The sequence below is a fragment of the Schistocerca nitens genome, chromosome 9, assembly GCF_023898315.1.
Source record: "Schistocerca nitens isolate TAMUIC-IGC-003100 chromosome 9, iqSchNite1.1, whole genome shotgun sequence".
In the NCBI taxonomy this organism is placed as follows: Eukaryota; Metazoa; Arthropoda; class Insecta; order Orthoptera; family Acrididae; genus Schistocerca; species Schistocerca nitens.
Window position 1 is genome coordinate 242,345,631 of NC_064622.1, and position 144,179 is coordinate 242,489,809.

The following is a 144,179-nucleotide window of genomic DNA, read 5'->3' on the forward strand; positions in this document are numbered from 1 at the left end:
TACTGAGCGAGCGCCACACGTGTTGCCGTGGGATGGTTTCTCAGAATGATGACAATTAAGACGAAGACAATGGAAACGTTGGTAGTTACGAGTGAGCTACATCTCAAATTGAGGGTGCCGCAGGACTGGGCGCTTCCTCATTAATTAAGCACCTGTGTAGTACAGGACAACCAAATAAAATGAAGAAACTGGTAATTTGCAAGCTTATACAACATTCCATTATGCAGAGCGAAAAAAAGGCAAAGGAAAGAGCGACTGAACGTAAACAGACTCAACATATTCCAATGACCCAAATCACCATTTCTACATGTGGCTGTACCAAGCAACTAAAAATATGCCACCAACAAGTCAACATTTCGTCCAAGGTAAATTGTCATTTAACAAACCGAGGCATCTTTCCAAGGAATTCACAACCGTACAGCTCAAAAGCTCGAACTACCTTGGAATTAAGGAAGGGGAAAATGAAGGTCGATTGCGTTCAACGTCCCGTCAACATCGAGGTCAGAGACGGATCACTAGCTCGGGTTTTGTCAAGGATGGGGAAGGAAATCGGCCGTGCTCTTTCAAAGGAACCATCCCGGCATTTGCCTGGAATGATTTAGGGGGCCCACGGAAACTTCGATCTGTACCCCGGTATTACGACGCAATAAATGCTTCATATCCATTGTACTATCAGAAGCAAGCGATACGTCTTTGATACATTTTAAGCACTCAGTGGACGTGCCTTCAATAACAGTTGCTGGATCTCATCGTCAAATCATGAATAATAACGACAATTTCTTTGATTTTTCAAAGTAACATGTTTAATTTTTGCTCATGTCTTTATTTTCTGAGGCATTTCAGTAAAACTAACAAGAATACGAGGAATTTTTTCTTCTATTCCAATTTTATTGGTCATTTACCACTTCAGAAAATGTAGATTCCCACAACAGCACGTGAATCTCGTGGAATTGACTACGGTCTTAAATGGAGGTAATTCGTGAACTATTTACAGTAAAACTCTTGAAGCAAAAGGAATCTCGTCTTGTTTATATATCCTCTTCTCCAGTCTCATTTGTTCAGAGTTGATCTGTTCCATGACAACATCAGCATGTCCTTTTCCTCTTCATAATCCGCTTCTGAACGAGGATTCATGAGTTCAGCCATACATTCACAAGGAAGGACTGCGCGCTGGATCAACAAAGAAAGACTGTGTGACAATGGCTAAAGTGCCTCCCAGTATGCGCACACATTATAACACGCAGTGCACCCTTCGCTGCCCTACGCTCCGTCGGCTTCGTCCCAGTGCGCACCTGGCCTACATCTTTCTCCAAAAGACTAGCACACAGGTTAAAATATATCACACAGTGCTCATGAAAGATTGTTATGTCACAAATGTAAAACAACTACTACAATAGTTGTATCGTCAATAAACTTATAAAACACAGGGTGTCTCAGGAAGAATAGTCAATATTCAGTTATATGACAGGAATGATCATTCGAAACGTAGAGTCAAGTAAACATGGGCTCAAAAAGTGTCTCTTTGATTTCCATATTTAAGTGAGAGATGGTATGGACCACAGCAAGCAAGAAATTGTCTGCTAAATATGTTCTCTACCTTAACAGCTATGAGCACTAGTTCAGTGAAGAGATACGTTTCACATTAGTGGAGATGAACAAGTGCTTACAGCTTTTAAGGTCTGCATTTTAGAGCCAAAGTTTACTAGACATTTTGCTTCGGATTATCGTTCCTGTCATATCACTGAAGGTTGAGCATTCCTCATAGGACTCCCCGTATACAGAATGGAGGAGTTGAAAATTATTAATTTATTCTAAAAGTAGGCACACTGGAATACGAGACAGAATGGATCCATTGCTTGTGTACACATGCCAGAAGTAGTTGCGTCAGTTCAACTTCGATTTTCGCCATTATGATACCGCACTGTTTGAAAGTGGTAGCTTCATGTCACTGCACTAGGTACAAAGAAATACGTGATGCATCGGACTAGATTTGCGACTAGATTCAAGAATTCCTTGCAGAGAGAACTCAACACATCGCTCCGAACGAAACAAAATGGACAGATGTAAAGATGATTTCAGTACTACCCCAGGGAGCTGTGATGGGACCGTAACCTTTTATAACATATGTAAATTACATAGCAAATAATGTCGGTAGCTCCATAAGGCTATTCACAGATGATGCGGTTCTCTACAAGAAGGTTGCAACGTCAGAAATCTTTATCATCTGCAGAATGACCCACAGAGGACCGAAGAATGGTGCAAGGATTGACACTTGATCTTGAAGGTAAAGAAATGTAACGTAGTGCCCACAGATAGGACAGAAATCCATTTCTGTACAGCAACACGACTGATGAAAAGTAGGTGGAAAGAGATCTGCCGTAAAATATCTAGGACCGTAAGTGGAATTAAGACATTAAACAAATACTACAAAAGGAGATGTTAGACTGAAATTCATAGGAAGAATCTTAAGGACATGTAATCATCCACCAAGAAATTGGCTTATAAGATATTCGTTAGCACTATTCTTGACTATTAAACATCACTCTACAACCCATACTGGGTAGGATTCGTTAAGAGATGGTTAAATCCAATGAAGCACAGTATTTTTCGTCAAAAGGTCGTTTAGTCTCTGGGAGACCGTTACGGAACTTCTTAACAAACTCCAGTAGCAAACGCTAGAAGAGAGGCGCTATGCATCACGAAGTAGTTTGCTACTGAAATTCCGAGAGCGTACATTCCGGGCAGAGTCGGACAACATATTACTTCCACCCACATACGTCCCGCGAAATGAGCACAATGAGAGAAATCGAGATATTAGAACATTAGAACGAATCCAATTATTCCTAAATGGTTCGAATGGCTCTGAGCACTATGGGACTTAACATCTATGGTCATCAGTCCCCTAGAACTTAGAACTACTTAAACCTAACTAACCTAAGGACAGCACACAACACCCAGTCATCACGAGGCAGAGAAAATCCCTGACCCAGCCGGGAATCGAACCCGGGAACCCGGGCGTGGGAAGCGAGAACGCTACCGCACGACCACGAGCTGCGGACTATTATTCCTCCTACGCGCAATTTGGAAATAGAACATATGAGAGGGAATCAAAAAGTGATAACAGTAGTACTCCCAGGCACATACGAGTGATCAGATGCATTATTCTTAGGTGTTTTATCTTGCAGGGATAGCTACATATCTTTATGTGCGACCTTGTTACGTTGTACAGCACGTCACCTGTTCGGTCAGCGCTGAATGTTATGAAAATTGTAGTATTATTCAAACAGTAACTGCTACTTACATATATGTGGTAGCACAGAAGTATGGTACGTATCCTCCAAATGTGACTGGAAGCTCATATGTTGACACTATCAGCTGTCTAAAAAATAATCCCAGATCACTGACAAACACATTTTCGAATGAGGTAAACAAAATGTCGATAAAATTCGGGCGTCGATTGATCTGATGTACCAGATGGCCTGATTGGAGCTGTATTGGTGGTCTGGTTTCCGAAAAGTTTGGGATACTTTAATCATTCCCACCTTCTAGACAATAAGATTTGAAACACCGCCGACCAGAGTGGCCGAGCGGCTCTAGACGCTACAGTCTTGAACCACGCGACCACTACGTCCGCAGGTTCGAATCCTGCCTCGGGCATGGATGTGTGTGATGTCCTTAGGTTAGTTTGCTTTAAGTAGTTCTACGTTCTAGGGGACTGATGACCAAAGTAGTTAAGTCCCGTAGTGCTCAGAGCCACTTGAACCATTTTGAGCCATTTCAAACACCAAAACATACAGAGCTGTAGGATGAAACTAAAGAAAAGTACAACCAGTATCTACAGTATCTAATAGTTAACACTGCCTTAAAGTAGCATACAGAAAATTATGACGTGGTTGAGGTATTGGATCATATATAAATTATTCGTATGTGGTAATCTTCACGATATGCATAACGTTATATTATGTCTAAATTATAGCGTTAATAAGACCATAAAATCAATTGTAGGCTACGGCAATTTTAGATTTCCTTGCAGATCTACGGATAAAAGGCAAGGAGCTGTGACTAATTACAGAAAGTAAATATTCTTAGTTTCGGCTTCATAAATGGTCCGTAAGAGCGATACCTGCGTTTTTATCTGCTAATTTATTTATTTATTTATTTATTTTGATTTATTTATTTATTGAGTTTTCTTAACATTTCTGCATCAGCTACTGGAATCGGCTTTTCACAATATACTTGCATGTTCTCATTATCACACAGGGACCTGCTTTTGTCTCGAAACACCAACGACACAAGTGAGGAGACGAGTTATGGAGCTAAGGAAAAAGAACCTGGTTTTTTGTATGCAGGTTAACACACTAAGTGCAATATGTGTCACACTGACCATTTTGTCATAGTAGTTATTCAATGCTTAGTTTTCAGTTAAGCGCAGTACCAACTAATTTGAGATAGAAATTTCATTTGATGTGCGACACAGAACTATAGTTCCTGTGATATATGTACCAGTTATCGTTAGGACCTAAATACGGATGTACAGCGCATGTACACAGATCCCCAGCGTTCCTTGACCCACTTGATGTATAGCAAAGGTGGCAGTATAAGTGATTTGTAATCAGCAATCACAAAAAGCAAGGTAATTTATCGTCCAGTCGACTGCGATATAAAGCAGTAATCCTGTCATGCTTCAGCAATAAACAGAGAATTTGACACGAACTGTCAGAAACGTGACGTGTATGGTTCGAATCCAATGAGTGCTGGCAACGCTGGGCATTTTTCTTCGGGGAGGCCAGATGAAACCTCCATAATGACTCAGGTCAGTCTTCGCTGCTCACATGCAATTTGGTTAAGTCAGTGGATACAAAACACAAGAAAGAAAAACAAAATTTTATTGCGTATTCGCCATTTCTGTAACTTCAACATATTTGGAGGTGTATCGTACAGAATGTGGACAAATTTCAAAACATTGTACTTGATCAAATTCTCGGTATCTCCTTACAATTATTCGTGAAATATTATTTGCATGATCGGTAAGTGACTGACTCATTTAGAATGGAACACATGTGGTTCGTAGAATGAATTTACGTGCCGATTATGGTATCTATGTCCGTGACAGAGAAACGGGTTTTTTCGTTACTTATTCTTGATACCAAACAAACAAAATGCCTCCTTAAACGTTGATATTTCTGAGTGAATCAGGTACAAGCTTGCCAGCATTTGTTTTGCGTACACAGAAAACTAGACGAAAGTTTTTGCAACAGATCTGTTCGAACTGTTTACGATGATACAATACGTTTCTTAAACGACTACTTCATCCAGCGGCTCCATCACACGTAATGCATCGCGATTTGAATAGTTTTACGGCAACATTCTGGTAAGTTACTAAACTCATGCAACATCGGTATAACGTTATCAGGATGTTGCAATACAAACTATAGCAGGAGACACTGAGTGTAGAACTATCTCGGTAAAGGCTTGCTCATACTTGTTAAATGGTTTATTTCAATTAACTGGCTGTTGTCATAATCGCAATAAAACATTAAATCTAGATGTATGTTCGTAGCAGGGAAATGTTAAAAACATAAAATATTAATTATGCAAGTGAATTCTCTGCATCAGCACACTGTTTTGCAGACTATAATTTTGAGGAAAGTCGAGAATTTTAAAGTCAACTACATAGTTTTCTTATAGCAAATACTGCCGCTTCAGAATCCTATAAATAATGGTTTCATCTCGAAGGAACTCGTTTTCGTGCGGACGCTATTTAAAATTGTAACATATTTATATTTGCTTTTAGTCTTAAGCCAAGGCGCCACTAAATATTCTTTTGCCTAGTAAGTAACATAATTTACAATGTTATAAGTAGATGTGCTTAATACAGAAACCTTTTGGAAACCTCCTATGACAGCTTTCACCATCTGTTGCAGAAATTATTTCAGTATATTACGTCGTATTGTAAACATGCAAAACTGGTATAATAACAACCTGTGTAACGGTCAGAATATTGACTGCAATGAATAACCGCGACATAAAAGGAGCTGGTAGGTGGATTTCCACATCTTAAATGAGACGTCTTTTCGAATTTCGCGCCTGCCGCCTAAAAGCGGCGCTATTATTACCGCTGCTTTAAATATACTCTGTAACAGTCGCGAGCGTTACTTACCTTTGAGACTTTTGATAGTGTGTTGACGTCAGTCAAAAGGCCTTTAAGCCGACACCCACCCTATTGTCATCTGCTCACTCAGTTTGAACGAGACTGTGTCATTGTGTAATTTGGCTGCAATCTGAATGTTCCTTCTGCGATACTGCAGAAATATTTGGCACGATGGTCGTATGAAGATCGTGCCCCAGACGGCCACGTTGCGTTACCAAGGGGGAACCGTCCCATTCTGCGTATGGCTCTGGCGCAAAGTACTGCATCTCCAACAGCAATTGAGCAGCAGTTGGCACCACACCTACACAACGAACTACTTCAAGGACAGCTCCAAGTCAGACGCCTCCTAGTGTGCATTCATCTGACCCCACAGCACCGCCATTTGTGACGTCAGAGCGAGAGGTCACTGGACGCAGGATGGAGGTCTGTTGTGTTTTTTGATGAAAGCTGGTTCTGCATTTCTCCCAGTGATGGCAGTATGTTGACCAGAACAACGCCAGTTGAGGTCCTGCAGCAAATCTGTCTGCATGCTAGACACAATGGATCTACACATGGACTTCTAGTCTGGGGTTAGATTTCGAATGACAGCAGGAGCACGCTTGTGGGTCTCCCACGCACATTGACTGCAAATTTGTACGTCATTCTGGCGATTGACCTGTTGTGTTGCCATTCATGAGCAGCATTCCAGGGGCCGCCTTCCAATAGGAGAACGCTCACTCGTTTACCGCTGTTGTAACCCAGCATGCTCTACATGTTCTATTGACCTGATCCATCACCAGATCGCTCTCCAATCGAGCTCAAATTATAGATCATCAGACGACAACTGAAGCGTCATCCAAAAGCAGCAATAACCGCCCCTGTATTGCTCGACCAAGTGAAACAGGCATGTAACTTGTGCCCGCAAACTAACAACCGACCCTTGTACAACACAATGGGTGCGCGTTTGCGTAATTGCATTAAACGTTCTGGCGGTTACACCGGTTGCTATTGTACCAATGTTGCACATTTATAGTACTTATCTCAGGCTTAGACTTACCTGTGATCTTGCAGTGTAAATAACTGAAATATGTTACCTAGGCAAATGTGTTCCCGAAAATTCATTACTCTATATTAATTATTTTTTGGTGAGGCAATTTTTTTCCATAGTTGTTTTCAACATATTCCTCGTGTTGCTGTACACATACTTCACCATTATCTCTAGAGAATTTCGCTCTGCAGTTTGATTTTCACTCAGCGTAATGATTATGATGTGGTATCTCCTGAACTATCTGCCATACAGTGATATAACTTTGCAGGTCTTTCACTGCTGTATGAGAATACTGTCTCCAAAATGTCGCGTGAGTACATTTAGTAACAAAAGAAGTAAGTAACTCAAATGTCCTGCTTCAGGCGGCAGTTTTACTGCAGGAACAGTGAAAATACGGTGAGCGTTAAATTTTTTTGCTTTCGTTATTTTTTGGGAGTTGTCGGCGTGAAAAAGTTTCCTAAGGGCTCTAAATTATGTGTGAAATTTGTTCTAAGTCACTAAGTGCTCTAATTTGCGCATACTGCATGACTAAATTATGACTCTTCGCACGTCGTGGGTTACACTGCTTTTTCACCCACACTCGTTGGATAGCCAGGTGGTTCTTATCCCAACAGCAATGATTTCCAGAAAATAAGTAATATCTATACCAAGTTTGGCTGCAATCGGTCCAGTGGTTTAAGAGGAGATGTATACGTGCGTCCATTTATGTAATACGTATGGATTCGGTATTACTTTCTACGACTTTTACTAATCGATGGTGTTCCTCTTTCCATACTTTTGTTGGCAGGATGGTTTTCTATGGGCAGAGCAGTAGGATACACAATAATAGGCTGGAAAAGGAACATAAATCTAAAGCAAGGAATACAAATACAAATTATAAGTAAAGTCATACAGATTAAATCTTAATTCCATAAACGACTTGTACATTTGAGTCCTAACCGAATAGGTAAGATTTTCGTGACGTCCATAGTTTTGTTTATTTTCCACGTATTTTTTACACCTCCGGTTTGGATTTGGAACGACTCTTTAAACATGACAACCTTGCGTTTTATAATCATCAATATTAGATGCGCACTGCTGGTAATGAGTAAAGAACTGACACCATAAAGGTACGTTAACATGCGTTAGTAGACCCCATTAACTTTGAACACCTTGTTTTGGTGTTACATCTACGTAAAACTGCAATTTCCAACAGTAAAACACTATGTACATCTTGATAATGGGTCATTAAAATCATATTTCTTAAAATACTGTTAACTTCTATGTTTCCTGAACGTAACGTAGTTTCGTGAAATATAGTTTAAGGACTGGATTTAATGAATACTGTAACGATTTAGGCCTCGTTTTACAAGTATATATCAGTCTCAGTTGCTGTGCTTTGTTATTTCCATGCAATATAGGCAGCTACATAATATCTCATATCTTTGGTTTTGGAATAAGTTTCAGTTAGTTCATTAGTTAATACTGTACATTCCTATTCCAGAGCACTGCAATAAAATTCGCATATAGCAGCCTTTAATATGAGTTTTTAAAAAAATGGCTCTGAGCACTATGGGACTAAACATTTGAGGTCATCAGTCCCCTAGAACTTAGAACTACTTAAACCTAACTAACCTAAGGACATCTCACTCAACATCACACACATCCATGCCCGAGGCAGGATTCGAACCTGCGACCGTACCGGTAGCGCGGTTCCTGACTGAAGTGCGTAGAACCGCTCGGCCACACTAGCCGGCCAAACTGAGTTTGTTACGTCAAAACGATCCATCGACAGATTTCACGTTTCGAGATATTCAGCTGCAGTACTCGACGTGAAGAACGAACACTCGAGGTGATGGGGATAACGTTTTGGCCATTACAAGAAGTGCAATGGAAAATAAAGCAACAATACCATAATGTCAGAGAAGCTTCCATTTAAATACCCGTTTCGTATTCACCTTTCTTGCAATTTAATTGTAGTTTTCGGGAGTCAGTCTCGATTAAGTACATCCACAAGATCGACAATATCGTGCTCTGTACTTGATACCGTTTAATGTGGTGAATAAAGAAGAGTACGGAATCAGTCTTTCTGTAACACTTCCTAGTGGTTATCCTCTAGGATACTTCACTTCCTGTACAAATTAGTGGTAACATATTTATAAAACTGACTTCATAATGTTCTGTGTATACTGTGCGTTTAGGTGAACAAATAATGACAGACTTTTCTTGACATGTTTTGATACATATTATGGTGACTGAAGTTACTGTATCACCGTCCAACATATTCTGTTTCTTGAAACTTGCGCTACCATTTCAGCATTGTTAAATCGTCACTTTTCTTTCCCATCGTATCACATTTCCGTTTCTGTAACGTTTATGTTTTCACCCTAATCTACATTTTATGCGTAATCATTTTATTCTGAATGTAAAATTAGAGACACTGGATAGAAGACTGGGCTTGTGATTAGAGGTTTTAAACAACCACTTCGATACATTGAGAAGGATGGTGAAATATACGCACAAGAATACATCCATTATTTAAAACGTATTGTTTACTCTGTGTTGTCTCTAAGTGTAAGTAGATGTAAATTGCAACAACGCACGTTCTAACGTAGTTAGTTCAAATTTTGCATATGTCCACATACTCGAGTAATTGTACTAAAAGAGCGAATATTTGCCTATTTACCCACGTTTGGTTGGAGCTTAAGTCACACCTTCATTAATCGATTGACTAGAGTACTTCACATAGACATCTCTATAACCATACTGAACGTCAATTCAGCTTTTTTTTTTTTTTTACTGGTGTGAGCTTTGATCAGCAGCCGTCTTCACATTTTCGCCTTGAAAGTAAGTTGTCTACATGCCAGAAGTGCCAAAGTGAACAACGTCCTTCATTGTCTCAGCATACTTTCCAGCGTTAAGAGGGAGATTCCGAACCGATAAATATACTAGACCTAATGTATCCGTATCTGTAACTGTTTCACGTTAATCTTAAATTATACGTTACGCTATTTCTTATGTATATGCTGAAATATCTTGTTCTGCAACGTCACAACCACTTAATTATTTCACTCTTTCTCCTTAAGTCGTATTCTACCCCAGTTGCTTGCCCCTATTGGCGTAATTGTCGAAGAAAATTTGAACTTTTTCTTTCCCTTCTGGTTGTGTTTTTTAGTTTTGTAGAATTAATACCTTTTTGATTTATCTGTTTCGTATAGAATCAGATAACACACATTTGTATCTACGAGGGCGGTTCAGAAAGTAACCTCCGATTGGTCACAGTGCGGGTTGTGGGGGGAGTAGCGACGCCATCTGTGCGTTCACGCACTCAACAGGTCAGTCGGCATCAGGCCGTGATCGAGTGAACGTCGTACCTGCGCTAGTTTAGTTTTTGTGGCAGTTTGAAATGTGTGCTGCAATAGAAAACCCCGCCAAATGTGAAGTGCGTGCTGTCATAAGGTTTTTTACAGCCAAAGGATATTCTGCAGCAGCTATTCATCGTGAGCTTTGTGCCGTGTACGGACCAAGAGTTATGAGTGAAGGAGTTGTCCGTCAATGGGTACGTTTATTTACAAGTGGACGAGAAAACGTTCATGATGAAGAGAGGAGTGGTAGACCATCATTGGTGACTGACGAACTCGTTCAGACAGTTGATGCAAAAGTTCGTGAAAATCGACGTTTCTCAATGTCGGAGTTGTCTACTGGTTTTCCACAGATTTCTAAGACTCTCTTGTACGAGATAGTGACAGCAATATTGGGTTACCGTAAGTTCTGTGCACGATGGGTGCCCAAAAATCTTACCGACCACCACAAAACTCAAAGAATGGCCTCTGCATTAGACTTTCTGTCACGTTATGAGGACGAAGGAGAACCATTGTTAAACAGAATCGTGACCGGTGACGAAACATGGATTAAGTACGTGAACCCTGAGACAAAAGAACAATCAAAGATGTGGGCACATTCAAATTCGCCTACCAAACCAAGAAAAGCCTCGCAAGATTTTTCTGCCAGAAAACTGATGGCAACGGTGTTTTGGGATGCCAAAGGGGTGTTGTTGGTTTAATTCATGGAACGTGGTACGACCATTAAACAAGACGTGTACTGTGAAACAATAAAGAAGTTACGACGGGCTATACAGAACAAACGCCGTGGTATGCTGACTTCCGGTATCGTTTTTTTGCACGATAACGCCCGTCCTCACTCTGCTCGCAGAACAACGGCCCTTCTTGAGTCCTTCAAGTGGGACGTTATCAACCATCCACCTTACAGCCCAGACCTGGCGCCAAGTGATTATCACCTCTTCATGCATTTGAAGAAATGGCTCGGGTCACAGCGGTTTGATGCGGTCACAGGCTGGCTCCAGGCACAAGCGGGTGATTTTTATGCAGAAGGAATTTCAAAGCTTGTGAAGAGATACGATAAGTGCCTCAATCGCTATGGAGACTATGTAGAAAAATAGTGCAAAGATATAGTTGTAAGATGTATATATTAAAATATTTTTATTTAACTTGGTGTATTTTTTTAAATCAACCGGAGGTTACTTTCTGAACGGCCCTCGTACATATAGACTCTGCTTGCTGTATGGTGCTTTCTACCAGTATTATCAACTTCCTGTCCTATTCTAATCGCTTGTTTATCGATGGAAAAATGACTACAGGGTAAATCAAGTAAGGAAACAGTATCTGCCCTTTGATTAGGCGCTACTTCATTCTAATCACGTGACTATTGCCAAATGAAGATGTACAAAGATTAAGACATGAAATATCTGAATCGTTTCCGAACACAATCTGTCACATTAAGGAGGCTATCAGCTTCTTTCTTTGTCGCCTCAGAGATGGTCATCTAGTCTAAGTTATCAGTTGTCTACAGTCACTCAGTGAACGTTAATTAGTGTCGTTATTAGTGCATCTGAGCATGGCGTGGGGCAAGGAAACCTCCAACGCACTCCTTCGCGCGTTACCGAGGCAACTAACGAGCTGCATGAATAAAGCAGCGCTGTCATTGACGCACAGGTCGCGGAAGTGCCCGTAACCAGAATAACTTCACCAGCGAGCGGACCACCTTATTCCTAAGACATGTAGTTTTAGAAAGACACCAACGTTCTGGATTTATTCCTTTTTTTTGCCGTTGTTATAGTGGTGGCCTCACGTCCGTAAACAGCCGGAATGGTCTGGAGAGGATACTGGCCAAGGATTCTGCTTGAACGGAATTAAGCTGAATTTCTGGCTGTTTTGTCGTAAATTTCCGTCCATCCCTTTAATCATCTCTGGCAATTGTATCAATACTTTTTCAGAAAGATAGCGACGAATATCACTTCTCGCCACTGTGCAAGTGGTCTTCTACTCCACCTCTAATGATTTCGTCCCCTGTTACTGATTTCGTCCCCTGTTACTGGTTTCGTCCAGTTTACCGAAAAATCGCAGCAACATGCTACAAAGAAAGTAACAAGTATTTTAGTTTCCGCTGGTGAAAAACAGTACCTCATCCTTACTGACTCCCATAACGAGACATCCTTCAAATATATTCCCCATTTCATACGGATGGGATTTGAAACAAAATAAGTTATGTCTTAGTCATGTCACGATAAGGGTAAATGTATCAGTGTCAGATAGATTAACCCGACCCAGTGAGGAAATACCATGTTCACCACTGGTCTTCTGGTAACAATAAAAATCGTAGTAGAAAGAGTTATCCGGCGCATATGTGACTCTGTAATGTGAGTAGGGTACTATATTCACAAAACATATTCCTCTGTTTCTACAGGAGCATGACGCAGTTGCATACCCGAAAGATGCCACAGGCGCCGAGAATTCTTGCCAGGTGATCCTCCTTAGTCTCGAAAGTTCTTTGGCGCACAAGGCTTATTGTGGTGTCACCGCCAGACACCACACTTGCTAGGTGGTAGCTTTAAATCGGCCGCGGTCCATCAGTACATGTCGGACCCGCGTGTCGCCACTGTTAGTGATCGCAGACCGAGCGCCACCACACGGCAGGTCTCGAGAGACTGACTAGCACTCGCCCCAGTTGTACGGACGACTTTGCTAGCGACTACACTGACGAAGCCGCGCTCCTTTGCCGAGCAGATAGTTAGAATAGCCTTCAGCTGAGTCCATGGCTACGACCTAGCAAGGCGCCATTAGCCTTACATAGCAATTGATACTTATCGTATTAAACATGTCTCATCAAGAACGATGTATACAACAAGGATGGATTAAAGTTAAGTATTCCAAAAGCTACGTACTTTTCTTTATAGCATTCATTACGTAACCTGTTTCAGACCTCACGCCATCCTTCGTGTGTTTATAGCGTGCATAGCGGTCCCCTCAAATCACACTGTGTCGGCACTTCTGTCGACACATCACTTATCACATGACTCCACAAAATTAGTGACCTCAGATCAGCTGGCCAGCCTACTTGACTTCCTACCTTAAAGCACGGCTGAGTTACGTGGTCACACACAACATACTTAAAGCGTACTGGAGCTCGGTGATGATGGGATCTATTCGAAGATCACATGAGATACCATCGCACAACTTGAGCATATTTCTTATGTAATACGGCGCATACTGGTGTAGATCAGAGGCGAAAGAGTAGAGGCGTAACTACTGAACCGTCATCAACTATGCGCTAAATTAGCTCACAGGTTTAGCGTTGTGTGTTGGCTCCTCACAACTATAGCCAAGGGTTCTTCAGTGGACGTACGCGGTAACTGCCACTGTCGCACATTCAGTCTCGTGTAAAATAGGATTCGCATGAAAAAATACCTAGACATGAAAGTGACGGTACGTTGCGCCACAGTGCAACGCTTGGTGCCTAATAAAAAATTATACTTTCTGTGACTGGTAGTGCAGTTCGCAAATTCATCTTTTGCTGATGCAAATTTCATCAAGTCCAAGAGAGCAAGCACCGCTTTTTCCAAGTCAGGAGTCTACACAGTTACCTGCCCTCTTTAATCGTTGTACTGTCATACGACTCACCCTGTTCGCGTAATCCGTAGCAGCAGTGTTTGAAGCATCACAATGCATTGGATGTAGCCTATGCTCGTACATGGCCCAGTACAACGTGTCAGCTTCACTGCAGTTTCCTTATGCCAGTTTATTTCCAAAGATTACATATGCTAAATGTATCAGTTTGAAATTTGGCTTAGTGTACAATATTATTCTGTAATGGACCAAAAGTGTGGCTCACTGAGATGTCACCCTCGGGCTCGAGGCAGGTATGGGCGATTATGCTTTTTTAGCGCTCCTATTTTGTGTCCTCCTGTGACGTCAACGCACGCGGGTGCCCCCATGACATATGAAAGAATAAAACGGCAAAGAATCCCTCAAAGACCCCCAGTTCCGCAAATCCCTTAGTAGTTTTTGCTCGGCTTAACTGATAACATTATACCTGTACAGACAGAAGCTGTGACGGAGGCCTGTGCGCTTATAGACCGGCAACCCCTTCCACACACTCCGGTTCCGGATTGCCTGTCAGGCGCAAGAGCAGGACTGTAGCGGAGAAAGAGCAACAGTGTAGCCTGCCTGCAGGCGCCTGGTACTCTTGTCACAGCTTCTGTCTGTACAGGCACATTTTTTAGGTGATCAACAAAGGCGGGTAGATGGCAAAGAGGGTTTTGCCGAACTGTTGGGTCTTCGAGAGACCTTTGCCATTTCATTCATGCATGTGTCAATGTCACATCCCCCGTGATCACACTACAGCACGACACAAAGTAAGAATGGAGAAAAGTATAAGCATTCTTAGTTGCTGCAGACCACACTGAAATTTCATCAGATAATTGTAAATGGTTCCTAGTGGTTCCAATCACTACACGACAGCAAAAACTTTGGATGCTCTGCGCTCCAAACAAGTGCGATCTCTTTCGAGAGGAACGCAGTTTCGTTAGAGAGGGTTGAAAAGCCCGAAGGTGTGAGCAGTGTCGGAAGTTATGAAGAACGTCATTTCACCTATTGCACTGTGAAATGTGGATATCAGCGCCCGAGGAAAAGGACTGGTTTCATTAATGCCCTTTGTGCCATCCTCTGCGGCCTTTGCGTGCCGATTCTGAGATGCAGTGTGTCTGGAATGTTTTTCCCGGTTACTCGTAAGGAAAGCGAGTGATTTGAACCTTGGGCGTCGCTGTTCTTCCATCAAAAAATGGTTCATATGGCTCTGAGCACTATGGGACTTAACATCTATGGTCATCAGTCCCCTAGAACTTAGAACTACTTAAACCTACCTAACCTAAGGACAGCACACAACACCCAGCCATCACGAGGCAGAGAAAATCCCTGACCCCGCCGGGAATCGAACCAGGGAACCCGGGCGTGGGAAGCGAGAACGCTACCGCACGACCACGAGATGCGGGCGTTCTTCCATCGCACAGACCTCAAAAGAAGGGGTAAAATGTAGGTAAGGGTGTGTGTGGGGACTTTGCGATCGTGTGACACGTCCGCAGTGGCATCGGGCAGAATTGTGGTGGAATATAGCGCCAGTGTGACATTATAACTCATCTTACACATCACATGAACATCTGAGTTGTGAGCTTTTTTACGGATGTTTTGACACACTGCTGTTTCAAGCGTCGTCGGACCCAGGTGTGTAGTTGCAGGTCGCCCCGCATTTGCACGATTACAGAGGAGATTGTGCGCACATCTAAGCCGAATTTTAAGATTAAGGGTCGCTGTCAGCGGGAATTACGGGATTCCGAAAAAGTGAGCCATTACTTCTGTTGCACAATGTATATTTCATCGCACAAAGAAAAGTTTGTAGTTTCGTCTCTAGCAGAGTTCTGTAACAGGTGTTCCGATTACGTAATTTTCATTTAGACATTTATAAAATAGGACTAATTTCTTCATCCTACTTGACAGTTTTTACAGTCATTACGAAGATAATCTTTGTACATTTGTGAACGATTAATTACAGAGGAAAGAGTGGATGACTCGAAGCAGGAACAACCTGTAAAGAATCAAAGAAAACAATATGTTCAGCCCTCCACCGAATAGAATCAGTTAAAATATTGTATGAATCATCTGATTATATTTCAGATGAAATTATCAATAAACTTATTAATAGCGACTATGTAGCGCTTTTCACCGAGAGAGGTGACGCATTGCTAAAAACACTGCACTCCTGTTGGAGAGTACGGCGAATCAAATCGACATCTGGCCATGTATACCAAAGTTTGAACCGTGGTTTCTAGTAAATTGTAAAAAGAACATGACCGGTCTACTTTTCTACCATTCCGCAGTCGTAATTTTGGCTCCGTCTCTAATGACATCGTCGATGACTGGACATTAAACCCTAAGAAGACAAAATAAAACCCAAAGTGATAAGACGTTACATATTCCAATTACAGGATATCAGAGTTAAAATGTTTGTTATAAAATGTGTGTGAAATAGTATAAAAATTGAATTTGATATGTGGGTCTTTAGCGGCGTTTGAGGTGTCGTAAAAAACTACGGTACTGGGCAGTCGATGACTGGAGGCGAGTGATCTGGAATGGTGAATCATGCTGTAATCTGTGTCAGTCCTAGGAAAGGAATTGGGTTAGGCGACTGCGTGGAGGACGTTCCCTGCCAACATGTGTAGCACCAACAGAGAAGTACGAAAGAAGTATTGTTACGGTAAGGAGGTGGCTTTCGCGGTTACGATGTGGTCCCATTGTGTTGCTTAAGAAGACGATGAATACGAGAGGCTATGTGCAATTTTTACATTATTGGGTACTGCCTGCTGTAGACGAAAATTTCGAAGACGATGACTGTTTCAGTACGATAATGCGTCCCGTCATGAAGCAGTATCCCTGAGGCAATAATTTGTGGACAGTAACTTTTTTGAAGCTTACTGCCCTGCCCAGACTTCCGAAATGAAATCAGTGAAACGCCTCTAAGACGAATTAGTACAACGACTTCACTCCATATCCTAACGTCCTAACCACTGCCTTTTCTGGTTTTTGTTTTTGAGGAATATTTGGCTACCATTGAGACAGCTCATCGAAAGCGTCCCTAGCAGAGTTCAAGTTTTCGTAAAGGGGATGGGAGGATGTATCCCGTGTTATCGACAGCTAATAGCTTTCGAATACTTTTGATTTGATACTCTACTGGATTAAATATAATTAAATAAGAAAGATTTTAGAAATCTGCAATCCAAGAGAATAATTTGACAAGATTTGTTTGGGAGGATGCCAGGAGAATCAGCAAGGTATAACGTCTAAATGTTAACGGGGTAGCGAGAGGTGGAGCATAAGCTCGGAGTGAGGACGCGTCCTCCTTAAAGCAACCATCCCGGAATTTATCTTAAGCGGTCTAGGGAGACTATGGAAAACATAATTTTGATGTCCAATTAGTTGAGCTATACCAATTTCCTCTCGAATATGAATCTAGTTTGTTACTATTGTACCACCGTGCTCAGTCATTTTTAGTGACATTAACACGTGACAATAATAGCAAAAGCCATATTTTTCCCAAAAGATAAAACTACAAATATAGCAAGTGAGGAGAACGGGCAGACCAAATAAATGTAGGGCATCATGAAGGGTTACACTGTATTTGTTTGAAGAAAAATTAGAAGGATGAGTATGGACTTCGTTGACATCTCGTCTACAAGAGGATTTAGTACTTTACCATTAGTCATAATTCCCACAGAGGAAAACAACGTATTTTACGTGAATAATGGGGGAAGTTAGGATAAGAAAAATTACACATAATATTTCAACAAAACGTGAAATAAGCAGAACGAACGCAAGAAAGGAAAGTGAAGAGGTAACAGTAGATACGTAGTATTTCTATGGCGATTTTCCAGATTTCTTCACCATGAAACTTTCGAAACGTTGGAAAATGTTATAACTATGAAAGCAGGGTACTTCCTAAAAAAACTACCTTTATGCTTTTTGTCTGTCCCCGAAGTAGCTGCAGTTAGCACTGTGATAGTATCCACGATTTCTCTGCCCTTTCTATTGTTTCAAATATTTTCGGTGTTAATGGGCCGTCGACAACAAAAAAAGCCGCTTTTCAGATTTTGTTTCCCGTGCACAGGCGCAAATCGTAAGATGCCTATTGTGCAGACACTGTTTTATTTATCAGACTGATTTGAATTCTATTCCGGGACCGCTGCTCGCCATAGCGCTACGGTGCCGTCGGCGGGTGCGCGGAGCCGAATTCTCCAGCCGAGTCCCTACTTCATTATTCATTCGTCTCCTTCAGTTCTGCTAGGGTCCACGAAAAGTCTTCTGCTAGTCCCCGTCCCTCCAGCAGCCCGAACACAAACTCACACCAACAAGTGCCTCTTTCTCCCCATGTTCTTCATGTGGACAGTTTTCAGCAGCAATAATTTATCAACACCTCGAAGCAGGTCTAGCTAATCATTCACAAACAACTAATCCTTTATGAAGCCTTAGACCTAGCTATAGTCTTTAAAAATAGCAAGAATTAAGTTGCAGATTGTTGAACTTTACACAGCCAATATGAAGCGGTGAACATGTTTTGTTGCTAAGCCCACAATATTGCTTTACCGACTACTGCTGAGGGTATAACTTGTGTCAAGGAGTACAGGCTTATTATAAACGGTTGAAGCGCGTTCGCAGATTTTCTATAGCTATATTATTTGACATGTTTTCAAACAAATAGAAAAATTAAAAAAAATTATTTTTACATCTTACAAGTGCTCCATATTTATCCCCTTCTAATTCTACAGGTATCATGTCGTTAATTTAGATCTTCTTTCATTCGGCGCTGCATGTCCCTCACCATCTGTTCAAAGCACTATTGATACAAGCTCGAAATTATGGTAGATTTGTTGGTAGAGGAGGCATGATCACTGGATACTTCACATCACTCCATACAACAAAACGACATGGAGCTAGGCTGGGAGAGCGTGAAAGCCATGACATGACTTGCTGATCATTTACCGCACCACAACCGACCGGATTCTCGATTTCGTGTTTAACAATTCACAGACATCATGATGGAAGAGAGGTGGCGTGCAATCCTATTGGTCTCCAGGTGTTTCGTTGGCACGAGACAATTTTTCCAGCATGTCCATACACAGGGCGGTTTGCATAAGAGCGCGAAAAAATGTAACAGGGCATACAGAATGCTCCACCCTACAATTTGAGGTAGGGGTCGAAGAAGCCAGATTAAAGAGATATGGAAGTAAACTTGTCTACCGCTTTGTCTAGCGTTACTGATTTCCAGCTTATTTACAACTAACATGGGTACAATTTTACACGTACTGTGCTGTTTATTTACATGTACATTCTTTATTTAATGTGAGGATACAAGGAGGACGAGCCTGATTACTTGAATGGCCACCTGTATTTGAAGATCGTGCAAAGAGTTCCACCTGGGATGTTGGAGAACGTACCGTCGCCTGTTCGTAAGAGGACTTGGATATGACATGACGGTGCACCGCTTCATTTCATTGTGGCTGTCCGCAACCGCCTCAGTGCTGTAGTTCCTGGTCGCTGGATTGGGAGGTCCTATTCTATGGGCTGAGAGGTCACCTGACCTGGATCCCCTTCATTATTTGCTATGGGGATATCTAGAATCACTTGTGAATGAGACCTGAGTGGAAATAGTGATGGAATTATTTGCACAATTGTAGCTGCCCGTTATAAGATTCGAAACATACCAGGAATACTCGTCAGGGTACGTTACAATCTCGTTCGCCGATGTCATGCTTGCATTGAGGTAGATGGCCGTCAGCTTCAGCCCACTTTGTAAAATACTCTGCAAATGTTATATTGCCAGTTAACTGTAATTAACGCAAACAAAAAAAAGTACACACTAATGTGATTTTATTTCTATTATCTCCTTAAGCTGGGTTATTCGAACCCACGTCAAATTGTTCAGTTGAGCTGCTCTGTGTCCTGTAACAATTTTGCATGCTCTTACGGAAACATCCTGTACATGTGTCCTATAACGATGTTTTCATAGAAGAAAAAAAAGGAGTGTAGGCTTTAAGCCGTGAGACTACACAGGACTCATTAACGTCTGGTGAATTTCGCAAGTGCAGCACAACAGCATGGGTATTCCCTGTCCTCCAGATTCGCACGTTGTGCCTGTTCGCTGTGCCTTTCACAAAAAGTGTTGCTTCTCTCCGGCCGCGGTGGCCGAGCGGTTCTAGGCGCTACAGTCTGGAACCGCATGACCGCTACGATCGCAGGTTCGAATCCTGCCCCGGGCATGGATGTGTGTGATGTCCTTAGGTTACTTAGGTTTAAGTAGTTCTAAGTTCTAGGGAACTGATGACCTCAGAAGTTAAGTCACATAGCGCTCAGAGCCATTTGAACTATTTTGCTGCTTCTCATTGAAGACGAGTTTATCACACAGTCCAGCCTCTTTCAGAAGATGTTACAATAGTTCATAGAATGAAGGCTTTCACGACCTGATGATATAGCTGCTGGTAAACCTTTTGGGATGTCAGATCGTGATCCAACAAACTCTTCTGTCCCTGACGTTTCGTCCAGGAATGCGCTGGACGAAACGTCAGAGACCGAAGAGTATTTTGGACCATGACCTCACACCCCGAAGAGTTTGCCAGCAGCTATGTTACAACTGTGCCGAAAATTCGAAGCGTCTGGCTTTGTCATCGCGAGTCAATTCAGGCAGCAGTTGCAGGAGGTAAGTCACCGAATGGAGTTTACAGTTGATTGATGTTTGTTGTACTTCGTTCTGAAGTGTCTCTGCACTGTTATGGCAGACTAACGTGAACGCATTTCAAGCACAACATAAGCTTTTTCGGTACCTGACGCCATCTTGCTTAACTGCTCAAACTTTTTGAGTTTCTCCACATGAGTTTTGTGACTATGTTGATTAATGTAGCTACAGGGAATTTATGAAATCGATTCAGTCATTTACAATGAACTTGTGTACGAAAGTCACAGTTAGTAGCTGAATGCTTATCACGAAAACGTACCATTCGCGCATAAAATAGAAGCTCATTGGAAAAAATACTAGCCATCTCCTTGGTCTCCTTAGAGCACTGTGGATGGAGTATAATTGACACTAGGTGGCCACGTGACCGTAAACTATTATGTCACAGCAGTGAAGCGGTGCGTTTGTGTGTGAATTGATTGTGTGGAATCATCGCTGTAAGATGGGTCGACTTGGGAAATGACAGAAAGCAGCTTGTTGGAACTACTGAGGCACCAACGTGTCCCATCCAACGTGTCTACAGAAAATAGTACGACTCGCAGCAGTGTAACAGTGCGTAGAACAATGCTCGGAAAACACCCCAATCAACATACTCCAGAGGAATGTCGACCATTGTCAACGAGAACTGACATAAATCTGACATAAATGCTGCTGTCACTGAATACAGATGCAACCCAACCACTTTTAGAGAGAAGAACGCCAAGGGAACTCCATGCAACGGCCATCTGGAGTCAGATACTTCGCTAAAGGCCGTTGCTCACAGCTGCATTTAAAGCTGAACGGCATCAGTGGGCCTAACCACACAGAGACAGGAGAGTAGCTAACTAAACAGTTTCTAACAGTATCTAACTGGATACTAGCGAACTGGAGGCATGTAGAGTGGAGCGACAAGTCGTGATTTTGCCTCATCAGGTGATGCAAGGTGTCGAGTTCACCGGCGGCTAGAGGTGTAGACTACCGCAGACTATCATAAGTAAGTGTAGACGGCTACGATAGTTTTCCTTGAATCCTTGGTCGGATAAGACTGTACCCGTGTTACTTGTACATTAGGTGTGTTGCTTCGTATCGATCGTTTTGTTGGCGTATGCGATAAGTGTTTTACTAGATTCGACTAGAAACTAGAAGTGGTGACCCATCTAGAACTGAGTGAGGACATATAAATGGACACATAACCTACGGAACTTTCTTGTTCTAGTCCGCATATCGTGGTCTAGTGGTTAGCATTGCTGCCTCTGGATCATGGGTCCGGGTTGGGGCTTTTCTCCACTTGGGGACTGGGTGTTTGGGTTGTCCTCGTCATTCCACCATCATTCGGGAACATGGCGAGACTGAACTATCCGAAGATTGGGAATTTGTACGGCCGCTGATAGCCGTGCCGCTGAGTGCCCCAAAAACAACATTCATCATCGTTTTTGTTCTGTGTAGCTATCCTCCTAACTGTTACATAAAATTAAGCGCTATTTATAGCGAAACTGATATGATCGATGTTTTACTATGTTTTTATTAGAGAATTGTTAATTCGTAACGTGAAATAGAGGGATGTTGTAGTAGAAATAAAATGATAAATCAGATTTATAATACAGATCTAGAAAATGCAATGTCCTAAACAAAGTACACTCAGAGCAACCATACAACAAAAACATATGATAGATCACTTCAATATATCGTAAAGTTTATATAAAATATATAAGAAGTTCACATTTATCACTAATAAAAGGATACTCTTGCTTCTGATCATGACGAAGAACGCTATATTCAGTACATCAATAATTAAATACCGAGCGAGGTGGCGCAGTGGTTAGCACACTGGACTCGCATTCGGGAGGACGACGGTTCAATCCCGCGTCTGGCCATCCTGATTCAGGTTTTCCGTGATTTCCCTAAATCGCTCCAGGCAAATACAGGGATGGTTCCTTTGAAAGGGCACGGCCGGCTTCCTTCCCCGTCCTTCCCTAATCCGATGAGACCGATGACCTCGCAGTTTGGTCTCTTCCCCCAAAAACAATCCAATCCAAAAATTAAATAGGTATTTGAATGTTTGTGCATGTAAACTGTGCTTGCATCAAAACTAATTTAATTTGTTACACAAAAGCACAGAAGTTTGCTCAACTATTTTTATTACTTACAAATCACAATTTATATTTTGTAAGGATATAAAATATACAATGGATTTACACCGAACGATTTCCGGTTTTAAATATTTGCGTAATCAACAAAGTAGCTCTCTGACACATTCGTTCATCTTTCTTTCCCTACCAATGCTATCAATAACATCGGTAATCCTATTATTTACTACATTGATGTACTGTATCAAACTACCGAACCGTACTTTTGTCTGGGTGCATCTCTAACGACGGCCACATTAGACGTTAATCAGCAGTGTATGGAGGGCATAGTTTTGGTCAGAAGTTATAATGTCAGCGTTTGAGTATGTTATTCGAATCATAAATTGGGCTCACTCATTCAAGTTACCTTAAACATAAACCAGGATCCGGAATGATTTTTTTTCCCTACAGCAGAGCGTGCACTGATACGAAACTTCCTTGCAGATTAGAACTGTTTGTCAGAAACGGACTCGAGATCGGTGCCTTTATGTCTACGAGCAAGTGCCATACTGACTGAGCTACTCAAGAGCGTCCCACAATTTGACCGCAAAACGTTAAAACGTTACCTCCGCCAGCACCTTATCTCCTACCTTCCTAACTTCGCGGAAGGTCTTCTGCGTAACCTGCAGGACTAAAACTAAAAAAAAAAAAAAATCACTGCAACAACCTTCCTTGTAGGAGTGCTCATCCTGCAAGTTTCACAGGTGAGATTCTGGGAAGTATGAAAGGTAAAAGACAAAGTACTGTCGGAAGTGGAGCTATGAGGACGGGTAGCTGGGTAGCTCATTTGATACATCACTTGGTCGCAGAAGGTAAACGTCCCGAGTATCGAGTCTCGGTCTGACACACCGCTTTAATCCGCGACGATGTCTCAAAATGCAGGCTGTTTATTTTAGTGTTCTTGGTGACCAGGGACGCTCTTTCTTCTACGTCTTTATAATGAGTATGCTGTGAACACTACAATGTCCTAGAGAAAAAATTTACAAGACCTTTTCGTAGAAAATTTAATTTAGTTAAAATTTTTACTGTAGACCACGGAGTTATCCAAGAAAAACATACATAAGTGATATTCAGTCGCACTTCCACTCTCACCCCTCACCGGTCAGGATTTCTACTATGTCGATCATGGCACTCCCTCCTACCGGCGTATAAAAATCTCTGAATACACGGCTTATTCCTGACATTCGACCTATTTTGGTCTGTACTGATTGCGCTATTCCACCACGAGCATTCGGCTATTTCGGTAACATTATTAACTTCAAAGTGCTAGTTATGATAATGAAAGAAAACCTAATTTCGTAAACGTTACGCTGAATCTAACTACGTTGACAGTTCGATCTAAAGTTTTATAGTAGTTTCTTAATCAGTAGGCCTAACGAATACAGTGATATTGTTTATTTAATGTTGTCAAAAGTAAGAAAATTGTTAGATCAAATTTATACAAATGTCATACTTATAGTATGTAAGTGCTAGACTAACCTGATGGAGAAATACATGCACTCAATGGAAGCCAAAATTGCTCGCATGAGGAAATAACCCGTGGGGTCACAAATTTTTCTATAGTGATAGGGAGTGTCAAAAACAACATAATAGAAATCCCGACTGGCGAGGGATGAGCGTAGGTTTGAAGATCACGTTTGTGCGTTATTCTTGAATAGCTGGAAAACTATGGCATCTAGCGAAAACGTATCCCATTACGGATCTAAACTGCATTAAATTTTCGGTAGAAAGCTAGTTCGTTTTCTCTGTGGGACTAATAGTTTTCGCATTGTAATATTATGCTGTGAAATGTGAGAAGTTACTTCTGGAAAGGCATTCTACCTTCCACCAAGACTTTCAATTGTAGGAGCTTGGGTGAAATTGTTAGAGCGCCATAGTAACAAGGCCACGTAGAAGGTGGGAGGTCAATCCTTTGTTTTGTAAACTGAGCAAGGCAATTCCCAACACGACACGAGGAACTATATCTTGAACTGAAGTGACTGATTTCGGTCTAGTGCGGCATTTGAATCACGCGCCAGTGGCGCTGTGGACAGGATGGCACGGTTGTGCCGCCTGGCTGCATGGCGCTCTGGTCCGTGGGGTGGCGTGCCTGTCAGATCTGCGGAAATGTCAGGTCAGTGCACTACTGGGATACCTGCCCGGCTCTGATCACAAAGGGACGAACGTCATTGTCTACATTTACGTTCGTGCAGCGCAAAATATTGCAATTATAATAAAGCACATTACACTGTTTTAAGAGGAGAAAAGGATGAAATTACATATATAGACGGTGTAAAGGATGTAAGTGCAGATATATCTATTGGTGACTCTGGACGGTATACTGAATAACATTAGACCAGTATTTACGTCATTTGCGATCCAACAGCTATAGCTCTTAAGACTAGTATGTTTTTAGATTGGTTAGTACCTCCAAGTACATGTGGCAAGAGCAAGTATTTAAAGTTCATTTCCGCTGGGCAACAGATCAGATGTTCAAGTGTGGATGTGTGGACACAAAACGCTTAGTCTGTAATGACAGGTGTCCTTCACTTTGCAACCCAGGTACAGACAGGTAGAAGACACCAGGTTGTTAAAGCTCATGACGTGTTCGTGTTTGTGGAACGACTGTTTGATGCAGAGAAAAAAAAGCTGAAACAGTGATAGGTGAACATATGAAGGTACCACATATAAAAGTTTCTGCACGTTTGACTGTTACACAGTGCATACGTATATTGGAGAGATGAAGTGGAAGAGAAATTACAGAACCAAGAAGTTACTTTAGTGGGAATGCAGAAAATGACTAATGTAATTTTAATTTCACAAAGGAGATCAGCCTAAACAGTTAGTAGCGCTCGTCTATAGGCATCATCTGAGCTAGTAACGTTTGTATCGTTCGAATAATTAACCTGTGAGAGACGTTTCACTTGGACATTTCATTAAAATTAGCTTGTTTACTACCAACAAGGCAGTATGTGATGGCATACGTTCCAATATACACACATCACCAGCAACATTTAGTTTACAACATTTATGTTTGTAATCGTTATTTTAATTAATTGCTTGCTATGCAGTTAAACTAAAAAAATTTAGAGCGACAGTAATTGTGATGACAGCAGCATAAACAACGAGTTAATTACTGTGAGAAAGAGGTACCATGCGTGCTTGTACAACAGTTATACAAGTAAAGAGATTATAAACTGAATTTGATCACTCCTGTTAAATTATGTATCTATTTAACTTGCTTAAACCGCTTTACATATAATCAATGATGATGATAATATTTGGTTTGTGGGGCGTTCAACTGCCTGGTTATTAACGCCCGTACAAATTCCAAAAGCTTACACCCTTCTGTCTCGCCGCTTTTACGAATGATGATGAAATGATGACATTCCCCGGGCGGAGAAAATCCACGACCCGGCCGGGAATCGAACACGAGTCTCCGTTATCCCGAGGCAGTGACGCTAGCCACTAGACCACGAGCTGCACAGCACGTACAATGAAGTGTGATACGTCATTCTATTTAGATTTTTAGGGAGTTCCTAATGGTCCATTCAGATTTAAGATTGGATTTTTGCATAAGCACTTTTAAATGAAGTTATTAGGACTCCAAGTCTCTAAGTGACGTAGACGCTTGGAATTACCGGAGAAGGGGGTGCCAAAATTGCAAGTGGCGGTGGTCTTCTTGTCTCGTGGACACTTTGTAGGAAAGGAGCAGTATCGGTTTGGGAGACGGTCTTGTTACTCACTTTTAGGAGTTACAAGTTTTCCATGACGACTTAGAAATATAGCGCATTGGTTCAGTGGAAACATAGAGAAACGAGCAGTGGTCGGGACTCTGATTTATTATGCCAGTGGTTGTGTGGAACTGCATGTTTCCTGAATTACGCTGGATCGGACATGGAATTATTTTTCCTGAGTCTAACTTCAACTCACTTTGGCAGTGGGGTGGCTCTGATTACTTCACCATTGGTCGACGCTTAGGTTTGTTTCATCGAGTGTCTTTCTGAATTGTATTTCATTGTGTTAATGTTGACCTGACTGTGTTTGTTAATCACTATATTGGGGACTCGAACATTTTCAGTTCGCTCAACATCATCTTTGAGTTTAACCACTATTCTGTATTCAAAATATGTGACGGAGGATAGTAAGCATTATTACTGAACTTTCACAACTTATAGCCAGGAAACCTAACTTAGACTGCTGCATCTACGCTCAACTTCACATAATTTAAATCTGATAACATCAGAAACAATTTCGTTATCGTTTTATTTAAAGCAACGGTAACTGATTTTAATAGTCATCCCCTAGACAACGATATCAACATCACAGTTGCAGTATTATAGGTTTATGTCGCAGTCCTTAAAACCGGCTCCAAAATCTGTTGTTGCATTTCACGGGTAACCCTGTTAGTGACTGAGATAATCAGGTAATACACAAAAGCCTGATGAAAGCTAACGTCTCTACTATCTTTTTTACTCCGTAGAAGCTTTCCAGCACATTCTTTCCAGGCTTCCGATCTGGAGGACAAAGGAAAGTGTGAACCAATCATTTTCCGTTTTCGGTATGATTTGTGTATCTGTTTAATTATAACAATCATGGTGATTCATGAGTTGCAGTCTGTGGCATGTTTTACCATTAGTGACACGTTTCAGTCATACAACAAGATACATATATTCCATTACTGGTATTAATTGGCTTATTTTGGAATTGTAGGTTTACTGTTTCGAAAATTCTGATCAATTTGATAACTTTATTATTAAAAGAAAACCGACTGTAGACATTATGTACTTATTTCAAAGATATACGAATCTACGGGTGAGGAAACGTGCATACATTGTGTTGTACTGGTGCCAGTTGTTCGTTTTTTGGCCTAGAGTCCCATGCTTGTTTCACTTGGTCGAGCAATAAAGGGGCGATTAGTGCTGTTTCTGGATGACCCTGGAGTTGTCCGATAATCCCCAATTTGTGCTCGATTGGAGACGGATTTGGTGATAGAGCAGGTCAAGGAAACATGTCGTAGAACTCCTTCTTGGTGTTGCGATTTCTTTACGTTAGTGCATATTTGAAAAATAATAACCGCATACGTAAGGCAAATGCTGCCTTAATAACAATGTATATTTTCTGACGAAACAGGAACAAAGTTTCGTATGTTTAACTCAGATACTGCCCCATACGCCAGCGAAAGATGAAAAGTGGAGAAGTTTCATAAATATATGTATGGCATATCATCAATAACTGGTGGCCAAAAAAAGAAAAATTAATGTGAAGTCCTGGAGGAAAACACACAATACAGTGTAGAAGACTGAATATGTGTGAGAGGAAGTGGAGATCCTTTTAACGACATGACTTGGAACGAGTCACTTTGCAGGATCTTTACACATGTCTAGTGTTAACATTAATGGATATGTTATTTTTTAGTTCTACTCAGGCAACACTCAACTATGCTTACAATAGGTTTTTATTTTATTTTTATTTTACTTATTTATTTGGTTTTGCTTGTGCTCCGTCTTTAAAGTGTTCGGTGTCGACAGGATATAGATCTTCTTTTGTCTATTTACTCATCAACAAGGTCATGATATGCTTCCATTTCTTCATGTAAGTAACATGTATAAAGAACGAAAATATTTATTGTAGTAGCAATCCTACCGCGTGACAACGAAAGCTTTTCGTAGTGTTTGCACTCGTCATGTCTGACATTAATTTGTTTGACCCTTCCAAATTCTATTGCATCTTTATAGACAGTGACAGTGCGACGTCCGCCTCGTTAGCGACGCCGTCAGCTAGGCGGATAGCCAAGTGGAGGGGTCCGGGTTGGATTCCGAGCTGGGTGTGAGATTTTCTCCATTCGGGGAGTCGGTGTGGAGTTGTCGTTTCGTTCGTATAGTCATAATTGACATAACACTGTTGAGCTGGTTGAGTAGGCACCTCTCGAAAGCTAATGAGAAAACAAGGAAAGAAAATAGTTAAGCGAGTATGAGGAGTCGCAGGATTGTCACGCTGGGGTGGCTTCATACTCGTCGACTTGTTCTCTCTTACCGAAGCAAGTGGGAGTGTAAGGCTAGTCCTGACTTATTTTTAGTACTGCAGACGAGTACTAGATTTTGCTGCTGTAAAGTCGTACTAACGAGGTGAAATGATCGACTATGAAGCACAATTAACTCTTTACTTACACAATGTGTTGAGTGCTATCGCCAAAGGATTTCAAATTAATTCCGTATTTCCATATTTCCAGAAGGCTTTTGACACCGTAGATCACAAGCGGCGTGTAATCAGTTTGCAATTTATGGAATATCGTCTGAGCTAACGACTGGATTTCTGGTTTCCTGTCGGAGTGGTCACGGTTCATAGCAAGTGAAGAAGATTATCGAGTAAAACAGGTGTTTCTGGTGATCCCCAAGGTAGCGTTTTAGGTCCTCTGTTGTTCCGTATCTACATAAACGATATAAGAGACGATCTGAGCAGGCTTCATAGGTCCTTTGCAGATCATGATGTTGTTTAGCACCTGCTAAAGTTACCAGAAGATCAAAAACAATTGCAAAACGATTAAGATATCTTTGGTGCGAAAATTGGCAACTGATCCTAAGTACTGAAAAGTGTGAGGTTCTCCAAATGAGTGATAAAAGGAATCCGTTAAAGTTCGGTTACACCATGAATCAATCAAATTCAAAGGCCGTAAATGCAACTAACTACATACGAACAACTTAAATTGGCGAGAACACATAGAAAATGTTGTGGGGAAGGAGAATCAAAGACTGTTTTATTAGCAGAACGTTCAGAGGACGCAACAGATCTACTAAAGAGACCGCCTACACTACTCCTGTCTGTCCGCTTTCGGACACTGCGACGTCCTGTACGATCCATACCTGATAGGATGAACAGAGTACATCGAGAAAGTTCGAAGAGGTACAGCACGTTTTTAGTATCACGGACGAAGGGAAAGAATGTCACGGACATGAAAGAGGATCTGGAAACTAGACGTTTCTCGTTGCGGCAGAATCTTCTCACGAAATTTCAAACACCAACTTTCTCCTCCGAATGGGAAAATATTTTGTTGAAGCCAGTCTACATAGGGAGAAACGATAGTAAAATAAGGAAAATCAGAGATGGCACAGAAAGATGCATGTGTTAGTTTCCTTCCGTGCGCTGTTAGAGAGTGGTTCGATGATCCTTCTGCCAGGCACTTAAGCGTGTTTTTCAGAGTATCCATGTAGAGAAAGATGTAGATGTAGATCAGATGGAATTTAAGGAGGCTGTGTTTTGTGAGACTGTGGAGGGTGCAAGACGACAATTAACTGATGCAAATCACGTAACTGCAAATGTGTTGCATTAGAGGGGAGGTTTCACGTCATAGCCAAGTTTCAGACGAAAAACATGCAAATTTCGTTCAATGCAAACCAAGTGACTTTATACTTGTCTATTCAGCCTCCACCATGAGGAAACATATATTTTACGTCAAGCGGAAACCGGGCATAAAGTAACGTCACTGTTATACCCCTGGGACGAAAAATTTCCAGATATCTGTAATCATTATTTGGTCATGGCAACTTGCGTTCGTGTGCTAACAGCGAGTTGTGCAGATTATCATTCATTCCTTTATTAATCAACGTCTCGAAAGTGTGTAGGTTTCAACGTAATTGTCAGACATTCTCTGAATAGAGATTAAATCCACACATACTATAAGAATATATTTATGTATGTGTGTTTGTGCATGTGTGCGCGCGCGCGCGCGTGTGTGTGTGTGTGTGTGTGTGTGTGTGTGTGTGTGTGGGTTAAGAACCACCTACCTACCAAATGGTTCGAGTGGAAAAGAAGCGTAGCCCCTGACGAAAGGTTTCCCAGTAATTGAAAATGGGGGCAATAATTTTTACAAATAATATTAAACCGTTTTCTCTCGCTAACAATCCCCCCATAATGATGAAAGGAAAAATGTTTCAATTAAAACGGTAGCACCACTAGATGTCAGGAGTACTTTTTACTTTACATGTTTCGTTTGACAGGTATTTAAGATGAAGTTGAAGCTTATGTGGGCCACCACGAAGATTAAATTGAACCGAGACTACTAACGACTTGGTGGCATCCCAGAGTAGCTACTAACACACTTTCGGAATACATCTTGCATCGCACAATGGAGTTCGAAGTATATAGCGTTGTTCGAACGAAACCTGTGAACTCAAAAAAAGTTACATGTGACTTTACAATTTACATGTGGCTTTACAATTTTAATTTCTTATGGTCGCTGCTCCCCCGCAGATTAATGTTAGTACTCTCTAAATGGTTTGTATATTACTACTTTTCTACAGTTCATACAGTAAAAGTATGGAATAAGGCATGACGTTATAATTTCTTACATTTCTACTAGTAACTATATTCGCGGTAAATTCTGCAGACAGTGTTCACTCATAGTACTGAATGTAAATGCGAAATTACATCATTGTACGAGACATGGTGTAGGAGATACTATGTCATAAACATCAATCGCAAGCAAGACGTTGCAATTCATGCGTATGGACGCACAACCATAAATAAATACATGAGCTTTACTACTATTAAAGTAAATTTACAGCAGTTTTAGAACAAATATTTACATATACACTCCTGGAAATTGAAATAAGAACACCGTGAATTCATTGTCCCAGGAAGGGGAAACTTTATTGACACATTCCTGGGGTCAGATACATCACATGATCACACTGACAGAACCACAGGCACATAGACACAGGCAACAGAGCATGCACAATGTCGGCACTAGTACAGTGTATATCCACCTTTCGCAGCAATGCAGGCTGCTATTCTCCCATGGAGACGATCGTAGAGATGCTGGATGTAGTCCTGTGGAACGGCTTGCCATGCCATTTCCACCTGGCGCCTCAGTTGGACCAGCGTTCGTGCTGGACGTGCAGACCGCGTGAGACGACGCTTCATCCAGTCCCAAACATGCTCAATGGGGGACAGATCCGGAGATCTTGCTGGCCAGGGTAGTTGACTTACACCTTCTAAAGCACGTTGGGTGGCACGGGATACATGCGGACGTGCATTGTCCTGTTGGAACAGCAAGTTCCCTTGCCGGTCTGGGAATGGTAGAACGATGGGTTCGATGACGGTTTGGATGTACCGTGCACTATTCAGTGTCCCCTCGACGCTCACCAGTGGTGTACGGCCAGTGTAGGAGATCGCTCCCCACACCATGATACCGGGTGTTGGCCCTGTGTGCCTCTTTCGTATGCAGTCCTGATTGTGGCGCTCACCTGCACGGCGCCAAACACGCATACGACCATCATTGGCACCAAGGCAGAAGCGACTCTCATCGCTGAAGACGACACGTCTCCATTCGTCCCTCCATTCACGCCTGTCGTGACACCACTGGAGGCGGGCTGCACGATGTTGGGGCGTGAGCGGAAGACGGCCTAACGGTGTGCGGGACCGTAGCCCAGCTTCATGGAGACGGTTGCGAATGGTCCTCGCCGATACCCCAGGAGCAACAGTGTCCCTAATTTGCTGGGAAGTGGCGGTGCGGTCCCCTACGGCACTGCGTAGGATCCTACGGTCTTGGCGTGCATCCGTGCGTCGCTGCGGTCCGGTCCCAGGTCGACGGGCACGTGCACCTTCCGCCGACCACTGGCGACAACATCGATGTACTGTGGAGACCTCACGCCCCACGTGTTGAGCAATTCGGCGGTACGTTCACCCGGCCTCCCGCATGCCCACTATACGCCCTCGCTCAAAGTCCGTCAACTGCACATACGGTTCAGTCCACGCTGTCGCGGCATGCTACCAGTGTTAAAGACTGCGAAGAAGCTCCGTATGCCACGGCAAACTGGCTGACACTGACGGCGGCGGTGCACAAATGCTGCGCAGCTAGCGCCATTCGACGGCCAACACCGCGGTTCCTGGTGTGTCCGCTGTGCCGTGCGTGTGATCATTGCTTGTACAGCCCTCTCGCAGTGTCTGGAGCAAGTATGGTGGGTCTGACACACCGGTGTCAATGTGTTCTTTTTTCCATTTCCAGGAGTGTATAAACGTATGTCCAAGCAGAACAATATTCACTGCTAACTGATCACTCATTGTATTGGTGTGTGACTTGCTTCAATTATTTAACTTGCACTTGAGAATGGCTATAACGAACAATCATGATTTTGTGAAATAAATAAATAGTAATTTACATTTAACACCGAAAATTTCACTAAAAGAAAAAAAACTGTTGCATACGTATCGGGAACGCTTGAAGTCCGCGGTTATACTTGCTCCTTTCTTTCTCTCATTTCTTTCTCTCTTTCTTTTCCTCAGATTTCCTGTGTGACGTCTGCGAAGCACTACCAAGTTTGTGGCTGAACCTCTGTGTCGGTAAAACAGTTGGGTAAAATTGTCTTTACTTACTGATCATAAGAATTGTGGGCTGTTTGTGCTTGAGCGCTTATATTATGTTGGTTCTGCTACTGCTGTCATGTCATTGCGGAAATTCTAGAGTTGCACGAGTCAGTCGAACCCGCTGCCAGTGTTCAGATTGTGTGTATTCCAGATGACTAGATGAGGGACGTAAGGCTTCGAATTTACCGACGAGGCTCTGCGTGGATCGGGCGATGAAGTACCGGATCGTAGGTAGATTTAGTTCCTAGTGAACGTAGTTCCTCGTTCAAACCGCGAACCTTCGCCCTTCTATATGACCCTAGTGTTAGGTAGTGGTTTTGAAGAATTTGTACTGGCTTGAGGTTTCAGATACCATTTGGATATTTGCTGTGAAGGTCGATTCCCGGTATGGGCGCAACTTAGTGCTTGCTTGCATGTTCGTACTCTCCAATGGGGGACGGAGTAGGTGATGAGCAGTGAAATCTTTTGCAGTTTGCGAGGTATGTGAAAGTTAAACAGTAGTATCCAGTATGAAACCTAAATATATCACATGGTTGGTCAAATGGAGTTCTCATTCGTCGAGGGTCAGTCGGTCGCGCAGCAGTGGGCGCTTCCCATTGAACATCACCACCGTTGTTTCGGTGGCGCTGAGAGAGATCGAGTTTTCTTTGACCCATATCTCAGTGGTTGTCAGCTGCCGTTTTAAAAGCGACATAACTGCAGTCACACGAGGACCCCTGGTGTCATCGGCGAGCTGAGCTAATCCCACCTGTGGTGAGATCGGGAGGTCGTTCTTGTATATAACGAAGAGCAGTGGTGAAAGGACTGATCCCTGTGGAATGCTGTCGAAAAGCTTTTTGAGACTGGAACGTTGCCCATTTTACCAGAAATCTCCAACCCTGTAGTAAAATACCGATGATTGATATGCAGTAATCTGGCAAAGTTCGTAGGCTAAGCTTGAGCATCAATGTATCCTTCCAGACTCCTTCAAAAGCTTTCTCTACATCCAGGGAAACTGCCGCAGGATGATATGGGGAGCAACTGCAGCTTAGCCGATAGTACGGGTTGGAATGCAAGCTGATTCGTTCGAATAATGTGACATTACAAGATGGACTTTCTGATTCGCTGGCGTACGATTCAATCGAGGATCTAGAATAGTGTCAGCAGCAGGTTAATTGGCTGGTATTTGGCCGGTATTTGCTTGCCTGGTTTGGGCAATGGTACGACCCGAGCTATCTTCCATTCGGACTAGAAGTATACTAGCAAGATGCAGTGATTGAAGATGCGGATGAGCTGAACTTCAACTGCTCGTTAATTATTCGGTCGGGACCAGGGTTGAAATGATTTCCTAATCGGATAATGAATTTCTTGATCTCTCGCCAGTGTAATCGGCTCGGGAGTCAGGTGCTCGTAATGCTCTCGAATTCCTTGTATGTCTGGACCGAGCTACTTCATCTTCTGTCTGTCCAGTGCCAAGTTGTTTTGTGGACCGAACTACTTCGTCTTCAGGATGTCAAATTAAATACCTCTCAGCGGTCTAGCTCCAAACTTATTTTATTTGGCTACCAGTTCGGAGATTTACTAAACAATCTTCAGGCCATTGACCGACAGGAAGACTACACCTCGGTTGTGATCAAAATAGGGCCTCTGACCGACGTGTAGGAAGACTACACCTCGGTTCTGATCAATATAGGGGTCGCCAGCAATACTGGTATTTGTAGATTTCTGCTTGCTCTACAAATTACATCTTCGGTCTCGTCTCGTGCCAAGTTGTATTGTATCTCATATGTGCGGCGAAGATTTTGACCTTGCCCAGAGTGTGATATCGCTGGCCAGCAGGTCCCGTAATGGCTAGTTTTACAGAGATCGGGTTTCGCAAAGTCCTCACGAGGCATCATTCATTTCTCAATTGCAGTCTTAAGGTGACCATTCTGCCTCCCCAAGCTGTATTCGATGTTCTGCGCCTCGGAAGTAAAGTCTTCCTAAAGGCGCTTCATCTGTTTGCGATCTGCTGCATTACATGCGCTGTTCTTAAGAAATTTAAGCTCTTGCGGTAATGATGATAAGATCTCATATTGGTGTACGTGGTGGGTTGTCTGTACGGAGGCTTGTCTATAAGGCCCTCTTGATTTAGCTCTTTATCTCTCCTTTGCGAGCGAGTCGAGCCACCTGCACCAGACGAAAGGTGACGGGTCGGCTGCGGCAGTCGAGTCTATGGGCATACGGACACGGCGAGCCGGTCTGTGTGGCCGAGCGGTTCTAGGCGCTACAGCCTGGAACCGCGCGACCGCTACGGTCGCAGGTTCGAATCCTGCCTCGGGCATGGATGTGTGTGATGTCCTTAGGTTAGTTAGGTTTAAGTAGTTCTGAGTTCTAGGGGACTGATGACCTCAGAATTTGAGTCCCATAGCGCTCAGAGCCATTTGAACCTTTCTTGGAGACGGCGATTTCGGAGATGACGTAACACAACTCACTGGCGTGTTTAAAGGCGTGTATAGGAAGTTTATTTATGATCCCTAGGAAAAGTCCAAAAACTACAGTTAGAAACAATGTTGCAACAGCCAAACAGTCATAATTCGGAGAACATATTACATGTGCGAATATTCGTCTTCATGTTTTTCAACTTGGCTTGGCTCTGAGCACTATGCGACTTAACTCCTCAGGTCATCAGTCGCCTAGAACTTAGAACTAATTAAACCTAACTAACCTAAGGACTTCACACACATCCATGCCCGAGGCAGGATTCGAACCTGCGACCGTAGCGTTTTCAACATAACTTACAATGGTTTACACTGCAAAAACGAGTGAATAACACAATGAGTCAATCTAATTGCTTGATTTAAATTAATAATAACAATAATCACTAGAAAACCAAAATATTCGTGTTCTTTCATTCGAAGCTCTACAATATAGACAAACATGTTCAGTGATATACCAAGTACACTTTGGATCAATTTTTGTTTCAAATGTGATTCAGAACGTTATGCTATGAATAGCACCAGATTAACACCAAATGCTGTACGCTGCCAAAGCAAAACGATTTACTTCGGAAATGATGTTTGGTTTCATTCGTTTGATACATAGTGCACAGTTTTACTGAATTCTCCGCATCACAGTAAAATAATTATCTCGCGCTGGTTGGCACAGATATGCTATCTACTGCGTACTGAGTGTAACAGCGTATCGGAAAACTGGTGCTAGAGAGAAGCCTGCAATTTAATCAACGTTTTTCTTTTATTTACTCCGCGCGGCACTGTAAACACAGACCGTTGGTCGGCTATATGCTGAACGCTTAGCGGACGCTGGCGTAAGTTCGTAAACCTACTGTTAAGGTTTTCAGCGTATATGGTGCTGCATTAGATAAAACATTATGGGGACTCTTTTTATAAACACTATTATTAAAGCTTATGAAGGTTTTTAATGGCTTTGTGAATGCGTAGGCGTATGTTCTTGAGAGGCGTATTTTAGAATGTGTTTGGCTCACACGTTGGGCGGGAGACAGTCCTACCAGTCACAAAAGTGTTAGAAATGTAATTAACGGTGTGACGTTATTCTATTTTCATTATAACAATTAATACACATGACAGTCCTATGACTTCCTGAAGCACTGACACGGGAAATTATTCTCAGTATTTCTGAAACGTAATGGGCGAACGTTGCTGATTTTGTTGGACGAATTCATTTCTCACCCAGTTAAATTCAACCCATAGATGAACTTTAATGTTTATCTGTTGGCTGTTCACTGACTAGTCTAGTTAAGAAACTTAATTACCGTCTATCCAAAAGCAATGATACTGCCTATGTGAACACGAGCATTCTACTGATGACACAAAGTCGGTGTAATGGTCGCAGTCTCGGGGATTGAAACATGTACACAAACACCCGCGTACGTACTGAATCGACCAGAAACATCTGTGCGAGTCTAAGCCAGAAATTAGCTCCTTTCTATCTCACAGCCAGCTCCACCGCCGCAGCGACCCACCACTACCACAGTAGCACGAATCTCATTTTAGCCAGCCGGCCAAAGTGGCCGTGCGGCTAAAGGCGCTGCAGTCTGAAACCGCAAGACCGCTACGGTCGCAGGTTCGAATCCTGCCTCGGGCATGGATGTTTGTGATGTCCTTAGGTTAGTTAGGTTTAACTAGTTCTAAGTTCTAGGGGACTAATGACCTCAGCAGTTGAGTCCCATAGTGCTCAGAGCCATTTGAACCATTTTTTCATTTTAGCCACCAAGTAAGCGTTGTTAGCCAGGCACTCGCCTGGCCCACATAAACCACAGAATATTCATCATTCTATTAAACCTAACATCATTACGTTGTTATTTCTGCTATATCAGGCGTCATGGAATACTATTTCGCGCTCGTTCCGCTAGCGGTCACGACTATGAAATTCTAGTAAAACGAACAATCAACAGATCATTGTGACAGCAACTCTCTCAGGTTCAGCGGTACGATATGAAACAATTATGTTTGATGAGTGGTTAAGCTCTACAATAATGTATTTCATTTTGAACAGTCTACTGGGGGATAATTTGGCTCAGTTATTATAGGCGTATTGTTTTCACAACATTAATGAAGTCGTGGACGTTTGTATCTTCTGTGAACCCTCTCGGGTGGAAAGTGCAACGATGCTAGGTTTATCAACAGTATCTTCAACACTATCCCTCTGTTGACACTTACTGACAGAAAAGAAAAAAAAAAACATACTTGAAGTTGGCATATTGCTTCACCGCTATAGTCTAACATGTATAGGCACGTCACACGGAAGGTACTCAGTCATCAGGCAGTGGCGTCATAGATTAACCAACTAGATGACGGTCGCATTTCTGCAATAAATGCGACAGACGAAGCTGTGATAATGCAGTGATTTAGAATCAACTCTCTGATGTGCTAAACCCATTGCTCACACCTCATGCAGTAGATGGAAGACGACTAGGAAAGGAAATCCACTGACTTAGTTTTTATTTAACCGCCTTCAGCCTACAACACAATCAATTATTGTGTACTGTTTAGTAAAGTGTACAGAGTAATCAATGACTACAACCTCAATGGAATGATTCGGTGCTTTCTGCAGAACAGACGGTATTTGGTTGAATATGAAGGCCGACGGAGCAGACGGAGGAATGTCAAAGGCGGCCTTCCACAGAGGGTCGTGTGTCATGTACTCTTTAATAACTACTCTAATTATCCATAAGAACCAAACCACTATTACAGGCAGATGATGTCACTCCAGAAGCTCAAGAGGACGCACGAAAATGCTAAAGGGAGGCTGGCCCCACGCTCTACAAATTCTGGATAGTTAGTATGAAGAGAAGAAGCTGAATCCGAATCAGTCGAAATCCCAACTTTCTGCCTTCTACCTCAAAACGTTACATGCAGCTAGACAATTGTTCGTCATTAGGGAAGCTACGGAACTAGAAAACGGTTTCACTTCCAAATACCTCGGGGTAATTCCTCACAGAAAAACATTGTCTAAGCACCAGAAGGAAGGTAGCGGCGAGGATATCGTGCAGATATAGTCAGCCGAATCAAACAGATGTCGCATTAATTGAGTGCTGCGGACTCATTACAGCTTGTCTGAGATCTATTCCAGTCTAAAACGGTACGGCCCTAACAGGTATTTGACCTTCTGATTTCTGCTGTGAGATGTCATCCTGGCTAGAGATACGTGGAGCAATGACCATAAGATACTTCATTGAACGTAAACGCATTATCCATATATATAACATTTCTCTGATGTTACGGCTTCTTTTGCACATGGCCTTCCTCAGAGTATATAGCAAAATGACCCTGAAGATGGCGGTTTGCAACAGTGGCCGAAACGTGAGAAATTTTACATATTGACAATGCGGTCAGCTAACGAGAAGAATTCTGTCAACAGCGACAACAGCAGAGGAATTCAGAAGGCTGCGTTTCCACGTAACGCACTGAATCTGAGAACTTTTACTTCGTATAGGTACCAACCGGCAATCTAAAAGGCCAAGTCAGAAAAGGGCTTGCTTCGCGTGACAGAAAACCTCACTTAACCATCTTCAAACTTCAGAATAAATTCATGGTGTTCCAGTCCCAGCCAACTAGCAGAATGGATGATGCCTTTAGAGGTCAGGAGGAAACTTGGTCTAGTGGATAGAGAGTAACTTTTCGATTTGTATGGCACGTAGAAACACCATTTGCAGACGGAAATTATCTTCCATTCTTTTGGGGAAAGGCTTAGTCCATCATTAACGTCGAAGTGCTTTGTTTATGACAACGTCCTTCTTTGGCTGGAACAGATAAGTGTGTATAGCTTTCAGAACAGGCAGTCGCACAAGAGACCCGCAACTAAGTAACGGAAGTACACTACGAATATATAGAAATAAGAGTAAGTCCTATTCACTCTCTGAAAGTCCATCTTTCACAAAGTTCATACTGAAAGTTTTCGGATACTTTGCGACCAACGCGTTTCAGCTTATCATTTTACGTAAAAATTAAACAATTTGATTTTGAATAAATCTGTCTTATGTGCTACCGATATGTAGCTCTTTAAGCATTGATTGGCGTGACATATGGTGGATAACATTCTAATTTATTTCAGATTTCATCTTAATTAATTTTCTGAACAGGTCGACAAGGCACCCCATTTAAAATTAAGTACTCTCAACAGTCATAATTTCACTAATAACTGATTTTCTATTTTGCGTTAGCTATTCGGAATATATTTCATTTTGGCAACAGTGTGATGAATCGCGATCATCTACTTTGAAACGAATCGAATTCATTATTCCGGCTCCTGCGTCGTCATCGTTCGCCTTGGTGTTAATATGATCACTGAACTCTAGACGGATTATTCCCCTGATGTCATTACGAAAATTCAAAATTTTTCGTGAATTCAGTTGGTAAATTTTCCTTTGATTTCAATAAGCACTTTTCATGTTGCTGTCCCGAATCCAATTATGACTTTATTCAGCTTTTGTTTGTCAACTTCACTTAAAGCTGTAACGGAACTATCTTTGCATTCGTAGCAACTTTCTAACATAGCTGTTAAATCAAGCTGTGTCTTTCCAGTACCACACAACGTTGCATGGCACAAATGTATGTGATGTGTACCGTATGGCACTTTTGAATTTCACCTATTGACGCTCCACAGCTTCGTCCCCAAAAGTGAATGATGTGGACTGCTTAGGTGAGCTGCAGTCTGTTACTTATCATATTTGCCAACAACACTGTTGAGCCAAAGCATTACAACAACCTGCTTAATAACTTTGTCCTTCTTTGGAACTAAATACCTCACTGATTCTGCGTATCAAGGATCCGACAATTCTTGGTATAGTGTCTTTGTTCACGATGGTTCCAGTTGATGAAGCTCTCTCCCATATAGCCGATATGTTCCCTACTGATGTAGTAGCCTTGTTCCAACACTGTCTATCCTCGACCTATTTTCAGTACAATGGTGCATTTTATGAACAGATTGATGGGGTAGCCATGGGAAGCCCCCTAAGTCCCGCAATTGCGAATTTATTCATGGAGTATTTTGAACATCAAGCACTGCAGTCGGCCAAAAAAAGCCCCTGGAAGTGGTATCGGTATGTGGATGATACCTTTGTAATATGGAATCATGAGGAAGAAGACTTGAATGATTTCCTGGTACACTTAAATAGCATCAACCCAAAAATTAAATTTACTATGGAGAAGGAGAAGAACGGACAACTTAACTTCTTGGATGTATCAGTTATCAAACGGGCGGATGGGACCTTAGGCCATAAGGTCTACAGGAAAGGTACACATACTGATCACTACCTCCATAAGAACTCAAACCACCACCCTAGGGAAAAGAGGGGGATCATAATAACATTAGTGGATAGGGCCAATAATATTTGTGAACCAGGCTACTTACAAGAAGAACTAAATCATTTACTAATGGCCTTTGCGAAAAATGGTTATACGGAAAACGAGATTAACCGAGTACTTCACCCAAATAGGAAAATGCCTAAAAATAGGAGACAGCAACAACCATCAGCTGGAAAAGTATTTCTTCCGTTCATCCATAATATCACGGATCGCATTGGGAAAGTACTAGCCAAGTTTCACGTAGAGACCATTTTCAGACCTACTAAGAAAATTAGTGAATGCTCAAGATCAACAAAAGATGCTCGTCACCTCCTAGCCACCCCAGGGGTATATAAAATTCCGTGCAGTTGTGGCAGGGTGTACATAGGAACTACAAAAAGAAGCATCAATACACGGTTGACGGAGCACAAGAGAAACTGTCGCTTAGGACATATCGACAAATCGGCAGTAGCGGAACATGTTTTTAAGGATGGAGATCACGAAATAAAATTTGGTGAAACAAGCGTGCTAGCGAGGACGTCGCATTATTATACACGTATGTATAGAGAGGCAATTGAAATCCACAAACATCAATACAATTTTAATCGTAAAGAAGAAGGATTAAAATTGGATAAGATATGGCGGTCGACGTTGCATCAATCACGTGACAATCGAGAGAACAGACGATAGCCAGAGATAGCTGCACATCGACGCCACGTGACGTGCGGTGGCGCCCTCTACGATATCCATATAAGCGGTGGCCCCAGCTCCTAGCAGCCAGTCGTTGACTCACCTCCGAAGATGTTCTCCGTAGTTGAGAACGAAACGTCAGGGAGAAGAAGTTCTACAGATCGACCACGGCAACTTAGCCCGGAAGTGTTTATTGATGAAGACGCCGGCCGTGAAAGCCTATATAGAATAATTCTTGGTAAGTTTGTGGAGGTATGTAGCAATAGATTTCTACGCACAGGTCATGTAATTCACATAAATAAATGGCCGCTGATTTACGTACGCGCTGATGGTGCCCATATATCTGCACGATGGGTTCAATAAGATTTACATTAGGCGAATTTGGTCGCCGAGACATCGACGAGCGTACACTATAATGCTTCTCAAGCGGTTGTGGCACCGGTCTGGCAACGAGATACGGACATTTATACCGCTGACGGACGACATCGCCGTCGGGGAAGCCATCAAGCTGCCAGCGTGTCTTCGATTACTGCGACAGGTCTCATGCAAGTGAAGGAGAATGTACTGCTCCTACCAGCCTGGGTACGTGGCGTGCTGTCAGTTTTGAGCTGCCGTTCACCTCGATGACAGTGTTCGTGGAGACGACCATCAACCTAGTGCAGCAAAAATGTCATTCACCCAAAGAGTCGGCACGTTGATCGACCGTCGAATCCTTAGACTCACCTGTCCACTGCAATCGTAACTGACTATGCCGTTGGGGCAACATGTGAAGTCGTAGGGGTTGTTTGCTGCGGAGTTCCATGTTCAACAATATACGACGTTGCGCGTGCTCCGAAACACTTGTGCGTGCAGCAGCATTGTACTCTTATGGCAGAGATGTCACAGATCACCATCTGTCCTACTTTACACAACAGACAAGCCTCCGAAGTCCACATTGTGTGAAAAAATCATGAACGTCCAACTCTTTAGCGTCTACTGTTGGTTCCACTTTCCCTATACCTCACGACAGCAGCATATGAACATTCGACCAGCTTCGCCGCTTTCGAGATATTAGTTCACAGGCTCTGCGTAATTTTAATTTACCCTTCGTCAGAGTCACTTATCCCAATGGATTTTTCCGATTTCAGCCCATATCTTCGCTAGAGTGACGCCCCGTCCGTGTCTTCTCCACTTAGACTTTTGTTACGGTGTCATCTGTCTGCAGTCCAACGTCCCGGTGGGAAGCTGTCATAATATTTTGGCAATCAGTGTATATAGCTACCTTTGATAACAGTCCTTCTAATACTTACAGTGGTTGATGCTGTAACAGTATTACAGTCACTAAGTACAGCCTCAGTTTTGAAAGATTCGAAAAGTTCGAGTAAATTAAAGAAAAATTACCGCATAACTATGTATCCAAGTAAATAATGATAATGAGAATAGTGATAATGATAACAGACTTGCTCCAAACTAGTGGATACATCTTTCAAAAGCTCTAGGAAATGTATTTCAAACTTACTGTACGAATTGTGCAGTTAACAAGAGAGTAACGAGTGCAACAACTGGATACTTTGATACAGAGCCTGCTACAGAGTAACATATCTGTGAAGTGCTTACAATCATTTGCTAACCTGCTCCTCACAGCTGCGGAACTTCAAAATGCGTTAATGATGAAGATCGTGTCAAACAGTCGGCTCTACGATATCGACGTGTAAACTAAAGAAACCAGCCAGTGGCCGTAGGGTAACAGCTGCGGCCAACAAAGTCGTTTCGCATAGAAGATTTTCCGGTTCTTATCAACCCCAGTGCATGACTGACGGCGTTATGCGGCTTTGAGAAGTTGACAAGGCCTTTTTTAAATTGGCGCAGATGGTTCTATCAAATTATTGTTCATCTCCTAAATGTTCTGTAGTGCTATTTGGGCAGCACCAGAACTACATCGATGGGAAAAGATTACTTTATTCCTGAATCAGCATCATAATCACAATTCCTACAAAAACACTGATACCATTAACTATCGGGAGTAGCCGTTTAGTAACAGTATGCACCAACTGTGCTAGTTCATCCATGTCATTAGGACTAACCAACAAAGTAAAAGGTTTTTTTTTTTTTTTTTTTTTTTTTTCAAGCTGTTCATATTAGCGTTAGTCTCGTACAAGTAAGAGAGTGAACAGAGAAAAATCAAACAAAGTTACTTCACGTCTATTGATGAATTTTCAACCCCAGCGTCTTGTGCTGCAAGATATAGGTTGAGAATGAGAGGGCAATTTACTATAGAAATTTATAGACTGTACATTCGTCAACAGTCAGACATATTATTTCCTAACTTATATACCGAATGTTTCCGTAAGAGTGTGCAAAAATTTAACGGGACATAGAGAATCCTCCACTGAACAATTTGAGGTAGGGCATCTGGGCTCGGAGATGTCAGCTTAAATAGATAAAAACAATAAAATCACATTGCTGTGTACTTTTTTTACTGATATTAGTTAAAGTTAATCGCAAATATCATCGCAGACACAATGAACGTACCATTCGTACTGTATTTTACAAAATGTGGAAGTGTGACATCGGCCAAGAAGATTCTGGCGCACCCTGACAAATATCCCTGCTGAGCTTCGAATCACACACACGCAGCTACAATTCTGGGAACTAACTCCATCTCCATATCCACTTTAGGTCTTCCCACAGGAAATAATCAAGGGGATTCAGGTCAGGTGACCTGCAGACCGTGGAATAGGCTCTCCCCTTTCAATCCAGCGACCAGAAATACAGCATTGGGATGGTTGCGGTCATCCACGCTGTTGTGAGGTGGTGCACCGTCATGTTGTATCCACATCCTCTCACGATCAGCCAAGGCTACGTTCTCCAACAACTCAGGCAGAAGTCTCTGCACGAACCTCAAGTGCAGAGGCCATTCAGACGGCCAGGTAGAAGGTATGGCCCAATGAGATTGTCGCCGAGCCAGATATTCACAGCAAAACGTACTTGGTGGGGCGACCCTACTACAGTGTGAGGATTTTCCTCATCCCACGCACTGCTATTCCTGCCGTTCGAAATACCATCACACTCAAATGAGGCCTCGTCAGCAACAGCACGATTTGGAAGAAGTATGGTCGATGAGTCCATTGTTGGAGCAACCACTGACACAATGCGACCATTGATGCAAAGCCAAGCATTTGATGGACTCGTTGTGGGTGATAAATGTGTAATTGTTTCTGGTGGTGTACTAGCCACACGTTAGAACGTGCAGCGCCGACATCACGTGCAGTACGACGAGTACTTGTAGTGGGGTGCGCGGCAACACGTTCCAGAACAATTTCTTCAAAAGCAGTTGTGCGAGTGGTCCTCATGTTGCTAGGTCCCTTGTTCCTTCTTTCCAATGAATCAGTCTCCCGCATTCATCGACTGATGGACATAAACACTCGCCTTGACGGATGAGGCCTGTTAGGAAACCGTTCCCTGTAAAGCCTTTCATCAGCGAGAACGTTGCAACGTACGGCTCGATACCGAAGGTGCATGCCAGTTAGTACTGCGAAACTGTACTGGTACTGCTCCATCGTACTTCACTGTAACGTCTCTGAATAGCACTGAGTGATGAGTGGGACTGTCGTTTATTCATAGCATATTCTGTCGTGGGACAGTGTAAATATGATACAAAATAGCCACCTTATGGACAAGTAAAGTAAACAAAACCTGCATCATGATTTCATAGTAATCAGGCTCGTCTTCCTTGTTTCCTTGCAGAAACAAAGAATTTATATAAATTAAAGAGCCAAAAAAACTGGTATAGGCATGCGTATTCAAATGCGAAGTTATGAAAACTGGCGGAATACGTCTCTGCGTCGGTAACGTCTATATAAGACAAGTGTCTGGCGCACTTGTTAGATCGGTTACTGCTGCTACAATGGCAGGTTATTAAGAATTACGTGAGTTTGACGTGGTGTTATAGTCGGCGCGCAAGAGATGGGACACAGCATCTACGAGGTAGCGATGATGTGGGGATTTTCCCGTACGACCATTTCACGAGGGTACCGTCAATATCAGAAACAACTGTGAGCGTGCGGTCGATTCAACGAAACGTCATCGATATGGGCTTTCGGATTCAAAGGCCCGCTCGTGTACCCTCGATGACTGCACGACAGAAAGCTTTTCGCCTCGCCTGGGCCCGTCAACAACGACATTTGGCTGTTGATGACTGGAAACATGTTGCTTGGTCGGACGAGTACAAGTATGGAGACAGTTTCGTGAATCCATGGTCCTGCATGTCATCAGGGGATTGTTCAAGCTGGTGGCGGTTCTGTAATAGTGTGACGCGTATGCAGTTGGAGTGATATGGGACCTCTGATATGTCTACTGGATATGCCTCTGACAAGTACACATACATAAGCTTCCTGTCTGATCACCTGCGTCCATTCATGTCAATTACGTATTTCGACGGACTTGAGCAATTCCAGCAGGACAATGTGACACCCCACAATTCCAGAATTGCTGCAGAGTGGCTCCAGGAACTCTTCTGAGTTAAAACACTTCCGCTGGGCACCAAACTCCCCAAACATGAATTGACCATATCTGGGATATCTTGCAGTTTTCCAACCCCTCGTACTCTTACGAATTTGTGGACAGCCCTGCAGTATTCATGGTGTCAGTTGCCTCCAGCACTACTTCAACGGTGGTTCGACGAACCTTCTGGCAAGCACTTAAATGTGATTTACAGAGTATCCATATATGTAACAGACATTAGTGGAGCCCATGCAACGTCATGCTGCGTCACTTCTGCGTTCTAGCGGGGACCTTATGCGATATTAGGCAGGTGTACCAGTTTCTTTGGCTCTTCAGAGTATTAAGAAACAACGCACTACATGTAAACTTGTAAGCATTTTAGTTGTAAATAAGCTGGAAAGCAGTAATGTTAGTTAAAGCGGTGGACAATTTTGCTTCTATGTCTCCTTAAGATGGCTTCTCCGACTCCAGGATCCCTACCTAAAATGGTTCGGTGGAGCATTCTCTACATCCTGTAATATTTTTACGTCCTCTTACGGAAGTTACCAGTGTGACACGAAATGGGCACTTTGACAATTTACTCGAACATAAGCATCCTGTCTGATTACCGTCGTCTATTCATGTCAGTTGTGCATTCCGAAGGGCTCGGGAAATTCCAGGAGAACAATGCGGCACCCCACACGTCGAGATTGCTACTCTTCTGAGTTTATACGCTTCCGCTGGCCACCAGTCTCCCCAGACGTAAACATTATTGATCTGGGATGCCCTGCAGCGGGCTGTTCGAAGAGAGCTCCAACCCCCCGTACTCTTACGGATGTATGGAGAGCCCTGCAGGATTGATGGTGTTAATTCCCTCCAGAACTATTTCAGATATTAATCTAGCCCACGTCACGTCGTGTTGCGACACTTATGAATGCTTCTCGGGGTCCTACAAGATATTAGGCTGGCGTAATATTTTCTTTGGTTCTTCAGTGTATTTTATTTAAGAATGAGCTCAAATTGTTTACCATCGACTGCAAAGCAAAGCTGTAACAGCAGTTTGTGAGACGGATGAAGAGGTGGAGGTACATCAAATGATATAATGTTCCATGCTGTGGTGATTCGACAACGTAGAGGGTCTACTGTAGTTCGGGCACCATGGTAGATTGCATCTTTCTCAACTCCCCTAGGAAAGAAGTCAAGAATGAAAGGATCTAGCTTTGCCATTATACTGCAGCACTATCCAACGGCTAGAAACCTTTTCATTCAGTATTAGTTTTCAGAACGAGAAGAGTGAACTGAGTAGGTGTCGTATTGGAAACACATGCACTGCCACTTATCCAGTGGTAACTCATCTAGAAAAACACGTAGAAAGGTCGTTATAAAATGTACATGCGTATTGTACTTTCGTTTAACACCTCTGTGATGAAGTCCCACAGTGGAATATAATACGATGCAACGCAACAAGTTACGCTTAACGGTCGTTGTTGTACCTGACGAAGCCAGCATGGATCTTATGCTGCCCTGTAAATTTTCACTTCCGTTTTCGTAAACGTTGCTGCTTCGGTAAAGAGTACTCGTAGTAAAAGCGTAATGTAGTCTCCCTGGAGCTGCAGAGCAGACGGACAAAATTCTACACGACGTTCGAAATTACATCCTCGGAGACTTATGTAGTGACAGGTGATAAGGTTGGAAAGTATGTAGGATGTGAATGGCAGTCGTCTGGCTGATCACACATTATTTGGAAATACTTCAGGTGCAACCACGCGGAGTGGTAAGCGTCATTGTGAGAACAATTTCTTCATATGATCTGTTGGTTGTGTTCTTTGTCCTCGTCGTGTACTTCACGCTGAAGCTTCCTCTTCGCACTAGTGACCTAATAATTCGTGCAGGTGCCTGGAGCGACGGACAGGAACGATCTAGATAGACGTGCATACACCGCCGTACCGTTACGACAGTATTTCTTCGACATTCGCCGTATAAACGTCACATGTCTAACTTCTCCCTGGTTCTCATGTCTGCACGCAAAGAGTGGTGAAGCAGAAATGACCTGACGGTAGACTATATAGTTCCTGCCAGTTATGCAGTGCAGACAAGTGAACACTCGAAAGCCTTATTTACAACAGATTTGCCGATTCCAACCGACTTGCCTTCCAATTTTAAAATATTTCTCGGATTCTTTTGCGAATAGTTCCAGCCTCAGAATCAACAAGTATTATATCACTGTATTCGATTTTTCAAGCGCTTTCGGATGCCGTTAAAAAGTATGTCATTCCATTTTCAAAAACATTTGCTTTCTTCAATATATTGATCGATACAAGAGCTAAGATTCTTCGTCACATAGAAAAATTACGTCTTTTAGAATATTATCATTTGTCGAAAACCTCGTTACCACATTTGGAACAGAGCACATTTGGAACAGAGAGAATGAATGCTACGCCTCACACGACTCACCCTATATACAACATGAGTCAACTAAACGTCTGGAATAGAACGCATCGTACGGAAAAAATGTTCTAGGTGAAAAGGTAAGTCGGCCGATGTAGCCGAGCGGTTCTAGGCTCTTCAGTCTGGAACCGCGTGACCGCTACGGTCGCAGGTTCGAATCCTGCGTCGGGCATGGATGTGTGTGATGTCCTTAGGTTAGTTAGGTTTACGTAGTTGTAGGTTCTAGGGGACTGATGACCTCAGACGTTAAGTCCCATAGTGCTCAGAGCCATTTGAACCATTTGAAAAGGTAACATTCCTAAAAGGGGACATCTATCTGTGGCACAACTAGCCAACTCTCAACCACCCGTCCTTCTTTAGCGGGTCCAAAAAATTGCTCTGAGCACTATGGGACTTAACTTCTGAGGTCATCAGTCCCCTCGAACTTAGAACTACTTAAACCTAAATAACCTAAGGACATCACACACATCCATGCCCGCGGCAGCATTCTAACCTGCGACCGTAGCGGTCGCGCGGTTCCAGACTGTAGCGCCTAGAACCGCTCGGCCACCCCGGCCGGCTCTTTAGCGGGTCCAATTAGTATTTAAAAAAGCACTGGAGTGCTTCATGTCGGTGATCGCCCTCGAACGCCGCCATCAGAATGGCTCAGGGGTATGTGTTTCCGTGCAACCGCTGTAACCCTCGCACTGGCCGCTACACAGCAACCAGCGGAGTACAAACCTCAGACATTGCAATAACGTAAAAGCCACGAAGTGATAGCGACAGGTGCACCTACCGTGGGTACTCGCCGAAATCAAGCACCCTGTTCGTGAGAGGCAAGGGGACACCGATGTTAAGCATCCCACGGTATCAGAAAATTATTACATCTACGTCGTTTGTTCCTGGATGGGACAAATAAACAGCTGACGGTTAAAATGCCGTTTATGAAGAATATATTACTCCCAGCCGCTATCATCAGTGAAGACGTGCCTCCAGACGCTCCAGTTACCCGCCATATGGCATGGCAACCAGCAGTGATGGTCTAGGGTGCCATTTTATTTCATAGCAAGACCCCTTTGGTTGGCGTCCACGGTATCCTTACCGCACAGCAGTACGTCGACGATATTCCACGCCTTGTTCTGTTTTCCTTCGTGGCAAGCCACTCTCTGCTTACATTTCAGCAAGATAATGCTAGCCCGCATACGGGGAGAGTTTCTACTACTTGTCTTAGTGTTTGCCAAACCCTACCTGCAGCAGCAAGTATCTAAATCTGTCCCAAAGTGGGAGCATTTGGCGCATTATGGGCAGGGCCTTCCAACCATCTCGGGATTTTGATGACCTAACAAGCCAGTCGGACAGATTTTAGCACAGTATCTCTCAGTTGAATAGTTGACATTTTTATCAATCAATGCCAAGCCAAATAACTGCTTGCATAAAGGACAGAAGTGGACCGTCACGTTATGGACCTGCTGAGTTTTCTCAATTTTTCAGTAAATAATCCTGTTTTACTGAAATTTTAATCAATTGCATGTCTGTACATGTACGACACATCTACTAATTTCCGTCCCATGCGGACTGTTCCTGCGTGGTGCACTCTCTTCCTCTCTGTCTCTCTCTCTCTCTCTCTTTTTACGCAAGACGTCCTGCACGTGGCAAAATAGATTACTGGCCATTAAAATTGCTACACCACGAAGATGACCGGCTACAGACGCGAAATGTAACCGACAGGAAGAAGATGCTGTGATATGCAAATGATTAGCTTTTCAGAGCATTTACTCAAGGTTGGCGCCGGTGGCGACACCTAACAACGTGCTGACATGAGGAAAGTTTCCAACCGATTTCTCATACACAAACAGCAGTTGACCGGCGTTGCCTGCTGAAACGTTGTTGTGATGCCTCGTGTAAGGAGGAGAAATGCGTACCATCACATTTCCGACTTTGATAAAGGTCGGATTGTAGCCTATCGGGAATGCAACATTGCTGCTCTCGTTGGTCGAGATCCAATGACTGTTAGCAGAATGTGGAATCGGTGGGTTCAGGAGGGTAATACGGCCTCGTATCACTAGCAGTCGAGATGACACTCATCTTATCCGCATGCATGTAACGGATCGTGCAGCCATGTCTCGATCGCAGGGTCAACAGATGGGGACGTCTGCAAGACAACAACCATGTGCACGAACAGTTCGACGACGTTTGCAGAGGCATGGACTATCAGCTCGGAGACCATGGCTGCAGTTACCCTTGACGCTGCATCACAGACAGGAGCGCCTGCGATGGTATACTCAACGACGAACCTGGGTGCACGAATGGCGTAACGTCACTTTTTCGGATGAATCCAGGTTCTGTTTACAGCATCATGATGGTCGCATCCGTGTTTGGCGACATAGCGGTGAATTCACTTTGGAAGCGCGTATTCGTCATCGCCATACTAGCGTATCACCCGGCGTGATTGTATGGGGTGCCTCTGGTAACACGTCTCGGACACCTCATGTTCACATTGACGGCACTTTGAACAGTGAACGTTACATTTAAGATGTGTTACGACCCGTGGCTCTACCCTTCATTTGATCCCTGCGAAACCCTACATTTCAGCAGGATAATGCACGATCGCATGTTGCAGGTCCTGTACGGGCCTTTCTGGATACAGAAAATGTTCGACTGCTGCATTCTCCAGCTCTCTCACCAACCGAAAACGTGTGGTCAATGGTGGCCGAGAAACTGGCTCGTCACAATACCCCAGTCACTACCCTTGATTAACTGTGGTATCATGTTGAAGCTGCATCGTCAGCTGTACCTGTACACGCCATCCAGGCTGTGCTTGACTCAATACCCATGCGTATCAAGGCCGTTATTACGGCCAGAGGTGGTTGTTCTGGGTACTGATTTCTCAGGATCTATGCAGTCAAATTGCGTGAAAATGTAATCACATGTCAGTCCTAGTATAACATATTTGTCCAATGAGTACCGGTTTATCATCTGCATTTCTTCGTGGTGCAACAATTTTAATGGCCAGTAGTGTAGCCTTGTCACATCCTAATATGCTGTGTATATTAGTGCTTGAATTCCTACAGAGCATGGAGCGACAGTAACCATACATGAATGGGAAAAACAGAAGCATTAAAATGCTATGACATATTTCATTGTTGAAACAATAGCGGACGCAAAAACGTTAGTTCAAAAATCCTCTTAACTTCCAATTTTATGACGTCCTAAATTCTCCCCCTGCCACGTATCGTTTCAGTCATATTGCACATCTGAACAGATGACATTTCTCCTTATGTTTTTAGAACGCTTGCACCGATTTTTATGTTTCAAACAGCCTAATCCAAAATTTCCTTTTCCATTTATTTTCTACAACCATTTGTTTATAAACGGATAGTAATTTCTTGTAACATTATTGTACACTCTTTGTCCTAGTATGTTGCTCGTGTGGTTTCTGTCTCATAGTCATGTTTAAAACTGCAATATCATCTAGTGTTTAAATTGTTAATTATGTTAAGCAGTAATTACAATTTTGTACGGTTTACACAAATAAATCCACCTAACTTCTTTGGTAAAAACGGAAACAACGAGAAAATAAGAAGTGATCAGGAATAGACCAACAAAATTCATGTACTTGATGGACTATATTTTAGAAGAGCAGTTTTTTACATATAGAAAATTTTGTCAGCATCTCGATAAAGTACGCCAGTGACGTTGAGCGTATCGTCTCACGATCGTATTCCACGTGTATCGTCCGTTAAAACACACGCAATTTTGTAAATTCCGAACGGGTTCATATTTCCAGCATAAGTGCGAAACGAAACGCCGCTACAAAAGAACCACTAGCTATTGAATCTACTACATGTCACGAACGTTAACTTCGTCATTTTGGAATACGTTGTCGATAAAAATTCCTCTCATGTTCCGTTACGCAAGTAATCATTCTCATCAGAGATCAGGGTTGTAAAACCTGATTCCAATTCTGTGCGGCGTCGCCATTTCTCTCACAGGAAACACGAGACTCAGCGTCGCTGCTATCCGATAAGGGGTTAACAAACAGAGCCTCAGGAGTTTTCCCCTCGCGTGCTGCCGTTCCTTCTATTTTTGCCACTTGTGGCTTACCGTTAGATCTGTCTTTTGCGGCCCTATCTACCGGAGACAAACAAGGCGGAAAACAAAGGATTCCAGAAACACGATCGTCACAGCGGTGAAATCGATTCTCGTCGGTTCGGAATTGCTGTAATTTAAGATACGCTGCTGAGAGCAGAGACGATGAATGCTGGCAAGCGTACTAGAAAACTGTTATCACTTGCATTAATGTAAAATTTATATTGGTGCATAGCCCCAACGTTAACCGGATAATTACAGCTCACAGCATTCTTACTGACTTACTGTAACCTCATGAAACAGGTAGACCTTTTATAACCCTGATAACACAAATATCGCTTGCAAATACCACTTGAACTTTTCCGACAACGTAACTTCAGTGTTAAAGTGTCGTAGTTTCTCCCTTCGTTGTTCGTTTGTGTCTTTGAATTTTATTACACAAACATTTCTTTGGTCATCGTCGAAATAACTGTATAAATCCTATGTGAATGAAAGAATCTATTCATTGACGACTGATGGTATTCTGCTTTGCTATACTACAGGACGACTGTAATTAACTCTTCGCTACTTGAGCCTATAGAGACAGAGAACTGTTTACGGTATAGGTTCAAAATGGTTAAAATGGCTCTGAGCACTATGCGACTTAACTTCTGAGGTCATCAGTCGCCTGGAACTTAGCACTAATTAAACCTAACTAACCAAAGGACATCACACACATCCATGCCCGAGGCAGGATTCAAACCTGCGACCATAGCGGTCGCTCGGTTCCAGACTGTAGCGCCCAGAACCGCACGGCCACTCCGGCCGGCTACGGTATAGGTCCTCAACTATGTAGGAATGATATTTCCTGGCAGATTAAAACTGTGTGCCCGACCGAGACTCGAACTCGGGACCTTTGCCTTTCGCGGGCAAGTGCTCTACCGACTGAGCTACCGAAGCACGACTCACGCCCGGTACTCACAGCTTTACTTCTGCCAGTACCTCGTCTCCTACCTTCAAAACTTTACAGAAGCTCTCCTGCGAACCTGCAGAAGGTAGGAGACGAGGTACTGGCAGAAGTAAAGCTGTGAGTACCGGGCGTGAGTCGTACTTCGGTAGCTTAGTCGGTAGAGCACTTGCCCGCGAAAGGCATAGGTCCCGAGTTCGAGGCTCGGTCGGGCACAAAGCTTTAATCTGCCAGGAAGTTTCACATCAGCGCACACTCCGCTGCAGAGTGAAAATCTCATTCTGGAAACATCCCCCAGGCTGTGGCTAAGCCATGTCTCCGCAATATCCTTTCTTTCAGGAGTGCTAGTTCTGCAGGTTCGCAGGAGAGATTCTGTAAAGTTTGGAAGGTAGGAGACGAGGTACTGGCAGAAGTAAAACTGTGAGTACCGGGCGTGAGTCGTGCTTCGGTAGCTCAGTTGGTAGAGCACTTGCCCGCGAAAGGCAAAGGTCCCGAGTTCGAGGCTCGGTCGGCCACAAAGCTTTAATCTGCCAGGAAGTTTCACATCAGCGCACACTCCGCTGCAGAGTGAAAATCTCATTATGTAGGAATGATGTTCAGAGTGTGCGCTGCAGGATTTGCATTGGAACTGAACTGCTACGGCGACGTAGAGCTGAAACACAACCATCAGTGTGCATTACAGCTGACAGTCAGCTTGGGCGTGGGCAAAGTGAAAGAGGCGTTACTCGTTAAGTAGTTCTATCAAAATAACAGTAACAACGCAGCTGCCTTTCGCTATTATAGACGAATTAACGGACTAAGTTTGGAGCACCCGTGTTCTAGGCATAGTGTCTTTGATTACCAATCAAAATGTCCTTTGTCCCGGATTCGAAACTCCCCACCATTTATACTTTGATTAGTAATCAGCATAGGCGGTCGAACACTTCCGGATTAAGAAGTCACCCTCATTCTGCCAACAGAGTTGTCAAAGATGGCGAAGGATGGGACAGAATTTGAGGACACTCTGGGAGACTGCCTCTAGAGACGGAAGAGGATACAGAAGGCATTGGAAAAACTGCATTAAAGACACACAACGTGTATTCACAGGACACGTCGCCTGTAATTGAAAAAGTAGTCCGCCATTCGAATCTCCGGGAGGGGAATGGATAGGCAGAGGTGACCATGAGAAAAAATAGAATAATCAAAGAAAAGATAACGTTCTACGAGCATGGGCATGGAATGTCGGAAGCTTCAACGTGCTAGGGAAGCTAGAAAATCTGTGAAGGGAAATGCAAAGGCCCATTACAGTTGGTGGGGGGGAGGGGGGTGTTCTGTGAAGTGACATGGAAAGACGATAAGAATTCCTGATCAGATGGGTGTAGGGTAATATAAACAGCAGGAGAAAATGGTGTAACGGGAGTAGCATTCGTTATCGATAGAAATGTGTCAGTGTTCCTAAGGGACCAAACTGCTTAGGATCGGTCCCTAGACTTTCACGCTACTTAAATTAACTTAAACTAAGTTATGCTAAGAACTACACACACATACCCATGCCCGAGGGAGGACTCGAACCTCCTGCGGGAGGGTCCGCAAAATCCATGACATGGCACCTCTGACCACGCTGCCACACGCCGCGGCGAATAGGAAGATAGGGCAGAGAATGCGTTACTGTGAACAGCTGAATAATAGGGTGTTTTTTTTATCGGAATCGACAGCAAACCAATACCAACAATGTTAGTTCAGATATACATGCCGAGGTCGGTAGCTGAAGATAAAGAGATAAAGTAAGTATATGACGATGTTGAAAGGGTGATACAATATGTAAAGGGAGATGAAAATCTTTTCGTCATGGAATGCCGCTGTAGGAGAGTGAGGAGAAGAAAAGGCTACAGAAGAATATGGTCTTGGGACAAGGTACGAGACTGTGGCCTGTGGTGAGCCAGGCTGTGAATTGCACATTCAACAAAGCTACAAGCCCCCTTGAAAATGTCCTCCGCAGATGGGGACGAAACGTCGGGTTCTGGAGTGAAATCCCTTAGACCACGGCATAAAATCCAGACATATTTTATTAATTGTCAAAACAAGACATGTTCACAGAATTTGGTGACCTGGAAAAAGCGTTCAACAATGTCAAATGGTTCAAGATGCTCGAAATTCTGAGAAACTGGGTGAGCTACGAGGAAATACGGGTGATAAAATATAGTATGTACAAGAACTAGAGACAAGCTATAGGGAGAGATGGATAATGTATAACGTGTACAAGCGGGAATATGAAGAACAGACGACCAATAACGAAGTGCTCGAATTAAAAAGGGTGTACATTAAGACAGGGATGTAGTCTTTCATCCCTATTGTTCAGTATGTTTATCGAAGAAGGAATGATCGAAGTAAAGGAAAGCTTCAGAAGTGGGATTAAAATTCAAGGTGAAAGCATATCAATGATACGATTCGCTGATGACATTGCTATCCTGAGTGAAAGTGAAGAATTACAGGATCTGCTGAATAAAATGAATTGTCCAATGAATACAGAATATGGATTGAGAGTAAACCGAAGAAAGATGAAAGCAATGAGAAGTAGCAGAAACGAGAAAACCGAGAAACTTAACATCAGGATCGATGGTCACGAAGTAGATGACGTTGAGGAAGTCTGCTATGTAGACAGCCAAATAACCAATGACAGACAGAGCAACGAGAACATCAAAAGCAGACTAGCGCTGACAAAAAGGGCGTTCCTGGCCAAGAGAAGTTTACTAGTATCAGATATCGGCCTTAATTTTCGGAAGAAATTTCTGAGAATGTACGTTCTGATTACCTTTTCTCGCTTCGCATCGCATGTTGAGAAGAAGAGCTCTGCCGGAACGTCGCCTGGCGTTTGCCGTTCATCTGGGCATGTAGTGTGTGTCTGATTTAAACAGGTGCAATTGTGTGCTTATCTATATTTGTTAAGGTTTAGCTGATGTTGTCTTCAGTGTGAATTTGGTGACGAGTTTGATAGGTTTAAGTCAGGTCACTCGTGGCATGGCGACGGGGCTTGGATTTAACATCTTAGTTTCCTACCACTTGATGAAGAATCTGCAGCTGTATGTAAGGAAGCTCTGAGAGCTCCTCATTATAGAGTTACTGCGTATCTAAAATTGTTTTAACCTTGGTGATTAACTACCAAAATTTGCATCTGAGTCTACGAGTAACGAAACACTATACTGTCTCCTAAAACTACATCAGATTCCATGAAAGTGTAGTTCTGGTGGGCTCCTGCCCGTTTAAAATTATACTCAGATGTTACTGTCACGTTTCAAGAAACAAACTTATCTACGGGTCTATAATAGTGTTAAAATGAATTCTTATGTGTTGAGCTTAAAAATAAAATTTTTAGCAAGCTTTGCTGTTGTAATGTTATGTTTTATTCCTTTATGTAATATGAATGTGCAATGGCAAGTGTGCTGTTGTAGTTGATTTAGGTTTCAGTTGGGCGGAGCGCAGTGTATTTCCTCCGGTACGGTGGGGGTGGCACCGGAACTTGACGACTTGGCCGTTGCCAGTGGAGCTGCGATTCGTTAGACCGGGTTCCATGTTGCTGGCCTTCTCTCTCGATCTCGTCCTTGAGTATTGCTGTTCTCTTTGTTCCTGGCTCTGTCAGGTCGTTAAGCTTTGTAGCTCGTTCCTCCGCCGCTTTGGCGAATGCACCTTTTCGTTCGAAATATGAATTTAAACCTGTAAAACTGTGTATGACTATGTAATTAAGGCGTGATCAGATTCCTGGAGGCTCCGCCTTATTAATTTTGTATTCCCTTATCAGCTATTTGTTTATTATATTTGTACCTTGTATGCTGGTTGTGAAGTTTAATTTTTATAAAGGAGGGTTCCATGTGCGTATATGGTTCAAATGGCTCTGAGCACTATGGGACGTAACTGTTGAGGTCATCAGTACCCTAGATCTTAGAACTACTTAAACATAACTAACCTAAGGACATCACACACATCCATGCCCGAGGCAGGATTCGAACCAGCAACCGTAGCGGTCGCGTGGTTCCTCACCTTAGCGCCTAGAACCGCTCGGCCACTCCGGCCGGCCATGTGCGTATATTCTCAGTGAATGTTTAGATGCTGAAGCGCTGTTTTTATTAATTGTTTGTTATTTTAAATAGTGTCTTGCCGTACTGACAACAACTGGATCATTCCTTAGTTAGAAGTTAAGGTGCCGGTGCCTTCATTGCCGAGCGTTGAAGTTTTAGAAGTTGCTTTTATTATTACTTGTGTGTCTTATGTTATGCCTCAGTGTTATACCTTGGTATGAATTTATGTTGCAAAAAGAAGTCATTGTACAGGATAGTCTCTCGAGTTCAGAGTTTGCCAAGTTTTGATTTTATTAAGTATTTACACCGACAGAAATTTTGATAATGTTTTATACACTTGTTATGCAAATGTTAATAGCGGCTTAGGAAAAAATTTTATCGTGCACCTCTGAAGTTGTTAAATGTATCTGTTTTATTGTATTTAAATTGTGCAAAGTAATGAACATTGTATAAATAAGCTGTATATGTTTGGTAATTATCGCCGTGCTGTTTCCTGTCGTATTATTTGACGCAAATAGCATGTACCAAGGTCATTGTAGATTGTAACTGTAACGTTCAATGTCGCTTGTGGTTGAACCCTATGTCGCCATACCAGCAAAAGCGCCTAACGGCAAATAATAACTCTAACACTACTAACACAAATGCTGCAGATCACTGTCAGAATATCATTCATATAAAGTTGCGTACCCGTATGGTAAATAGTTTTCCGTCTACACTGGCTAAATCAGTTCTCTCGTACGAAGTCCGCCGCCGTAGCTGAAGTGGTCAGTGTGGACGGCTGCCGTGCTCAAAACCCGGTTTCGAACCTCAATATTGCCAAAGCGTTTCCATTGCTGGATGGTGTGGTGCGGTGTGCACTCAGTCACGTGATCAAAACTGAACGGCTGCTTGAACGAAGAGAAGCGGCTCCATGGTCTGGAAAGTCTGCAAAACGGTCGGGAAGTCTGTGCGCTGACCACATACGTCATCGAACTGTATCAGCATGACGCCACAAGGCAGACGATGACACGGTGGTCGGTAGACACCCCTTAGGCCCTCGCAGCGTGGATGAGGTGCTCGTTTCTGTATTCCCACAAAGTGGCTTCGTCAGCTGAAAGACAGTCTTAAACGACAATTAGGTGAAAACCCAGAATTCGGTACTTGTCACTACGACTTGATATGCGTGATGTGAATATACCAATTCCATTGCACGGTTTGTGAATTCTGTTCTGTGAACAAGGCAAGAGCAATAAATCACTGCCAGTCACACTGAAAATCGAAGAAGAAAGTCGCAAGATCAAAGTTGCTCGAAAGAACTTAGGACAAATTACCAATGTATGTGTACTCTATATACTCTAACGATGAGTGTGTTTAATGAAAACGCAATAATGTCCGGCCATTGGCTGCGTATGGTACACAGAAATTGGTACGTCCACGGCACCGTCTACATCGCACACCAACCAACTGTTAGTGCCTTGAAGGAATACATCGACAGAAAAAAAAGGGTAAAGGATAAAGTACACTGGTTGCAATGGGAAGTGTTAATCCATTAACACTGAGCAGTAAGCGGGGCTATGTAGCTTATGCTGCTTGCAGAAACTCGTTGCTTATCGTCGCTTAGCCACCGTTTACTTGGTATCTCTCGTGGTGGCGCCTTGGCGGCTCAGCAAGGGATTTAAGCGCACGCACAGCTGACACGTAACCAACTAGTACCATTTCTTGACGGCGTTAAGTGATGGTAATGATAGGTAAGACAATCCCAACGCCTTTGTGCAGTCACTTCCGAGTGTCGTGTGTTATTTGACACTAAACTGGTTCGGATCGTTCTGCTGGCCATGTTAGGCCGATGATTTTATGTGGATCAGCATCGTGCGATAGGAGCCTATGTAAATCAAATAATTATATACTGGTAGGAGGAAATCAGTTTTAGAATACGTAGGTGTTTTCTAGATCAAGGTTTCAGTGTCTGCCATATCCTGTAGTGAGGGCCATTCTTTATATTGCTTACTAATGAACCCAGTAATACTCCACAATTGCTAATTATGTATGGGAACTGGATCTGAGTTTTAATCTCTTTCTCACCCCACCATCACCCCCTCCCCACAACTCTTTGTCCATCTCCTCCATCCCCTCCGTTTCTCTGTTCATCATCTCCTCCTCCCTCTCTCAGTCGTTCTTCTCCTTCCCCTCTCTCTTTTCATCTCCTCTTTCCCCTTCGCTATGTTCATTTCCTTCCCCTCTCCCCGTCCACCTCGTCTCGCCCCCCCCCCCCCATCTGACTTTGAGCCTTTTTTATTCGTATTGCAATGAAAACATTGATTAGAAACTGAAGTCGTATACAATGAATGGGCGAATCTCTTGGGATCATTGGTATACAAGGTGTTAGAGGGACCTCTCCAAGTGTTAGATCTGCGAGGACAGTAGATTCAACGACATTATTCCGCATGGGTTTAATCTGCGAACGGGTAGGATTACAAACTTTCTGACCATTCAGTTTCCATAGTGGTGATCTAATCAAGAGATGATAAGCCATACTGACAACTTTATTGTCTTCAGTTAAAACCAAGAAGGAAAAATGAAACAGCACATTTTTGTGTATGAAGATCTTGTTTCAAATGATATAAAGGAAGGAAGAATATATAAGTAAAGGAGAAACAATTTGCGTAATGGTTTAAATGTCGTGATATAGTAGCTGAAATTAATTGAGAGACAGAAAAATTAATCTACACATTTTGTCAACACAGCAATTTTTTTTTCTCGCTGTGGGTTTTAACTGAAAACCTGTCAAGTGTTGTTTAGCAAATATATTTTAGTCTATGTCCGTCTCAATATTTATTATATTGTCACTTAAAAATTTATTGTAAATCAGTGAAAAAATTTTCGAGGTTTTTGCCAACGACCTATCCGTTTTTATGCCGCATATGGATACTTAAAAAATACAAGTATTTAAAAAAAATGTTTTCTATGTCCGTCAACTTTTTCGAGTAGTGAGCAAAAAAAATTGAATAAAATAGGTCAAGAATTTTCGAGATGTTTTCCAACAACGGTTCCGTTTTGTACAGTACATATATTTATATAACACATATATTTACAAAATGTAGCATATGTCCACCGAGATTTTATTAGAGTGTAGCGTAAAAATTTGAAGTAAATCAGCGAAGCCGTTTCAAGATTCTTGTTAAAAACTTTTCCACTTATATGCTCTATAAGGGAGCCAAATGGGTTCAGCTGCACGCCCTCATGGAACATTAGTACTTGGATTCATAGTACTGCCTACTTTTCACTTCAGTTTGTACTCTGTAAGTAAAGCCGTGTCTGTAAAGTTAAAATATTTAATGCTTATTTTTTTCACATATGTGAATGATATGTATGCAAAAGTCTGCTTCACAAACGTGCACATTCCAATTTAAGTCCTTTCCATGACTGTACAATCAAGTGGGAAAACGATTTCATCTCTCTCTTCTTCACAGATTTTTGTATTATTTCCGATTTTAGGCGCCTATTAATGCACAAATTAGTGGGATAATATACCCCTGAATTCTTGTCAATTATGCGTACAAATTTGTTAATAAATTGTTTCACTTGTGTGTTTTGGTATTTATTGGCGCTACAATCTGTTCTGTCTGTCACAGACGTATGTGTTGTTAGCACAGTCATCTATCTGCTGACAAGTATTACAGAAACTGTTGCTTGAGAAACTTTCGATGAAATTTGGCTACGAAGCGTATTACTTGTTTTTGTAAACTAAACATCGGCCTCTATGGCGGACAAATAAATAATGTTCTTTTAGGTATTAATTTATTTTCTCTCATCCCCATACTACTCCCAGATCCTGACTCCCTAGCGGCTTAAACACCATGACTGTAGGATTGTAAACTGATACTCCGTTATTTCTTTACCTGTGGCGCATTTTGACTTTTGATTTTGTTGGTAATCTGATTTTTATCTTAAACTGAAACTCGATTATTTCTTTACCTGTGGCATAATTTAACTAAAATTTCATCATTATGCGAGGCTATTTCCTATACGAAAGAAAGAACGTCGTACAGATGGTGTGAGTAGATGATGGCTACTGGATGCTGGAACTTTGCCGGTAAACATCGCTAGACAGCATGACGAGAAGATGTGCAAGTGCTGCTTACATACGTATTTATGGTTGTGAGAAAAGTCGATTATTGTCATGAGGAAGTAGCATACCGACAGATAACCACATGCAGTTGGTTGTAGTGTTTTGTAGATCGAATGATGACGAGAGCGACTCAAGACAACGGTGTGACAAGAAGTGTAGCCACAAGTGCTTTCAGAAGCACTACGGCACGAGAAGATTGTAGTAGTGTTCATCTGGCTCTGACGAATCGACAGGTGACAACAGCTGCAATCCGGCCAGAAGTTACAGCCAGTGTGTCGCTACGAAGTGTCGGGAACAGATTACTGGCAGGTGAGTGGTTCAGATCTCGAGTGTCTACACGTCGTCTACATCTGGCGCCATATCACAGATAACAGATACGAGCATAGCGTACATCCAGGGTCAACTGACACATGGAGTGGCATTCTGCAGCCTTCAGCTATGAATCTCGTTTCTGTTTGCGGAGATCAGATGGAAGCCGACGTGCCCGTAGATGAACCAGTGAATTATCACAGGATCTACGATTCTTATGGAATAATTTTCTGGAGTAAATTACTTAGAAAGAAAGCATTGACCGAAAAAACAAAAAAAAAAGAACTTCAGGAATAAGAGTAATATCACCGACGGTCGGAGGCATTTTAACGGCGTCGTCACAATGCATTTGCAAGGGAGTCAGAAACAGTCTGAAAAACTTGTAAGGGTGTTGAGTGTAGGTTGTACCAAAAAATAATCGTTAAGAAAAAGCTTCGATACGTTGCGCAGTTTCGGAGTTATTTACTACAGCAGTCAGACAACGGTCATTGCGAGTGAAAAACTGAAGAAGCCCACCAGAGACCAACGTGTACTTTGCTTTTCCTAAAACCGAGCAAGGGATCGGTACTAAAATTGGAAGTGGGATGGTAGTAAGGACAGAACACGATCCAAAGGCTGAGCCGTATCGTACGTTATCACCTCGACAAAGGTTTCCTAAACTGTATTCCACACAACACTGCTGTTCAGGAGAAATGAATAACTGATCCTCGAAAAACTGCTATTAACACAGTTTGTTTCGACATCGTGTGATACTAACTTCTTAAAAATTTTGTAGTGCTTTCATGTATTATTAGTTATGATTTAAAGCTGAAGTACTCACTTATTAAAACAATTTTTTGTCACTTCTTTGAAATTTTATTGCAGAAGGACTTTATTGCAAAACAAGGTGTTCCACCAGAGTACCAGGATTCTCAGTGTTTCGCCAGAAGAAAAATCTGGGAACCACTGATTCATACTATGAAAGGAAACTGGCAAAATTATTTTCTCTTCCGGGCGACTTTGATCTGTGCGTGCAAATCCCTGGTTGGCTAATTTCAATGATAATCAGAAACAGCGTAACGCACCAAAATTTTTGCTTAACAATTATTTCTCAACACAATCTGCCCTGCAGTGTTATTCCAAACGTTTTAGGTTATATGTGGTTACCCTGTATATGATACTCGTCATAAATAATCCATCACAATTTGAGAAGAACAGTGATGTCCATACGTTCCACTCTAGAAGAATAAAAAAGATCTTTATTACCAGTAATTAAAGCTATCAGTGACCCAGAAAAGAGCTCAATATGCAGCAACAAATTTTTGGTCATTCACCCACTCACATAAAATGTCTGACAGGTACTACAGCAAGTTTTAAATCCGGCCTGTAGTCATTTCTCTTGACCAAATGCTTCTATACCATGGACGAATTGCTAGTTAAAAATCGTAGCCTGTCAAAAAAATAAAATAAAAAATAAAGGAATAAATAAAAAATATCCTGTAAGTGTGGAGGAAACACAGATATCGGCTAAACGAACAATTAACTGTGAGTAACAATTTAGTAACGTGTAAATTATGGTGTGAACTGTTTCCTAAACAGCCGCAAAAAGAAGAAAACTGCATCATTCCTGATTAAACCTCTGAAAATGTTTGCCGTAAAAGGGGAAACCCGTGTGGAAAATTAAATAAATATTTAGGTTGTACCGAGAGAAGGGCGTTTGAGTTTGTAAAAAATATGTTTATACATTGTCGCGGAAAATGGCTACACATGCAAACCTGTCATTATCCAAAAGTAAACTGACACTTTTTTTTAATCACCAGAGTGTATATGGTGGGTAACACACCGACGCCGGTGGCCAAAGTATTCCCTTTCTTAGCACTTAACTGATCGGCACACAGGTGATTTCTGAAAGCGAGAAAGGCAGGAGCAATGTAAGGCAGTGACGAAACTGGCCCGTCGGTCCTGTTTACGTTGTGCGCCTGTTACGCAACGACGTCGTTGGTCCGCTCGATACGTGTGCCGCTTCTAAGACCGGAAGATTCACCTTTCCTGCTACTATCGGTTGATCTCTAGCGCTCCTCTAGAGGTACCACTAACAAGAACGTTGGTCTGCATGGACCAGATGAGGTGGCGCAGGGTAAAATACTGGATGCGAATTGCGGAAGACGACAAGTCAAATCCCCGTACGACCATCAACATCTAGTTTTTCCCCGAGAAGCTTAAATCAAATGACATTTGAAACAATTAAGAGTTAACCTTCTTTTTCATGTTCCTTTTTTTTTCATTTGACTGCCCATTATACATAAGTCTGCCTAGTCTCGGTTTAGCTATGGTTGTTCCTTCGCATTTCCACTTCACAATCGAAATATCAACAGGCGAATTTGGCGGATTTACAAGGGTTGAAATGTGCCCGATGGATCTGTTACTCTGGTGACATCCAGTGATGAGTTCACGTTGAAAGCCACTGACCTCTCCTGACCGTCTTGTTCTGGTGTTACTGCGTCTCTTCTGACAACACTGTACTGCTCGCCTACTTCAAGGGCGCGTTCGCCTCTCGTGACTTCTTGTGGTCAATCTTGTGGGCCAATGCCAATTACGTAGAGGTGTCCGAATGACTTTTATAACATAAAGTACTTACTTCGCGGTTGGTAGTAACAATTCCAAAGTGCATGCATTACGCTGCCCTATCGGATGGTTAGAAACTGAAACGAGTACAGCCTAATCTTCCTCGACAGCCACTCCCGGAATCATTGACGAAGATGTCGTCGAGTAACCACACAGGACGCATTCATCTCTGAATATTGGACATTATCGTTTCATTGTCGTGATATCCTATGTTCTCCAGATGTAAGTTGCAAGCAACTTTTTGATATTTTACTGCATGAGTAGCTAATTATCATCTTATGATTTCCAACTAATAAATCGACATATGATACAGATAAACAGAAAAGCGTTCACCCATTAAAAAAGTATTGTTCGCTCTCAGAAGATCGATTCATACTTACATAATATGCATGAAGGGAATATTTTATTTACTTTAATTTTTTATTTTATTGCCTTCATTGCACAACAGTAGGCAGTTACACCAAGGTTTATACAAACTTTTGTTATTCAGCACTACAGTTTAGTTCAGTAATACTTCAGTAAGACAGTTCAATAATACGGGGTTATGCAAGAATCATTACAACTTATTATTACGTGAAGCGTGTTTTGTTGTTCTTTCTCCTAATTCCTCTTAGTTCTATCGGATTTTTCTTGCTTTCTTCGTCTGACAGGAATCTTATAGTAGTCCATTTATTGACCTTCGTTTTGGTTTGTGTGCCTTGTAGTATTCTGGTTTTCTCTATTTTGTTTTTTATGTCGTCTCATGAATTTTGCGTTTCCTTATATCTTCCTTAATTCCTATGATACATTTAATGTTGCTCAGTTTTCTGGTGTTCTCATCACATCTCTGAAGAATGAGGTACATTTCTTCCTGATCGTTCTTACTGCTGCTTCTACACTCCTGGAAATTGAAATAAGAACACCGTGAATTCATTGTCCCAGGAAGGGGAAACTTTATTGACACATTCCTGGGGTCAGATACAGCACATGATCACACTGACAGAACCACAGGCACATAGACACAGGCAACAGAGCATGCACAATGTCGGCACTAGTACAGTGTATATCCACCTTTCGCAGCAATGCAGGCTGCTATTCTCCCATGGAGACGATCGTAGAGATGCTGGATGTAGTCCTGTGGAACGGCTTGCCATGCCATTTCCACCTGGCGCCTCAGTTGGACCAGCGTTCGTGCTGGACGTGCAGACCGCGTGAGACGACGCTTCATCCAGTCCCAAACATGCTCAATGGGGGACAGATCCGGAGATCTTGCTGGCCAGGGTAGTTGACTTACACCTTCTAGAGCACGTTGGGTGGCACGGGATACATGCGGACGTGTATTGTCCTGTTGGAACAGCAAGTTCCCTTGCCGGTCTAGGAATGGTAGAACGATGGGTTCGATGACGGTTTGGATGTACCGTGCACTATTCAGTGTCCCCTCGACGCTCACCAGTGGTGTACGCCCAGTGTAGGAGATCGCTCCCCACACCATGATGCCGGGTGTTGGCCCCGTGTGCCTCGGTCGTATGCAGTCCTGATTGTGGCGCTCACCTGCACGGCGCCAAACACGCATACGACCATCATTGGCACCAAGGCAGAAGCGACTCTCATCGCTGAAGACGACACGCCTCCATTCGTCCCTCCATTCACGCCTGTCGCGACACCACTGGAGGCGGGCTGCACGATGTTGGGGCGTGAGCGGAAGACGACCTAACGGTGTGCGGGACCGTAACCCAGCTTCATGGAGACGGTTGCGAATGGTCCTCGCCGATACCCCAGGAGCAACAGTGTCCCTAATTTGCTGGGAAGTGGCGGTGCGGTCCCCTACGGCACTGCGTAGGATCCTACGGTCTTGGCGTGCATCCGTGCGTCGCTGCGGTCCGGTCCCAGGTCGACGGGCACGTGCACCTTCCGCCGACCACTGGCGACAACATCGATGTACTGTGGAGACCTCACGCCCCACGTGTTGAGCAATTCGGCGGTATGTCCACCCGGCCTCCCGCATGCCCACTATACGCCCTCGCTCAAAGTCCGTCAACTGCACATACGGTTCACGTCCACGCTGTCGCGGCATGCTACCAGTGTTAAAGACTGCGATGGAGCTCCGTATGCCACGGCAAACTGGCTGACACTGACGGCGGCGGTGCACAAATGCTGCGCAGCTAGCGCCATTCGACGGCCAACACCGCGGTTCCTGGTGTGTCCGCTGTGCCGTGCGTGTGATCATTGCTTGTACAGCCCTCTCGCAGTGTCCGGAGCAAGTATGGTGGGTCTGACACACCGGTGTCAATGTGTTCTTTTTTTAATTTCCAGGAGTGTATTTTCTTTTGTGCTGTTTCACTTGAAGCTGTACTCCAACCCCCATTAACTTAATATTGTTTGTGTATGCATGTCCTATTTAATCGTCTTTTTGTCTTTATTATTTTGTCAATTTCTGCTGTATTAGTTTTATAATACTCTGGAACGACTGACAAAATATGACGGTTATAGGATAGGCTAGTTTATGAGAATAACGGACGAGGAACCGCGCGAAAGGTTGCATTTGTGGACGGTCTTTTTTAAGTTTTGATAACGTAATTTGCTTTGTTCAGTTTTTTATTCTATTTTTGACATGTTTGTTTCTCAGTTACTTAGAGTGTTACTGTTTGACCTAAATATTTGAGTCCATCATCAGTTCTGATTTCCTGTACTTGTATTGTAATTTTGTTTGCAAGCGGTGGGTCAGTTATCTTAATCTCAGATTTTTTTTAAAATGATATTCTAAGGTTAATTTTCAGTGTTATGTCTTGTATCGATTTTATTTGTGGCCTGTTTTCCTGAACATTGTTGGCTAGGAGATTAAGATCACCAGCAAATTTCCAAACACTTTAAAGTTGTTCCACATTTTGCATTTCTAATTCTTAAATTCTTTGGGTTATCCTTGCACCATTCTGTTTTTGTGCATTCGAGAGCACAGTTGAACAGTAATTGTGATAGACAGTTACTTTAAGCCTGTTTTTGTGATGAATGGTTCAGAAATATCTCCTCTAGATTTCTTGTTCAGTATGGTTTACGTTACAGTAAGTCCTATTAGTTGAACCGGTTTTCGATTTAATTCAAGGTTCCTTAAGACTCTTAATACTTAAGCTCCATGGAGACAGTCACATATTAATATGTATTAAGTTATAGACAACAGGAAAGTAAGTATATTAATGGTTCAATTATAGAAGAACCACAATAAATGTGATAACCACCAAACTCCAGCATCAAAAATCGTTGCTTGTCATCACAGTGGGAAGTACCATAGTTTCTCCTCTGTGCCACCGTCTTAACACATCATCACTGGAGTACGGTCCGTCGATGATCGACATCTGGTCGAAAGTGGTCACCATTCATAAATAAAACTGTTTACATATGATGAAAACTGTTACGTTTAACATTTTATTACTGGTTAAAACTGAGAATTGCTGCTGTATTCGTCGGTTGGTTGGTTAGAAATGAATTAACTACCAAAGCAAATTACTAACGCATTGTTATAAAGTAGAAACATGTCAACGGAGCTTACTATTTTGTTCTTCCTGTTTCGACAAGTCCCCCGATTAAAATAATTGCAATGGTCAACGAATTGAAATTGGGTGAATATCGCTATTTCTGGAACAAGACTTTCACATTTCTGAAAGATAAAATCATAATAAAATGGTATAGAATCTATTTCCATTATGAGGTGAACGTTAACAAAACCAAAGTATGAAATATAAAACCCAAAACTTCTTTAAACTATAATAAATTACCCAAATATTACGTAAACGTCCAAAACAATAACTAAAATTAGATGTTTTAATGTACTGGGTGATCAAAAAGTCAGTATAAATTTGAAAACTTAATAAACCACTGAATAACGCAGATAGAGAGGTAAAAATTTACACACATGCTTGGAATGACATGGGGTTTTATTAGAACAAAATAAAAAGTATTGCTAGACGCGTGAAAGATCTCTTGCGCGCGTCGTTTGATGATGATCGTGTGCTCAGCCGCCACTTTTGTCATGCTTGGCCTCCCAGGTCCCCAGACCTCAGTTGGTGCGATTATTTGCTTTGGGATTACCTGAAGTCGCAAGTGTATCGTGATCGACCGACATCTCTGGGGATGCTGAAAGACAACATCCGACGCCAATGCCTCACCATAACTCCGGACATGCTTTACAGTGCTGTTCATTACATTATTTATCGACTACAGCTATTGTTGAGGAATGATGGTGGACATATTGAGCATTTCCTGTAAAGAACATCATCTTTGCTTTGTCTTACTTTGTTATGCTAATTATTGCTATTCTGATCAGATGAAGCGCCATCTGTCGGATATTTTTGAAAGTTTGTATTTTTTTTGTTCTAATAAAACCCCATGTCATTCCAAGCATGTGTGTCAATTTTTACCTCTCAATCTACATTACCCCGTGATTTATTCAGTTTTCAAATTTATACTGACTTTTGATCACCCAGTATAACAAAGTTTGACGTCAGTTTATTTGGAAAATATAATGGGATGCTATTCTTTTATAAGGTGTCTGATCAGTCTCAGTAATCTGTCATCACTGATATGCTACAACGTTCTCAAGAGCTGTTTGGTAAGGAGGTCTTTGTTGGAGCATTCACAATGTTCATCACCAGCTGCACCCAAAGTTTGGAGAAATTGTATTTTTGTAACACTGTACATCCAACAGATTTGTAATTGTCTAACATTTCAGTCACTCTGGAAATTTGATTCTCACCTGGTCACTAGGGTTTTAACGAAGTCCCAGCATGTAACTCGTCTGTACAGCATTAAATTTTACGGCCAAATATTTTATGGTCCCACTCCATCCTTGAAATAGTCTTCACTGATCTTGGTGAAACATCAGACTATGGGATGCCGGGTTCAAAAAATGGTTCAAATGGCTCTGAGCACTATGGGACTTAACATCTATGGTCATCAGTCCCCTAGAACTTAGAACTACTTAAACCTAACCTAAGGACACCACACAACAAGCCATCACGAGGCAGAGAAAATCCCTGACCCCGCCGGGAATCGAACCCGGGAACCCGGGCGTGGGAAGCGAGAACGCTACCGCACGACCACGAGATGCGGGCTGCCGGGTTCAATTCCGAGGCGAATGGTTTCCTTCAGTCGGGAACTGGATGTATTGTGATCATCATTTCAGCTCATTTTCATGGACACTGAAGTCCTCCCCCCCCCCCCCCCCCCCAAATAGCCTCAAATACAAAGAATAGCGTTAGGCTCTCAAACTACCTCATCTGCTTGTCAAGAGGCCTTATAAAATTCTTAGTCAGGTATAAATAAGAATCAGGCGTAGTATTACCTTTTATGAAAAAAATAATGGTTTCTTCTGATCATTTCCACATTCATTAATATATGTTTGTGATACAGGGCGCCGGCCGGAGTGGCCGTGCGGTTCTAGGCGCTACAGTCTAGCACCACGTGACCGCTACGGGCGCACGTTCGAATCCTGCCTCGGGCATGGATGTGTGTGATGTCCTTAGGTTAGTTAGGTTTAAGTAGTTCTAAGTTCTAGGGGACTGATGACCTCAGAAGTTAAGTCCCACAGTGCTCAGAGCCATTTGAACCACTTTTGTTACAGGCCATTCTGTGACGTTGTAATCGTTTTTGATGTTTCAAATTTTCCTCAGACATAGGAAACAACAGTATTTTATGAAACGAGCCTCAAAACCTGTAAGCTGTGCAAATACTTTTAAATCACAGCAGTTCATCCACTCATTATTTTTATATTTTATTGCTTTCAGCAACAGGTCAATGGTTTCATACGAATACTTCTTATCCACTGAAAAACCCACAGGTACTGATGAAAATGGATTCCAATTATGCGATAACAGCGTTTCTAAAGGTATTGTTACGTGTATCAATAAGCAGTCACTGATCTCCAAGGCTTTTCTGAACTCACATATCATGCATTCCTTCACTCACGTTTACGTATACACAAAGTGACACTATCTAAGGCAAAAAATTAGATAGTAATTTCATACTGATAATTTTTATGGGTTGAATACGTAATCGAGTGAAACTGGATAAACATATATATAATTACTAATGTCTAGAAAACTTTACATGACATTGCATTTCACCGGGCACATTTTGATAATGAAACCGAAAGCATACGGGAATATGTGTGTGACACATCAGATGTAACTGGTATTTGACGAATGATATCCACACAATAAACGCTGTTAGTAATTCGAAATTATAAATGTCTAACATATTGCATGGTTGGTCTTTCATGTTCTCTTTCATTAGCGCAAAATTCTTATGCTTTTCTCTTTGAGAGGAATATGTGCAGATAAAAGTTTAAGCTGTTAGGAAAAAAAGATTACTTTGGCAATAGTAAGCGTCTAGCGCTCAGATTGTAAATCAATTTCCATCACTTCGCTGTGTAGTATGATATTGATATGGATGTTTGACGACCTGTTTCGTCGGTGTGCTCTTGCTGAGGGTGTAGCACGGACAGCCATTAGGGTAATGAAACCGGCGAAATACAGCCAACTGTCACAATATGCTTCTGCAAGCTCTGGGACAACTGGCAAAAAATGATATTCATAGGAGGGGCTGGCTTATAAAAATAGCGGACGAGAAACCGCTCGGAAGGTTTTTGCAAGCATTCTGATAAGCTGACAAGGAAGTCTGCTTTTTGCGAACAAACTCATTTTGAAGAGGCTGTAAACCCAAAGAATCATAACAGAATGACAACGTATTCCTAACCGAGAGAATAATTTGAAGTTCTGTTTCTACAATTCGATGCACACAATGACGACAAATGCTTAACACAGCTATGATGTACAGGATATGTATACAACCTATGTCGTGTACAGTAAAAAAGTAATCACTTCGCTAAGAAGATATCTTTTGAGCCGACCAACTTACTGACGAAATTTATGAAGCACGCGAATGAAGGCTCAAATTGGGGTCAGATTAATTTTCTCTGTGTTAGAACCTAATCATATTTCAGTGACACTAAGTTAGGCACGTTTCCATACATCAGTTATGATGATTTTGAAACTGTGAATAGATGAGAACATCAGCTGTCATCCGGAAGTTCCCTTCTTACAAGAACAATCTGTCATTACTGTTTCCGTGCATTCTTTACTTTGCTGTTTCATGTTTTTATTTTAAGGTCGAAAGTCTTGGTTGGATGCCAATCATTTTTTCTAAAGTTTCTCATTATCATAATTGCTTTATAACTATGGTTTTCGACATCAACAACCTAGTATACTCATTCGAACATTTGTCTAGGCACACATTTATTTTTTGTACACCTCTCCAAGTCAGCTGTCTCTGTGATTCAAGAAAATTGTTCTGAAGAATGCCATCATCTGCTGCTGCGTATTCGTTAACTTTAAAACCGAACGCTGTATTATATGGAACATATTTGAAGATACGAAAAGTTCTGGAATATGAAGCTGAAATTGTATCTCTCTGCGTTCGTAGTACCCTGTTCGCACTTTAGACGACCAGCTGGAGGCAAAGAGCCACATAAACGACATTACTTCCTCGGACTGTTCCTCATGCCACACTGACGTTACTGGGGAATAATGGTGCTTTGTCTTGCTGAAGCTACAGACAGCGCGCCAGCTGACCAGACCAATGCACGTGATTGGACTAATAGTCCTTTCATTTTTCACTGGTAAGAAACGACAGACTTAAAAGTTTTCCCATATGGGGTGTCATGGGTATTTGCTCCACAGCACTAAACTAGCAACTGATTTTTTGCACTATGGCCAGCCCACCTGCTCTTGCATTCAGACGGCTGTTCTTGTGATCTACACACTCTGCGTGCGGACACTGAGTCTGGCGGTGGCAGTTTTCTCCGATTTGAGGTACTCACTTTGAACTCCTGTCGGTCACTAGTATGTGACCATGTTCGCACCATGTCTCTGTTGCGCTGTGGTCGCAATGGCATCGGTACTGGTTGCCAGCACACCATCGCCAAGAGTCGATTTATAAATTCGGCCTACTTTTAGTTGCAGTATGTCCGACTTACATCCACAATTACCAGATGGACGGATCCTTCAACATTTCCATAGTTTGAGACACTTAGCACATTGTAGAATTTTTTAACTGAGACGACAAGGAAATCATGTAAATGAAATATTTTTTTCTACCGACTCGTTACTGATTTATCGAATAACTGAACAAATTTTACGAACACATGATAATACAGAAGGAAATGATATATAACTTAAAAGAGAAGCGCTCTAAGTTCATGGTTTTGAATCATACACGCTTACACATGACGGCAGACAGATGTCATTCTCATTTGAAATTTAAAAAATAGTACCGATTTTCAGCTAAGTTTCTCACGAATAGTGTGGGGCCTAAACATTAACGGAGTAGATTATTAAGTGGTGACATAACTTTCACTACATCACTAATAGATCTTGTGCTTGTGTTTCAGTAATGTCGATATTTGACAACGAAGCTACGAGACTAAAAATTTCTGTATGTGCATCCGTACTCCGCAAGTCACCTGATGGTGTGTGGCGAAGGGAACGTAATGTACTCCTGAAACATTCCCCTCCCCCACCTATTATTGTTCAAAAAGGGTTAGTGGGAAAGACGATTGTTGGTAAACCACCCTGTTCTCTTACTTCATAGCCTTTTCATAATCTAGGGGTGTAGGGGTAGCGTCTTTGACATAATGAGAACATCCTCGGTTCCAATCACCGCTTAAATATTGAATGAAATTCATCACCAAGGGCGGCTGATCCTGCGAAAATGGTCACCCTCATTTGATCAAAGGTTGAAGTAAAACTGCCCCTAAAGGCGGAAGAATCAGCAATGATCGACGGCATGAGGATGCAGAAGGCAATGGACACCATAATGTGTTTACACAGCTCTTGTGGAGTTTTACTGAAAAATGTCATGATGATTTCAGAATTGGCAAAAGAGTAAAGCTAGTGCCCTTTTCAGATCTCTGGCAGGAGAACGAGGGGGTGGAGATCTCTTCTGAAGAGGATGTTGCAAGGCATTCTATAATATTCATGTCTGGGGAGTTGGTGGCCAGCAAAGGTGTTTAAACTCAGAAGAGTGTCCCTAGAGCCACTCTGTAGCAGTTCTGGACGTGTGGGGTGTCGCACTGTCCTGCCGAAATGCACAATGGGCATGCATGGATGCTTACGTATATGTCATCTGTCAGTCGTATGCACACGTATCAGGAGTCCTACTGCACACACCCCACCCCATTACAGGGCCTCCATCAGCTTGAAGAGTCCATATTGACAATCAGGGTCCATGGACTCATGAGGTTGTCTCCATATCCGTACACGCCCATATACTCGACAGAATTTAAAACGGGACACGTCTGACCAGGCGACATGTTTTCAGTCGCTCATCAATAATTGATGTTGACGGGTGCAGGCGGGGCGTAAGGCTCGTGCAGTTATCAAGGGTATACGACAGGGCCTTCGGCTTCGAAAACCTGTATCGATGATGTTTCGTTGAATGGTCCGCACTCTGACAGTTTTTGATGGCGCAGCATTGATATCTGCAGAAATTTGCGGAAGGGGTGCACTTCTCTCACGTTGAACGATTCTCTTAAGTCGTCGATAGTCCTGTTGTTGCAGGATCTTTTTCCGGCAGCAGCGATGACGGGGATTTGATGTTTTAGCAGTATGCTGATACTCACGGTACACTCGTGAAATGGTTGTACGGGAATATCCCTACTTCATCGGTACCTCAAAGATCATGTGTCCCATCGGCCGTGCGCCAACTACAACACCTCGTTCAAAGTCACTTTAATAACCTGCCATTGTAGCAGCAGTAACCGGTCTAACAACTGCGCCACATACTTTTGCATAGGTGTTGCCGACAACGACGCCGTTTTGTGCCTGTTTACATATCTCTGTATTTGATTACCCATGTCTATACCAGTTTCTATGGCGCTTCAGTCTAGTGTGAACCATAGGTGTATTAACATGATTAATATAAATCAATTTTTCGTGCAAGTCGATAGCGAACATGTCTGGTCTGCTGCGCTTCATCCAGCAACACCACCGACTGTACGGGCAGCCGAAATGCCCTCGGCTGCCCGTCACGGTCACACGTGCCCGGTGCCCGTGCTACTGCTCCCGAAAATCAGACAAAGCTTGCGAGCAAAATCAGCCATCCATGCTGAGTGAGATATGGTACATCCCACATACTGCAATTCTCGTGTACGCAACAGCGTTGGCCAGTATCTCTGTCTCATTAAGCTTTCGACCCTCCACTAACACAGCATTTCAGTCTTTTGCAAAAAATGGTTTAAATGACACTGAGCACAATGGGACTTAACATGTGAGGTCATCAGCTCCTAGAACTTAGAACTACTTAAACCTAACTAACCTAAGGACATCACACACATCCATGCCCGAGGCAGGACTCGAGCCTGCGACCGCAGCAGTCGCGCGGTTCCTGACTCAAGCGCCTAGAACCGCTCGGCCACAGAGGCCGGCTCAGTTCTTTGCAGTTAGGCATAATTTACAACCATTTTGCCTTCTTTGACTTGCGCGATATTCTTCCAGACTGATTTTCACACCAAAGAATTAAAAATGCTTGTTTTCCGCGGTAACAGCAGGAGTGCTGAGTCAAGTATACCTGCAGGCTGAAAGCTGGAAAATCGGTTAAGTCCACTATCCGGTATACTTTCTTCAATGACTGTATGGTGTCTTTAACCGTCTCAATTCGAATGTAGCTTGTATGCTACATTGAACTTTCATTTTCTTTCAGCTCAGGGAATAAACTACTCTCTCTTTTCTTGATTGTTCCATTCACAGGGTGGAAACTGTTGAAATAAAGTCGTCGTAACTTATAAACCGTTTGCGCTAGGATGTTCAAATTGCACGGTTGGCCGCGGGGCATGATGCGAACTGCAGGGTTTGGTTTAGCGACCACGCCCGCTTTCATTTGGATGGGTTCGTCAGTAATTTAACTTAGCGCATTTGAATGACTGAGAATCCCTATTTCGCGATAGCGATGTCTCTTCACCTTCAGCGAGTGACTGTGTGGCGTGCAATGTCCAGTCACGGAATATTCGGTGCGATATTCCTTGCCGGCTGGGAGGCCGTTCGGTTCTAGGCGCTTCAGTCTGGAACCGCGTGACCGCTACGGTCGCAGGTTCGAATCCTGCCTCGGGCATGGATGTGTGTGACGTCCTTAGGTTAGTTGGGTTTAAGTAGTTCTAAGTTCTAGAGGACTGATGACCACAGATGTGGTCCCATAGTGCTCAGAGCCGTTTGAACCATTTTTTTGATATTCCTTGATGGCACGGTGCCTACCGAATGGCACGTGCAGGCTTTGGAAGCTGATTTCATCCCCATTATCCAAAGTGACCCGGATTTCGGCAAGATGAGGTTCATGCAAGACAGAGCTCGACCCCATACAAGTAGGAGAGTAACGCCCTGGAAAGAGCACTTTGGGGACCGCAGAGGCCAGTGCCATGGTCATCGATTGGCCGGTATATTCGCCGAATTTGAACACATGCAACTCTTCTTTGTGGGGCTATATTAAGGTGTACAGCATTAACCCCAAAACCACTGATGAGATGAAAACAGTCATTTAGGAGGTCATCGACAGCATCGATGTTCCGCCACTTTAGCGGGTCAGGCAGAATATCGCATTTCGTCTGCGTCACATCTAACACGTCATAATCTAAATCCGAATACCTTTACTGACGTTTCCATGATGAATGAAGTGTGTGCACGCCCCTAGTTTGAAGTATTTAATGATATTTTCAAATTGTTCAACAATTGTCACCCTGTTCCATAAACCATGTATCTTGTGTGTACCACATGTTTTTGTTTCTGTGTGTGTACGAGAAACAAAGCAGTTCGCTTTTAGTAATGTTTAACTAGAATGTGTCAGAGCAACGTTTAATATGCTAATACCACCTACATTATCCATAACTGAGTGTCATATACAGGGTGTTACAAAAAGGTACGGCCAAACTTCAAGGAAACATTCCTCACACACAAATAAAGAAAAGATGTTATGTGGACATGTGTCCGGAAACGCTTAATTTCCATGTTAGAGCTCTTTTTAGTTTCGTCAGTATGTACTGTACTTCCTCGATTCACCGCCAGTTGGCCCAATTGAAGGAAGGTAATGTTGAATTCGGTGCTTGACGTGCAACTCATTGCTCTACAGTACTAGCATCAAGCACATCAATACGTAGCATCAACAGGTTAGTGTTCATCAAGAATGAGGTTTTGCAGTCAGTGCAATGTTTACAAATTCGGTGTTGGCAGATGCCAATTTGATGTATGGATTAGCACGGGGCAATAGCCGTGGCGCGGTACGTTTGTATCGAGACAGATTTCCAGAACGAAGGTGTCCCGACAGGAAGACGCACGAAGCAATAGATCGGCGTCTTAGGGAGCACGGAACATTCCAGCCTCTGACTCGCGACTGGGCATGACCTAGAACGACGAGGACACCTGCAATGGACGAGGCAACTCTTCGTGCAGTTGACGATAACCCTAATGTCCGCGTCAGAGAAGTTGCTGCTGTACAAGGTAACGTTGACCACGTCACTGTATAGAGAGTGCTACGGGAGAACCAGTTGTTTCCGTACCATGTACAGCGTGTGCAGGCACTCTCAGCAGCTGATTGGCCTCCACGGGTACACTTCTGCGAATGGTTCATCCAACAATGTGTCAATCCTCATTTCAGTGCAAATGTTCTCTTTACGGATGAGGCTTCATTCCAACGTGATCAAATTGTAAATTTTCACAATCAACATGTGTGGGCTGACGAGAATCCGCACGCAATTGTGCAATCACGTCATCATTTCCTGTGAACGTTTGGGCAGGCATTGTTGGTGATGTCTTGATTGGGCCCTATGTTCATGCACCTACGCTCAATGGAGCACGTTATCATGATTTCATACGGGATACTCTACCTGTGCTGCTAGAACATGTGCCTTTACAAGTACGACACAACATGTGGTTCATGCACGATGGAGCTCCTACACATTTCAGTCGAAGTGTTCGGACGCTTCTCAACAACAGATTCGGTGACCGATGGATTGGTAGAGGCGGACCAATTCCATGGCCTCCACGCTCTCCTGACCTCAACCCTCTTGACTTTCATTTATGGGGGCATTTGAAATCTCTTGTTTACGCAACCCCGGTACCAAGTGTAGAGACTCTTCGTGCTCGTATTGTGGACGGCTGTGATACAATACGCCATTCTCCAGGGCTGCATCAGCGCATCAGGGATTCCATGCGACGGGGGGTGGATGCATGTATCCTCGCTAACGGAGGACATTTTGAACATTTCCTGTAACAAAGTGTTTGAAGATACGCTGGTACGTTCTGTTGCTGTGTGTTTCCATTCCTTGCTTAATGTGATTTGAAGAGAAGTAATAAAATGAGCTCTAACATGGAAAGTAAGCGTTTCCGGACACATGTCCACATAACATATTTTCTTTCTTTGTGCGTGAGGAATGTTTCCTGAAAGTTTGGCCGTACCTTTTTGTAACACCCTGTATAGTTTCCCATGCAGCGCTGATATTGCAAGTACATTCAGCAACGACATAAACCTTCCATATTCCACTAATCCATTCCACTGGTACTGTTTTCGCTAGACTCAGGGGTCTAATATTGAGTTTACAGAGAACTGCTAGTATTTCAGTTTTCTAACACGAATACGTTTCCTTTTAAGCAGGTCGTAAATGTATGACAAATGACACCAATTTTTAAATTTACAACTTACGTAATAATTTGTCGCAAAACAATGGACTGGTCACTAATACAAGGTAGGATAGCCTCAATGCGATAAAAAATTACAAAATTTGTCTGCATTTTGAAAAAAAAGAGTAACGTTTAGGAAAGTTTTTTATATGTTAGAGAGTCTAAATGCTTTAAAGGGATCCTGTAATTGGTTATATAAAGTTACAAAGGTAGACTAGAAAAAATAAACACAACGTATCATTTTCAGGCGTTATTTTCTTCAATTAGTTAAGAGTGATCCAAAATCTGATACACATGTGATAATGTTCTATACACTGAAGCTGGGAAGTTGAGGTCTTAAACATCCGGTAGAGAGAGCACTCAGAGCGATACACATGCATAGGTGGTATTTTTCTGTGGTGATATTTCTAGGAGATTTATGGCACTAAACCTATGTCCGACTCAACAGCACAAATTTCTTTACTTGACTTACCCCATTTTTAATACTATGAAGCTAATCAGTAGTGGGTTAACAGCTGTACTTAATACACTGACACTAATACAAAAATACGACTAACGAAAACAGTATCGTTGTCTTATTATTTTATGAACGTCAACAGGACCTTTACATACAAAGCAGGTTCCTCATTTGATATTTTACACCCCAGCAGCAGCCCAAGGAAATGGCAACCTTTCTATCACATTACGCTTATTAACAAGATAAGTCTCTCTTCCATTCCATTTTAAAACTTTTTTGTGTTTTTACACATACCATGGGCGCCCATACAAGAATTCTGAATAATTTGGAAGACGAATGGTGAGTTTTTAGTTGCCATGAAGGCTCAAGTTCCTTCGTTTCTAAAACCAACGTAATGCAGACTTTTAAACCGTTTTCTTGAAAGAAAAACAATTGATTACACTATATATATTTTTCCTTTCGCTGCGAGGGGGTGTTGCATCTCCCTTGTCCACAGGACCCCCCTTTCTCCAGGGTATGGGGGCCCTTGACACAGAGTCTGGAGCCATAACTTGTAGGTCATTTTCCAGTACTTATTGTAAGGTGTAGACATATATACAGCCGTATGAATTCAGCTTCCCCCTTCGGAATTTAATGAAGATATAATTCTCTACGCCTACGTATGCTAGATCAGTCATTACAATATAGTGTGGATTCTCCAAAGGGATCGACATTATGCAAGCTGTCGTCAGTTTTCAAAGAGATGTTGGAATCAGAATAACTTTCTTCAGATTCTTTTCCCTTTGTGTGGTTGCCACACATTTGGTTACGGGCATAGCGTTCTAGCACTCCTGATTTTGCTACACTCCTTTTTTTGTTTGGAGACTTTTCTTTTTCATCAGTGAGTTTACTTCTGTAGGTGTGGTGACACGATGTTGTGTTGCTGGTGTATGGGAAGGGCGGCGAATCCGCAGTACACCGGTGTGTGGCTGGTTGCTCGGTCCTAGGCGCCGACTGTATCATATTTCGGGATAGCGCGTATCATATTTCATGGCTATATTGACTATTTACTTACAATCGATACCATAAATATTGCAATAATGAATACTTCAGGACGTAGAGCACCATTTTCTGTCTGTGTAACACTAATTCCGTCGGTACATAATATTTGCGTAAATGTGGCAAATTTCTAGAACCGTGGGAACATTTATTTTCAGTTTGGAAGTGCTGTTCGTCAAAGTTATTTTTTACTTTGAAAATGAAATTTCTAGCGAAAAACAAATGACGACCAACTATTCTTAAGCAGTGGCAGCATAATCAACAGTAGGAACATTTCAGATAGGTATGGCTTTTGTATCAAGACACTGGATGTGTCACTTTTTGAGTGTACTGTTTGTATTAGTTTTAGTACACCCTAACATAAGCTTTTCATTCATGAAATGTAACCTCAGGACTGAAGAGGATACTTCTCTGCACTTCCTGCAAGTTTACAGACAACGACAATTGTGGTTACCGGATTTGGGACAGCTGGAGCGAGTGTTAAGAGCGAGGCATGCCCTCCGTCGCGGGGTCAGCGGAACTGCCCGCTTCACCTGGTTGCCACTCGTGCCCTGTCCACCCAGCCGGTATTGATGAGCAGTAAAAATAAACCCTGCGGCTGGGGCTTGTTGGTCGGCAGTGGGCGGCCATTTGTGCGGCCAGGTGAGTGGAGAGGGGGGAGTAGGGGATTGCTTGCTTCAATTCGGCAGCCGCAGTAGCAGTGCTGGCGGAATTCGCGTCCTGGCAGCCGCCGCAATATCCCTGGAGACTGGAGGGCTGAGGAGGTGGACGGTCCTGTATTTCCAGCGTCCGGCTGCAGTCGCGGTCGTTCCACAGAGTTACGCCTGCTCCCAACAGGCTGTCTGAGGCTTCCCTACACGGGTACGCCGCACAGGTGGCCGCCATTTCGGGAGCTGTCTCAGCGGTAACTCCCCAGGGACTGGTTGCTCCAGTTCTTATTGTCGCTGGTGGACAACGTACGAACGCTACACCAAACCACGAGGACAGTAGGCGCGACAAGGTCGTACCGTACGTGTTGTATTGACACTCCCTTCCAAAGTTCCTATTTAATCATTCCTTCCTCGACTGGGATATCTTATGAACAAAATAGTGTGCATGACGGTTTGATTAATTATACGTGGTGTTTCAATTAAGCTGTTCGACTCAAATATTTCTGTCACAATTTAAAATATCATAATTCTGTTTTCACTATATTGTGGGATACATCCCACTAATCTACTTATTTTAGTTAAAGTAATTACAGGGTTATTGTTATCAATTACCTATTTTCACATCGAAATATGCTAATTTCTGCTGGTAGTGCTGTAGTCGCGAAAGAGCACTTAAATGGTATTTAATTTTTCCAAACCATATTTGTAGTTGCAGAGAAATTACAGTACTTAGAATTCAGGATTTGGCTTCATCTGCTTGCTTTATACGCTAACAGTCTTGGTTTGACCTACCTTTTCATATTGCCGCATTACTTTTAATAACGACGTTACTTTGAGCAACATTGTACTGGGTGGATGTAATTCAAGAGCAGATACTCATGGAGTTCCAGTGAGGGCTGTGGTTGTAGTATGGCAGCGAAACTTGATAGGTGTGCTAATGCGTTAATGTGGAACCGATTTACGCCGGAAAAATATTAGCCCCAATTATTGCAACCACGTGTAAATGTGGCATTCGCCGACGTGTCCGGTGCTCATGTTGAACAGATTATGGAATGTGGCTATTACTAATAAAATCAACAAAATGCCCTTTTCAACCGAGCGAGGTGGCGCAGTGGTTAGCACACTGGACTCGCATTCGGGAGGACGACAGTTCAATCCCGTCTCCGGCCATCCTGATTTAGGTTTTCCGTGATTTCCCTAAATCGCTTGAGGTAAATGCCGGGATGGTTCCTTTGAAAGGGCACGGCCGATTTCCTTCCCAATCCTTCCTAACCCGAGCATGAGCTCCGTCTCTAATGACCTCGTTGTCAACGAGACGTTAAACACTAACCACCACCACCACCCTTTTCACTTGTTTTACCTTTTCAGCCCGTTTTCCGCTTCTAATCTTTCACATATGCAAACATTTACGTACGTCTTCATTGTGTTTACAGCGCCATATTTTGCCGGCCGCGGTGGTCTCGCGGTTCTAGGCGCGCAGTCCGGAACCGTGCGACTGCTACGGTCGCAGGTTCGAATCCTGCCTCGGGCATGGATGTGTGTGATGTCCTTAGGTTAGTTAGGTTTAAGTAGTTCTAAGTTCTAGGGGACTTTTGACCACAGAAGTTGAGTCCCATAGTGCTCAGAGCCATTTGAAGCAGCGCCATATTTGAAACCAGTGGACAATACTAGAACAATTTTTTTTTACGCTGTGAATCGTTTCCGTATTAACGTATTAGCGTATCCACCTGGTTTCACTGCATACGATAATTGCAGCCCAAATTGCGAGTAGCTGGACTTTAATTATAGCCACCCAGTACTTAGGCAGGGATTACACAGGGTTTCTTAATGTTTAAAAACGTCTGTAGCGAGTAGATGAAGCCGAGACAAGTTATTTAATGCAAGACACACGGGGTCGCAAATGTCGGGAAATACCCCAAACGTTGATCCCAAATACTGAACTCGTGACGTCACCAGATAACGCACTTCGCCGCATGAGCATCGGTAGAGCGAATCGGTCCGTCGCATCTGATCATCCCTACCGAAGCCAACTATTGACGTCGGTGTAGCTCTGGGCCCATGGGCGCTGTTTTAGCACGTAGAGCTTAGGGTTCGGGTCTTGCATCTGGCGGGTAGTATTAGTTTTCATTGGGTTAGACAGTTATATGTTTACAGCGAGGAAAGTATTCTTATTTGTTATTCACCAGTCTGGCTATCTCAGCTTGTTTATTGCGAAATACAGCGCAACAAAAACCATGCGTCACAAGTGTATCTGTATAAACTTCCGAATTCCGTCGTTATCAGTAATTGACCTAAGTCAATTGCATGTAAACAAAAAAGGGACAAAAGGAAAGAAAGGCAAAATAAGAACAGTTTTTTCTTGTTTACAGCGAGGAATAACAATTTTGTAACTTCTATGTTTACAGTAGATCACATTTACAAAAGGTGTTCGCAACTGGCACCGTTTTCTCACTTGCAAGTATTGCATTGCTCGATCATTCCTTCATGCCCAAGGCCAACTATTCTACGTGCAGCGACGTACATGATCTGGCTACGCCGCATGTTTCTCATCCATTTTTGAGGTATTTCTCAACATTTGGTACCCCATGTGTCTTATATTAATTTACTTATTTCGTCGTCATCTACATTGCTTCAGGGGTTCTTAAACATTTATAAGATTTATACTGTATATTAAGCATTATCTCAGGATTGTTGTTAGTTAGCTTAATCGGGTAATCTAGCCGGCCGTTGTGGCCGAGCGGTTCTAGGCGCTTCAGTCTGGAACCGCGTGACCGCTACTGTCGCAGGTTCGAATCCTGCCAGGGGCATGGGTGTGTGTGATGCCCTAAGGTTAGTTAGGTTTAAGTAGTTCTAAGTTCTAGGGGACTGATGACCTCAGATGTTAAGTCTCATAGTGCTCAGAGCCATTTGAACCATTTGAACCGGTAGTCTATAAAATTGTGTCAGTTCTTGCGAGTAATATTATGGAATGCTGGACACTGAAAGCTTCTGCTATGAGATAGCATTGTTTAATACGAGGATTCACCGCCAACTAACTCTTCAAAATTCCATATACAGCATGAAGCACAAGTGAATGAGTTTAGTAAGCTTATTGTTAATAGTTTTCTCTATAATGGAAAGAAAATGTCGCGAAAATTTAAAACCTCTTGAGCACCAGTCTGCAGGGTGGTTCCCCAAAGTTGTGTGTGTGTCTCATGGAATCTATTCCACGAAGTCTCACAGCCGTTATCAGGGCTAATTGATGTACTAGACGCCGTAAGCTAGGCCTCTATAAATCCTGCGTTTATTTTGCTACATCACACAAACCCTTATTAACGGGTGTTGGCATGAGTACTTGTTTTTCCCGTAAAACAGCAATTCCATCTAATACGAATACGTTCCTCTTGGAACCGCTTTGTCTTCCAATTCATTTTTGCCACCGTTTACTGTTATGATTCGGCCCAGCACAATTTATTTTCTTCTCATCTCAGGGTATCTCTTACAGGAACGGCCTCAATTATTTGTGCATGTACTTAGGTCCTCTACTTCCCCAAAAGCTTCGACTTTTGCCGTTCTGATTTTCATACCGTGCATAACTGATACATTCATAAATTACATTCCAAAATTAATGCCTATATGTCACTGAAGTTGACCTCTCTTTCCTAGTGCGCCGGTCAAGTCATCCTAGATTCGTTCGTAATACGTTACATTCAGTGCAAAACAGCAGTATATATTTACTTATTCACCTAAGAGGAGTATGAATGCAACACTATTTTATCTCGGCTAATCTAGATTGAGAAAATGCTCTATTTGATGTGAGAAATGGAAAGTATTCTTGCTTTAGCCCCTAAAGTTTCTTGGAGCTCCGACAGGCGGCGGCGCTATACGTAGCGTTCAGAATAGCGTTTGTGCTTTATTGATTGGCGACTCCATGGAGTGTTCTGTGCACCACAACCAAATAGTGGACAGAATTGGAAAGAGAATCAGCATTGGTCGTATTTTTTTTTTGTTTAATTATCCGCAAAATCCCTTTTCGGTCACCTAGTGACCATCCTCAGGGCTAGAAGTTAAAAATTTCACATAACGATCAGAGAGTATAACACAGAAAATCACAACTACACCGCGTATGAACATAACAGTTGGTAGGAACATACCTGTAATATACAATTAAAATTGGTAGGCACTGGTATCAACAAGCTTAGAGCGATCACATAAAATGAGGCCGCTGTTTACATGCACCTGTTCAGCAGACCTCGGTGTGACAGGGCTTGGAACGCCCTCTATGTGACATGTGTCACTTGAAGACTTAATATTACTAGTTTTGCAAGATATTAACACAAAATAACTCTTGTGCATTTGTGAAACATAAAATAATTCAAATTTAAAATGTACGTAAAAAACATAGCAGACGAAGGGGGAAAGGAAACATCTAAAATACATTGGCGTCTTGTTTATAAAAAACCCACTTACAAAACATAAAACAGGTCGATAATGAGTTGTCCGAGTGCAGGACAAGTAAAAGAGAAAAAGACATGGAAAAAGAATAATATATAAATAACATGAAATGAGGTATAACACAGATTTTTAAAAAGAAGAAAAGAAAAAAAAAACATAATACCCACCATCTGAAATGGGAAGTTAGAAGTACAACGATCGTGATTGACGTAAAATGTTGCGTTAAGACTAAGGAGTCAAATATATAAAAAATAGTAGTAGTACGAAAATGCCATTACGTAATAATTAAAATGCCGTGAAATACAATATTCATTATGAAAAAGTTTGTAGGTGTGGATAATTTTGTTATCATATTTAACCGACATGATGATGTACCTCTCGTTTGTCCCCTTGGACAAGATAGCTTTATTATAACAATGGCTATACGCTTCCGCATAAGCACTGGGTCAGAACCCATACATACATGACACCAAATATACATGGTTGCTTAATGTAAAACATAGCACCCACCATTTGGCTTTGAAAGTTAGAAGTATATCGTTCTTTTTAAGAAATCACTAACGTTGTACTTCTAACTTCCCATTTCAGATGGTGGGTATTATGTTTTTTTTCTTTTCTTTTTTTTAAAAAAAACCTGTGTTATACCTCATTTCATGTTATTTATATATTATTCTTTTTCCATGTCTTTTTCTCTTTTACTTGTCCTGCACTCGGACAACTCATTATCGACCTGTTTTATGTTTTGTAAGTGGGTTTTTTATAAACAAGACGCCAATGTATTTTAGATGTTTCCTTTCCCCCTTCGTCTGCTATGTTTTTACGTACATTTTAAATTTGAATTATTGTATGTTTCACAAATGCACAAGAGTTATTTTGTGTTAATATCTTGCAAAACTAGTAATATTAAGTCTTCAAGTGACACATGTCACATAGAGGGCGTCCCAAGCCCTGTCACACCGAGGTCTGCTGAACAGGTGCATGTAAATAGCGGCCTCATTTTATGTGATCGCTCTAAGCTTGTTGATACCAGTGCCTACCAATTTTAATTATATATTACAGGTATGTTCCTACCAACTGTTATGTTCATACGCGGTGTAGTTGTGATTTTCTGTGTTATACTCTCTGATCGTTATGTGAAATTTTTAACTTCTAGCACTGAGAATGGTCACTAAGTGACCGAAAATCGATTTGCGGATAATAAAACAAAAAAAAATACGACCAATGCTGATTCTCCTTCCAGTTTGTACTTTAGGAAACGTTCCAACCAGAGAGCTGTCATCGAGTTCCTTTTGGCAGAAAACCGGAGCATGGCAGATACTCGTAGGTGCTTGCCGAATTTGTATGGAGATCTGGCAGTCAACAAAAGCGCGATGATCATCGGACGAGGCGGTTGTTATCATCGCAACAAGCGAGCGCAAACTGGTCCGGTCTCCCACGTGTCGGTTAGCTGAACCCAGCTGTGACACCTGCCTTGTAAGACAGTGCGGTCACTCTCATTCGAGGTGACCGACGGATCACAATGAAACATCTCGTTGCTCAACTGGACGTCTCCGTTGGTAGTACCGACACAAAGACGCATCAAAGTGGTGTGCCCGCTTTGTTCGTCGCCGCCTAACGAGCGACAATAAAGTGTCCAGCGTGTTCGTCGCCACAAAATTGCAGACGATGTTCTCCTTCTGCATGACAACACAAGCGCACACACGGTTCTGTGCACCCGAGGGGAGCTCATAAAACTTAATTGGACTGTTCTTCCCCACCCACTCTATAGCCCTGATCTCGCACCTTCCGACTTCCGTCTGTTTTTTTCCTTCTTTCTTTTTTTCTGTGGTACCTAACAAAATGAAATAAAACAAAATCATAGCTATTCCTACGGGGCACCACCACTTGTGTCCCTGGCAAACAAATATGAATTCTTACCTCTTCAGGCGTTGGCTTCCTAACTATACGTAACCAATCCCATCGAAAACGTGAAGAAACTATACTATACGGGACTGACGTATGTGCGCCAACCCACAAAAACACTATGAAAGGAAGGGGAGAAGGGTATTTCTAATTGGGCGCGGAGGTTTTTTATTTTATTTTCATTTATTAATTTTTTTTTCGTTACATAGATATCAATTTGCGAAAAGTCATAGATAGTCGAGCTTGGGAAACTAAAACAGAATGAAGACACCATCGAAGATAGTAAACATGAATAACATAAATAACAAGAAAAAGTTACCACTTCGTAGTCAGGCTTCCTAGTTACTGCGCCCACTGATAAGGATAGTTCCATGTAACATCGTTTGCCCTTCGTTCTGCCCTCCTCTACCACTGCCTGGAACACTCCAACTACATGGGCGGACTGTGAAAGGCACTCCATAGGTAGTTTGCGAAACATCGTCGATATCTGGTACGCCCGGCAGTAGCATGATGTCTTTCTTGCAAATGGAGCCAGAAGTCAAGTAGATTCTTGTGGCCGTCACGATAGAGGTAATGCACTGCATGTCCACGTATCCAGGTGACGGAGTTGGTCCGAGTCTTGAGGTAAAATGTCTCATCCGGAAACAATAACGTGCGTGCAGATATATACTCCGGTGTAAGTCGCAAGAGATACGGCAGCATCTGCCGCACTAGGTGCCAAACCGGCTCCGCCTCGCCACATCTGAGGCGGTGCTCGTCAGAATCTACTGTATTACAACCCACACAATTGGGAGATTCTGCCATGTGGATATTGTAGAGAAGTTCTTGCGTCACCAGCTTCCCATTAACGACTACGTACCATTGCGAAACAACATCGGAATCAAGCATGGCATCGTGTACAGTCTTCCACACCACGCGCCACCGTACATCAGGATATTTTAGCTCGATCACATTTAGGGGACGGCGTTGCAGTATGTCCTGATACAGGCGTCAAGTTGTGGTCATATGTTTGGCGCAATAAAGGCTGCACTCCGCAGGAACCAGTACGTGAATTAAGGGGAGGTTACTGATGCAGCAAGACCATGGATCCGACGTACTATGTGGGCATATAAGGCCTCTTACGAAGACGGGGTAAGAGCGTCGCATTGAAAAGTGAGATTTTGTAGGCAAAACAACTGACGAATAAATTGGTGTGCTGTAATCCTCAATAAGGCGAACCTGCTTTCAGAAAAAAAGTGGTATTATACGAGGGCTATTCGGAAAGTAAGGAACGAAAAGGTCTCGAAATGGAAGCCTCACTGAAAATCAAAGCTGTCTTATTTGCAACAGTTAGCTACAGCTTCCAGCTACTTATTATCATAGTCGCCGATCCGACTGACACGTTCTTCGTAGCATTGTATTAACTTTCCAGTACCCTTGTTATAGAAGGCAGCCGCCAGTGCTTTCCAATTCTTTACGCTGGCCTACAGCTCGTTGTCTGTGCCGAAATGTTGTCTTCATAGCCAGCGGTTCATGTGAGCAGAGATGAAACTAAGAGGGAGACAATTACTGCCTGTTTTGTAGGTAATCAAACATTTGTAATTGAAAACGATGCAGCATTATCTTCATTGCCCCTGCAGAATGCGGCTGAGAATTATCTTACTGAAAAAAGCGCACGACAGATATATAATGTTGGCTGCATATCTTCAGGCGAAATTTCTCACCAGGCCCTCTTACTTGGTGGGACACACTATTGTTGTAGGTATCTTTATATGTTCCCGTGTACTTAGAACTAAAAGGAATGACGTAACTCGATAGGCGTGCATACTAGTGACACTGCCCAACAAACCTGTGCAAAACTTCATTGGATTTTTACTGTGGTTTCCATATCGGGACCGATCGTTCTTTACTTTCCGAATAACCGTCGTATATAGAATGCTCCTCATTGGAACTCTGCTTACTGTTTGTTCAGGTAAATATACACCTCGAAAATTTCGTTATTCTGGATTTGGTTGCCACTCAACGGGTCTTCATCTGTGTACAGTGGAAGACATCGCTGTGTCGCTTGACAGAGTAATATTGAGAGTGAGGCAACGTTTGATTTATGACTGTGCAGAATGAGCCAAGGCAAAGTCGAGGAGCAAAATTTGGTCAAATTGTACGCCAGACCGAGCTTTCGACTGACTCTTATGTACTTGTGTACTTTATACAACTCACCGTCATTCAGAGATTTCTTCCCGTACAGATATCTAATCTATCCACATTTAGTCTATCATGGATTCGAGCGAGAAATAAACCTACTGGCGAGTGACGTCAAACCATGGCTGGTTCACTTCCAGCTGACAGCCTAAGTTGGAGGTACTTCCGCCGCCTGGAGTGATCCAGATCGTTGATGCGCAGGCTGTTTAACAGCGGGGCAGCCAGGAATAAGCGGAAAGAGTACGGAATGCGGGCGAGTGATCAGTGCGTGGATGGTGGGCTGTTGCGCCTTTCGCCTCGTGAACCCGCTGTCTGCAGCTGGCCTGGCGAGTCGCGTTAATTCTGACCACAGTACACTGCTGTGCCTGTGGTTCGGAAGAGAACACATTTTTATTTGCTGGGTTCTGTCGCGGGTGCAATGAACACGAGAAATAATTAAACGGCTAAGAAATAATAACAGTGATTCTCGATTACTGATTACAGTTAGTTGCAGGTTTCGTTGCCTTGTACACGTATTACTTTATGTACACATATTATTTCTAGGACTCTATGTGCCAAATGTCTGACACACATGGGGGTAAGGCTACGCCCCTGCAGCACGCAGTGAACAAAGGAAGCTAATGTTGTAACCTAACATTAAGCTAAATGTACTCTATCTCTTAGAACAATAATTTTCTCAAAATGTTCAAATGTGTGTGAAATCTTATGAGACTTAACTGCTAAGGTCATCAGCCATTAAGCTTACACACTACTTAACCTAAATTATCCTACCGACAAACACACACACCAATGCCCGAAGGAGGACTCGAACCTCCCCCGGGACCAGCCGCACAGTCCATGACTGCAGCGTCACACACCGCTCGGCTAATCCGGCGCGGCAATATTTTTCTCGTGTTAGTTGGATATATAAGCTTTTTATGATTACCTTAACAGTCGCTAAGTAACAACATTCTTACGTTTTCTTAATTTTCCTACCGAAAGGAGCTTATTCAATTATACCTTGAATAATGGTTGATTTTTGAATGAATAATGGATGATTTTTGAAGTCAGTCTTTTCAAATCAGCTGCCGGCCTTTAATGTTCCCTCAACCACGCGCTGGAAAAACTGTTTAAATAACTGAAAGATATACTGGCTAATGTAATTTTAATGGAATGTACCCTGTTAAGCTGTTGAGTAATTAGCGAGAAATGTTTTCTTTAATGGGGGTCAATTATCAGCTTATTGAAATAACTGTGGGTTTAATATTTCGTTAATAATACCCGTTGCGATTGTTAGAATAGATGCTCGTTAATATTTCGTTATAGTTGGCTGTTAGTTCATGTCAAATTGAATTTTATTCTGTCAGGTTATGGCCAGTTTAAATTTGACTATGTGATTACGCAAACTGAGAAACGAATCAGTCGCTCCACCCTTTTATTTTACTGGTCCAGATTACTGCTACAACCTCTGAAAACGCGTGCTAATTTAGCATTTACAATGGAGCATCAGTAACAGAGAGTTTTAAATTATCTTGATTTGAGGATGTAGAATAATAATAACAACCCCGAGAAAAAATATTTAGGAAACCTTGTTTCATATGTGCTGCAACTGATAAGACTTTATGCTACCCACATAAGCAGAAACTGACACTCTTCAAAAATATTGCCCACGGGGATAATTCCTGCTAATTCATTAAATCAAGGAGGAAGAAATATTTTTGACACAAGTTTAATAAACAGGATTGAAGCGGCGGTAGGAAACAGAAAAGGAAACGAGAAGAAATATCAGAAAAATAGTCACGACATAATAGGAAATTATAAATTCACGAAGTTATTTCAAGACAAAGATGAGAAAATTGCATTGAAGACAGACAACAAACTGGAATGGGGTCTGGAGACAATACTAGCACAGAGAAGAACTTGTTGGAGAAAGCGGAAGTTTAAAAAATAAAGCGTCAAGATTGTGGTATGAAGTTTGTGTAACAAACGGGAGGAAACTTTAAAATAAGGTTTAAAGAGCATAATACTGTAGAGGATGATCACCGACTGCGACAGAGCTCCTCAAGAATGAGTTGACAATCGCAGACAACATGAAGGTATTGTACTTTGAGGATAAGCGCTGATTGCTGTCAAATTTAGAGGAAATACAGATTGTTCACGCTTTAAGAAGGAGTACGTCAGCCTGGTATATGAGAAGGCAGAACTGTCCCGGAGGCATTTCTGGGTCCACTTTATCGACGTACTCCTCGGGAAGAAGCTACCAACTAATTCGAATTAGCGACGCTATACGTTTTCGATTGGTCATTTTGCAGAGGCCTAGTATGGGCATCTTGAATTTACTTGGGCTTGAAATACAATCTTCATAGAGTTTATTGTATACAGTAGAACACTGTAGCCTGTGGCATATCCTCTGCCGTAATGTATTGTGTTTGGTAGGTTAAATCGGCACCTTGGGAGTATAAAATGCCAACATTAGATTTCCTAGGAATGTTTTAGGTTTGACAGTCCACGTCTGCTGCCAAATTTTTACTTTCTATGATGGATAATGGCACAGAAGCTTTAAGGTTTGTTGTATAATACACACATCAAAAAAGTTTTGCATCACCCGCTTTCAAGAACTCCTGAAGATAGGTGTTTACTGTGGATAGTGTATAACAGACAAAGTCCCTTTGACAGAGATGTCACTAAACCTTCCCAAAGACGTAAACAATCTTGCATGATCAACGCCTATTAGACGGAGAACGTCCGACAGCCGATCAGTTCCAGTCAATCCACTAGGAAGGAGGTACACGGTTCTTATTGTCTGTAGTTTAACCATGCCTAGACGGTCAATACCGCGGTTCGATCGCGTCCGCTTTGTTACTTCGTGCCAGGAAGGGCTCTCAACAAGGGAAGGGTTCAGGTGTCTCGGAGTGAACCAAAGTGATGTTGTTCGGACATGGAGAAGATACAGAGAGACAGGAACTGTCGATGACATGACCCGCTCAGGCCACCCAATGGCTACTACAGCAGGTTCGGAGGAACCCTGACAGCAACGCCGCCATGTTGAATAATGCTTTTCGACCAGCCACAGGACGTCGTGATACGACTAAAACTGTACGCAATAGACTGCATGACGTACAACTTCACTCCCGACGTCCACGGTGAGGTCCGTCTTTGCAACAACGACACCATGCAGCGCGGTACAGATGGGCCCGACAACATGCCGAATGGACCGCTGAGCATTGGCATCACGTTCTCCTCACCGATGAGTGTCGGATAAGACAATCGTCGGAGACGTGTTTCGAGGTAAGCCGGTCAGGCTGAATCCCTTAGACACAATGTACAGCGAATGCAGCAAAATGTAGGCTTCCTGATGTTTTGGGGTGGCATTATGTGGTGCCGACGTACGCCGCTAGTGGTCATAGAAGTCGCCGTAATGGCTGTGCGATACGTGAATGCCATCCTCCGACGATTGTGCAACCATGTTGGTAGCATATTGATGAGGCATTCCTCTTCACGGACGACAATTTGCGCCCCTATCGTGCATATCTTATGAATGACTTCCTTCAGGATAAGGACATCGCTCGACGAGAGTGGTCAGCATGTTCTCCCTACATGAATCCTAGGAACATGCCTGGAATAGATTGAAAAGGGTGTTTATGGACAACGTGACACACCAACCACTCTGAGGGATCCACGCCGAATCACCGTTGAGGAGTGGGACAATCTGGACCAACAGTAACCTGATGAACTTTTGTATAGTATATTACGACGAATACAGGCATGTATCAGTGCAACAGGACGTGCTACTGGGTGTTAAAGGTACCGGTGTGTTCAGAAATCTGGAGACCACCACTTCTGAAGGTCTTGCTGTATGGTGGTACAACATACAATTTGTGGTTTTCATGAGCAAAAAAATAGCGGAAATTATGTTTATGTTGATATTCCAATTTTCTGTACAGGCTCCAGAACTCTCGGAACAGAGGTGGTGCAAAACTTCTTGTGAGGTGTGTATAAATATTTATATCTGGTTGTCAGTAGATGTAGTATTGCGAGGTATTGATTTCAAAAATGGTTCAAATGGCTCTGAGCACTATGTGACTTAACATCTGTGGTCATCAGTCCCCTAGAACTTAGAACTACTTAAACCTAACTAAGGACATCACACACATCCATGCCCGAGGCAGGATTCGAACCTGCGACCGTAGCAGTCACACGGTTCCGGACTGAGCGCCTAGAACCGCGAGACCACCGCGGCCGGCGGTATTGATTTATTTCGTTATTGACAATAGCAGTTGATAATGGAATAAAATAGTCCTGAGATATGTGTGGTAAAAATATCTCACTTTGACAACTGGTGTGCAACATTCTCAGTACTGATTCAAGAGACAGTTGTATGATGGCTTCGCTACAGGTAACTATGTATGTACGTATGTGCAGGATATAGTCCCAATCCCCTTGATCCATTTCAGTCATATCTGACACACAAACAGTAAATTTAACGAATATCAGCACTACAATGTTTATAACCTCCTAGCTCCAGCAGTTATGGAGACTGGACAAATGTATTTTTTTTTTCAGCCCCTGCCTGACAGGCTGCCATTCGTAATAAGTGTGTTGTGAGAGAGTAGTATGAGCCTGCCTTATTTTTCAGGGCAGCCTGTATGTTATAGACAGCCAATATTTCTCATGCCATTGATATATAGGCTACACCTCATTATAGGCCAGAATGGGAGTAGTGTCAACCTGTTTTAGCGATATCTTTACATATTGAAATGGGCATGGATGGGGAAAGGCTGAGGTGAGTAGAAGAGCGGATGGAAAGAGTGAGGGGTAGGAGATAATGGATAGGGTTCCAGTGGAGGTTGGATGGAGAGAATGGGGAAGGAGGAGATGGACCGAGAGAGGGTGTAATGGAGGAGATGGCAGAGAAAGAGGGATAATGGAGGAGATGGACAGAGTGTGAGGTGGAGGAGAAGATAGTCAGGGAGAGAAGGACAAGCACAGCCAGTAGGGAGGGAAGTGGGGATGGTGCGAGAAAGTGAGGGAAGGAGACAAATATAGAAATGGGAGTAGGAGGAGGATATGATAATAGCGTGGGGAAGTTATGGACAGAGGTGGAGGAAAGGGAAATGCGTGAGAGGAGGTGAGGTAGTGATATGTGCATGACATGTGACATACACGTAAGTCGGCGAAGGTTTGGGGAAATGTCTAGTAAGTTAATAAAGCAATTCTGCTGCCATCTAATGACTATTGTCTCACCACGATCTACGATCCTCTACCGCAGAACACTCACACCCACTTCAGTGTTAAGAGCTACGACTTTCTTCGGCTTTCTGTCAGTCGATATTCTTATAGTGGCACCCAAAGATAATTTGAGAAGCGAGACGGGAATAAAAGGAGAGGCATGAGGTACAACGCTGCAGCTAATATTGAAGAAGCGTCATAGATCATGATAAATGAGAAGCGGATGCGGCGGTTCGGCAGGGCGCCGGCTGCAACCGCACCCACGCATCCTGAGAGCGGCGCGCGCACGCTTTACGCCGTCGTTAACTGGGGAGTACATCGCGTCCCATAACGGCAGCCCACTTTATTTGCTAACGATCGTCCGCTGTTCGGAAGCTACGTCATTACGGGTGGCGAACACGCTCCGCAATAAAATATCGTCGGCGAGTGGGGCGCTGGCGTGGCATACCGAAGGAGACAGCTAGCTCATCACGGAAACATTGGCGGTCGCCGGCGGCTACTGGTTCGCTTGCATACCGACCGATGCTCGACGTGCTATTTGGAAGGCTGCTGGGGCGTGGCACTAATTTGCCACGCCGACCAGTCTGCTCAGCCCTGTAGAGCTGAAAATGTAATACGGTTTCGCTCTGTGACACTACCTCTATTTTGTTACGGACATCGGGAACAAAGTAACCAGCGGAAAATATCCCCCATCGGAGAGCAAGAAATGCGAGTATGTTACTGTTTACTTAAAAGACTGACTTAAAAATAGATACCAGCTGTCTCATTCTACCTTTCTCAGTACCTTTCAGGCTGTCTCATAAATGTTTGCATGCGAATATATTTTCAATCACTTTTTTAACATGCAGCTCACCTCGGATTATCAGAAGTTCCCCAACTAGTCCAGCGCTGTAACTCGCTCAAATTCGTTTACTTCCAGTTGTCCTTTCTCACTCACTCATTCAACCTAACTCATTATCTCTTTGTGCCCCACTAACTGTCTCCCGTGTCACAGCCACAGTCCTTTTCGTTCTGTCCTACTACAACAGTCTCTTCTTAGTGTCACTGTCTCACCCCCCCCCCCCCCCCCAACCACCACCGCTCTTTCTCACTGCTGATATCTCATTCCTTTATTTCTACTGCTACTGTTTCTTCTTACTATCACTCTATCTCTCTTCCTCGTTGCCACAATTCACAATTATATACTCTCGTTATCTATTGCTCTCGCCCATTTCCACTTTCTCTTTCTCTTTATTCATGCACTCGCTGCCCCCCTCCTACTACTGTCTCCTTCCCTCCTGTCATTGTATCATTCGCTTTTTCTATAACACAACCACTACCAGCTATCTTTCAGTATTTATTGCTTTCCAGTAATTTGCCACTGCCTCTGTCTACTTCTCTCTCAGCATAGAAAAGCGCAAATATGTTCGCATGCCGAAATTTTAGGTAAAACTTTTAGAGCTTCTGAGGAAGGTAGAAGGACGCTGCTATTGCGCGACTTTTCAGTCAGATTTTTTGAAATACAGATTCGCATTTGTTGTGCTCCCATAGGGACATTTTCCGACTGGTTGCCTTCCTTTGCATATGCTTCAATACTACAACACGGGGTTTCCAGATGATATCGGAGACAGTTTACATCAAGTTTTTCCGTGCTACGTCTGATTATAGCTGCGTTTTTGCCTCACGCAGGATTTTACGTCAGTATTTCACTTGTATAAGCAGTGTAATTTTTAACCATTGTATCTCATAAACGGATAAAGATATGGATAAATTGCTCGAGGGTGTTCGAGATCCGGATCTTCGGAATACATCTAAAAACTGCAACTATTTGCTGTGCATAGTATCCCGGAATCTGAAACTTTGTTTTTAAAAAACAAGTTTCTGGGATCTTTGTCGATAAAGGATAAAAAGTTTATCTTACAGATAAATGCCTAGAGAACACACCGTTAAAATTTGAGCAATCTGCTGCGCCTATTTATTATTTACATTTCGCCCCATACCGTATTTTACTTGTAGAAGTACGGCTACGCTGAACCTCTGTATCTTCGAATATAAAGATTTTGCTGACGTGCCGTAAAAATTTCAGTCATTTGCATAGACTTCTTGGAATCCTGGCTGTGTTTTAGTCCGTTGGTGACGGCGACAATATTGTAACAAAAAACTAAAATTGAGGTTTCCTGAGAAACTGCCTATGAACTAATTGTAAGTACAAAAGTTTCATAAACCACACCGTAGACTACATGACATGCAAAAAAGAACCGAACGGTTTGCTCTGATGATTCTGTGTTGAGTATACAAACCGTCCCTAGGCGAACAGCTATCTAAAACACTTGACCGTACCCTTTTATCACCAATAGAACCCGATGTATGAGCACCGAAAAATTCCGTTTTTATACGCGTCGTTTTGGGACATAACAAGTGGGCGTACTGTTACATGCGTACCAGTGTAAAAAGAAACCTAGGCTCTCGATATCCGTGTGTTGAGGCTGAGACGGAAATTCAGTATGAGGGGACTTCAGAAAGTAAGTTAATGAATATTATGGCAAGTCAGGTAGCTATTACTAAATGCAGCACAGTACTTCAATGTGACACAGTTACTTGACCGGTTTTCAATGTAGTCACCATCTCTCTGTAAACAACGGTCGGAACGATCTAAGAGGCACTAAATTCTTCGACGATGGTAATCGACTCCTTGGTCACTGAGGAAACAACAGTGTGAACGTCCACATCGTTGGCTAATCTCCTTTTCTGGAGGTGTTCTTTCAGCTTCCCGAAAAGATAGACTGTATGGAGTATCAGGGTCAGCAACGTCTGTGCTGCCTCAGTCAAACTGTTGTCACTATTTAACTACGGATGAAAGCGACTTTCAGTTTGGTCCGTGTACCGCCAGAACTTAACGGCAAATCTGCGTGCAATTCATACGCTTTGTCCCGGATACTTCGCCGGCCGGGGCGCTACAGCCTAGAACCGCGCGACCGCTACGTTCGCAGGTTCGAATCCTGCCTCGGGCATGGATGTGTGATATCCTTAGGTTAGTTAGGTTTAAGTAGTTCTAAGTTCTAGGGGACTGATGACCTCAGAAGTTAAGTCCCATAGTGCTCAGAGCCATTTGAGCCATTTTGAACCGGATACTCCAGGTCTGCAGGAGGTCTCCAGTTGCCGCGCCGCTACACTCGCTAGCTGTGATGCATCTACGAGGGTTATTCGGAAAGTAAGGAGCGAAGGTCGCAAAAAGGAAAATACAGTGAAAATCTGATGAAACTTTGCACAGATGCGTTGGGTACTCTGTCTAGTACGCCCGTCGATCGCATTCTCACAGTGAGAATGTAAAGATGGCTAGAAATTAGCGTCTCCCGCCAAGTACGAGGGCCTGGAGAAAGATTTCGCGTGAAGCTATGCAATCCACGTAACATAACTGTCATGCTGTCCGTTCTACACGACAATTCTCGGCCGCACTCTGCAGGGGCAATGAAGATGCTCCAGCAGTGTTTTGGATGGGAAGCGTTTAATCACCCACAATACAGCCCGTAATTGGCTACCCCTGAGGTTCTTCTCTGCTCAAATGAACCGCTGACTATGAAGACAGTATTTTGACACAGACTGTTAGCTGCAATCCAGAGTAGAAAATTGTCGATGAGCACTGGCGGCTGTCTTCTATAACGAGGGGATTGAAAAGTTGGTACAACGCTGCGACCTATGTCTAAGTCTGAGCGGAGACTGTGTAGAGTAGTAGCAGGAAGGTGTAGCTAACCGTTTCAAATAAAACGGTTTTGATTTAGACTGTGGTTTCCATTTCGTGACCTATCGTTCCTTACTTTCTGAATAGCTCTCGTGTTATCCATGCGGCAACAGACCTGTGTTTGCAGGAAACCGTGCGCATGTACTCCCTTCTGAAAACGCGCCAGGCGTGTTGCGCATTTGTCATAGCTTCGGACGACTATTTTATCTTACATTATGAATTCCCCAGGTATCTCATTCCCCTGTAGAGGAATAACTTTAGTACAGGTTAATTTTAATCGTTTGAGGACCCGTGGTTTCTGCCTGAAACCACTTTCTTTTTATTTTTAAGTGACAGTGCAGTTTGCGTGAAACTACCGATGCTATTGCAAGACCGAGACTCCAAATCAAACACTCAGCTACTTCTAAGAATGTAGTGCAATGCTGTAGTCTCTTACAACATTCGAAGCAAAATTCGATGCGGAGTGTTTGCTACTTGACTCTACAAGTGTGTCTGCATCCTTAATTTTACATAATTTACCTGGTGTATGCTTTTTGCCTAGTGATCATACTGGGACCACTGTCAGTGAAAGCAAGTTTATCTAAAGTTTTGTAACGTAAATTTGAGTTTGTAACGTAGCTTTTATAAATTGTTTCGACAGGTCGCCATTGGGCTTGTATGAGCTTTTATACCTAATTTTCTAACTAGATTTAAATTTATCAAATTTTCATTATGTGTTTTGCTTGTTTTTCACACTAAAAATTATTACTTTTAGGCGTTATGTGTTGGTTGAAGTTTCGAGACGTCATGCAATATATAAACCTTTTATAACAAGAAATTCCGAGTGATTTGGATTGAGAGGCACCTCAGGCAGAGAGTGACAGCGGGGATGCTTCTGTGGAAGTTCCTCCTCCAGGTCATGAACTACTCACGAAAATACAGTTCATGACGACAGTGATGACGACGGTGGAGATGTGATGAACTCACAAGGAAGATCATTTACTTCGTACAATATAGCAGGCTTCCATGACTTCTCAGATGAGGTCGGACCTAATTTGGATGTAATATGAGTTCAAATGGTTCAAATGGCTCTGAGCACTATGGGACTTAACATCTGAGGTTATCAGTCCCCTAGAACTTCGAACTACTTAAACCTAACCAACCTAAGGACATCATACACATCCATGCCCGAGACAGGATTCGAAACTGCGACCGTAGCGGTCACGTGGTTAAAGACTGAAGCGCCTAGAACCGCTCGGCCACACCGGCCGGCTAATATATGAGTCTCCCATGGAAATCTTTTGAACTTTTCCTTATAGGTTATGATGACAGGTTGCTAACTGTGTGTCCCAGTCGTTCCTAAGTGAAATCACCTCAACAAAGTAATAGGCTGCTTACTTTTTTGACAATTTGTTATTGTATTCGTTGCTTACGATGATAGTGAAGGTTAATTTTGTGAAAAATATGAAAATTATTTTTTCCCGTTTTTGGGACTCAAACGGCCAATGCAACTCCCTTGAAATTATATTTATCCGTGGTCACGAAGATGACGGTGACCGCTAGAGCGGCTCCTTGATCTAAAGAAAGAAGCCAGGAGCCCAGAGGTACCTTCCTGGGATAACTAATCCTTTCGACCAGGCAGGTACTGGCATCCTAACAAATATGTAGAGTTTCCTCAGAAATCGTTTGTGAGACGGGCTTAGTTTTTATAGGAACCGCTGTTCAGGATGGAAACAGAAAAATGCCTGCCCCGACTGGCTCGCACTGAATTTCAAATAGGACCTAAAAGGTTTATCAGTTTAAAATTTTTAAATGTCTTGGAGTATCAACACCTAGCGCCAGGATAATCAATCAGAGAATAGCTTATAGTACGCGCCATGTTGGGAAGAGTCTGGCTTCACGCACCCATACGACAGCCTTTGACAGTCTAGTATGATGTTTATTCTTCGTGAGACGTAAATGGTCAACGTTACTCACACTCTACGGAGAGTGGGTTTCTCGGGTGGTGTTTGATGTGCTGGCCTACAAATGAGACAGTCCTTGTGCAAATAATTCATTTTATGTAAGGCAAACTTAAAGAGTCAGATATTTACCTGATACCTGAGCGATACGACCCATGGAATATCAAAAGCGTATCCGTGTTCACGCGCGCTCTTTCACATGTGAGGGGAAAAGAACAATTCACTCTGCTTACAGGTTTCCCAGGTCAGCAAGTAGTACTGAAATACACCGAAAACAAATTGAAAGTGACTGAAATCCTATGCAAACATCTGGTTGGAGTGGCGTCTTTCCATCGAAGAGTTGAATTTTTAGTTGCCCGTTTCAGTATTAGTGAGTATGTACATTTTATCAAACTAGTTTAGCTGTTTGTTGTTTGGTATATGTTGGCAGCCCTGTATCGGCAGCAGTTGACGCACTTCTGTTTTGCTGGTCCGGGGCAGGGGTGCCTTTACCTTGTGCTTCGGTGGCTTTCCCGTCATCGTGCGAGGCCCAAGTGTTGGCAGGTCACACGCAATTCTGCGGATCTCCCGTTCCTTCCTCAAGTTGAGTAGTTTATTGTTATTATTGTTTAGTTATCGTGCCATGGCTGGGATATCGCTGGATTAGGAAATAATTGCATAGTATTTCTCTTATTGTATGTCCCTTCTGGGTGCGTGTGAAATTCTTTTGGCATACTGTGCACTGAGTTTATGTTTTCTTTAAAAAAATGAAGGGTTGAATTGTCATTATCATTTTAATTGCGTTTTTGGAGCCCAGTAGTGTAAATATTTAACGTGATCTGTGTGTAACAAGCTTGTGGTCAATGAATGGAGGACTATTTTTGTTTCTCTTTCACGTGTGTAGTCGTATAGCCTTTGGGCAGCTTGGCAGTATCTTATCTATATGAGAGCAGAATAACCTGTGAAGATGTATGCTTTTTAATGTTGTTTTACTTAATGTTTGTTGAACTTACATACAAGTCCTCTTCTGGGATTAGCTCTCAGTTGTGATCTAGTTGCGGGGACAGAGTGACGCCGCAGGTTTATTTATTTGATTAATTGTTTGTAGACGGGCCACCATTGCGTTGCACAGTTGATATTTTATGAGTATTATCTGTAATTTTTCGAATAATGCAAATGTCCTTAAACAATGTGAATTTAATTAAAAATTCTTAATTACTTGTATGTATTTTGCATGTTCCTTGGTAACTGTCAGTTGACTCATGACTGAATTGTTGTGAAATAAAAATACTTGTTTGGGAAAGATAAATGACGGTTCAAGATGAGCCACCCTTCAACGTTGTTCTTGGTCTCACTAACGTATGGCCTATCCAACATCGCCAAAGAGGCGGGTGCTATCGTAACACGGTACTACAGTGGCAAATTAAAAGAGAGTATTTCCGATATATGCTTATCTTCAATATACGGCAAGAACGAGAATTTCATCTTCGCCCGAATTAATATCGTTGCTCCCGATGAATCAAGGGCTTCACTTAGCACGTAAAAACGACCACAGGCACAGTGTCCAATATGGAAGTTTACAATGGACCAAAGTTCTACAGCCAATGACACTACCGAACAATGTCTCTGTAGCTTCGGCAGATATTCTTCTAATATTCGATGCGGATGCTCCGAACATTGTGATGCTTTTCTGCCTTGGAAAACCATAGCAATTAAATGTGTTGTGGTTGTGCTAGTAATAGCATCTTTGTAGTTACGAAATAACTGTTAAACCAAAATACATTTTGGAAATATGTTCTCAGTATCAAACAAAAAAAAAATCTTGTGGCTAAACTTCTGATAGTGCGTGTAGTTACATTGTAGCTGGTGTTTTATTTCTGTTTTTAGCATTTTAGGGATGTAAAGTAAATTGTCCAGTATAGTCAGATCTTCACCCATCGAATATTGCTTTTTCAGGTGCATACATTATTTACCGAGATGCCACCTTCACATGTTGGGTGCTAGTCTCTTCCACCACAAGAGCATTTTTTAACTCTGCCTTCGAAGTAATAGTCCTGCTCTCTCCTCAAGCCTTTATCCAACCTTTGGGGCGTTAAAAAAAGGATCGGCTATTTCTGTTGGATGAGGATGCGCAGCAGGTAGTTAGGAGCGACTTCAAACAGCAGGATACGTTCATCCAGGCGTGTGTCTTTAACCTGTACGTCGGTGGGCTAATCTCGACAATCCTCACGGCGATAAAGCCAGACTGGCATACCGCTTCTGGGTTGTACGGCCTTCGAAAGGAAACTTTTTCAGCTCTCCTTGTATCTGATGCTCGATCACATATGAAACCTGATACTCACAATCAGTACTAGTGCACACCATTCACCATATGACGGTGTTTAATATTGTTCATCCTTTGGTGAATTTTGTAAGCAGAATACACTTAAATTGATAAGTCAAATTGGGGCTCTCCTAATTGTTATGATTATGCTATAAGCCTCCCTGTTCATTTGCGTACTCGTTATAAGCTTAATCGATAGCCAAGTTGATTGCTTGATTCACGTCTAAAAGCGGGAACCAGTGAGATGTTTTGAAGACATACTGTACGATGTCACCTACTTTTTGCTCCAAGTGTTAGACGTTATCAGGGTGCGGGCCAAGTGTACAACCCCGCTCCCCTGCAACACTATAGTTATTTATTTATTTATTTTGGGGGGGGGGGTGAACAGTTATCTTAATGGCTTGAAGTAGCCCACCACGATTTTGTCTTCTGAAACAGTCTGTCCATCACTGAGTTGAACCCAAATTGTTGGATGTTAGTTATTTACTGTATACAGGATGGAGAAAAGGAACCCAATAGTAAGGTCCTGGCTGTCGTTATAGGCCGGAGACTCACTATGGTGCATTTACGACATGAGGTTGTTTATTTTCCCTTGAATTCTTTTGCCATACGGTGCCGTGTAGTGCAAAGTGACTATCGGGTTTTATCTTAACTTAGATCGTATCATTCTGTCTCCGTTTCTACACAATGCTTTCCGCTTTTTCCTTTCGCCATCGATTCTACGGATGTGTCCCTTAAGTCTTCTGTCTGTTATAGCTTATTAACACGCTTTTGTAACAGCACACCTCAAATGCGTGTGTCTGGAAGAACTGATCTACTAGGAAGGGAGAAGTGGCGATTAGTACACTGTTTTAACAGATTTATTGCAAGAAATTATCATTATCCGTTCAAAGTTAGCAATTCTTACCACCACTTGAAAAGTCCAATAAGAATCATTCTTTAATAACCTGACTTACCAAAACTAACGACTTGCGACAACTATCATAACAATCTATAACCTATGGATATTCCTTATGTTACAACATGTCACTTATTGGAAACGAAAGTAATGATGAACCCACTGGTCAGTTATAAACAGACTACGACAAAACGTTAAATCAATATAAGTTAATCAATCAGAGGTGGTAGTCCAAAAGGAGAAACGTTCTAATACTTTCATTCAAGATTTTCCTGATTAAGCCCAATTTTATTCCTTGACTAACAAAGCCATGCAAACCTGCTCATTCAGAAATATTCATCTTAATAAGGCTTCTAATTTAACATACAACCTCTTCTAAAACTACTGAACGACTGTATGGACTGTACTATGAAATGGACAAATAGCGTAAGTGAGCAAAGCGTTTGGAATAATCTAAATGACAAAAAAAGTGTGTAATTTACGTTTCCATTCCGAGTACGTGGGTGGAAGATTCCTCCGTCTCAATGAATGTTTATCGTTTTACAACTTTATATCCTTGATAACGGTGTCGTATACGACTTGGCTCTAAAACTTTCGCGCAAATTTATTTGTGGCATTCATTTTAACGTCTGTGGAGAAAACAAGAAACCACAGACAAAGACCTAGTGGATTTTGCGAAACGAGGCTTCCATTCCTTCGAATGGTGGTTTGACGTACAGGTCATACTGCAGCAATGCGTAATTTCCTTATTCGGACCTGAAATAGATTGTACGTCGTTTTCCTGCAGGCTCGAGATTTCTGTTTTTGTGTAGAATCTATATGCCGAATGAAATCGCTTTCATTATCAATTTGTTGTATCAGCACATAGACATTTTGCATAAAATTCTTGTCTCTGTACATTGGGATTGATAATATTAAATTCAAAATCTAACGTCGTGGTTCTCACAAGAAGATAAGAAAGTTTTTTTTTCAGAAATAAAAAGTCTGAGCCAGTCTATAACGATTTCTCAATTTCTCTCCTGTATTGTTCCAACCCAAGGGGCGTATCGTATATTAACTAATCAAGTAAGCCGTTGGGCTTCATGCAATGCTTATTCCAATTTTCACCAGCATTACGACTATTTCACTGTTTTGAATTGTGCAGTATTTTTTTACGTTACAGTTTTACTTGTGTTTTTTATCTAATTGTATGCGTTACAACCAGGTAGCAAAGGGCATACATGCCACCTCAAATCGGCTTTTCTATAATAAACAAAGGAAAGTCCACTATTCCACTACATACAGATAAAAAACATGATAACTTATAATCAGAGATTCTGTTCATCACGCCAGCCTATAACCCATTTAATATCTGTATTTCAGTAAAACAGACTGAGTCTTTCTTACTATATACTATTTGTTCGCGTGTCACAACAACTATTGTTAGCTTTTTATAAAATTCCAGGCATATGTCGATCTAATTCCTCAGATATTATACAAGAACTATAATGGAACAAGTCAGAAATTTCGTGATTCAATTTTACATGTAAATCCTCTTCTTATCACTAGCGTATCATACCGGAGTTTTCTGAGAATTTTTCTGGCACTCTCACGCTGAATAAACGTAACCAGGAGGAATGACGTATCTTTCACTTTCACCGATGTTCTTCTGAATCATCAGCTGGCTTACCCTGATAACGGACACAAATCGACGAACAGCGCTCCAAAACCTGCGTGACGAGAGAATTTCAGATTTTATCGTCTGTAGCTGAAGTAGAATTCTTTAAATTTCCAAGGTATGCTTGTTTTGCATCTAACTGTGAACTGATTAAAAGACCTAAATATTATTTTATAAAATTTCGAGTGTTTGTTTTTTATATTACGTTTACTTTTACACTATGCATTTAATGTATATTTTCCTATGTATATAAGAATTTAAAATGACCATATAAGATATACGGTTAATAATAATAACAGTCCAACTTTCACACAACTACGCTGATGTTCTAATTGTACCCTGCATTCCCGCAGATGAATATCACTTGGCACTTGTCAGTTACCGCCATTGCAAGGGGTCGTTCGCTGATTGCGTAGTCGGACAACATAAAAATCTTTTCTTAACTCTGGCTTAAGCGTAAAATATTTTATTAGATTATCCTATGCACAGCGTGATGCCAGCAAATGAGGAGGACGAACTGCAGTTGTTTGAACGTGACAATGAGCCTCATCCTTCGTTTCTTGATCACATACAAAGTGGTGGCCAAGACCCACCATTTGAACGCAAAGAAATTACTTTCTCGTTCAGAAACTACATGAGTCTATTACAGAACTATGAGAAAAACAAAATTAGCAGTGCGGTTACAGTTCGTTTTACTGTACTTCTCTTTCTTTACAAATTACAATTTTGCTCGTTCGGTGTATTGTGATGAGCCAAAACATAATGACCACCTGCTCGATACCTTGTTTTTCCGTCTTTGGAGCGAAATACATCAATTGTTCTGCCTGTCAGCGATCTGACAGTTTGTTGGTAGGTTTGTGGATGTATGTGTCATTAGATGGCAACGCCCAGGTCATGTAATTCGCGTAAGTAAAGGGCGGCTCATTTACGAACGCGGTGATGGTGCCCAATAGCGACTCAGGTGGGTTCCAAAGGATTTACGTTAGGTGAATTTGGTCGCAGAGACATCAACGAGTGTTCACTGTAACGCTATCCAAACCACTGCGGCACGGTTCTGGTTACGAGACACGGACAATTACACTGCTGTCAGCGTGTCTTTGATGACTACCACAGGTCCCATGCCAGCGCAGAAGAATGTACTGCTCCTACCAGCCCGCATCGGTGGAGCGCTGCCCGTTTCGAGCTGCCGTTCAACTCAATGAGAGCGTTCGTGGAGACGACCAGTGACCTAGTGTAGCAAAATTGTGATCGACGGTCGAATATCGAGAGTTTCCTGTCCACTGCAGTCACAACTGACCATGTCTTTGGGTCAACATGTGAACTCGTAGGGGTGGTCTGCTGCGAAGCTCCATGTTCAACGATGTACGACGATCTATGTGCTCCGAAACACTTGTGCGTGCACCAGCATTGTGCTCTTTCGACAGAGATGCCTCAGATTACCATCTATCCTACTTTGCGGAGCTGACGAGCTTCAGAAGTCCATGTTCTGTGAAGAGTCGTGGACATCCAACCATTTGCGCCAAGTGGTAGTTTCACTCTCCTTCTACCTCTTTCCGTGGATGCTAACGACATTAGCAAGTGAACCTTCAAAGAGTTTCGCCGTTTTCCAGATACTCGTTCACAATCTCTGTGTAGTAATAACCTGCCATTTGTCCAAGTACGAGGACTGACTGGAAAGTAATGCCCCAACCTTCGTAACTCTTCATCAGTTGGAAGCATTGGTATGCTTGTTCCGTAGTATCTTCTCTACAGCTCCAGTTGGCGGGAAGCCTTAGCATTGAACAGTTGTGTTGTTACAGTGTAAACTATGGAACCCTGGCAGACTGTCGGTCAATGCGATTTAAGCAACGTGCCGTCATTGAATTCTTGACAAGAGAAGGTGTCACCCCAAAGGAGATTCATCTGAGAATGAAATCAGTTTATGGTTATTGTGTTGATGTGACCACTGTGCCACTTCATTTAACGAGTAAGTTTAAAGATGTTGAGGCGGGATCATCTGACCTGCGTGACATACAAGGAGTTGGACGTCCTATGGCAGCAACAATCGAGTTTCACATGCAAAATGTTGCCAGACTGATCCAGAACGATCGTCGTATCACTCAGAGAGAAACTGCAAGCACAAACGGCATTTCACAAGAAAGTGTGTGTCACATTATTGGTTTGCTTGACTATCGGAAGATCTGTGCACGACGACTACCCCGGATGCTGCCTCCTGGAATGAAACCACACAGACTTGAAATTTGCCTGGAATTCCTCTCGCGTTACGTGAATGAAGATGCACAGCACTCACATCAACACAATCACCATAAACTTCTTTCATTCTCTCATGAATCACCTTTGGGGTGACTCCTTCTCCTGTCAAGAATTCAGTGACTGCACGTTGCTTAAATCGCACTGACCGACCATCCACGCAGAGTTCCATACTTTACACTACAACAACACAACCGTTCAATGCTAAGGTCGCCCCCCCCCCACCCAACTGGAGTTGTAGAGAAGAGGCTACTTAACAAGCCAGTACCTGCCGCATACCAATGCTGCCAACTGTTGAAGAGTTAGAAGGTGGAGGCATTACTTTTCAATCAACCATCGTAGCTTTTTTCAGCGAATTTACCCATTTGCAGCCCATATCTTCGCTTTGGTTACCCCCGTTCGTGTCTACTCCGCTTACGTACTTTTGTTACTGCGTCATGTGCCCGCAAAGCCACCAAGCAGCTTCCAAAGTAGCGGTGGTGGTGGATATAATGTTTTGGCTTAGTGTTTTGTCTGTTCACAGGTATGTAGTTCACGCAGAATCGGTTTAAATTTACTTAATTATAATTCACTGCTTTTACCATTGTTTCTTGGTTGTTTGCTAATTTGTGAAGATGGGTAGCCCTCTTTATACAACTCTTTCTATTAATTACATTCAACAAAGAGTTACTAGCATATAATGGTTCTTAACTCATTCTCCTTTTTAAGAGTGCAATGGCTGGAATAATACCTGTAAATCCGTCTAACAGAGGCAGACGAATTATGTATGTAAGGCAGGAAATGTTTGTAAAGCCTATGACTCTGAAGTTGACTATGATGATTCATATGTTCCTGACGAATATGATTTGTCAGCGGCAGAGCACGACAGGCTCATAAATATTCGCAGACGAAGTGCATCACAATATTACGTATGAAGAGAATGTAAATATTACTAGAAGAGTTGATCATCAACACCAATCTGAGAAAGAGAGCAATCTCAATTGTGATGATTACGTCCCAGATACGTTAAACACGGAATGTGACTCTCCAGATCTACTACGTGTTCCAAATTACTATATTAGTTTATCTCAGGACTAGCAAAGTGACTCTGTTCATTATTTCTGGTACAGCTAAAATACTATAGAAGACCAATAAAATTTTGATTCGGACTCATGGGTTTTCTTTCTGAAATTGAATTAAAAGTCAAATCCATTTGAATTTCAAGACTTCATTTTAAATGTTCAGATAAATCCCACTATTCAACCATGACTTAATATGTGTTACAAAAATACAATGTCCCCCCCCCCTCCCCCAAAAGGCGGTTGTTCCAACTCACCATTAGCATCGCAGGCAGATGTTCCCCAGAACGCATTGTAAAACAATGATCCCATTTAACTCTTAATACCGCAAGCTAAGACTGAGATTTAAAAGTTGGCCTAAAATTTGACAGAAAATTTAAAACTGCTTTACAGATTTAACAGAGATAGGAAATTGGCGGACAAAGTTTTCTGTGAAATCTCTATGAAGATGCACCGAGGTCTATCTTGCATAAAACCTGTGATCACAACTGCAATGCGTAGTCTCAGATTTGACAACTTTTTTGTCATGTACCTTTGATATATAAACTGCTCATTTGCTTTTGAACCACGAGAACAAATTTTTATTTAAAGAACTTTCCTTAACATCTCTAATTTTAAGTCTTAGAAAATATTATCTTGCTATATGTCGTTTTGGTTATAATTTTCTTTTTTCACCATTTACGCCAAAATCAGTTTCCGCGTGATGTTTTATGAAGTTATACCTTATTTCATAACAGCAACAAAAGTCTTATATTAATTTTTTCTTGAGTGGACAATACTAGCTGTAGTTCCCCTACGCATACAAAATCTCAGAGACTTCCTACCTATTTTAAAGAGCCTATTAGTTACCGATTAGGGAGTCTCCCGGTTATTAAGTTACTTATAATTATTTGGGACTAAATAATCACTGCGGGCTGTCAATTTGGACGGCATGGATGTATTCACTTGTCCCATCAAAAAATGCGCAGGTTGACCCGTGGAAACTAGAGCTGCTGCAGGTTAAACTCTATGCCGGCGGAAGAGGTGCTCTCATTAACGCGAAAAATTTAATTAAAGGCTGCACATCATTAACGCTGAACTCATAACTATAAGTTCTTTTATATTGTCAAGCATTCTTCATACGACAGTCCGTGAAATGAAATACAAAATTTGCGCTGCAGAATGTACGCAGGTTGTGGAGCCAATGCAATTTACGTGATCGTAGTTAATCTCCACCTCAATGCTGACCCAGTACGATAGCCCGCATCTCGTGGTCGTGCGGTAGCGTTCTCGCTTCCCACGCCCGGGTTCCCGTGTTCGATTCCCGGTGGGGTCAGGGATTTTCTCTGCCTCGTGATGGCTGGGTGTTGTGTGCTGTCCTTAGGTTAGTTAGGTTTAAGTAGTTCTAAGTTCTAGGGGACTGATGACCATAGATGTTAAGTCCCATAGTGCTCAGAGCCATTTGAACCATTTTGAACCCAGTACGATAATAAGCCGCTCACTTCCATTCAGTGGTGATTATAACAAAGAAATTTGGAGCAAAACTTTTGTAAAGTGGAGTACCGTGCAGAATTAGTGTTCTGAATTTGAAGACGTATAACGCTGCAACTGTCCATGTTGTGTTGATGGAACTGTACAACAACAATACATAATCCTATGAAATGGTGCTTAGGTGCCCTGTCACTTCCAGGTTGATCAAAGCAAGTGTCAATGGTAAACCGCTAATTTGCGAAAAAGAGTGTGTCGGAAGAGGACTGGAGATGCTGGTGCTCCAAATCGTGGAAAAGTAGATCAGTGATGGTTTCCTTTTGAAATACCGAACTAGGATTCCATCCGGACCTGACGATTTCTTTGTTTTCAACTCCTTTAGTTGTTTCTCTACGCCAGAGATGTCTATGTCATTCACCCGGTAATCTGTTCGATTTCAAACGACAGTATGTTTGTACGATTCTCCTAAGTGAACGATTTCTTGAACATGAAATTTAAAACTTCTGCTGTCGTTTTGCTGTCTTCAACTGACACACCAAACTGGTCAACAAGTGACTGGGTGGAAGCTTTAGGCCCACTTAGCCATTTTACATAGGACTCCTTTGTTTGACGCCGCTGCCGTTGAGGTCAGAACCGCGACGCTTAGCGCTGAAATCACGCGCGTTTCTTGTGAGTGGCCGAGGAAAACATTTCGAACGCACGGGTGAATGAAATAAAAAATGTTTCCTGCAAGACCACTAGTTCGGCAACAACATTGGTGCCATTCGCGCATCTTTGTTGGGCACTTTAAAAATGTATCAGTACAGAGTTACCCATTGTCGTTGCGTACCCGCAGGCGTAAGAAGCAACCCGCTCCACACCGGTGCCTGCTAGCCACACACGAAATCAGAGAGATGTCGAACCGGTTGGCGTATCTGGCCGGCGGGTAAGAGATCGATAGATGGAGACCTCTGTTCAGTTCCCAACAAAAGTGCACCGTTTGTGTTGCCGAACTAGGGGTCTCAGAGGGACGCTTTGCCGTTTTATTCACGTGCGTTTCGATGTTACATGCCACTGCACATAGCCACAGGAGGGCACGGAGAAAATCGTAAACGCCCTTCTCAGATTAGAATCACAGTCAAATTTTGTCGAATTGTTTTGAACGGTCACTAGCTGTTCCACAAAGTGTAGCAAAGCAAAACTTGCGGTCACAGTATCACATTACACTGCAAAGGAATGGGGTTACGCTCAGTTGGTTTGCACCCACGGGTCCAAGGGTTTCAGCGTTGGCAGCATTAGTCAAGAACGTCCTCCTTTCCTACATCACACTGCAAACTATAGTTTTCCCGCCTCGCGGGGAAGCCGCGTGGTCTAGGGCGTCCTGAAACGGTTCGCGCGGCTCCCCCCGTCGAAGGTTTGAGTCGTCCCTCGGGCATGGGTGTGTGTGTTGTCCTTAGCATAAGTTAGTTTAATTTGGATTACGTAGTGTGTAAGCTTAGAAACCGATGATATCAACAGTTTGGTCCCATAGAATTTTACCGTAAATTTCCAAAAAAAAAAAAAATTGTCGAAGCGAATGAAAATAAACGCCCCTAGGGAAAGAACGGTTTCATTGACGCTTTTTATGCCACCCCCTCGAGAGCATTCCGTGTCGATTCGGGATGGCGGTGTGTTGGAAAAGCTTTCCTCGACCAGTCAAAAGAAGCGCGATTTGAACGTTAGTTGTCGTGTTTCTAACCTCCATCACAGATACAGACGAAAGAATAAAATATTGGTAGCAGGGGGTGACAGTTCGGCATTGATAAAACCATGGTGAAAACGACCTCTTCACCAGTGAATTAGTCTTCGACGAAGCAACTTTTAATATTTCGGGAAACTTGAACTGACGCACCCGCGGTGGCGTTGGGCAGGATGATGGTGCTACTTGGTGCCAGTTTGACATCATTAACCCACCTTACATCTCACGTGAAGGTCCGAGCTCTGGTTGTTTCTCGCATGTATGACATCTTGCCGTTTGAAGAGTCGCCGAGCCAGAGAGCGTCGTCGGATGGTACCACGCTTTTCCACAATCACAGAGGAAGGTCGAAAGCACCTCTGAGTCAAATTTCAAAATTCTGCATCGAATTGGGAGACAATTAAGTGTTTAAGAAACATTATCCTTTGATTATGTTGCGCAGATTAGATTAGAAATTAGGTTATTTGTGGTACTTTATTATGGGACCAAACTGCTGAAGTCATCGGTCCCTAGACTTACGCACTACTTAATCTAACTTAAACTAACTTACGCTAAGGACAACACACACACCTATGCCCGAGGGACGACTCGAACCTCCGACGGGGAGAGCGGCACGAACCGTGGCACGGCCCCAGACCGCGCGGCTAACCCGCAAGCCTTTAGATTAGACAAATGGCCAGTAAAAAAGTAGAAAATGTATGCGACAGACAGGCTGCAAATTTTTTAATAATATTTATAGATGTGCTATGTTTCTATCCTTCGCCATACGGTACGCATCTAATCTGTAATCAATACGACTCAAACCCGACTGATTGTAAGAACAGCTTTTGCATTGCGGTTAGGCTAATTTTCGAGGTAAAGGTGGAACATCGTTGATTTAAACCAAGAAGAAAAAGAAAGCAAAGACTCAGGTCCGGCGACCGTGATTCCCAGTCGAGTAGCGCCAAGTTAGCGGCCATAATACACCCCATTCAGTGCCGTGGCAACGTGTCACATAGGTAATCTGCTACACAATTGTGGACAAACTGAGTTGCGCCATCTTGTTGAGAGATGAACAAATGCATCAAGTGGTAACGTTGGACACTTCTTTCAGCGAAGACGATGTGTCCATAGACCGTCTATTTCGACATGGCAGAGAATCCGGGACTTGTCAAAGATTTCCACGTGGAGTGTCTGTCACCCCTATATATATGCTGTGACAGCTGATGTTTCCGAAATGATGAAAAGTGGCTTCGCCTATGAAGATTTATTTGTTTGTGAAGTTATCTTTTCACGATTATTGTGCATATCAACGCAAAAATACAGACGGTGCAATTTCTATCACAGATTCCGTCTTGCCGCAGCTGCTAATTGCACGGATTGATTCTTAAACAACTAAATTTTTCACGCTGTTCTGCACTAGCTTGATATACTTGTGGGAATCAGCAACATCACGAACCTCACGCAATCCCCTCTCTGTTCTGACAAATTCAGTCAGCTCGGATGTTTCGCATCGCACAAACAACCATTCCCCTCGAATTTCTTGTACCACTTCACTGTGCTTTTGTAAACTCGGGTTGTCTTGTGAAACATGTGACGGAAAGATCTGTGCGCACTCGCTACCTATTGGCAAAGGAAAAATTCTAGTACACTAAGAAAGTGGATTGTTCACCACCATATTAAGCAACTACAATCAGTGGCAATGTCGTCGTCGGTGTTTTCCATTCTAATTGCCAGCAGCACGTTAAAACAACGGCAATGCACCTTGGAGGGTGCATCTTTAATTGCTGTCTCATTTGTTACGTTATTACGTTTAACCATTTACCTATACTGATGTTTTACAATATATCGTTGACCATATAATAACTCAGTACAGACACAAACACAACGAATTATTCCAGCTAGTGGACGGTCTGTGTATGATTATTTGCACCAAGCCTACTTAGTTTACAAACTTTGAAGTAATATATCATCTTCCTTTAAGTATTATGCCATGAAATACCTTGTTTGCATTGAATATGAAGGTGAAGGAGGTAACATTTGTTGGCAGACAGCAGCACTTGCAACGACTTTCCTGTACAGTATCTCTTTTGCTTCCTTGTATTTTGTACGTGTTAGTGTTACGAGGGCTAATCAGAAAGTAAGGTCCTATCGGTCACATGGAAATCACTATCAAAATCCAAAATGTTTTACTTCAAACATTTAGCTACAGCTTCCAGCTACTTCTATACATAGTCGCCTCTTCGACTTAAACATACGTCGTAGCATTGTATCAACCCTCTGCCTGTGATTTCTCAAAATATTCTCCGCTGGTCTACAGCCCGTTGTCTGTACCAAAATGTTTCCTTCATAAACATGGGATCTTGTTAGGAGAGATGAAACTTAGGGTGAGCCAAATGCGGGCTGTATTGTGAATGATCAAACACACATCGAAAACGCTGCAGGAGCATCTTCAATACCCCTGCAGAGTGCGGCCGAGAATTGCCACGAAGAAGGAAACGCATGACAGTTATGTAATGTGGGCTGCATGCCATCAGGCGCAGTCTCTCAACAGGTCTTCATACCTGGCTAGAGACATCTTTTGTAGCCATCTTTACGTGCTCACTGTACGCTCGGGACTGAAAATATCAACGTGTCTCGAATGACAGACGTACTAGTGATACTGTCCAGCAGATCTACACAAAGCTTCAACTGATTCTTACTGTGGTATTCATTTCGCGCCTGATGTTTCCAAGCATCGTTTTCATCCTGACCGGAAGTTCCAGAAAATACAAGTTTTGTTTAATGTTAAAGTGCTGGGTAACATCCTGATCCCAGTCTTATAGCAGTAATGAACTTCACTTGATGGTTAATTAGTTTCACACAATCAAACCATGCTTGACGAGAGATATCCGTTTGAACGGCATTATATTGCTGGGATACGTACCGTTTACGATTCGCTTCACGACATGCAATTTTCTTCTCCGCACGTTTCAAATTAGCACATGGTACTGATGTTAGATGGGACTGTTCTCCCTTCACGCTCCTCTTCAGTCGTTGGTCTCTATTTCGTTACAGAAAATGTCCATCAATCCAAACGGAAATTACGAGCAACAAACAAAGAATGCCATAGATCAACTGACACGATTGCGAGCCACTGTGCCGTCGGCAAACGAATAATTTTTCTCAGCGGGAACTACGAACGAATTTGAAGCGTAATGAGAGATGGAAACTGCCCGGAAGTTTCATTAAAGCATTCATCCCACGGGGGAGAGAATGTTTCATTATGTAATATGTGGTTTCATTGTTCGTGCAGGTAACGTTCAGCACGTGCGGGAATGGGAAATAGCTTCATGTAGACGAGACCTCCGAATGGAGGGGCCGCAGATATTTGGTTTCGCAAATATATCTGCGTTCACTGTTGACTGAATCCTCCGGGCTTCCGTACCCACTTATCTGCTAGTAGAGTCTCACAGAGACGCAAAGAAATGAGGCGGAAAGAGAAGGAGAGCCAAGGAAGAAGCAGACACGAGTGTGAAGAGGATCTTGTAATACCTTTGGTAACGGCTGCTCACTAGTGTCGGTCACTTGAGATGCGAAGACGTGCTGAAAAGGAATGCTTCCAAAGTTTTTATGTAAAAATTCTTAAAGGTTTTTTAATAAAAGCAACATTATTAACATTCTAAATGTTTCATCTTTATGTATACTTAGTTATTACATGTTCACAATGGTGACGAACACATGTCTCTTAACTACAGACCAGACTGTTGATACTTTCATGTGATGACGAACACACAGAATTCTAAACTCGATTAAAGCATGCTCTCCTAAAGCACAATCACACGTTACGTACCGCCATGTCCACGCTACGATTTGGATCCCTCTAGCAGCAAAAGGCTGCAAACACGAAGACATGAAGCATAAAGATGTAGAATGTTAATAACGTTCGTTTTATTTGAAAAGCTTTAGGAATTTCCGCATAAAGGATTTAGATAAATTACTTTTCAGCACACGCTCGTATACTCGTGCATGTTGATAATACGTGGACGCAAGAAGCGTACAGGAAAGATTTATTTCCCACCAGCTGACAAACGCGGTATTGGCTAGGTATTCATTTTGGGAAAATTTATAGTAGAAACGAAAAAAAATTCACTGTATTTCTAGCGCAAAAATTTCGGTTCTATGTATTCGTGAAAACATCTTTGGAATGCTTTTGAAATTTTGCATAATTTACAGATGTATAACCACAGTACCCCGGACAGTTTCTATGCCGTGTACGCAGCAGAATCGCGTTTCTACAACTCGATTTTTTCATCGTTTTTATGGCAACGGCCCTTCATAGCTCTACTGATGGGCACTGTTTTCGCCTACAGCCGTTTCTGCTACGCAGTTGAAAGGTGTCAAAAGTACTGCCAGACGTCAGGGACCTACGTAAGCTGTATCCACTTTAGGAATGTCTTCACAGTAAAGTATAAATTTATAAAATCTTCGTGCACAATACGTTATTTTTTAACGCATTTCATTTTTATGGCGCCATGTCTCCTGAACTGTAATTTCGAGACACGACAAGTGCGAGGATTAAAGCACAATCAGCTGAACAGCTCAAACATCCAAGCTGTTGACAAAAATAATATATATATAAGAAGTAAAATTGAGTTAGTGGTATATAACGATCAGTTTGGCTTTAAGAAAGTAAAGTCGCCAGAGAGGTAATTCCGAAGTTGTGGCTGATAATGGAAGCAAGACTTAAGAAAAATCAGGATATGATCATAGGATTTGTCGGACAAGAAAAAGTGTTCATCAGTGTAAAATGGTGCAAGTTACTCGAAATTCTGAGAAAATAGGGATAAGCTATAGGGAAAGACAAGTAATAATATACAATACGGACAAGAACCCAGAGGGAACAATAAGAGTTGAAGACTAAGAAGAAGGTGCTCGGATTGAGAAGATTGTAAGAGAGGAATGCAGTCATTCGCCCCTATCTCTCAATCTATACGTCAAAGAAGCAACGATGGAAATAAAAGAAGCGCTGAAGAGTACGATTAAAATTCAGGGTGAAAGTATATCACTGACAAAGCTCTCTGATTACACTATTATCCTCAACGAAAGCAAATTAGAATTACAGGCTCTGCAGAATGGAATGAACTGTCTAATGAGTACAGAATATGGATCGACAGTAAATCGAAGAAAGCGAAAGTAATGCGAATTAGCAGAAGGCAACAGGACTCGTGACCACAGAGTATATGAAGTTAAGAAATTCTTGTGCCTAAGCTACAAAATATCTTATAACGGATGGAGAAAGGAGGACTTGAAAAACATACGCACAGTCAAAAAGAGGGTTCGTGCCAAGAGAAGCCTGTCAGTATCAAACATAGGCCTTAATCTGAAGATGAAAGTTCTGAATTGCTCTTTTGGAGCATTTTATTGTAGTGAAATATTGTCTTGGGGGGGGGGGGGGGGGAGGGGGAAGCCACAACAGAAGAGAATCAAGCATTTTAGATTTAGTGCTAGACAGGAATGTTGAATATTGGGTGGGATGATGCAAGGAGTGATAAAGTTCTGGGTAGAAACGATGAGGAAAATTTTGTACGGAAAATACTGATAAGAACAACGAACAGGATCGCAGGACATATGTTAAGACTTAAAATAGCTTCCCTAGTACAAGAGGGAGCTGCAGAGGATAAAAACTGTGGAGAAAGACAGAGATTGAAATACATCCAATAAATAATTGTGGATGTGGGTTCTAAGTGCTGCTCTGAGATAAAGAGGTTGGAGTAAGAGAGGAATTTTTCTTTCTCTCAATTTCCTCTACACCGTGTGGTACGCTGCAAACAGTTATTATTTACAACCTGATCACATGAACTTAATTGTACAATAAAGATTAATCACGAACTGGTCTCGCCAAACATGTACGATTACCAGTTATAAATTTTAGAGTCCAACTGGTTATTTTCACTGAGGGATTTTCAGAACACACTGGAGTGCAATTACGAGCTTGTGGTATTTTATTCGAAACTCGCGTTGCTACCTACAAGGAACGTAGTTAACACTTCCAGGTACGATTTGTTGTAGTGTGAACAGATACTGGTTGCAGTCTATCCACCGTCGGAAGCTGAACGCTCTGTTTGGAAATTACTGAATTTAAAAATGCACCATTACATTATATTTCGTAATGGCCAATATACAGGTGTACACAACACGGTCAAATATCGTAATTAAAGCAGTACGAATATACCAATAAACTACAAGAAGTGGCTATATGTCTGTCGTCATGTATAATTGTTTATTTTCCATTGTAGGCCAATTTCTGCAGCTAAGTCACTGTCAAGCGATAGCTGTCGGAGATGATGATGATAAGCCACGAAGATGTCCAGGCACCAGAATGCCTCTGCCAGACGTAAAACTTACAGCAGGTAGTCATCTGCACAACCGTGTTCCTACACCATTTGAAAACGGCGTAGCAGGCGATATTGGTCTATGGAGCAAAATGCTGTAATTTTTCAAATGTAAGGCGATTTATTCCGTTAACGTTTATGTCATGGGTGCTCTGTCACCACTGCTGCTCGCTACGGCTAATTTAATTGATCATGAGTGTGTATACTAATCTCTCTCCATGTAAAATGGCATTAAGCTATATTTCACCTTTTGCTATAAATTTAGCTATAGTTTCTTCTCAAAAATTGCAAGTTTTTCAAATTACATGACAGTGAAATTAATTTCACATGAACATTTTGCTGAAAATTTAAAAGACTTGCCTCTTAATAAACGTTTCTGCGGAGTTGCACTACAAACTGAAAATCGCTAAAATTATATTCCTAGAGGGTAAGTCCGCATGCTTTGATTACACGTGGGGGAAGTACAGTTTCAAAAGTAATTACCGTTAAAAAACTGTAACATATTCATTATCCTCAAATTTTAAACAGTATTAACATGTTTGTTCACTTCTGTAATTAGGCAGAATACAAAATTATAAAATTTCAAAGAATCAAGCTCAGAAAAAAACGTAAGTTAAAGACACAGAAATTTGCCAGCAAGTAATCATAACATGGGAAAATATTGCTGAACGATAACGTTCATTGTATCGCCACGATTCATGTTCTGTGGGATCTGTGCTTTAGTTACGTTTAACAAGGTATACTTGAAGAGCAAACAGAAAAGTTTACCAAAAAGTGTAGAAGTCTATCTTTACCACCATTATTTCAAGGGAAAGACTCACATAGCCGTTGAAGTGCATGGTACCTACAAATTCTGCGAGAGTAAGATAATGCTGAGAAGAGGAAAGGGCATCTTACTACCTAGCATTAAAACGTCCGCTTCTGCTGAATAAATCAAAAACCATCAGCGAATCAACGATGAGATGGAAAAGATTTCCTTGTGAATGTGAATCAGCCATGAGAGAGGTTGTCTACACTTCGGTTACACGTGAATCCACAGCACGATTTAATGCTTCAAATACTTCATTTTGTTGAAGGTACTTGCAACAAACTTTCACTGCCTCTGAATTCAAGTACAACTGTAGGAAAAGTAGCCTGGAGGTGGAAAGTTCTCCGCTGAATCAGTGAGACGGCCAACTTCGAGGAAAAATAAAAATATGTCCCCTACGCAGCAAAATTTGTGGTTGTCTCAGAGGAGCAAGTTCACAGCGAGGCGGTATTGTATGCTAACTCCCACAAGAAGGAAATGACAAATTTATTCTGTGTAATGTCATCATTAATTATAGTCAACGTACACTTCAGACGTATGCTGGATTCTCGCGTAAATTATCATTTTTATTAAAAATGAAACTACTACAGCTGTACTTAAGATTTCATATTTATGTTTCTACTAGTTTCGACGTTGCGTCAACGCCATCTTCAGGCCCTATATAACGCACCATACATAAAACAAACAATGTGAGACATCAGTAGTCTGTGAGCTATTGTACAAAATAAATATATTATAAACATATTAAAGGATGAATACATTAAAAGTAGTTATATTTCGTTAATTTTCATTAAGACGCAATTCACCTTGACATTAGCAATTTATATGGTACAAACATGTACAAATGTGGTTATATACACATGGTTATTTCCATTACAGATAAATACCAGACATTTGAATAAAATGGAGTGTAACGTTCCCTGGCATTTTCACAGTTTATTTGTACCATATACGCCGCTCTGGGCAAGTTGTATATATCGTAATTATTGAACAAAAATATTACTTAATGTGGTATTAATTATTCTCCTTATATTTTTATTGTAATATTTCTCTGTATTTAGGATAGGAATTTTTCTGTATTTATTTTGTGAATGTAAAATGTGTCAGTATTTGCTGTATCAGAGATATCGCATTTTGCCAGAAATCAATTTACAAAGAAATGTTAATAGTCGGGAAATGCTATATAAGGACTAAACATTATGTATTCTTTGGTCTTGTCTGATGAAACGCGATTGAGGTTGGACGCTGTGAAGAAGCTTTTAACGAATGTGTAGAAGTCTTTTGTCTCCGTCTGGACTTAGCCGCCATTAGACGATGTGTTACGAATTAATGTGAGTTGAATTGTTGTTTGAGCTAAATATATCAGTATTTATCAAAAGTGTGAATTATTTATGTAAATTAGCTTGCCCACGTCATCTATAAAATTTCTTTAAGAATTTTTCAGCATTTTTTTGCGGTGTTGCTGGGCTGTGCCGCGATCAACAATCGCAGATCTGAAGAGGCGGCACATTTAAAAAATTATCAAACCCGTAAATCGGGAACAGATGCATAAAAATCAATCGTGAATTAAGAAATTGTTCTTTTTTTTCAGTGATCCTGTGGCTGATAAAATTTGAATTAATTATACGTTTGTGCATTCGTAGGCGGATAGTTAATGTTAGTTAACACTGAAATTTAAACAGTTTGGTTCTTTAAAATAACTCAAATGCATAGTGAAGTAGGTTTGATCAGTGGTAAATGTCGGCTTGGCAATAATTACAACATTTTCTGCTGATAGAGATAATCTTGCGTTCTATGGCTATTGCCGGGATAAAATTCAGTAAAAATATTTAACAAAAAACCCACTGCATCAGGAAAGTGTATGCCAAGGCCGAATGATCTAAAGGACTCAATTCTCAACTAAATATTATTATCCAGTTAATATGAGTGCACGTAATATTTTTCTTTAAATGTACGTAATTCTTAAGAAAGTAAAATTTTTTATTACCACACGAAAATAAGAGAACGGTTCTACAACAAAGTTCGCACGAAAGAAAATTAACTTAAAAGCAAAAAGATAAAATTTATTATTCATCATTCTTTAACGAATTCGACATTACGGCGATTTCGTTACAATTGGCGCCCAACGTGGGGCTCGAATATGCAGTGGCCACTAAATACCCGTGAGGTAACTAGGGAATTAATATAGTCGAACTTTGTTGGAGAACATTTAATAATTTTTCTATGTATTGTATGTATTTCATAACCAATATTGTGTGGTAATACCTGTGTATGATTTTTTGCATGAGAACACTATGTATCCAGAGGCAAGCTGAAGAAGAGAGCTCATTATTTCGAAAAATTAATTACCTACCACAATATCAGGGGGCAGCTGCACCCAAGATAGATCACCAAAAGGTAAAGCTACAGTGTAGTTGTCCTGTGGGTAGTAAAGTAGCCTCAGTGCAGTGTTCTCGGATCATTAGTGGTGTGCTTGTTGTTAGTACTTTGTTTTAAAATAACAGGACATTTAGGTAGTTAGTCATTGTAGTATATAGTAAGTGTGTATTAGTTAATGTCCATTTCTTGTGTGGTTATGTCAGTGAAACCTGAGTGTTAGGATATTTAGTTCAGATTTTATTTCTTGTGTTTACTATGGTTAGACTGCGTAGTCAGAAAGATATCAATATGGATAATGAGCAACAGTCAGTAAGTAGTGATACCGAGTTGGAAAGTGGGACACAAAGTAATGTTAGTGACGTAGTTCAGGAAGTACTATGTGAAAATCTGGGGGCAGAAGGGCAAGAAATGTTGCCACTGCCACCCAGTGATTCAGTTGAGAGCGGAAATTCTGTGCAATCAGCAAGCACTGGACACGGACCAGAGAGTGGTGTGATGTCAGAAGTGCAATCATTAAGAGTTATGTTCGAGCGTATGCTCAATTTCCAAGTTGAATTTGCAAGTAAACAAGCAGAGCGCGATAAAGAACGTGATGCCAAAGAAGCAGAGCGCGATAAAGAACGTGATGCCAAAGAAGCAGAGCGCGATAGAGAACGTGAAGCTAAACAAGCAGAGCGTGACCGACGCCTGCATGAGAGGGACAGTTGATGCAAACTTTAGAAGTTATGCAAAGTGAGATTGTTAGTTTGAAACAAAAATATGAAACCATACCCAAAACGGTGCAAGAATTAAGCGAAAGAGTAGACAGTATTCAAGTGGCTAATGCCAATATCGTAGAGGAGATCAGTGTCTTGACTAATAGGGTCGAACAACTAGAACTTGACACAACTCAAGTAATTGAGGACAAAGTGACCGAACAAGTGCACAAAGTAGAACGTGAAGTCATAAAAGAAATAGATCAGAAAGTGCACGCCGCAATTGAGGCCCGAGAAGTGGACTCAAAAGCGGATGTGCAGAATCTAAAAAGGATTGTGCAAAAGGACATTCCGCTGTGGCAGCGGAGTGTGGACCGTCGTCTTGCCGAAATGGAACTTAGCTTGCGGCAGGACGAGGCACAGGCGTATGTCACGCCAGGCAGGTCCAACAATGATAGACATATAAATACTGCAGTAAAAAATTGCGACTGCGAGACAGAACAGGCAACCAATGTAAGTGGAACAAATAAATGTCATTCCAAAGTAGTGATTGAAGAAAGTCTGATTAGGAACCGACAGTTTCAGATCTTTACAACGGAGAAGAAATCTGTTCACCCTGTAGTGTTTATCAAGGGATTTAGAAACATTTTGCCTAGCGTTTGGAGTCATACCCAGAAAATACAGTTTGTTATGTCATACATACAAGGAGATGCTGCATTATGGGCAACCGAAGCAGCTGACAGTTGTGATACATATGAGCAATTCGAAAGGGCATTCTTGGCCAAATATTGGTCAACATGTATTCAAGAGAGATTACGGAAGGAGGTATATAATCCAGAGCCGTATTCTCCACGACTAGGAAATTTGCGAAAATATTTTGAGAAGTACATTAACAAGACCCGTTACTGGGACGAACAGATTTCATCCCGGGATTTGATCAGACTTTTGAAATCACACTTGCCGATACATGTAAAGGAAAAGCTTATACACGTGCCTGAAAATGATATGGAACATTTCTTGTCTGTTCTGGACTCAATTGACCTGATTCAGGAGGACGTTAAGGCAGCCTCTGAACAGGCTAGAAATAACGGAAACGGTTATAGAAATGGTAGAAATAACACGCCTCCACCAAGTAATGGAAACGGCGGAGGTAATAATAGGAGACAAGAGTATGCACAAAACGGAAATAGAGGTAGAGACCGGAATGGCAATAGTCCGCCGGTGAATAATGACCGAAAGAGGAGGTTCGATGACCGGTATGAAACAAGCCCACCAAGCAATCATAGATGGAAAAATGCCAGGGGGCCGTACAACACTAATACTTATAATGATGCAAACCGAACTTGGCCACAGAACCAGAGGCCCAGTCCGGACCGGCAAAACAGTGATAGATATGACAATAACCGACCGCCACCACAAAATGCGCCAATTGCGCAACCGTGGCGGCCGACGCAACACAACGTGCACATAGTGGAGGTCAGTGACACAGAGCAGCCACGCCCATCCACTAGCAATAATTCAACAAACTAGATGCAGCCGAGATACGCTCTCCATCGTCGGCTGAGGTTTGGAGTGAGAGCAGCCCGACACAGAACAAAACGCCGAACAAAATCTGTATCCTTAGGTATAATGACGGGGTACAGATGGGAGACGAACTAATAACTGAACCATCCACGTGCATAAAGGAACACAAAGACAAAGTACAAGCGATAATAGAGATCAAAATTAACAATATTGATGTGCACGCAGTCATAGATACAGGTGCTACTGTCAGTGTTATGAGTATGGACTTATTCAAAGTACTGGGGAAGGAAAGGCGTATGCTGACTTTTCCCGTGAATAATTGTAGAGTCACTGGAGCCATAAGTGCACAGCGACAAATAATTAAACCCCAAGTGCGGGTAGAGATGTATATAGGGGAAGAAGCCATAGCGAGCTCATTCCTGGTAGTAAAGGGTTTAAAGGTAGCCTGCATTTTGGGGGTAGATTTTTTGAGAGAAAGGGACGCAATAATCGACCTTTCTCGGGGAAAATTAAGTTTGATGAATGCTGGTAGGAGAATAGAATTGTCCATGCTCAGATCCGGAGAGGTACCTGTACCTGAATGTAATGCTATTAATATAAGATGTAGGAATCAATCGATACTACATTTAGACAATCATTGTCTAGGAGAGAATCTCTATTATCCTGACGTACAAGTTGATCAATCAAAAGCGAATATGGACGCATTAGTGAACAAAGTGTCACAGTCCGAAAATTTGAATTCTATGCAACAGCAGGGTTTGGTACAGTTATTATTTAATTATGCAGAGGTATTTTCAGAACGACCAGGAATTGTTAAGGGATATCAGTACAAGATCGAGGTAAAGCCTCACAAAACTTACTGTCGAGCCTCATACTCCATTCCTTAGTCCAAGAAGGAAATAGTAGCTATCTCTCAGCAGATCCCCACTCACGGAGAGTACGGGGACTGGATTCGTGTAAGGATGTAAAAGTATTCCTACAGCAAAAGACTATTAGTCCTATGTGGACACCACTCTTTTGTAAATAATGAACATTAATAGTGTGATCTTTAGAGATAATGTGTACTAGTGTAGAAGTGTTTAGTTATAAGAATATGATTGACTTTCTCATGTGTATGGATATTTATGTTATGTACTCTTTTAATTTGTGTTATCTAAAACATGCTCTAAATGTTTGCACAGATAATCTGATTAGTCCAATTATTTGTAGTGTTAAGCTGTGACAAAGTTCAGTCAAGAAGAACATTTTAGTAAGGATTAGTTAGTGTACTACATAATTTCCAATATGTGTGTCAAATTTGAAATATTTCTTGGCACAATCTTTTCTATTATGTGTATGTATGTATATATGTGTAGCTGTCAGATTGACAGATCCGAACCCAGAATAATATCAGTAATATGAGGCCCTGAGAACTTTATTATCTCACCAATATTATCAGAGAAAATAATGCACCCAGTAGTGACCCGAGGGCACCACGGGAGGCAACCTTGTTGTAAATTAATGTAACGCAAAGTTACGCACAAAGAAGCTTCAATTGAAGCATGTGCATATTCAATCAGTTAAAAGGAGCTAGCCAGATACAGTCCAAGTAAATTTTTGCCTACAGAGACTACACTGTAGTTACGTAGGACGTTAATAGTAAAGTGTGACATGAGTACAAAGGAGTTATTGAACAATATGCCTGAATCCGGCTGGAATGCACAAATAAAATCTAATCGAACACGAATATAGATGACTATGGGCAAACTAATACGAATTTTGAGTAATTGTTACCATGTACGCAAATCTCACACCTTGGTAAAGAGTTACGAATGTGCTGTTACAAACAAAATTGAGCAGCGGACATTGTAAATAGAAATAAAGGAACTTTAACAAAAGTGCAGTATTGTGCGGCAGAGACAGACAGTGACTGTTAAACCTGCAGCAATACGTCACGGAGTAGTTGTGTATAAGTAATAAAAAACTGTATCATCACCGTGTGTGCAAGTGGACAAGCAACTAGCACGACACGAACAATGAACCGATAACGGACGGTGGATCAACTTAGTGTCAAATTTTAACTCTTTGTGTGTCAAGGGACGCTAGGAAAGCGCATTGACTACAGAAATACATTTTGATTTTGTCCTAAGGTGAAAACTTGCGTGTGACTAATGACAAGTCATGACATGGTGAAGAATATTGTGTGCCCATAAAAGTGTTACTGTGACAACGAAACATTGTGCAAACCAGACTAGTGAAGGCCTACTGAGTAATAACTACCACTAACTGTGTGCGTTCTTTCCCACAGCAGGAAAAATGCCTATAAGGATAGTACACTGTTTGTGAACTTGTTGCATGTTTCCTGGAGCACCGCGAGAAGACGTCGCACGGGCGAGCTGATATCCAACGCGCATCCGGCTACATCAGCTATGCAGCGGCCACAGCAGCCCGTAGCAGACCAGACAGCCACGCCCCTCCGCGCCGTAGCTGTCAACGCCGGGGGCGGTGACCTACACGGAGTCAGCGCGCCGCGTCGAGCGCCGCCCAACAATCACTCCGCACCGCTCACCAAATACAACATTATTGACTTTTTTGAAATGTTCACATAAACTGAATAACATGTTAATGACTTCATTTCGATAAACATTGAACATTTACTATGTATGTCCGTGAGTGATATATTCTAGGACAAGTGACTTTGTAGTGTATCACAAGAATAATAGTATCACACACAAAAAACCTTCCATTGAACTGTATGTGACTGTGATATTGTGTAATTGTGTAACCCCGTTTGTGACAAACTGCTAATTTAATTCAAATGAATAACTGTTAAAAAGACAATATTGACTATAAACCAACTGGGATGGCTGGGCTCCGGCACAGTTTTGCCCAGGTTTCCTGTTTGCCTACGCCCAAATGGGGGAGCCATGAACTTATATAACCCTGGGACTAAATAAAAGAGCCATTCCGTAAAACATACAGAAGTGTAAAGAACGTTACTGGCACCATTGTGTCAAAGTGTAAAAACTCTTTGCCAAATGCTGCCAGGGGGCAATGTAACGTTCCCTGGCATTTTCACAGTTTATTTGTACCATATACGCCGCTCTGGGCAAGTTGTATATATCGTAATTATTGAACAAAAATATTACTTAATGTGGTATTAATTATTCTCCTTATATTTTTATTGTAATATTTCTCTGTATTTAGGATAGGAATTTTTCTGTATTTATTTTGTGAATGTAAAATGTGTCAGTATTTGCTGTATCAGAGATATCGCATTTTGCCAGAAATCAATTTACAAAGAAATGTTAATAGTCGGGAAATGCTATATAAGGACTAAACATTATGTATTCTTTGGTCTTGTCTGATGAAACGCGATTGAGGTTGGACGCTGTGAAGAAGCTTTTAACGAATGTGTAGAAGTCTTTTGTCTCCGTCTGGACTTAGCCGCCATTAGACGATGTGTTACGAATTAATGTGAGTTGAATTGTTGTTTGAGCTAAATATATCAGTATTTATCAAAAGTGTGAATTATTTATGTAAATTAGCTTGCCCACGTCATCTATAAAATTTCTTTAAGAATTTTTCAGCATTTTTTTGCGGTGTTGCTGGGCTGTGCCGCGATCAACAATCGCAGATCTGAAGAGGCGGCACATTTAAAAAATTATCAAACCCGTAAATCGGGAACAGATGCATAAAAATCAATCGTGAATTAAGAAATTGTTCTTTTTTTTCAGTGATCCTGTGGCTGATAAAATTTGAATTAATTATACGTTTGTGCATTCGTAGGCGGATAGTTAATGTTAGTTAACACTGAAATTTAAACAGTTTGGTTCTTTAAAATAACTCAAATGCATAGTGAAGTAGGTTTGATCAGTGGTAAATGTCGGCTTGGCAATAATTACAACATTTTCTGCTGATAGAGATAATCTTGCGTTCTATGGCTATTGCCGGGATAAAATTCAGTAAAAATATTTAACAAAAAACCCACTGCATCAGGAAAGTGTATGCCAAGGCCGAATGATCTAAAGGACTCAATTCTCAACTAAATATTATTATCCAGTTAATATGAGTGCACGTAATATTTTTCTTTAAATGTACGTAATTCTTAAGAAAGTAAAATTTTTTATTACCACACGAAAATAAGAGAACGGTTCTACAACAAAGTTCGCACGAAAGAAAATTAACTTAAAAGCAAAAAGATAAAATTTATTATTCATCATTCTTTAACGAATTCGACATTACGGCGATTTCGTTACAGGAGGTAATGTAAGTCTAGGTGACAAACCGTTAGTTAGAGATAATAATATAGGCATGAAACAGTACGAAAATTGTGTTAAAGCGAATAATAATACTCTAAACCCTTCTTTGTGTGCACAATTTAACTAATAGGAAGGAAAATATGCATTGCCAATCAGACATATGTAAGGTATGATTCCATTGTTTATAAATAGTGAAATTTGGGAGAGGTAGAAAGGAGTTACGTTTGCATAACACTGTATCGTCATCACTATAAAGTAACAAAGCGAAATAGGTTACTTAAACAACATCATTCATAACGATACGAAACACAAGTGAGGAGGGACTGGAATAGTGGTATGGGATCCAGTTAATATATTAAAAGGTAGTCACTGGTGTAAAATAAATATACATGGGTCAATTCAAGAATCTACCCAATTCAAGAGAAATTTAAGCTAACATGCCACCAAAATGTACCGTTTCAATGTCAGTGCCTCATTTATGACCGTAACCCAGGTCTAAAATAATCTAATTCTAGTAGGCCTATTAGAATTAGATTATTTTAGACCTGGGTTACGGTCATAAATGAGGCACTGACATTGAAATTTTACATTTTTTTTGGCATGTTAGCTTACATGCCCCTTGTTGGAATGAGTAGATTCATGAAATGACTCATGTCTATTTATTTTTCACCACTGACTACCTTCTAATATATCAAATGGGTTCCTATTAGAATTAGATCATTTTCGACCTGGGTTACGGCCATAAATGAGGCATTGACATCGAAATGGTACCTTTTGGTGGCATATTAGCTTACATCTCTCTTGTTGGAATGCGTACGTTCATGAATTGACTCATTTGTGTTTATTTTACACCAATGAGTGCATTTTAATATATTTGCTGAGTTCCATACCATTATTCCAGTCCCTCCTCACTTGTGTTTCGTATCGTTATGAATGATGTTATTTAAGTAACCTATTTCACTTTGTTACTTCATAGTGATGATCATACACTGTTATGCAAACGTAACTCCTTTCCACCTCTCCCACCTTTCGCTATTAATAAACAATGGAATCATACCTTACATATGTCTGACTGGCAATGCATATTTTCCTTCCTCTTAGTTAAAATGTGCACACAAAGAAGGGTTTATGGTCTTATTATCTGCTTTTAACATAACTTTGGTACTGTTTTATGCATACATTATTATCTCCAAGAGTAACAGTTTGTCACCTAGACATATACCCCCCTTTTATTCAGATGTCTGGTATTGATCTGTAATGGAGATAACAGTGTATATATAACTACATTTGTACTTGTTTGTACCATATGAAGTGCTAATGTCAAGGTAAATACCATCTTAATGAAAATGGACGAAATGTAACCACTTTTAATAAATTCATCCTTTACATAATATATGTATAATATATTTATTTTGTACAATAGCTCATATACCACTGATGTCTCACATTGTTTGTTTTATGAATGGTGTGTTGTATAGGGCCCGAAGATGGTGTTGACGCAACGTCGAAAGTAATAGAAAAATAGACATAAAATCTTAAGTACAGCTGGAGGAGTTTCGTTTTTAATAAAAATCATACAGGCTGATGTCCCACAATCATCCAATTTAAATGTGAATGCATGCAGATTAAAATGAAATTAATCGGTTGGATACTCTGCAGTGACAAAGCATGACAAATCATTTGCAGCAACTTCTAAATTCAGAATTCAGATTTCCAAAAACTGTAACAAAGAACACTGTGAATTTATCCATCGGATTAAACGCTTAATATGTTAATAGTCGCTTTTGCATCTACATATACATTTATACTCCGCAAGCCACCCAACGGTGTGTGGCGGAGGGCACTTTACGTGCCACTGTCATTAACTCCCTTTTCTGTTCCAGTCGCGTATGGATTTCGGGAAGAACGACTGTCTGAAAGCCTCCGTGCGCGCTCTAATCTCTCTAATTTTACATTCTTGATCTCCTCGGGAGGTATAAGTAGGGGGAAGCAATATATTCGATACCTCATCCAGAAACGCACCCTCTCGAAACCTGACGAGCAAGCTACACCGCGATGCAGAGCGCCTCTCTTGCAGAGTCTGCCACTTGAGTTTACTAAACATCTCCGTAACGCTATCACGGTTACCAAATAACCCTGTGACGACACGCGCCGCTCTTCTTTGGATCTTCTCTATCTCCTCCGTCAACCCGATCTGGTACGGATCCCACACTGATGAGCAATACTCAAGTATAGGCTGAACAAGTGTTTTGTAAGCCACCTCCTTTGTTGATGGACTACATTTTCTAAGGACTCTCCCAATGAATCTCAAGCTGGTACCCGCCTTACCAACAATTAATTTTATATGATCATTCCACTTCAAATCGTTCCGCACGCATACTCCCAGATATTTTACAGAAGTAACTGCTACCAGTGTTTGTTCCCCTATCATATAATCATACAATAAAGGATCCTTCATTCTATGTATTTCAATACATTACATTTGTCTATGTTAAGGGTCAGTTGGCACTCCCTGCACCAAGTGCCTATCCGCTGCAGATCTTCCTGCATTCGCTACAATTATCTAATGCTGCAACTTCTCTGTATACTACAGCATCATCCGCGAAAAGCCGCACGGAACTTCCGACACTATCTACTAGGTCATTTATATATATTGTGAAAAACAATGGCCCCCTAACACTCCCCTGTGGCACACCAGAGGTTACTTTAACGTCTGTAGACGCCTCTCCATTGATAACAACATGCTTTGTTCTGTTTGCTAAAAACTCTTCAATCCAGCCACACAGCTGGTCTGATATTCCGTAGGCTCTTACTTTGTTTATCAGGCGACAGTGCGAAACTGTATCGAACGCCTTCCGGAAATCAAGGAAAATAGCATCTACCTGGGAGCCTGTATCTAATATTTTCTGGGTCTCATGAACAAATAAAGCTGTTTCCGGAATCCATGCGGGTTCCCGGGTTCGATTCCCGGCGGGGTCAGGGATTTTCTCTGCCTCGTGATGGCTGGGTGTTGTGTGCTGTCCTTAGGTTAGTTAGGTTTAAGTAGTTCTAAGTTCTAGGGGACTTATGACCACAGCAGTTGAGTCCCATAGTGCTCAGAGCCATTTGAACCATTTGAACCGGAATCCATGTTGATTCCTACAGAGTAGATTCTGGGTTTCCAAAAACGACATGTTACGCGAGCAAAAAACATGTTCTAAAATTCTACACCAAATCGACGTCAGAGATATAGGTCTATAGTTTTGCGCATCTGCTCGACGACCCTTCTTGAAGACTGGGACTACGTGTGCTCTTTTCCAATTATTTGGAACCTTCCGTTCCTCTGGAGACTTGCGGTTTTCCAGAAATCGCCATAAGTATTGGAACAATAGACCATAGGAGACAGCTAGTTTAATTGATAATGGAAAAACAAAGTCCATCCGAATAGGGCTTGAAGCCGCAATGATACCCATCCATCGCTACGTCATCCTCAGCCGACAGGCGTCACTGGATTCAGATGTGCTGAGGTACGTGATCAGCTCACCGCTCTGCTGACCATTTTCAGTGCAATTCAACAATAATCTTATCTTTATACAGACGTTTACCACTGGACCGAGGAAACTGATCGCCATTAGCGACTTCTTAGTCGTTAGAATATGGCAGAGTAATTTGAAATTTAGAAAATACCTTCCTTCAATAATCATTTAAAAATTTTACAAAAAAATGGTGAATGTGAAATTGCAATAACAGCCTCAATATGTGCCAGTTATAGAAAAATGAATCTATAAGTAAGTTGTTTATAAGCAGTTAGTTGCAGTGTACTAAATCTTAAACGTAGGTAGAGATTTTATAAGTAAAATATTTCCATTATCAAATTACGAAGAACTACCCGTTCTTAAATGATAAAATTAATAATCAGTCTATTGAAGATAAATCACTGAACTCGCACTCAGTAAACTCCACGTCCACATTCTTCCCAGATTAATCTTTGCTCGATGCACGGAATAGAAAGAGTAGCTGAAAATTTTTTTCGTAACGTTGCACCTGACACCGTAACACTTAGTGGGCGTCATTGCGAAAGAAAAGGAACTGGGCTCAGAATAGGTCTGAAGAGCAGCAACTTTATGAGGTTACGTGACAAAACTCACGCTGTAAGAGTTTTGACAAAAATTTTCCGATAAGAATCAATTAATATAACTGTAGGAAGTACCGTAAACAGAAAAAATAGCTGCGGAGAACCCATCCTAGACTTAAAAATTTATATGAAATTGACAGTATGAAACGCATTTAACACTGTTGTTCGTTGAACCATAGGTCATCACAACCCACCTCAAAAAGTGTAAGTGCTGAGTATTTTCATTCTGCACTCTAAACCTACTGACCTACTAAAATATGATCTATTATCATTATTCTTGCAGTCGAGAGTATTTACCCTGTCTCAGATATCTTGGAAACCAGGAGTAGTAGTTCAGTCACGGCGGCCTCTCTCTCAAGGAAATCAGCAGTTCTGAGGGAATGTTGTCTACCATGGATATAGCAGCATAAAATAATGAATACTTTCGACACAACAGCATGAAAATGGAGGATGTCTACAAGTTGTCGACGACGTGGCTGCCAGCCAATCCAGTCTAGCCTGCTAAGCTTGTTCGTCCAAGTGGTATCGAAGTCATGCTGCAGGAAGACGCTACTCCTGGGTACAAGCTGCCAAATCACTGTTTCCTGTCATTCATCTGCCACAGAAGCAAGGCCCATGTCCTTCCGTGCAACCACTCAAAACGAATCTTTTCGTCAAGATACAACCCAAATACGTTTCCTTACAAGGATAGTTGCTTCCCTCGCGGCGTCGAGATCATCAGTCGGACTTCACGCACAATTACACAAGAAATTGTGTGGAGGAGTCATGGATAACCTAAGAAAAGGCCTGGTAAGTGATCTGAAAATTCTTAATGCTAAATACGAGTACCTTGTTTTTTTTTTTCAATTTTATAGGAACAATATTTAGCATAGGTTTACTTGTTCAAAATAGAGGGTATATAGAAATGACAAGCACACCGCTTAGAATTCATGTACAACAGTAAAATGTTGACAAAATAGAACAGGAGTCAAAGGACCGGTGTCAGTGTGCAATGGGCACAATATTTCGGCAAGCGGCCACATAATCAGGTGTGCATCTACTGCTCGCACCATATTGGCTTGCCGAATTGTTGTGCCTTTTTTAACCACTTGTCCTACAAGTCTTGAAACTCCCTCGCTTACGCTCTTCATTTGGCAATTTCTTCCCTCTAGCCCCGATGCCGTACTTGCCGTTCGATTTCAGAAATGGGACGAACATTAATCACGACATGGAACACTTTCTTACCCGACAATGTCCACAGCACGATTCCATCTATGCGAATGGCTGTGAAACTGAGGCGGGTGTGGGATACGACTTCTTCATCATTCTAGCATTATACCAAATGTTTGCACTGCCTTCTGACAAGTTAGTCTACACGGCAGAGTTATTGGCCATCGGGGAGGCTATTTATTACGGCACGCAGACTTTACGCCCCATACTGATCTTCACGGACTCCCAAAGTGTGTTGCAGAAACTGCAACATCCGAAGATTGAAAAACTGACTAATAGATATGTCTTGCATGTCCTGAAGGTCTTAACAGGCGCGCGAACACCAGTAATTGACGTCCGCTTACTTTAGTTAAAAGGGCACCATGGCATTCTCCACAATAAAACTTTTGACCGCCCTGCTAAGAAAAGCATTATGGAAGGACAGTTCCGCGCAACAGAGATCCCTCGTACGCATTTCAATTCTGTGGTGAAGAAAGCTGCTCATGACGACTGGTACTGTGAATGGCACGTATCCCGGCAGTATAAGGGCGGCCACTTGGTGGCATTACAACCAAACATCTCTTCTCGGTCACTCTTAAGAAGTTATATGTTTAGAAAGTTTATGTCTTTTTGAACACATACCGCCTTAAGATTTGAACTGTCAGATTACTGTCAAACCATAATAAACGAATTATTTTCAATATATATACGTTTAACATCCTATCGAAATAGTGACAGTTATAAGACCGTTCACAAACGACGTAGTATGTACATCAGTCTAGACGTACTTAACAATGGCGATAAATGCCGATACAGTCTGTCGTGAACAATGAGTAGCTATTCTGGTGAGTCATTCTAATAATTTGCATATTTTCATTACGAACTTATCGTTATAAACAACACTGCTGGCCAGCAATCAAGTATAAGTTGCTATGGATATCATACGCCTGTGGAAAAGAAACGGTGCGCGCTCCTGGTAATAATTTTTCGTTTTTAATTTATACAAGAACTTACGTGTGTATTTCACATTCTTATCATTGTTATCCTATGAAAATGTCACTAAAACCAACATGGCCCCTGGCGGTATGGTGTTTACACTTTATCGTTCCATTTTATATTAAAATCTTGTATTTGTACGTCTAAATCTTTATATTGTTCTACAGTGGAAATCTCCTGCAGATACAGTTCCATTGCAGAACAGATAACGTGTGCATCACAATAGGCGTGTGGAAAGGCTCGACAACCAGGAACGTACTCGAAAGTGGAAATACGCTGGTCAGTATCATTCTAGTGTAAAAATGTCTAAATAGTACACACGTTCAGAGTCGAACTTCTGGCACCATAGTGGACTTGATGCCCAAATGCAATGTGGCATCACCCGCAGTGAAATGTTGCCAATAATTTGACCAAGGTCAGACAGTCTGACGCTGATCGAAAAGGAAGGGCATCGACATTGACCACAAACGGCATTGTCCAGCCAATAGAGAAACTTAATCCCAGCAGTCGCCGTGGAAAGAATGACGAACGATGATGGGCTGCACACGGCGTTTCTCGAATGGTTAGGTCACCAACGAGTCGATTTATCGCGTGGAGAGTTTGAACTATTGCTGGGACGATTAGAGCGTCGTTTGTAGAGTCCCGGGGAGTACGTCGAAAAATTCTGTCATGTGCTTTATCTTTCTGACGTGTAGGTAGTGGGGCATTCAATAAATGTCATCTGACCTGCCATGATAATGTGTAATTTACTTTTTGAAATCCGGTGGTACACTGGTAGCGTATGTTACGCGCAATGTATGTTAGGTCTTAACATTTATACACCGTTTGTTCTACTGTTCTGTCCATTACTAAATGTACGAGGAAATCTGGTCCTCCACTTTCAGAGCAGTTGGCTCTTAGGAACACGTTTGGAGATACTTCGAACTGTTACCATTCAACAGTACTCGCCGAGTGATGCAAGAATTGGATAGTGTGAGGACGACCAATTTCTTTTTCTTCATGTATTCTGTCATAATCATTATTCCCAAATAAACAGTTAAGACGCGTTCATATTTTCCAACAAGCAGTATTTTCTGGTAGATTTGTTGTTGATTAAAACAACCACGGCTCAATAGAGCTAGGGTAACAGACACGTACGGGCACATCTACTGTTTCATCATATTACAATAGGGAAATGCGCTATCTGGCGTTCACACACTACTCGTACAACTCTAATTGTATAACACCACTGGAAAAGAAGTTGTAATGCTCCAAAACGGCTCTGCAATAATAAACATATTTAATAACTGTATAGTAGAATTTCATCCCTTATGTAACTACAGTACAGCTGCAGGAATAGCTCATTCCACCACAATATAGAAAATCCTCAAAATGTATGGGTATTATATATTTGTGACACTAATTTTCATCAGATAATGTTGGCGTGAAACTCCAGGACAATGTGTACCTATTCTGTATCACCTACGTTTGTTACGGAAGAAAGTGATATGGGTATAGTAAGAATCGTGGACAACAAAAGCTTACAAGTATTACAAAATAGGAAATCTCAACACTCCCACACTCCCATAACTGCCAGCACATGCTGAAGGTATCTGTGACTGGTCCAGGTTTTGATGTACCATGATCTGTACGGTCGGAACTGAACACAATAAGAACGAAATATGAAAATCGTATTATGTGGAATAAGTTTAGCTCGTCGAAGTGAAAAAGAAAATGATGCATATGATAAATATTATCTTATAGGCTGATGACCAGGAAACAGAAGATAATTTACAAGGAGCAGTATATTCATTGAGCCAAAACACAATGATCTACAGCTTAACCATATCTGCAAATAAGACAAAGATAATTGCTTTCAAAAGGAAAAATACAGTCAGATCGAAAATAATAATAAATCAGGAAACCTTAGAAGGAGCATTCCGCTTCATTTATGTAGGATGTGATATTAGCTTCAACTACGACAAAGACATTGAAGAGAAGGTTAATAAATATCAAGCCACCTGCGGCACAACGCGAATAACTCTGGGCAGAAAAACAAGAAAGTAAACATAACTGAAATTCTATAATGTTATGGCTACACCTACTCTTATCTATGGTTCCAAATCATGGACAGTAAAAGAAATAAAAAAATAAAAATAAAATAAAATCACGAATACTTGCAGCAGAGATGAACCTCATGATTATGTAAGACTGTAATAAACTGGGAAAATAAGGACTAAAACAATATGATCAGATTTATAAATCTTTTCAGTAAAGGGGAAGATGGGAATAGAATGAAATAGATCATGTTGATTGAATTACAGGCGGTTAATTGACAGAAAGATAATGGATTGTCAGCCAACTGGAAAGAGAGGATTAGATGGATTTCGTAAGAGATGAATGGATATTGGAGACTGTAAAAGGTGCATATAAAATCCAATCCTTGGGAGAAGAAGATAGTGAGGATTTGGTTTTTGTATTCTGTAGGTTTATCAATGCCGCAACTAGATTCTGTTACTCCATGCTGTAAATTAAAGTGCACTGGAAGGTACGCTGAACTGGGCTGATAATCGGTCGGACTGGCAAAGTGAGAAGTCACTTCTGGAACTGGATTAGCTATGCGACAACGGTTAGTGGTTGGTAGGACCATATGTGGGTGGCCTTCCTCGGCCATATGTGTGTGTGTGTGTGTGTGTGTTATTCTTCGCGTAAGTTAGTGTAAGTAGTATGTAAGCTTAGGGACCGATGACCTCAGTAGTTTGGTCCCCTACGACATGCCCGCGGTGCAGTACTTACTTGCGAGTAACGGCCGCCTCGGCTGCTAGCCACGCTGCTACTACCTGCAACGACGGCCATGCGGCGCGGGTTGCATACAGAGCAGGGAGGTACACCTCTCCCGCTCTCTCTACTGCATGTCGAAGGGCTCTACGCACCACGCAAGGCCACCTGACTGCTCTTCTGATGGGAGATGAACACACAGGGCATATGACCACCAAAAATGTAAAATTTAGTTTTGGTTTCTTTTACCTCGTGGACTCTCTCAAAACGGTTTATGCTATCATGTAGAATGAACACTATTACTTCAACACAGGAAAGCATTCGAAACAAACCGACGTAAAGCAATCATAAATGAAACAAAACAATATGAGACACAAACATTGTTAAAGAGAAGGAAACCACGATTATTTCTAAAAGTGAAGGGTAGATCTGGTCGTAAAGGGTACAAATTTGGTTTTACGACTACACTCCTGGAAATGGAAAAAAGAACACATTGACGCCGGTGTGTCAGACCCACCATACTTGCTCCGGACACTGCGAGAGGGCTGTACAAACAATGATCACACGCACGGCACAGCGGACACACCAGGAACCGCGGTGTTGGCCGTCGAATGGCGCTAGCTGCGCAGCATTTGTGCACCGCCGCCGTCAGTGTCAGCCAGTTTGCCGTGGCATACGGAGCTCCATCGCAGTCTTTAACACTGGTAGCATGCCGCGACAGCGTGGACGTGAACCGTATGTGCAGTTGACGGACTTTGAGCGAGGGCGTATAGTGGGCATGCGGGAGGCCGGGTGGACGTACCGCCGAATTGCTCAACACGTGGGGCGTGAGGTCTCCACAGTACATCGATGTTGTCGCCAGTGGTCGGCGGAAGGTGCACGTGCCCGTCGACCTGGGACCGGACCGCAGCGACGCACGGATGCACGCCAAGACCGTAGGATCCTACGCAGTGCCGTAGGGGACCGCACCGCCACTTCCCAGCAAATTAGGGACACTGTTGCTCCTGGAGTATCGGCGAGGACCATTCGCAACCGTCTCCATGAAGCTGGGCTACGGTCCCGCACATCGTTAGGCCGTCTTCCGCTCACGCCCCAACATCGTGCAGCCCGCCTCCAGTGGTGTCGCGACAGGCGTGAATGGAGGGACGAATGGAGACGTGTCGTCTTCATGGATGAGAGTCGCTTCTGCCTTGGTGCCAATGATGGTCGTATGCGTGTTTGGCGCCGTGCAGGTGAGCGCCACAATCAGGACTGCATACGACCGAGGCACACAGGGCCAACACCCGGCATCATGGTGTGGGGAGCGATCTCCTACACTGGCCGTACACCACTGGTGATCGTCGAGGGGACACTGAATAGTGCACGGTACATCCAAACCGTCATCGAACCCATCGTTCTACCATTCCTAGACCGGCAAGGGAACTTGCTGTTCCAACAGGACAATGCACGTCCGCATGTATCCCGTGACACCCAACGTGCTCTAGAAGGTGTAAGTCAACTACCCTGGCCAGCACGATCTCCGGATCTGTCCTCCCATTGAGCATGTTTGGGACTGGATGAAGCGTCGTCTCACGCGGTCTGCACGTCCAGCACGAACGCTGGTCCAACTGAGGCGCCAGGTGGAAATGGCATGGCAAGCCGTTCCACAGGACTACATCCAGCATCTCTACGATCGCCTCCATGGGAGAATAGCAGCCTGCATTGCTGCGAAAGGTGGATATACACTGTACTAGTGCCGACATTGTGCATGCTCTGTTGCCTGTGTCTATGTGCCTGTGGTTCTGTCAGTGTGATCATGTGATGTATCTGACCCCAGGAATGTGTCAATAAAGTTTCGCCTTCCTGGGACAATGAATTCACGGTGTTCTTATTTCAATTTCCAGGAGTGTATATAGTGCCACTTTCCAGTCCAAACACGTCCCCTAGCTACTTTGCAGTGAAAGCTCGTATACTGACCGCGGAAAATAGGTTTGCACACAGCCACTACAGGTTGCCAAAAGACGAAAAGCTGTGAAGAAGTGTAGTGCAAGTTATGGCAGCAGGGACACGACACGGAACGAAGTAGTACTACAGATAGTACAAAAATATGAAATATCACGAGACACGTATGCTTGAAGTTAAATACAAGTGACAGTCACGCCCGCAATTTACGCTGTTGTATTGGACCACGAACGGAACTTGTGCAATGGCCTCTCAGTCGTGGGCAGAACAGTGTTCTGTGTAGTTATGAACGGATTACATTCGAGGCGGGAAAATTGTTGGTGCACGTATGGAGCTGCTTCCGTAACCAAGGGAGCCGAAGTGTTTGGTGTTTCAAGAAGTACTGTGTCGAAGAATTATACTGCCTACAGGGAAAGCTGAGAAACATGATCCGGAAACTCACAAGGCGGACGAAAGTGTGGCTCGACTGCTCGTGACAGTTGGTTATTGAAGAGGACTGTGAGGAAAAATATAACGACTGCTGTAAAAGTCTCTCCACGAACTGCAATTCCAAAGCCATGCATCAGTTATGCAAATTCAACAGGAAAACGTAGCACCAAAGCTGGAGCCGAAACTACAAACCCTATAAAACGGAGCAACGAAAAAATAAATTGCTCCTTGAGTCCTGTTTCTAATTTCTGTTTACGTCCCAACAATGAGACATGGCGGGCGTTCGGTGACAATTTGGGGAGCTATATCGTGGAATTCCATGGGCCCCACGGCTACTCTGCAAAGTCGCATTTTTTCATTGATTAAGTGACCATTTTGGTTGGTAACGACCACAACATGGTGGTAAGTTTGTTCAACAACGGTGATAATTAGGTCCCGAGTTCGAGTCTCGGTCCGGCACACAGTTTTAATCTGCCAGAAAGTTTCACATCAGCGAACACTTCGCTGCAGAGTGAAAATCTCATTCTGGAAACGGTGATAATTTTTCCAAGAAGTCAACTTGCTTCTCCCGATTTTCGTTTTGTGAGCTCGAGGATGAATTGTCGAATCTCCCGAGGCCACTGTTGTCATCAGACCTCAATATTATTGGACCTATATGGTCTACTTTAGAGAGAAGTGTGCATGTATATCCGCTCCCAATATCGTTTCCTGAACTGGACCCTATTTTGCAAGAAGAGTTATATCATTTTCGTGGAAGCCATACAAGACTTATATTTTTGTGATCCGTGACGAATGGAAGCAATATGTTAATGGGTACCAAGGGGTTTGTAGTTGCCTATATTTTAGGTTGCACTTTGTACCACAGGTTAGTAATCACGACGAAATATCGCTGTTAAGTTTCTTATCTTATGATGCCCTGCTGATAATGCGAGGACGTGCTGAAAAGTATTGCCTCCAAATTTTATACATGAAAACTAATGATTTTTAAATAAAACAAACGTTCTTAACATTCAGTGTCTACATATTTGCAGCTCTGTGTCTGAATTCTAGCGTTTAGCATGATGGTGTGTAATGTAACCATATCGTTACATGAGAAACAGGTTCTTGTAGTCGAGTCTCTAATGCGAAGACTTCGTGCACACATGGAGCATTCCCTCCTTCAGCATGACACTCGCGAGCGCTGTGACATCTGCAACAATTCGACGCCTTCGTTTCGCTGTCATCGATCATCCTCCATACGTTCCCGACTCGGTCCCATCTGAGTTTCAGCTGTTCCCAAAACTTAAAGGACACTTTGAGGACTTCAGTTTGATAGTGATTAAGTGGTGCGTGTGGTGTTGGCTCCCTCAACTGTCACATATTATACAGTGACGGTATCAACAAACAGGTTTCTCGCTGGGAAAATTGTATTCGTCGCTAGGGTAACTAAGTTGAGAAATACATATATAAAGACTAAGAATGAAAAATGTTCATAACCTTTGTTTCATTTAGTAATAAGCTATAAGGCTTTTCACATAAAATATTCCACGAGTTTCTTCACACACTTTACACTACATGTAAATGTTGTCAACGTGGTAGTGTGCGTCTCTGCCTTGAGACCGTAACGTGCCGAATATACAGCTTCGGGATCTCATTATCAATGAACGTGAGATAGCCGTTGCGAGATTAGTGCCTGCGGAACGCAAGTTCATTTGTAGATATGTTTCACCTTGGAGGTGATGTTTGTGTTGGATGGTCTTAGTGACCGTGTAATCGTGTACCCTTAGTTCGTTGTATAAGTCTAAGCATGGCAGACAAAAAGTCATCCCTAGCAGAAATCACGCTAAAATCTTGTAATACGACGACAAGCCATGAAAATGGCCTCGAATCCCGTAGGAAGTGATTCCACGAGTTTCTTCTGGTGTTCCATATCCAGGTGAAGACACTCATTGATAACTGGTTTTCGATAGCTACCCAACTGTGTGTAAGGTACTGCTTCAAATTGTCTGACGCAGTGTCTATGGGGTAAACGTATGTAGGTTATGAGGGTAAGACGAGGCGTGAGAGTGTTATTGAGTATTTGTCCAAATAGGAATACATGCTTTCTGCCCTGTGGTCAAGGCTGTTGTCATCTAGGAATACCGTAACGTAGGCATATTACACATGAAGATGTAGACGATAGAACACATGTCCGCCACCGGATATGTCAAAATAAACATACTGATTTATTTTCACTGTGAACTGAATGAGTAGGCCATAATCATAGTATAAATAACACTCCTAGCACATCACAGGGTGTCGCTGTACTCGACGCGTTGCATCATATAAAAAGAGACACGGACCACACTCTACATCGCCAATAAGTTACTGCACAGATTCTGTGTTCTTTGGCCGGTTGGAGTCTTGTATCTTTAAGCGTCACTGTGTTCAGTGGCACTTTCTGAGGTACCCAACTCCAGATGACCACTGCTTACAGCTGCAATCGTAATATTTGGTCGAAAACATCTTAATGTGCACTAGCATTCACCGAGAACAACAATTATAAACCTGACGAGTTATTTTACAAGCGTTCCATTGCCTTCTGCGGCTTGGAGACGTATTTCAGATCGCGTACGCAGCATGTACTTCAAATACTGAAGAAGAAGCCCTCTCTATTGTCGAGTTTATGCCACAATGCGCTGCTCAACTGATACACAGAACATTGAGGATAATAGAAAACAACCCGTATGAAGCAATTGTATAACGACTGGAATTCACAAATCTAGAGATTTATGGCGCCCTACGACAAATTTTTTTATATGGATAGAAGCGTATGGTGCCCGAAGATGGTAAAATGAAATTCCAAAACTTGTTGCTTTCAGAATAAAATAAAATATCTTAAAGTATACGGCTGTTGGTGAATTTGACATTCAGAGTTACTTACCAGCCGATGTCCATGACCCTGATAAAATAACAGAGAATACTGGCCAGAGTACGCAGCAGCGACCGGGGACCAGGAAAAGGTTGCATACATTCTGTTACACGTGACAATACTGTATGCAACGGAGCTATATAATTGGTAGCGCCCTCAGTCCCAGTGAGGAGACTGCAAAGAAACTGTATGACCCTGTCAGAACAACACATTGAGGAATACCACGGAACAGAAATCTCTGTAGAATCGGTGGAAAATCTTGCGGTAAAATGTCTCAGCGCGTTTTCTTGTCACCATAAGTCTGCCGCACTTGGTACGAGGCTGTTAACACGATGATACCGACAAATGAATAACTTGCAAGTATACATATGATCCGAACAGACGCCTACGACGTGCATGTTGAACCAGACTCTCTGAAGCATAGGATTTCGTGTCGTAGGGTCGAAAACGTTTAACATAATAAATAGTCTGATCAAAAGTCTGGGCATTGTGACACAACAATAATCACTGCCATCTCCAGCATGCAAGATATGAGTAGCTACATGGATAGTCATCCACACAGTACACTCCATCCTCCACCTGCGACACACCGAGAAATTGTGGATTCTAAACCATCTGTAGGACTAACATCAACAGCCAAGGAAAATACCAAAACGTAGAGAAAACTCCATGCACTTGGAATGCAGTAGACGCAGAGTTTCAAAAACTGTAACAACAACCAGAATGGGCAACAAAGTTTTGAAGAAAAACAACAAAAGAAGTAACCGACGGTCTGCTATCGACATATAAATATAGCGCATGCTGGCCTAAGGGGAAAAGTAAGCTGCAACGGCCGAACAAACGCGGAATCTCTGTAAACGAAATCGGCCTCCCAGAAACACTCAGATACAATGTACTTTCAGCTGTGGGTTAGACGAATAGAGAAGGGTGATCAATATCGAAATTTGAAGAAATTCTCGTCAATTTCTTTCCAGTAGTGTTAAGTGTCAAATCATTTCCAGTGAGTTAACTGTGCAGGGTGACGAGATAAAGATAAAATTTAAAACTTCCTGGCGGGTTAAAAATTTATGTCGGTCCGGGATTCGAACCCGGGTAAAATCAGCTCTCTCTCAACTGCAGAGTGAAAATTCATTCTGGAAACGGTGTTCTAGTCTGTGGCTAGGCCGCATCTCCACTTTATCCCTTCCTCCAGGAGGACTAGCCTTGCAAGTTAGGCATGAGAACTTTTGTGAAGTTTGGAAGGTAGGAGATGAGGTACTGGCGGAAGTAAAGCTGGGAGGACGGGTCATGAGTAGTGTCTATGTAGCTCAGTTGGTAGAGTAGTTGCTTGGGGAATGTTACTATGACAGGTCAGAAGTTCATATCAGCGCATACTCTGTTCCAGAGATAGAATTCATACTGGAAAAATTCTCCACGTCGTTTCTTCCAGTAGTTGGAACCCCGCAAGTTTCACAGGAGAGCTACTGTTGAGCTTGTAAGGTAGGAGATCGAGTTCGAGTCTGAGTCCGGCACAGTTTTAATACACCCGGAAGTTTCAATTCAGCGCACACTCCGCTGCAGAGTGAAAATTTCAAACTCGGTTGCAGCTGGAACGGTAGCCCAGCGCGTTCGGCCACGAAACTGTCTAGCCTCTGAAAAAATAAATAAATAAAACTGAATGAAGGTTTCGTCAATGAACTTGAAAAGATGGTCATACGACACAGCTAATGACGAAATATGACGAAGTAATTGGTAAACAGATTGAAAGAAAAATATCGTTGGTAGGGTACTTGATCACGAAAGACAATTTCCCGGGTTCGAGCCCAGGTCCAGCACACAGTTTTGATCATTCATGGACCTTCATATTAACGCGTATACCACTGCAGAGTGAGGATAAAACTAACTTAGAAACAAATAATACGTAACACTCTGTTCCATTGCCTGTCGGTGACCGTCTTTTTCTTACGTTGTCCTTACGTGGTTGCGAGCGGCGCTCCATTCTATGTAGACGCTTCGGATAATCCTCGTTATTACACTAACAACACGGGTAACTTCATATAATGGTCGATAAAAGGCCTCCCGAACCCTGCTGCACCTCACCGCCATTTCGACATGTCTACGTCGACCCATACAACCACTGTGACTGTATAGAACCTACAGCAGTTACTTACGTCGGCAGTGGAGGGTAACATGACATCCCGGCGCCAGTTCTGTACCATGTAAAATACTCGAAAGCTAACCTGTTCTCTTTCAAGCGTGTCTAACATTTAGACTGGCGATCTTTCTCCAGTTTCTATCGGGCTCTGAATGTTCGCGCTTGTTGTCCTCACTAGCACGAACTGGAGGGTAACTGTACTGTCACCAGGCGTCACGTGTCTTTGGTGATGTGAGCGGCATCGATAATCCAGCTGTGGCTGCGCCAGCACAACAGCTCGAGGACGTTCCAGAATGGGCGTTGCTTCACCATCGCCGCCTGGAGCCAACGTGAGAATCCGGCTGCGTCAGAAGAAGAGAACGCTGCCAACCACCGAGAAGATATAAAGCAGCAGAAGACAGAGTGCTGTGGAGGGCTCAAACACAAAACGCTGGAAGTGACGATTGGTTAGCCGTTTGCT